Source organism: Psittacula echo (genome assembly GCF_963264785.1).
Source record: "Psittacula echo genome assembly, chromosome: 5".
Classification (NCBI taxonomy): Eukaryota; Metazoa; Chordata; class Aves; order Psittaciformes; family Psittacidae; genus Psittacula; species Psittacula echo.
The window spans coordinates 89943499-90060866 of record NC_137739.1 but is presented as its reverse complement, the minus strand read 5'-3'; the positions used below and the strand labels follow the sequence as shown (position 1 = coordinate 90060866).

Sequence of the window (117368 nt, the reverse complement as noted above, 5' to 3'; positions counted from 1 at the left end):
CACCGCTCTGAGCGGCCTTAACCGCCCCCACGGGTGGGTTTGACCCGCCCGAAGCTCCTTTTCCTGCCCTCACATCCCCCCAAGCAAGGGGAGAAACACCAAGGAGTACCAGCAGCAGAGCCCTGGTGCCACAGGGGTGCCACAGGGTTGCCAACAGGCTGGGATGGGGATCAGTGCGCAGTGCCCAGGCACACACAGCAGGGCACAGCAAAGAGCACACAGAGCTGGTCACACCGAGCGGCCTTTGCTGAGGACAAGGCCCCACACTCACGTTTTGTGTGGTTTTTGTCCCTTTTCCCCTCCCAGGTGATGCTGATCCAGCCCCAGGCGCCCACAGCTTCCCTGGGACCTGCCATCCCACCTTGAGGCAGTGACCTGCATCCTGCTCCTTCCAGCACAGCACCGAGAGCACGCAGATCCAGGCAGCAGCTCCCGGCGCTATTTCACCTTTCCCATTGCTACCAAAGGATTGTCCATTGGTGCTGCAGCGATGCCAGTCGCTCGGTGCACACCCCAGCTCCTGTGCTAACTGTGAGTGCTTGACAGCACAGAAGGACATGCTCCTCTGTGCCATAACGATTTGGGGCTGCTCCTCTTGATGGTGCTGCAAAGCCACCCTCAGGTAACAGCTCACTGCTGAGGTCCGGCTCTTGGTTGTTACAGCTTCAGTAAAGACACCCCAATGTTTTGTGCATTCACCTCGAGCTGGGGGTGTGGGGGGAGGATCTGCTCGCATTTGTATGCTGCAGAAAAGCACTGTAATATTACAGCTGTATTAAGCCTAAACCAAGATGAACAGATTAACTGAGCAGATGTCCAGGGCCTGAGGGGCTGGTGGCGGCTGAATGAGGAAGCCCCAGTGCTGACGGGTGTTTGATCCCGTGTCCCTGTGTGCTGCTGTTGTGGTTTGCTCACATGCTCAGTTCTTCCTTCTCTCTGATTTTGTGCTTCCTCAGCACGTTCACTGCAGTGCAGGGTTCTTTTGCAGCACACGCAGAGGTTACCCATCCTCACCCAGCTTTCCCAAGAGCTTCCCAGTGCTGTGCTTCAGGAACTGTGGCTGGTTCCCAAATGAGCCCCACACACAGAGGAACCCTCCGATGGAGCACACTGCCTGGCAGTGCTTGTGCAGATCCCTCTGCATGGGGAAGCCTTTGATCTGGTCACAGGCTGGCACCCAATGATGCCAATTACCACCCCAGCAGGACATGAGCATCCTCGGAGAAGCAGGGGGAGCCTGGAGGAATGCCTGGATAAGGAAGAGAAGGAGGAGAGGGCACAGAGTCCATGGGGTCTTATGGGTGCTGAATCCAAACACACAGCAGCACTGGGGTGGGGACTGGAGAGGGCACAACTTCAAGAACCTTTAACTTGACATTTCACGTTTAAAACCCCTGAGGTTAATTTTACATATACACATAGAACCCCTTGCATTGAATTCTAGAGGAATTCAAAGGATCAGAAACAAAAGCTCCAGTTCCTGCACTGCAGTTCCCTGAAGAAGTGCAGTTCCCACTTCCTGGGGTAACGTTGAGACTGGACTTTGGGGCAGCAGGTTCTCTACAGCTCCAGCACAACACCTGAGGGATCTGATCTTGGCACGTAGCCTTGCTAACGTGAGCACAAGGGAGAAACACTTCAGCAAGATTCTAAATCCAGAACTTTATTTACAACACTAGAAGCGAATGGAAAGAGCCAGGAGTTGCCAGATCTCCCCAGAGAAGCAGGAGAAAGAACCAAAGTCACTGCTGCCTCCCTTCTGCTGGCCTTCCCTGTGCTCTTCCCAAAGGTAGAAGCCAAAAGACACCCGGTCCAGCCAGGGCAGTGTCTGGGCACAGCCTGGTACAGGTGAACAAAGGACAACTCTGTCCCCTTACGGAGCTGGGTGAGTCCAAGGACAAGGGAATTCCTAACGGGTACAAGGAGAGGCCAAAGGAAACAACCCCCTCACTGGTGAACACGGGCTTGCTGGAGAGAAGGGCTGGAATGTCAGAGCTTCAGGTGGTTGGTGCAGGAACAGAAGTGAAGCAAATCAGCAGAGATTTTCACAAAGGAAACTCCAAACATGTGAGCAGTGGGTACAGAAACAGCCAGGATGGGACACAGCAGCTCTGCTCAGCTGCCTGGGACAGGAGCACTTACAACAGGCAGCAGAGGTTGGTTTATTTTACCTCCTTTCTCCCAACAGACACAGCACGTGACAGTTACAGAGCAATTACTTCAGTCATGGGCAGAGTGAAGTAACAGAGCTATGGAAGAACACAGCTGGGGCTGTGATGTGAGAGAGCAGCCCAGGAAAGGCTGGGAGGGTGATGGGAAGGTGCAGTCCCAGCTCCTGCATTCCCAGAGCCACGTGCAGCACCTCAGGAGAAGAAACTGGCACCATTGCGGGAACGATGGCTCTGAGACAGGACAGGAGGGATGTGCCACAAGCATTGCAGGCAGGATCCCAGAGCACTGTGACAGGCAAAGCCTGGGGTACCTCCTCCATGAAAGAAGAAACAAAGCCACTCCCTGATCCAATCCTTCCGTGACCTCCACCAGTGGCACCGTTCAGGAGTTTCACTTGATCTCAGCCTCTGCACAACATCTTCCCAAAGTGCTTCAGCACCGGAATACAACAACTGAACTGAACTGGACCTTTTGCCAGCAGGTTCTCTTTCCACTGATTTCAGAATTAAGGGAGTGTGTTTCTGGCTGTGTGGGAGGGACTGGAAGATACTGTATGTGTGCAAATGGAGGTGGCTTATGGGCTCTCGCCCTCCTTTCTTGCAGGGTTCATCCCGGGTGTTGCGCAGAAGGGGGATAAAGGTGACAGAGCTCACATTCAAATGAAGTTTTACTCCTCTGCAACAACTGGGAAGTATCAGGGTGCAGATCTGCTAATTTCGTTTCAAAGCAGAGCACACTTCATGTCACCCAGTGACCCCAGTGCTATCAATAGGCCACAGGGAAGCTGAGAGCAGGTATCAGCTGAGTGGCCACGCTGGAATGTCAGTCACACGTTCATGCTTCCAGACCCCCTCAATCAGCATCCTGAACTCTAGAGCTTCCAAAGCTCAGCTGGTTTATGGGTATCAGAGAGTCTCTGGAGCCACATCTCCTCACAAGCCTAGTACCGAGTGTCAAAAAGGGAGATAACACAAAAGCAGCCTTTAAAAATAGGCTGTGAGACGTGGCCAACGAGGCAAGAGATAAAGGTGTCAGCACTTAACAACATCAGGATGTGTTATACATGAGAATCTGTTTAGAACCACATAATTTTATAGAGGTGTCTGAGACCAGCAGAACAAGGAGGAGAAGCTGGTGGGCAGAAGTTATTTGGAAGGTCTGTCTGGAACACCTGATGGACTCCACCGTGGGGCAGACCCAGATGAGCAGTTCTGTCAGTCACTGTTTTCTGTCCTGTGAAACCCACAGAGCAGCTCAAGTCCCTGCCTTGGCCACCAGGTAGTAGAGGATGACGAACACCAGGATCAGCCCAGCTGAGACGGAGCAGAGCAGCCGCCGGTTCTCCCTGCCGGAGCGCGCCATGCTGGAGAAGCGCTTCACGCTGCCCGTCAGCAGCCCTGTCACACTCAGCAGGTCCGAGTCCTGGGGGCAGAGGACAGGCAGGTGGAGGCTTACAAACACAACAGATCAGAGTTAACAGCAACTCTACACGTGAAGCCTTCACCCACATAGGACGTTCCCTATGTGAAGCTGGGCCATCATACACACCGGGGTGTGCTCCCAAGCACAGAAGGTGTGATCTCCTGCCATCCCTCTATTCTCCCCTCAGCATGGGGTGGCATTCATATGCAGCTCTGCCAGAGGGGGGCAAACAGCTCTCAAGCTAATGCAGTTCGGGCAGTTTCATTTTGACTTTTGGTCTGGTTTTCCTTATCCACAAACTCCTAAGAGCTTCTGCTTGTGCTGCTCCTGAAATGCTTCAAAGTCTCTGTAACAGCACAGTTTTATGCTGTTCAAAGACTTCTCCTTTAAGGTCTTTTGCCATGCCACCTTTTACTCTGATTCTCCATTCTGCTGGTTATCAGGCAGAGAAAACATCTGTTTCAGACACTCCAACACTCTCAGCAGACACTGCTATTACACAGCTACAAGCTGAGCTTTGACTCAACTGGTTTCAACACTACAATTATCTGCTCTCTCGCTTCCGCACACCAGCTCTCCACGTCGGGCTCAGGCAGAAAAGGTGCTCCAAGCACCAGTGTTATGGTGCTGATCAACGCAAACCTCTGCCTGGATTCCCTTCCTTCATGAACTGCCTTTCTCCTAAAAAGCCTCAGCAGATGACCCCTCTGCTCCAGGGATGTGCTAGCCTGGCCTGGCCCCAGTGCACTGGGATCTTCCATCACCAACCAAAGCTTAAGAGGCAGATGACTGGAAAGGGAATTTGGTTTCACTGGTGGCATGTGTCAGAAAGAAAACACAACAGGGCCCTGACCAGCACCAAAAATCACAGGGGCAGCTGAGGAACAGGCCTATCTCCAGGAGGCAGCTCTTCAACCCTGGGAAGGAGGTGATCTCCCCCTGTATTTCTCCATCAGTCTATCCAGATGCTGGATACCAACCCCGTCACCCCCTTGGACAAAGTGACACTGCCAGCAGTGAAGTGCCTGATGGTTGCGTACAAAGAAATCCACTGGGACCGGGTTCAGTTACATTCCTGGTTTGCCAAACCGAGTGTGGGATCTAACTCTGCTGTTAACCTGGAGCTGCTGTTCACTGAGAGCCAGCACACAAAGGCCACTTTCTACACGTCACCGGTTCCTTACCATGCCATCCAGGTAACGGTTCTGCTCCTCCGCGTCTTTGTCGATGTCCAGCGCCAGCTACACAGGGATGAAACAGGGATTAACAACCTTCAGTGCACAGAGAACCGGACGCACGTGGTGCTGGTTAAACTGAAATGCACGTCAGAAAAGCAAGCCCCAGCTTTCCCCCTCCACACACAGAGGCTTGCTCCATCCAGGAAACAAGATTCTCACTTCGGGTTTGCGTTGTTGAACTTTTTCAGCTCTGAGAATAAAGCTGGGCTGCCCAAAACAGTCACATCTGTAAATGGGGACACAACAGCAGGCACCGAGTCCTCCCTTCTATAAGGCGAGTCATTGGCTTCTATTAAGCTCTAAGTTGAAGTGCTTGATATTAGTAGGAGCAAAGCAGCTCTAAGAACACCACTTACAAGGTGTATTTTTCAGAACTGCTTTATGTGCCTGTTTATTGTGACCTTTTCCCTGAGGAGCTGTGCTTTACTACCCCCTGTGCAGCTTTGATGTGCCTCTGTGCCCAAAACTCCTTCCCTGCGTGCTGCGACAACCACACCATTCTCTTTGGATGCTGTTGCTAAACCTCAGAAGGGAAGCGGCAATTCACAGATATCCCTGGCGTTTCGCAAGGGAGGTTAAGGCACAGCTCAGGGCCATGACACACAGGGAGCCTCTGTGGTGGCCACGGCCTGCACCCCAGGCACAACGGGATACCGGATGCTCCGTCCTGCCTCCACCGCGGCGCACCGGGCACTCACCGCCTTGAGCCGGGTGACCTTGCCGGCCAGGCCCTCCGCCATGCGCTTGTTCTCCGTGTCCAGCACATCCTCGGTACCGGCGCTCGGACCTGGGGCGGGGAAGAGGCGGCTGAGCCCCACCCGCTGTTTGCTCACCCGACGTGGCGGGCGCGCCCCAACGGGCTCGCTGCCCCCCGAGGCCTCCGCTGGCCACAGGAGCCGCTGCCCCCCCCCACCGCGGGGTCTTTGCCACGGGACGATCCCGAGCTCCTTTTGCCCAAACTACAGCGAACTTGCCCCAAACAGGCAGGGGCAGGATCCCAGCACCCTGCCCCGAGCCGACCGGCTCCGGCAGCGCCGGGGGCTTCGTGCCCAGCGCGGGGCTGGCTGAAGCCGCTCACACCGGGGCTCTTCCCACCCTCGGCCCTTCCGGGGCTCCCCTGGCCTGGGCCCTCCGGAGGCTCCCGGCAACCGGGCCCCGGCCTGAAGCGGCTCCCGAATGACGGCGGGGCCGATCCCGACCTCGATCCCTTCCCCTCCCGCCCCATGCCCGGCGATGGGACCCCGGCGGCAGCACCAGGAACCCTCCGCTACCCCCCGGCCCTCACCTCGGCCCCACTCCGCCATGGCGCCCGCTGGTCCCGCCCCGCCGGGCGGAGCCGCGCCGGGCCCACAAAATGTCCGCCCCCCTCCGCCCGCTCGGCGCGGTCTCGTGCGCTGCGGCGGGGAGCGGAGTGGGCCCGGGGCACTGCGATCGCCGCTCTGGGCCGGGCCCGGGAGGGGAGCGCGGCCGGGGGAGGGCCGCGGCCAGGAAATGAGGCAGGAAGCCGGGGCGGCGGGAGGAAGGTAACGGCGCTTCCCTCCGCCCCTGCTCGCCGCAGCCCCTCTCCTGCCGGGCGGCGGCCGCAGAGCCCCAGCCCCGGGGGTCGGTCCCGGCTCCGAGGGACTCCGAGCCGCAGGTACCGGCAGCGCCCGGCCCGGCCGTTGGGGGGGAAACGGAGCTTGAGGGGCCGGGGACGGCGCGGAACGAGGCGGGGGGAGGTAGCGGGGAGGCGGCAGCTGCGGGGTGGAACGTGGCCGGGGCGGCCACCGGCTCCTGCCTTGCCCCGCAGAGCTGGGGCTGGCCCCGGGCCCAGCCCCTCCGCGGGTGCGGTTCTGTGCCGAGCCCCCCGAGAGACCCCCGCTTCCCGCAGCTCTGCGCTGCCGAAGGGCGGGACCTGCCCTCGGTCCCCAGGCACCTCCGTGGATGCGTGAGGCAGGAGGGTGGCCCCTGTGGGCGCCCCAGAGCCCGGCGCTGTCTGCACAGGGCCCGGCGCAGCACGGGGGGCTGCGATCGGTGCTTGCCGTGCTGCAGAGCGCGGTACATGGCTGCGCGGGGTCTAACCGGGGATCCGTGCTCACCGATGTGCTCGGAGCCGCACTGTGGCCTTGCTTCCCCGCACTGTGGCCTTGCAGGGCTCTGTGAGCTGCTGAACTCGTGCTGCGCCTAAAATAATCCCATCGTCTCTATGCGCATCTGCTCATTGACATGGCCATCGGGAGGCACGGTGCTGGTACAGAGGAGCTGCCAAGGCCGGCCCCGTACGTGTGTTCTGGCAGCCTGTGCCTGATGCACACACACAGCCCGTCCCTGCGCTGACTGTGCCAGGCAGCAAAACCCCAGGGATCGACTGCCACAAGCCCCGGACCGAGGCTTTCTCTTCACCACCCTCCAAGGTGGCTCTGCCTGGGGCCGGGGGATGCTCTCCCGGCTTTCCGCTCCACGGGAATGCTTCTGGATGTTGCACTGTGTTCTTGCTCCTGTGCAGCGATAGGAATCAGGGCAGCCGGAGGAGGAGGGGGCAGAGAGCTATTTCAGGGAGCCACTGTTATCTGCTCTGTGTTAATCCCGGGCTGGGAAGGGGGAAGGCTTTCCCCGGGTGCTTTACTGGCTGGGCATGCATTAAACGTTGAAAAGCAAAGAGAAAGAAGAGGATTAGAGGGCAAGGGAGGGAGCTGGCTGCTGGTGGCCCTGGGTTATCCATCTGCTCTGCCTTTATGGGTGCAGCAGTGTGAGCAATCTCACCTGCGGCTTCCCTCTGGTTTGTCCTCTTCCTCCTTCCTTTCCCCACCCTTCTCCCTCTCGGCTCTCGTGTATCCAGGTCCTTCCGCGTCGCTGTTACCAAAGCTGGGGAGCTCCCGGTTCACCTCCTGCTGAGCTGAGGAGATAATGGAGCTCAGGGCCGTGGTGGCCACGCTGGAGAGCGGGGAGCAGGACTCCGTGCTCAAGGTGCTTCAGGTCTACAACCGGGAGGTGAGTGAGGTCCCAGCCTCTCCTGCAGTGGGGTTCTGTGCCACCGCCTGTCCCCGGCTGTCCCCTCGGAGCACATCTGCCTGCGTGTTACTGCCAGGAGCATGGACGGGCTGCTGTGGTTTTACCTGCAGATGGGCTATTGCCTGATGTTCTGCTGCGGAGCAGCCTCTCGTTACCTTGGTTCCTTTGTATATTGCAAGTAAAGCGTGGAGAAGGGGTTATTCTTGTAATTACTGTTATTGAGCTATCAGGTAAAACCTGGAGGGAAATCTGGGTGCAGACCAAGCAGGAGAAGCCTTTATGTTAAGGCAGGGTTTGGAGGTGAGGTGTGGGGCCTGGGGAGGAGCTGCAGGTGAAGCGGTTGTGATTTGCAAGTTAAAGGTCACAGGAGGACAGGGATGGGGCTGCTGGAGCCAGGTGCAGGTGCCTGCTCTGAACTGGGGGTGAGAAGTCAGTAAGGAATAGAGAACATAAAAGCAGGAAACTGCCCCATCCCTGGCAGTGTTCAAGGCCAGGTTGGACACAGGGGCTTGGAGCAAGCTGCTCCAGTGGAAGGGGTCCCTGCCCGTGGCAGGGGTTGGAGCTGGGTGAGCTTTAAGCTCCCTTCCAACCCAAACCATCTGGCAGTCTAAGAACGGTTGGGAAGCAGAGGGGGGAGCGTTTTGAGCTTTCAAGTGGCACAAGGTGATGAGTGGGGGTAAATCCCGTCCCAAATAGACTCTGGTTGTCAGGGAAATCTCCCTCAGGGTTCCCACCGGGGCAGGGTGCCCTGCAGAGCTCTGTGACTCAGCCTGCACCACCCCGAGGAGGAGGGCAGCAGCGGGGAGGACCGGGAGCACTGTGCACGGGTATGCAGGGGAGAGTGCGGCTCTTCCCAGCTTTGAAACGGGGGAGATGTGGCTAAGAAGGAGCAGGTCCCTCCTGGGCGTTGCTCCATAGGAGTAACATCACCTGCTCCAGGTGTAACGCTGGAGGAGCTGGAAGCGCAGCCGGAGTTCCGTGTGTGGCCAGCCTGAGGTACCAGACACGGGGTTTTCTGTTGTCCTTTGCTGGTGCTGCAGTGTCGGAACCTGTGAGGGTGGCAGTGGTTCTGCTGGGCTGTCTGGAGCAGTCAGAGGGGACTGTGACGCTGCAGATGAACTGAGCAACCTCCTTGCCTCATTTTTACTGTAAAGTTGGTGGTGCTGCACTCTCTTTGTGGGATATGTTTGAATTCACTGTTGCAGACTCAGTCAGTCGTTGATTGCCAGGAGTAAACTACAGCTAAAGCAAAGCCACAGGTGTGGCAAAACAGGCACGAGTGGGGCTCCAGGAGTGTGCCAGGAGGATGCAGTGGGAGAGCACAAGTGCCCTGGTTGCCTGCAGAGCACATCAGCTCCAGGACTGGACCCCCAGTTCCTCAGAGTGAGGGGCAGCACGAGAGGGCACCCTGTGAAGGCTGGAGGCTCTGCAGGCAGCCTGTTGGTGTTGTATTAACCACCACGGCTTGTTCTAGGCTGGCAAGACCAAAGCCATCCCTAGGACCTTGGTGCCTGGGACCTGGTTAAGCCACACACTGGATCTTGTGCTGTTAAGCAGCCAGGAATCGGCAGCGCATTAAAAAGGTGGCAGGAGAGACTGCGCTTGTGGAATGAGGGAGTCAGGGGGCACCCATGATCTCCAGAGCCGCGGGCAGCCAGTCCTGGGCTGAAGGAAGGCAATGGGCAGCTCATAACGTGGTAAACAGAGGAGGAGATGAGCTCAGCCCTTGAGACCCTGGATGGGATACCCAGGAATTGCCATCCCTCAAGAGAGAATGCAGAGTGTAAGGATGCCTGGTTGTGGTGATCACTGCTCCTGAGCAGCTCCGCAGGGGAGAGTGGTGTCAGCCAAAGGTGGCAGCTGGTCAAGGAAAGGGACATGCTGAAGGCGGGGAGATCAGGTCTCTTGTGCTTAAAGAATGGGACCTGAGTCACCCCAAGGGTCTGTTTGCAGGTAACAAGAAGTGCTTTCTGTTGGTCAGGAGGAGGAACAGTAAATGTCAAGGGGAGAAACTTGTAGGCACAGCTCGGTGGTGTCGCTGAGCAGAGAATTGTGGCTGTTGTGGGATAAGAAGCTCTTCCCTGGGAGGATGCTGAGGCGCTGGCCCAAGGTGCCCAGAGAAGCTGTGGCTGCCCCATCCCTGGCAGTGTTCAAGGCCAGGTTGGACACAGGGGCTTGGAGCAAGCTGCTCCAGTGGAAGGGGTCCCTGCCCGTGGCAGGGGTTGGAACTGGAGGAGCTTTAAGATGGTGTCGTGGTTTAAGCCCAGCCATAAATCAGAACCACACGCTTCCAACCCAAACCAGGCTGGGATTCTGATTTCTGAATCCTCTTTCCTCCAATGCCTGGGCTGTTTGAATCTCTTCTATTTCACAGACAGAGGTCCTCTGAGCACTGATTCCCTGCCTCTGCTGAGGGCTGCTCTTGAGGGGGGTGCTTGCTTTTGGGCAGTTTGGTTTCAGACCTGCCCTGCCCAGGGCAATGGGTTTGTGTGTTTCTAACCTGTTCCTTATTTTCCTTGGTTTTGTTCTCCCCCACAGAAATCTCAATGCTTCACCTTTGACGATGAGGAGCGGGAAGAGAGGAAGGTGAGCACAGGCTTTGCTGTCTTCCTCTGGCTGGGTGTGCGAATGTGCTGCTGTTGGTACTCCTGTGCAGCAGGTTTGGTGCTGGCAGCTCCATGGGGAAGGAAAGGAGCGTTTTCATGAGCTTGGTGAGGGAATGGTGTGCTCAGAGCACCTGCCTGGCTGCTCCCATCAGTAGGTGGTGGTTTAAGATGAAGGTCAGCATCCTTCCAGCATCAGCAAGCCCTCTGGGTCCTGCAGTGCGTGTAGTCCCAGCCATGGGTGTGTAAGAGGTGTGATCCTCTGTGGCATGGCTCTGCCAGGCCAAGGCCACAGCAGCATGCAGGGCTTCAGAGGGGTTACGTGAGGCAGCTGCAGGCTTTGGCTGAGGCTCTGTATTAACAGATGCTTTGAGCTGCTGTAATCTGGCCCTCAGTGGAAGGAAACTCTCCTGCCTGTTCATTTCTGCTCTTGCTAGGGCAGACCTGTGCATGGCTGCACATGGCTGATGGGCTCCTCTGCATCAATAAGTCAGTTTTTCCTGACAGAGCCTGGATTATTTTCCATCTGGTCCAGTCCATTGGTTGGTTGTGGCAACACCTGTGTTAGCACAGCAAGTGTGGACCATGCAGCCATGGTAGAGCACAGGACCCCTCTTGTCTGTCAGCTAATGCAGGGTGCAGCTTTTCCAGGTACAGCCAGATGCACAGGACCAGATGTCCCAGCATCCAAGCTCTCTGCCCTGCTTGGGCTGGGACAGTGACAGTCATACAGGCTGAGAATTGGGGCACAGCCTTGGGGTGCTCCACTTTTGTGGTGTAAGTCATGAAGCACAGATTGAGCATCACCATCTAGCTCCTGGTGCTCAGTTCTTGGAAGGGTTTAGCCCTGGGAATGCTCTCCAAGATCTCTTTAACCTGAGTCTAAAATTCATTCCTTCCCTCAGTCCTTTTATCATCACCACGTCCAGCTGGGGCTGTGTTAAGGCAGTGACTCCGAGTGCGAAACCTTGTTGTGGTCTCGGGTTCCTTCCCCCTAGTGCTGTGCATGGAAAGGCATGTGCTCTGGTGTTACATTAGAGATGCACTGAGACCTGACCTTGCCAAGGTGTCAGTGTCAGTGCCATGGGTGCCTGGTGTAACATGAGGCGTTGCTACACGTGGCTCAAGCCAGGTTGTGCCCCGTGTGTGGAGTTCCCTTTGCTCCTCCTCGTGCCTTGCTCGCTGGCACACGCGGTGCTGTTACCTGCAAGGGTTTGATTCTCTGCTCTTGAGAATGGGTGTTAGTGGAGCTCTGCCAGCCTGTCCCTGCAGAGGATCTGGGCTAGTAGGGCTCCAGACAGCGCTGAGATAATGCTTATTTCAATCTCCTGAGGTCTTATCACCTCCTTTCCGAGGGCATCAGGTGCTGCTCTCATCTCACTTAGGTCCATTCCCCTCCCTTGGTGATTTCTGATGCACCTCTCAGCCTTGTCAAGTCTGTTTCTGGAGCACCCAGAGCAGATGCCTCCATAACCTGAAGGTTCTGGGTGGGAGCGGAGAGCTGCTGTTCAGTTGGTTGTTAGTCCTCAGTGAAGCCTTAAGGGATGCTTCTGCTCTGTCCTCTCTTTGCTTAATGCAGCTGTTAAGTAAACCCCGTTACCCTGAATCATCCTCACCACAGGTGAAGCTGCAACATGGGGTAGTAGCAGTTGTCTGTTCATCCTCCCGCCTTGCATCTGGTACCCTCTCCTGGCCACTCTTTGTTTCGTGCTTGAACTGGGGCAGGATCAGATGCCAGAGCCAAACACTTGCTGGGTGCACCCCTGAAGCAGAGCCGTCAGCAGGCCCGTCTCTAGATGATGCTCCCATCTCCCAGGGCAGTGTTACAGGGTGTGGGAGCCCTGTCAATGGCAGAGCATGAGGCATTCCTTGGTTCCTTGTTCCCAACGGCACAGAAAATGGCCCAGCTGCTGATCAGGTTCCTGGAAAGAGAGCTGCAGCCGTCCTGCCAGGTCACCTGCCTGGAGAGCATCCGCATCCTGTCCCGCGACAAGTACTGCCTGGAGCCCTTCACCACCAAGGATGGGCTGCGGACCCTCTCCAGGCACGCGGGCATCGATTACTCCGAGGAGCTCATCCGGGAGGTCCCTGACTTGGACGTGATCCTGGAGTCCCTCAAGTGTCTCTGCAACATCGTGTTCAGCAGCCCGCGGGCGCAGGAGCTGGCGGCCGAGGCACGGCTCATGGTGGGCCTGGCCAGGCGCATCAAGCTCTACAACGAGAGGAGCCTTCCCCACGAGGTGAAGTTCTTCGACCTGCGGCTGCTGTTCCTGCTGACAGCGCTGCGGGTGGACACGCGGCAGCAGCTGGCCCAGCAGCTCCGCGGCGTCAGCCTCATGGCAGATACCCTGGAGCTCACCCTCGGGGTGAAGTGGATGGACCCCTACGAAGTTGCCACCGAGGAGGGGCTTCTCCCACCTTTGCCTCGGCAGGAGACAGAGCGTGCCATGGAGATCCTCAAAGTGCTCTTCAACATCACCTTCGACTCCAGCAAGAGGGAGGTGGATGAGGTGAGTCCTGGGTGTCCCCCCATCCGTGTGCCTGTCTCCAGTCTGGGTTTCACTGCTGCCCTTCTCCTCACTTGCACGTCCTCTGTTACAAACTGGCCCTCGTGCAGCCCCTGGTACACAGAGAGGTGGCAGGAGCCTCATGTGTCAGCTTCCTCCCTCGAGCACTGCCTCTGTCCAGTGCATTAGTGACACTTCAGACTTTCAGAGCATTGCAGTTTACAGTTGGGTGTTTCCCTTCCTAATGACACGATTCACTGCTCAGGGGCAGAGCAGGCACCCCAGTAACTCACTTCTGAGCCTGGCCTGTGCTCCTTCACTTTCTGGACCAGGTCAAGGTAGGGTGTGATGGAGAACACCTCTGGCTAATGCATGGGGCTCATTTGGGGCTACTTCCAGCCTTTGGCTCAGTGTCCCAGAGCGAGGGGAAAGGTATTGCGCTGCAGGGAATCTGTGAATCATCCTGAAAGGAGAATTGGAGTCTGCTTTCACGTGAGCCAGGCTGCTGGATGGGGCTGTGGGCGCAGGGTAGGCTCTGGGATGTGGAGGATCCCTTTCCTCATGCAGGGTTCCATTCTCTGTTTGGTGGCAGGAGGATGCTGCTTTGTACCGGCACCTGGGGGCCCTCCTGCGCCACTGCCTCATGATCTCTGCTGATGGAGAGGACAGGACAGAGGAGTTCCACAGGTCTGTTTAAGCAGTTAGTCACCATCTCACTAGCAGCAGGTCTCCTAAGGCAGATCCTGCCTGACTTTGGCTTTAGCATCCTCTGCTTGTGTGATGATTGCTGAGATCACTGTGATGAGCAGGTCAGACACCAGAGCAGGTACCTTTGGTCCAGTCTGAGGCTCCTCCATCCAAACTAGCCCTGTCCTTCCTGCAGGCACCTCGTCTGTGCTGCCACCACAGAGAGGAGCGTGTTGTGTTCTCCCAGCCTGCCTGAGGGCTGTGTTCCATCCCCTTCCATCCCCTGCCTCTGACCTGCTCAAGTGCCACCACTTCAGCGACCTTTGCCAGAGCAGATGTTTGGTGCTTTGATCAGAGCCCGTGGTATGCCAGTCTCTTAAGCCAGGCTGAGGAGTTGCCTGTAGCACATCACTGAGCATTACTGGCCCAGGGGTGTCAGCTCTGAGCTGGTGACACCGGCCTCAGTCAGGAACCCTGAGCAATGCACTGAATGGCTATTGGGGTGAGAAGGAGTGATAGTGATACAGCAGGAGACCCTGGAGGAGGACCTGCTTGGCCTCGGTGTCAGGATCCGTGGTTTCTCAGCTGTCAGTAAATTCTCTTTAGACTCCCAGAACATAGTTCAACTACCCCAAAAGCAGTTTAATTTATCCCCTCTCAGTGGTGTGAGGAGCCTGGGATGCAGTCCAGCTTGGATCTCAGGGTCCTCTCACTGCTGGAAGTTAGCGATGAGCCTCCATCTCTGGAGAGCTGAGGAACTTCCGTGAGCAAAGCCCCGTGACTGCGTTCTCTTCTCCGTTACTTGTCCAGCCACACAGTTAACCTGCTGGGCAACCTGCCCCTGAAGTGTCTGGATGTGCTCCTCACCCCCAAAGTGCGGCCCGGCTCCCTGGAGTACATGGGTGTCAACATGGATGCAGTCAGCATCCTGCTGGACTTCCTGGAGCGCCGCCTGGACCGGGTGAGTTGTGAGGCTGCTTCCCTGCTCACTTGCAGCAGCTCTCTGCAGGGCACCTTTCCTGCAGCCTGGGAAGGCCCCGGGCCACCGCCACAGCACACGGGTGGTTTGGAGATAGCTCTTTATGGAAGGGGCAGTTTTTAACAGAGGCCAAACTTGGGGTTGGTGGGGCTATAACAGTGTCTGTAGACTGAGAAAGTGACTGTGTCATCACTTGGTGGGCTGCAGGCAGTGAGGCTGGTTGAGCAGCAGGGGATTAGCTGCGTTGATGGGAAATGGGTTCTGTTTCAGTCAGCTCAGTAGTGACCTGGTGAGCAGCTTCTGAAGCCTCAGTTTGTGTTGGCTTCAAGCCAGCTGTGGTTTCAGCCTCTGGAGTTCTTCCAAAGGGCCTTCACATTTTACCACTGCACTTCTCCACCCGGGACGCCCCATAAGTATTTCTAGCAGCTAGAAGCTGCTGTGCTACGGAGCAGGGCTCAGAAAGCTGTGGGTCTGGGGAGTGGGAGCGGTGGAACTCCTGTGCAGAGGCTGGGAGCTTTGATGTCCAGCTGTTTCCCCGATGCCTGCACTCGCGTTCTCCACCACAAGCCAGAGGAGTTGAGCTCAGTGTGACTCACGTGGTGCCTCTGCAGGGACACAAGCTGAAGGAGAGCCTGACCCCAGTGCTGAACCTGCTGACGGAGAGCGCCCGCGTCCACCGCCAGACCAGGAAGTTCCTGAAGGCAAAGGTGCGCTGAGGCTCAGCCACCAGCTGAGGGATGCTGCTCCCAGGAGAGAGGAGACCAGGGAACAGCTGGTCACTGCCACCCTCCCAGCAGGCCCCCCTTCTCTGCTGGGCTCTGGTCTGTGGTGGTTGAGGCCCCTGGTACCCACGGTGCTTTGTCCATGTCTCTGGGCATTGTTCCTTGTAGCTGACCCACACGTGCATTGTCCCCTCCTGACCTGGTCCAGCCCCACTGATCCCCCTGCCTGTGGCCCCGCAGGTGCTGCCTCCGCTGCGGGACGTGAGGAACCGGCCGGAGGTGGGGAACGCGCTGCGGAACAAGCTGGTGCGGCTCATGACCCACATCGACACGGACGTGAAGCACTGCGCCGCAGAGTTCCTCTTCGTGCTCTGCAAGGAGAGTGGTGAGGAGCTGCCCTAGGACAGGGAGCGTGGGGTGGGCGACCCTCTGCATCCAACGGGAACCTCTGTTCCCATGGCCCGGATACACTGCGTAGGAGGAAGTGGAAAGTATCCCAGTGCTCTGTGGGGAGGCGTTGCTGTGTCTCATGCCAGCGGTGAGTGAGGAGCTGTGCTGGAGGAAACCCCACCGCCCTGTTCAGACCCTCACCCATGGGTGTTGTACTGCCCTTCCTGGTGCAGAGTGGGAGTCTGTTGCCTGACAGAGCCCAAAGGAGTGTTGGCATCTCCGGGTCTCCATGGCCTTGCTCCGGTCTTGCTGTTGGGGCACCCACAGGGGCAGATGGGCAGGAGCAGCAGAGGGAAGCACAGGGTGGTTGGTGTCTCCCTTTGGCGGCAGCAGCAAAGGGAAGCACAGGGTGGTTGGTGTCTCCCTTTGGTGCAGCAAAGGGAAGCACAGGGTGGTTGGTGTCTCCCTTTGGTGCAGCAAAGGGAAGCACAGGGTGGTTGGTGTCTCCCTTTGGTGCAGCAGAGGGAAGCACAGGGTGGTTGGTGTCTCCCTTTGGTGCAGCAGAGGGAAGCACAGGGTGGTTGGTGTCTCCCTCTCCCGCAGTGTCCCGGTTTGTGAAGTACACGGGCTATGGGAATGCCGCCGGGCTGCTGGCAGCACGAGGCCTCATGGCCGGGGGCCGGGAAGAGGGAGAGTACTCGGAAGATGAGGACACAGACACGGAGGAGTACAAAGAGGCAAAGCCCAAGTAAGAAGCCTGTTCCCTGCCCAGAGCCCCCCTGTTCCTGCACCACCTCCCACTCCCGCTCTGTCCCTTTCTTCATCTGTTCTCTGCCATCTCCCTTGTCCTGCTCTTCCACAGGCACTATGTGTAGGACATGCAGGAAGCAGCAGCACCACATTGCACTGTGCACATTGCACTGTGCCAACCCTGGGGGCTGGCAGCACTTACAGGCAGTTTTGACACTGTGCTCCTCTGCTCAGTAGAACCCAGGTCCTCAAAGAGCCCTTTGGTCACTGCTCTGCTTTTCCTCCTCCTCTGCCCTGACCTTGCTCTTCTTGCAGCATTAACCCCGTGACGGGCCGAGTCGAGGAGAAACTGCCCAACCCCATGGAAGGGATGACTGAGGAGCAGAAGGAATATGAGGCCATGAAGTTAGTGAACATGTTTGACAAGCTGTCCAGGTACCAGAAAGCTCTGTCTGTTCATGTCTGCGTTAGCACCTGTGTGTCCGTGATCTGCATTTGCCACAGGCCTTTCTAAGGCCACCACTGACTGAAGGGAGGTGAGGGGGAGTGGGAGATCCATGGGGAAGTGCTTCCTTGAGCTGGGCCCCACTGGTGCAGGGGGAGGCACCCCCAGCCCCACACACACCTGGCATGATGGCGTGCTGTGAAATCCCTCCATGTGCCTGTGTTTCCAAGCACTGAGCCTGTTCCAGGGACCCTGAGCATGGAACACTTGTGCTCCCAGCCATCCCCTCACCGTGCTGAGGGCTTTATGGCCAGAACTGTCCCCTGCTTCTCAAAAGGGATTCTTGGTGGTGGCCTGGGGTCGTTCTGGGCTTCTTGGGGCAGGCCCCATGTTTCTGCTGTAGCCCATGTCCGTTTCCATGCTGGCTGCTGCAGCCCGGTGTTTCCTTTCCCCTGTCCCTGGCTGCAGAGAGCAGGTGATCCAGCCCATGGGCATCACACCGGGCGGCAGCCTGGCACCCATGCACAGCGCCCTGCGCGATGCCGCTGAGGACAGGTCCTCCTCCGACTCGGACCTGGGGTTGGACTGAGCTGGGAGCTCCCCCTGCTGCACCAGAGGTTGGTGCTGGTCCAGGACCCTCCCTGCAGGATCTGGATCCAGCATGGACCCCTCACAGGAGCACCTCCTGCCTCTTCCCAGCTCCACACCTGCTGCCCGAGGCCTGGCTCCACCTTGAGGATTCCCCACTCCAAACTTTTCCAGGACTTCCCAGTAGGATGTTTTTAATTCAGGATATCTGGAAGGAATGGGGTGGGGGAGGATCTTGGTCCCACCGTCGGGGTTCAGCAGCCTACAGAGCATCGTGTGCGTGTGCGGCACTGTCAGCATGCATGGGAACGTGTGCCCAGCCCGGGGGGGAGCCGCTCCCTGGGATCACGGGTGGGAATGGGGGCTGCAGGAGCAGGGGTGAGTGGTGGCTCACAGCAGTTCCGGGGGGCAGCCTGTGGGGTGCAGCCATGGCCCTGCAGGCAGCTCTGTGTGTATGTGATGGTGTCTGTGCACATCAGGAGAGCGTGGTTGCGTGAGTGTAATGAGTGAGGGCAGCAGCAGCGGGGGCACGGCAGGGAGCAGGTAAAGCCTTTGTGTGAAGCTTCCAGCATTCCCATTGCCCACATTCCCGTGCAGTTCTCACCCACATGAGCAGCACACCTGCGCTGGCTGGGAGCACGCTGGCACTGTGCAGTGTTCCTGTTACCTCCCAGCTCAGTCTCTGCCATGGGCCTTTCCCCATCCTGAGCTTCCCAAAGGGAAGGCCAGACTGTGCTTTGTGTGCTGCCCTCGCCTGCCTTGGCTTCCCCAGGGCCAGCCGGGGCTGGTGCCTGTCCTGCCCCTCGCTGTGGCTTTAGGTCTGTCTCGTTCTGGTTGGTTTTATTTCTTTTTAAAGAGAACTATTTTAAAGGAAACCTTTTAGTCCGTGTCACGTCCCAGCGATCCCGAACTCCCTGTCACGAGTAGGAATGCAGAAGTGATGCTGGAATAAAGAAACCACAATGAGCTCGTGGCAGTGGTTCACGGGGTGCAATGGCCTGAGAAGCTCAGGGACATTGTTTGGCTCTTTCTGTGCACGCGGTTCTGTTCTGACCACTCTGAGCTCTGCAGGTGCATTTGGGAGGTGAAAGTGTAGCATTAAACTGGGGCTAAGCCAGAACCTTTCCCTGCACCACCCCCAAGCATAACCCGGGGAGCAACCCAACATTAAACCAAGCATTGAAGCTCGAGGGTTGCGAACCAGCCTCAGCTGAAGCGCTGAGCATGCAGTCACTCACAGGATGTGCCTTGGCTCCTGGACAGATGCTCTGGAGCAGTTGATGGTTGATTCCACTGCTGGGCTCTGCCTGTGCAATAGGCACGAACTTGAGCTTCTCACTGGAGCGGGGCCAGAGCAGGGCAATGGAGCTGGTGCAGGGCCTGGAGCCCAAGTGTGATGGGGAAGGGCTGAGGGACCTGGGGGGTTCAGTCTGGAGAAGAGAAGGCTCAGGGGGGACCTGATGGCTCCCTCCAACTGCCTGACAGGAGGATGGAGCCAGGAGGGGCTGGGCTCTGCTCCCAAGGAACAAGGGATGGGACAAGAGGAACCGGCCTCAAGCTGCACCAGGGCAGGTTTGGATGGAGCTGAGGAACAATTCCTGCCCCAAAGGGTTGTGGTGCTGCCCTGGGGTATGCACAGTACCTCTGCTGAGCACGTCTGGGAATGAGCAGGACATCAACATGGTGCTGTGATCCCACCTCTCCCTGGGACAGTGCTTACAGGGAGGGTAAGGAGCAGCAAAGGAGGTGGTGTCGGGGACAGTGTGTGCCCCTGAGGAGATGGGAGGTTACAGAAACCCCTCGGGTGAGAGCGGCAGAAGAATGGAACTCATTTATTACTAAATGGTTAACATTGCACTGATTCCAAATGTCAGCAGCTTGAGGTGGCCGCAGTGACCAGGCCCCAGGGCAGCCAGACCCAGGCAGCTTGTCCCTGATGAGCAGAGGCTGCATCTGCACAATGACCACTGTGAGCCTGCAGACTGAGGACAGTGTCTGAGGAGGAGCTGCTGGAGGTGGGAGATGCTCTGCCCTGCGGGGAGCTGGAAGACTTGGCTCCAGGTTCTCCTGCCTTCAGGCCTGACCCTCACAGCACTTCCAGCTCTGGCTCCCTGAGAGCCCAAACCCTCTGAGGGTCCCTGAGGTTGGATGGCTCGGGAAGAGGGAGCCCCAAACAGCAGCTGGGTGCTTGCACCTCCTCTGACGTGCAGGTCCTGGTGTGTACTGGGGCGGTGCTGGGCTGGTGGGGTGGCAGCCGGAGCCACGGGAGGGGAAAGTCTCTCTTAGTGGTGCCAGATGAGGAGGGAGCAGCGCTCGGTGCCTGCGATGGCCGCTCTGCGGTCTCGGGTAGGAAAACCTTCACGTGGGCTCTGCTCCGGCACCGAGGCGCTGGTGCGGGGCTGGTGGCCTCTGCCATGGCTCCACCAGGATCGCCTGCTCTGCCCGTGCTGGTGTCACCGCGGCTCCTCTGCGCAGCGCCCGTCGCTCTCCAGCAGCTCCTATTTGAACTTGGCATCCAGCTAAAACCAGAGCAACCACAGTGTCGGCTGGCACCTTCCAGCTCCCATCAGCAACGCTTCCCAGCACCAAACCCCACCGTGAGGAGCAGTTTGGGGTTTGTGCTTTACCCCATTGGCATCACTTCATCCTCCAGGATCTGGAGCAGCACAAGCATAAACCAAGGGCTGGTCTCGCACAATGCAGAATGGTTTGTGGTGGAAAGCAAAAGCCTGACCCTTCCTGCATATCCCAACCCTAGCATCTGCTGCGGGTAAGAACAACCCGAGTGCTGGATTGGAATCTTGAAGCCAGCTTTTGCCCTGGGTTGAAGAAGTCGCACAGGGAAGGTGCATCTGTTAAATACAACTGGCTTCTCACTGCAGGGAGCAGGCAGCAGCGCTGTGCCCCTGTGCACAAGTGGAGGCTGGCCCAGCCCAGGAGCTACAACTGCTGCTGAAATTAAAGCAGCCTAGGAAGTGTTTGATGCCAGATGTGAAAGGATCTTCCCAGCAGCCCTAAGGCAGTGCAATAACCACCCCTAGCACTGAACTCAGGGTCTTTAAGAGCTTGCTCTCGTATCATTTCTTACTCCTGAAGATCTCAGATCCCGGTGTAAGAATGGGGGCACAGGGAAATAAAGGATCAACAGGGAAAAAAGAGACCTAAATCATCAATGGGGAAAAGTCTTTAGTTAACAAATGTGCTGTGGGGTGGAGTGAGCACCCTGTGGCCTGGCTGGCACCACTGCACCTTGTCCAGTCTCACACAGCACCATTGGAGCCTCCCTTTGTTACTGCTGTTACTTCTCCAGTGACCAGAAAACCCACTAGAAATGGAACCAAAGCAATGAAGTGAATGCACAGAGAGAGGGAAGCTGCACTGAGGTGATGCCCGGCCCTTGCTTTAGCTCAGTAACTTCATGTTCATTTGCCATCAGCAGTGTCCCAGCCTCCTGGCCAGGGAGAAAGCAGCTTAAACCCAGCTCAGAGCAGCAGCTCAGGCTGCTGGAGCCTTCCACACCAGGCACTGCTTCAGGAGCACCCCTGTTCCGTGTCGCTGGTGCTGAGTCCTGCTGATCCTCACACAGGGGATGGGGATGTTCTCACCAGGCCCTGCCAGCTCAGGAGCTGCACCTTCACCTGCGGAGCTCTGTTGGTGCGTTTGGGAACAAGCCAACACCCAGAGGAAATCAATGGAAACCTTTGCAGCATCCAAGTGGGTCACAGCTTGGAGAAGCCCCAGTGGGCTCCCACCCAGCCCAGAGCCTGGCCCTTCCCCTGCTCTCTCTGTTTCACCTGAGGTTGGTGCATCCTCCCCTCCGGTGCCACTGAAGCACCAGGCCACGCGCTCACCCTCCCTGCAAAGCAGCCCTGGGGTTGGGTTTGGGGTCTCTTGTTGGGTTTTAACCTTTCTGCACCTCTCTGGGGCCCTGTGAGTGCAGGCTGCGGGCCAGGCAGTGTCTGTGGAGCAAGTGCAGCCCCTGCACCATCAACCTGCTCCCGCGGCACAACTCCAGCCTGAGGCAGGAAGAGGCTGAGGGAGGGAGATGCGGCTCTGAGCCCTTCCCACCTTTTCTTTCTCCTTCTGGATGAGCGCCTGCAGCTCCCGGCTCCAGCCCAGCAGCTCCACCAGCGCCTGCACCCCGCGGACCACGTCCCCGAGCTGGGCCACATCGTTGTGGCGCTGCCGCCAGGCAAAGGGGCCCACGAGCTCTCTGTTGATGAGCACCCGGGGAACGGAGCCGCGCACGGCCCCGGCCAGGCTGGCAAAGGGCTCCACCTGCAAGCGGAGGGGCAGGGAGAGCATCACCCACTGAGGGCACGAATTCAGCCCACGCTGAGCTGTGAGCCCTGTGTGGAACCCATCCCCACTGTGGGTGTCACCGGGGACCTTCCCTGGGGTCCCACAAAGCTCATCTCTTGCTCTGCTTTCACAGAGCACAGGGGGTTTCCAGAGGGTCTTGGGTGCAGGCACCCCCCTTCTCTCCTGCCACCTCAAACTCTACCTCCATAACCCTGCTTCTTGCCTTCTCCTCTAACCCCTTCTCCTCCAGGCTCCCCCCAGGCCTTTCGTGTCCCCCTGGGCCGCAGACCTCCAGGGATGTTCCGATGACGAAGAGCAGGTCAGCCATGGGGAAATCGGCCAAGTGCAGAAGGAAGCGCTGCGGGAGCTCCTCGCCGAAGAACACGATGTCGGGTTTGATGACCCCGGTGCAGACGGGGCAGCGAGGGACCCTGTCTGCCATCACGTCCCCCTGCAGCGAGAGTGAGCCCACAGCCAGGGCCAGCACCACCACAGCCCCAAGCCCCAGCCCCTCCAACGAGCCCCTGGGCCTGAGGGCAGTCACAGCCCTGCAAAGCTCCTCCTCCTCTTCCTCTCATTGACGTGTGGCATCACCCATCTGCGAGCACTCACCCTGAAGTCCTCTCCTGGGAAGTTCTTTCGACACATGGTGCAAGAGGCAGTGGCAAAGGTGCCGTGGGCTTCCACCAGCCTGTCGGGAGGGATCCCAGCAACTGGGCACAGCACATGGGAAAGGACCAGCTCAGCACGGGGTGAAACCAGGAACTCCACTAGGCCCGTCCCAGCCCTGCCTCCTGCTCTGCTTCCCACCCTTATCCCTTCCCTGCCTGCTGCTGAGCAATGGGGAAGGGAGAGCTCACCCCGCTCCAGCCCATCGATGTTCTGGGTGTAGAGGCGCAGGAGGAGCCCCTTGTCGTGCAGCAGCCTCAGGAAGTAGTGGGCATAGTTGGGTCTGTAGTTGCCGGGGTAGAGCTCCTTGGCCAGAGTGAAAAAGGGCTTGGGGTTGATAAAGAAATAGGCGAGTTCAAAGATGGCCTCTGGGTAGGGGATGTTGTACTGCTCCAGGTTACTGTAGAGCCCGCTCCCTGGGGACCTGCAGAGCAGAGAGGGGCTGGAGCCAGGGTGCAGAAGGGATGAGGCAGTGACAGTGGTGGATGTGCTCTGCTCTGGGGCCAGGCTGAGAGAGCTGGGCTGGGGCAGCCTGGACAAGAGAAGGCTCCTGAAGGGGAGACCTGAGAGCAGCTCCAGTGCCTAAAGGGGCTGCAGGAAACCTGGAGAGGGGCTTGGGACAAGGGCCTGTAGGGACAGGCCAAGGGGAATGGCTTTAACCTGCCCGAGGGGAGACTGAGATGAGCTCTTAGGCAGAAGCTCTTCCCTGTGAGGGTGCTGAGGCGCTGGCCCAGGGTGCCCAGAGAAGCTGTGGCTGCCCCATCCCTGGCAGTGTTCAAGGCCAGGTTGGACACAGGGGCTTGGAGCAAGCTGCTCCAGTGGAAGGGGTCCCTGCCTGTGGCAGGGGTTGGAGCTGGAGGAGCTTTAAGGTCCCTTCCAACCCAAACCAAGGAATGGCCCCAAGCCTGGCTGGAAAAGGAGGAGCAGCAGGAATGGGGACTCCTGTGCCCACCCTGGCACAGAAAAACAAAACTGGAGGGTGAGAGGGGCAGGGACCAGCACCAAGCTGAGATCTTGGCTCTTCCAGCACTGATGAGGGAATTAGTGGAGGCGGTACCTGAAGTCGGGGATGCCGCTGGGGGTGCTGATCCCGGCTCCAGCCATCACCACCACCCGGTGACATTCCTTCTTCCGCAGGAGCTCTGCCACATCCCGCAGGGTGAGCGGCTGCTTCCCTCCGTCATCTCCCCACCGGCCCAGCCCCAGGACGGCTCTGGCAGCCGCAGACAGGGAGAGAGGCCTTGTCCCTGGGATCCTGCTGGGAACAGGGGGAAGCACAGCCCGGGCTGGCAGCGGCTCAGCTGGAAACTGCCTTGGCGCTTCCGTCCGCCCAACCCAGACCCGGGAGCCGGTATCTCCATTGGGCTCTATGCGGACCTCAAATACATCCCCGGTACCCTGTGAGCGGGGTGTGGGGACAGGGGTGGGCACGGGGCTGCGGAACAGCCGCACTGGGGCTCCCCGGTTGATTTACGCTGCTCGGGGGGTACAGAACCCTTCCGTGTACGGAGTTCAAGGGGTTCCCGCAGGGTGATGCTGTGTCTGGGGACAGCGCTGCCCCGGTTACCGGCGGCATCTTCATCTGTTCCCCATGGCCGGTGCCGGAGGAGCCGCAGGTCAGCACCGGGGCTGAACCGTCCCTATCGGCGCCCGACGGGGCAGGGGCAGGCGGGAGCCGCCGGGTCCTCGTTAACGCCAAGGCGCTGCCCCACTGACCGTGCTCCGGGGCTGCACCTGCAGCCCCCGCTGTCCCCCGGTCGATCCCCGCTCCCCCGGGGCCTGCCTCACCTCGGGACCGGAGGGGATCTCCTCAGCCACGCGCTCCCACCCCAAGGGCCCGGCCCGGCCCCCCGGTGCCCCGGTCCCACGTACCTGCGAGCGGCGGGGCCCGCGGCGCTGAGCGGGAGCCGGGCCGGGCCCGCCCCCCCCGCGGGGCCGCGCTCCCGCAGGCTCCGCCAGGCTGCAAGGGAAGAACCGGTGAGGGGGGGACCCCGCAGCGCCCCCCGGTGCTCCCCTCGCACCGCCCCCCCCGCGCTCACCGGCCGCCAGCAGCCCCCGCCGCGCCCCGCGCTCCATGGCCGCGCTCCCTGCCCCGCGCTACCGCAGTGCCCCGAGTAGGAGCGCGCAGCCGCCGCCGCGTCCCGCCTCGGCCCGGGCCCGCTGCGAGCCCCGCTCCCGGCCGGTGCGGGGGATCCGGGGGGGGCCCTGTTGGGGCGTGGGGGGGGGGCTTGGGGTGCGTGATGCGTTGCCATGGTTACCGCGGTGCGGGGGGGGATCACCGCGGAGCACTACGGTACCCGGCGTGCCCAGCGCGGGCCGGAAGTGAGTGTGCAGGTCGGGAGCGCGGCCCGCAGCGGAGCCGGTGCCGCCATGAAGGACGTGCCGGGCTTCCTGCAGCAGAGCCAGAGCCAGAGCGCGGGCCCGGGCCAGGCCGCCGTGTGGCACCGCCTCGAGGAGCTTTACAACAAGAAGTGAGTGGGGCCGGGCGCTGCCGAGGCACCGGGACCTCCGCGGGGCCCAGCGGCCCCGGGCACACCGGGCTCGGGGGCTGAAGAGCGCTCCCCGGGGGGGAGCCCTCGGTCCCGGTGGGCGCTTGCGCAGCGCGGGGGCTGATTCCGCGTTACCCCTGGTTCGTGCCCTCGGGATTGGTCTGTGCCAGCGGGGTTCGTTCGTGCTTTGTCCGCGTGGGTAACGGCGGGACGGGAATGTCGGGATGGGAATGTCGGGACAGGGATGTCGGGACGGGAATGTCGGGACAGGGATGTTGGGATGGGAATGTCGGGATGGGAATGTCGGGACATGGATATCGGGATAGGAATGTCGGGACAGGGATGTTGGGATGGGAATGTCGGGACATGGATGTCGGGATGGGAATGTCGGGACAGGGATGTCGGGACGGGAATGTCGGGATGGGAATGTCGGGACATGGATGTCGTGATGGGAATGTCGGGACAGGGATGTTGGGATGGGAATGTCGGGTGTGGGGCGCGGAGCCGGTGCAGGGCCCCAGCTCAGGGGGTGGTTCCTGTTTCCGAAGGCTCTGGCACCAGCTGACTCTGCAGGTCCTGGACTTCGTGCAGGACCCCTGCTTCGCCCAAGGGGATGGACTCATCAAGGTGAGGGCTGCGCTGCTCCTATGCGGCCATAGCGAAGGGAAACGGCGGTGGTGCGGGACCGGCGAACCCGACTGCGCCAGGCCCGCTGAGCTGGGTTAATGCCAGTTTCTGGGTGGGAGCCTGCAGGCCATGGGGGTGGTGGCGGTTGGCCAGGATTGAAGGTGTCAGTTTTAGAAGCTTTAAATGATCCTTTAGTCTCATTCATCGAAGGGGTTTTTTGGGGGGTGTTGCAGGGGGAGCCTTTTTCTTTCCTTTTTGTTACAAGGGGTTTGCAGCCACACGTGGGGATGGGTTGGGGGGGCCACGAATACTTCAGGGTATTTGAGAGGTTGTTCCACCCATTGGGAGCTTCTTCCATTCACAGCCATAAGAACACGCTCAGCACACTCACATCTTGTCTGGGTGCTACAAGTACTTTGTGGGCTTGGGTTGAAATTGGGTTTCCCAGGAGATAGTTGTTTCCATGACAAAGAGCCAAGGGTCTTTAGAGCCTCTCTGGAATGGGTGCAGGGAGCACTGGGAAAGCCTTAGCCCTGTGCTTGTTGTACAGCAGGGGCCAGCCTAGAGCAGGAGGTGCTGGATGTGGTGAATCCTGGACCTCTCCCTGCAAACAGGAGGAGGCTGCAGGGACAGAACTGGCTGAAATGAGCAGGTTTTGGTTCCTGGGGTCTGTACAGAGCCCACATCCCTATTGGATGCCCTCTGCTTTGTTGAGAAAATGGAGCACAGTGGAAGTGGGTGTTGGAGCAGACCTGAAATACTCCCTTGCCCTGACTGTTGGTGTCTTTGTACCTGCAGCTCTATGAGAACTTCATCAGCGAGTTTGAGCACAGGTGAGTTTGTTTGCTGGAGCCCTCAGTCACCTCCTGCTGCCTGACACCACTCTGACAGTGAGCTTTGTGTTCCAGGGTGAACCCCTTGTCCCTGGTGGAGATCATTCTCCATGTGGTCAGGCAGATGACAGGTAAGCGTCCTCACCTCCTGCTCACTGTGTTTGTGACAGCAGATGTCTGTGAAGTTACAGTTAATAGTAACAGCCCTTAACCAGTTAATAGTAAGAGCTAAACCTTCAGCGTTAGCCTGTTGTCCTGCTGGTGTATTGAAAGGGGAGGACATCAGCTCAGAAAGTATAATTGCTGCTCCATGGGGTAGCGGGTCTGTCTTTGCTGGAGGAAAGGCTGGTGAGCAGCAAGCCCGGGCTGCAGAGAGCAGCACCTTTGGGCAGTAAACTATAGAAAACACCTTCCAGTCTTCAGGAGTCCAGTATCTGTAGGTTGAGGTTTAGTTCCAGTAGGAATTCCTGATATTGCTGCTTTTCTCCTCTACTTCAGATCCCAACGTGGCCCTTACTTTCCTGGAAAAGACTCGGGAAAAGGTATGTTTGCAACTGCTCTTTCTGGCAGTTCACTTGCAGGGATCGTTTTCTATGTGGGCATTTGTGGTGCAGCTGAGGGAGGAGGATGTGTGTGTGTGTTAAAGCTGTGCTGGAGGATACCACAGCAGCTCTGTGTTGCCGTGCAGGAGCACGTTGGCAGATGCAGCACAGCCTGGGTTGAAGGGCCCCTTGGCTGCAGGGCTGGGGGCAGCTCTGAGCACGTGTCTGTGCCCTGCAGGTGAAGAGCAGTGATGAAGCTGTCATCCTGTGTAAAACAGCCATTGGGGCGCTGAAGCTCAACATTGGAGACCTCCAGGTCACCAAGGTGAGGGGGAGGCTCGAGTGGTTGCGTGGTTTGGGGCAGTGACACCACAGCATGGCCGTGCCTGTGGCTGGGCTTTGGTCTTGGGTGAGATGATGATAGATTTGCAGCTCCTGGGGGTTCCGGGAGGAGCTGCACTTCTGCCTTTTATCCTGTAGGCCATGTGAAAGCACATAGAGTGCTTCTGGCCAAACCTCTGAGGTTTCAGTGAGGTCCTGATGCAGCATTTGAGGTGCTTTTGCTTATTGCTGGTCACTGCAGCACTGATGTGCCCCACTGGGGAGGGAGGACAAGCACCTTGACCTATTCCAGCTTGCAGCTTGGAGACTGTCATGAATTCAGCAGTGTTGCTGCTTGCTGGTGAGCTGCTGACCATGGACTAGTGCATTGTTCCCTGTGGGGTTCCATCTCCTGGCTTTGTTTAGAACCGTCTCTGAAACCTGAGATGAGTTTTCATGCAGTGCAGCTTTAAGTTGCTCAGAGCAAGCACGGAGTTGTTGGGTTTGGTCGGTGTGGGTACTTGTAAAGCATGTCTGTACATGCAGGTACAGCTGCAGGGTCATGTTCTGGGAGGTGTGGGTTTGTTTTGTGGTTTTACCCAACTCCTGTGTAAGAGGAGAATGCCACAGCTTTATCTTTAGTGCTGTGTAGTGGCTGTGCCCTCATCTGCCTCTTTACTACCATGTGGCTGTTGCTTGTGGTCCACATGAGGCTGCTGTAGCCCTTACAGTGATTTAGAAGGCTGGGAGTGGGGGGGGGTGAGGGGACCTTCACCTGTCACAACCAGGCCTTCACCCTCCTGCAGGAGACCATTGAGGAGGTGGAGGAGATGCTGAACAACCTCCCCGGGGTGACCTCGGTTCACAGCCGCTTCTACGACCTCTCCAGCAAGTACTACCAGACCATCGGGAACCACGCCTCTTACTACAAGGATGCTCTGCGGTTCCTGGGCTGCATTGACGTCAAGGACCTGCCGGGTAACTCCTCCTCTGCCCAGCACAGGAGCCCCAGCTTTCACTCTTTGCTTTATCCCTTCAGTTGAAGTGAAGGCACTGGCGCTTTCTCAATGTATTTTGAATTGGCTGTACTTGGGCCAGGGTTTAGCTATGAAGAGGAGCCCACAAGAAGAATCAGCTGAGTAGGATTGTGCTCCTAACCTGCACTGAGGTGATGGGGGGCAGGAAGTGCCCCCAGCAGAAGAGTTTGTTCTGGTTCCCCGAATCCTCACTATAGATTCAAAGGGTGCCTCTTCTGTGCTGCGGCTGTGGCTGCTGCAGGCTGAGCTTCATGCCTGGGGAGGAGGAGGCTGGGAGTGACTTAATGCAGGCACAGAGAGGAGGCTGAGGGAGGGGTTGGTGGGGCTTAGGTGCTGTTTCATCCACACTTCATCCACGTGTTGCTTTGTGGTGTTTTCCTCCCAGCATCAGAGCAGCAGGAGAGAGCCTTTACCCTGGGGCTGGCCGGGCTCTTGGGAGAAGGAGTTTACAACTTTGGGGAGCTGGTGAGTTGCTGCTGCACCACTTCAGCTGCTCTCAGGAGTTGGTTTTACCCCACTGACACCATCCTGCCTGTGCTGCAGCTCATGCACCCTGTCCTGGAGTCGCTGAGGAGCACGGACCGGCAGTGGCTCATTGACACCCTCTATGCCTTCAACAGCGGGAACGTCGAGACCTTCCAGGCCCTGAAGTCAGCGTGGGGCCAGCAGGTGAGTGGAGCTGTTCCAGTGCTGCAGGCCTGGGCTCGGGCTTACAGAGGGACACTGGATCCTTACCTGAAGAATTCTGGTCACTGGTGTAGTTTCAAGCACAGCACAGTGATGCTTCTCTCACCTCGATATGTGGTGGTTGGTTTTGGCTTCCCTCTTTGCCTGGTTGATTGAGAGAAGTAAAGAGAGATCTCTTGTGATCCAAGGGCAAAGTAAACCCATCGTGTGGTCCTGCAGAGGAAGATAATCCCTGATGTCATTTCCATAATGCTGCTCACTCCCAGTATTGAACTGCTTCCAGTGTGAGACAGTGGCTGTCCCTTGTGTTCTGGGAAGCTTGAGGAGTGGGGTGTTGGGTGCTAACTGCACTGGCTGTACCAGACCTCACTGACACAGCTGTAGTTCACAGGTTAACTTGTGTCAAAGTAATGATGAATTTACTTGTTCCATTCCCTCCCCTTCCAGCCAGATCTGGCTGCAAACGAAGCGCTGCTGCTGCAGAAGATTCAGCTCTTATGTCTAATGGAGGTGAGCTGGGAGCTGGGGCCTGTTACAGATGTGGGAGATGGGAGGGGGCTGCTCCAGCTGCTGTTTGGTGTGGGTGAAACAATCTGTTCCCTGCTGTGCTCCTTCACCCATGCCACAAGGAGCTCGTGGGCTTCAGTAGTTGGCTGCCAAGGTTGCCTGTAGATGGTGCCAGAAGGCAAGTGGTGCTGGGGAAAGGCTGCTGCTGTGTGCACTGCTTATTGGGAGTCCCGGGGGGGGTGAGCTCCTTCAGGCAGGGTGTGGAGGTGGGGAAGGAAGGAGCAAGCTTTGTGCCTTGAGGATGGTACCTGAAGGGACAACTCTGAGAGTGTTCCCGAAACAAAGGTTTCTAAACCACACTGAAAATCTTCGTTCCCAAACAGTTTCAGACTCTTTCTTTCCTGTCACTTTGCCTCCCTGGCCCTGGATCTTCCAAAGCTCAATATTGAGTTATCTGAAGCATCGTATGTGTTTGTATACCCCCATGTATCAATATGTGTGTATGTTAATGTGTGTGCACATTCCACTTCTGGTGTGTTACTGTAAACCCAAAGGTCCTGTGTTGCCTCAGGGATCTGATCGTGCTGAGGTGTTTTGGCCCTGGCTGATGTGCTCTGTGTGTCTGTGCTGGGTGGTTGCCCCAGCAGGGTGGGTGTGCAGGAGGCAGCGGTGCTCCTCCTCTCTGCTCACATCAGTGTGTTTGCCCTTGGAGCATCCTGGTTAAAGGGGAGAAGTGCAGGAGCTGGGGCAAGCAGAGCAGGGCAGCACGGGGCTGGGGACTCACTTGTTCTCTGTTTGCTTGCCTGCAGATGACCTTCACGCGTCCAGCCAACCACAGGCAGCTCACCTTCGAGGAGATTGCCAGGAGTGCCAAAGTCACTGTGAACGAGGTGAGCTCAGCTGCAGACACCAGCGTGGCACTTGTGGAGCTCTCAGGTGCCTGGATGGAGCTGCTCCATAGGCGAACTCCAGTTTGAAATGTTCTCCCTGCTCTTGTGCGTTTGGAGAACCCTTTAAGAAGGGATTGGCTGCTTTGGTGCTCCTGGTTCTTGGTTAATGCATTTCTGAGGATCCTCAGTGCTGGTGTTCAGCTGCAGGAGAGCTCTGGAGGTCATCTCTTCCCACCTGCTCTGGAAGAGGCCTCTGGGTTAGGCTGTGCAGGGCCCTGCCTGCTTTGAGTGTTTCCAGCAAGGGGAAATGTCACCCATGTTTAATTTTTGTCATGGTGAAGAGTTCCCTGCTGTTACCCAGGTGGGATCTGAGCTGAAGCAGATCCTGCTGTGCCCTCTGTCCTTTACTGGGCGGCCCTGTGAGAACAGTTCCTCCTCTCTTCCGTGTTACTGGGGGCTAGAAAACCGTGGTGAGGTTCCCCCAAGCAACCTCTTACCCAGGCTGAACAAATGTTTCTTCACAGTGTCAGGGCCTTGGTGGCCCTTGGCTGGGCTCTCCCCAGTCCTGCAGTGTCCCCTTGCACTGGAAGGGGTGATGCAGAACTGATGCAGTGATGCAGCTTTGCTCTGCAAGTGCTGAGTGGAGTCACCGGGACACGGTTCCCCTTTGTGGCTCCTGCTGACCCGCAGGCTCTGCTCCTTCCCCTCAGAGGCCACTTTGAGTATATTTGGAGTATACCACGTGTAGCTCCCTCTGTGCTGCTGCTTGGGGTTGTTGCAGGACTCTGCTCATCCTCGCTGTGCTTCATGTTAGTGCAATCTGTTGAGGTTTCTCACAGTATCACAGGATGTTAGAGATTGGAAGGGACCTCAAAAGATCATCTAGTCCAATCCCCCTGCCAGAGCAGGAACACCTAGATAAGGTTACACAGGAATGTGTCCAGGTGGGTTTTGAATGTCTCCAGAGAAGGAGACTCCACAACCCCCCTGGGCAGCCTGTTCCAGTGTTCCGTCACCCTCACTGAGAAGTTTCTTCTCAAGTTTAAGTGGAACCTCTTGTGTTCCAGTTTGTACCCATTACCCCTTGTCCTATCATTGTTTGCCACTGAGAAGAGCCTGGCTCCATCCTCGTGACACTCCCCCTTTATATATTTATACACACTAATAAGGTCACCCCTCAGTCTCCTCTTCTCCAAACTATAGAGACCCAGCTCCCTCAGCCTTTCCTCATAAGGGAGATGCTCCACTCCCTTAATCATCTTAGTTGCCCTGCGCTGGACTCTCTCCAGCAGGTCCCTGTCCTTCTTGAACTGAGGGGCCCAGAACTGGACACAATATTCCAGATGCGGTCTCACCAGGGCAGAGTAGAGGGGAAGGAGGACCTCTCTCGACCTACTGACCACCCCCCTTCTAATACACCCCAGGATGCCATTGGCCTTCCTGGCCACAAGGGCACAGTGTTGGCTCATGGTCATCCTGCTGTCCACTAGGACCCCCAGGTCCCTCTCCCCTACACAGCTCTCTAACAGGTCGTTCCCCAACCTATATTGGAACCTGGGGTTGTTCCTGCCCAGATGCAGGACTCTACACTTTCCCTTGTTATATTTCATCAAGTTTCTCCCTGCCCAACTCTCCAGCCTGTCCAGGTCTCGCTGGATGGCAGCACAGCCTTCTGGCGTGTCAGCCACTCCTCCCAGCTTAGTGTCATCAGCAAACTTGCTGATAGTACACTCAATTCCCTCATCTAAATTCTCCTCTCAGTAGCTCTCATTTCCAGCACATTCACCCGGTTGTATCAGAGCTGGTGTTGCTCCCAATGGAGCTCTGCTCATGGCCAGCTGCCCGCTCGGCTTCAGGCCTCAACCACAATTGGAGCTGGGTAGGTCAGGAGGTTTTCTGCTGCTCTTGTGCTCCTCCTGTCTGCTCCGACGCTCACCACGTCATTGGCAAGGATGTGGTAGAAGGTCTTGCTAAAGGAAAGGCACAGGGCACCTTCAGCACTGACCACTGAGCAAGCTGTTTAACTTTAGAAGGCCATCACGTTGGTCAGGCACATCCCACCCCTGGCAAATCCACGTTGGCTGTTCCCAATTCCCTCATTCTTCCTGGATTTCAGAGGAAAGGAAGTGAAACTGCTCAGAGGGAAAAGGAGCCTGCTGTGTAGTTACAGCTGAGCCTCCAGGCAGGATCCTGACCTGCAGGAGGAGGGGTGTGAGCGGCTGCAGCAGCTCTTGGCTTTGCTGTGCCTGATGAACACCTCCAAAGGCAGAGCGAGTTCAGGGAGTTGCTCCTGTGGGGAATAGGTGGTTCCCAGTTGTTTCCTGGCATTCTCTGTGCTGGTTTCAGGTGGAGCTGCTGGTGATGAAGGCGCTCTCGGTGGGCTTGGTGAAGGGCAGCATCGATGAAGTGGACAAGAGGGTGCACATGACGTGGGTGCAGCCGCGTGTGCTGGACTTGCAACAGGTACTGGACACGAAGGCACAACTGATGTGTGTTGGGTGAGGTGACTGGGAGAGCTGGGAGGGGTCAGTGCTTGGGAACTGATCTCCTTGGTGCTCTTGAGGATGCTCAAGGCAGGAGGAAGTGGATCAGCTTTTCCCCATTCTTTTTTCCATCACTCCTTTAGCCCTTACCCTGCATATGTGGTGCATCGTGTGTGTTGCACTAAGCAGGAGGCAAACAGTGACACTTGTGAAAGCCGCACAAAGCACCATGGAACACAAGTGCTGTGACTGTTGTCCAGAAGGATGCAGACATCTGGGTGGTGCTTCAAGCCTTAATGCATGAACCAGTCCTGGAGTGTCAGGGTTGTGGGTGGCCAGAAAGAGGATGAGGGTGGTAAAGATGAAGGTGCTGAATATCTCAGGTGCATCCTCTTAATGTTTTGGGAGACCATGTAGGGGGCCTTCACCTCAAACCCCAAGCACACCAGTGCATGGATCACTGGCTGCAAACAATCCCTTCCGTGCCATTCCATTTAACTTCAACCATTGCTGTTCCGATGGTGTAAGATGTTCAGGAGCATCTTTTCTAGCCACATGGCAGTTGTTTGGGATCTCGGGGGTTTGTCCTTGAAGGTGGACACTGGTGCTTGCCGTGGCTGAGGGGTTGAGGTTCCTGGGGGCTTGCCTTGCAGATCAAAGGAATGAAAGACCGCCTGGAGTTCTGGTGCACGGATGTGAGGAGCATGGAGATGCTGGTGGAGCACCAAGCCCACGACATCCTGACATAGAGCACCCTGCACTGCCCCGGGAGAGCGAATCCTGCTGCTCCTGGTGCCAGCAGCACTCACCACTGACTCTGTACTGCGTTATACTGGGGGGTGGGAGAGGGGGGAGCAGCTCTGGAGGCTTGCTGGGAGGAGTAAGTGGCCTTTTGCAGTGTGAGCCTTTGGTGCTTGGAAGTGAGATTTCCCTGATCACTCACATGGGTGGCACTGCCCTGGGGGTCCCATCCTGCTCCGGGACAGGAGTTCATTCATCACACTGCTGTGGGAGGATGGGTGCTGGTGCCTGTCCCGGAGCAGAGGCTGTTTGCTGGGTAAGGGGCAGCAGAAGCTCCTTTACAGGAGCTGGAGCAGTGCCTGACGTTGTACCTGGTGTTAGGTGGTGGTACTGGCCTTAGGAGGGCACAGCTTCCCCCCTGCCCCACGGCAGCCTGAAACCAGCCTCCTCCTCCCTGGGCAGAGGGAGTTTGCTCCACCAGAGGGTTTCCCGGGATTCCTGTGCAGTGGAAGAGATTCCTGCACCTGGGGGGGTTTGTGTTCCCAGCACTGCTCCCGCGAGGCGCTGGAATAAACTTCTCTGCCTTCCCTTTCCCCTGTAGCTGTGTTTGCATTGAGCCTCTGCTCTGGTGGAAAGGACAACGGATGTGCACAGCCCATCACCACCAGCGGGGTTACTGTGTCACTTACTCAGCAGGTAGCACCCTGTGCTCTGCTTCCTTTGGGAAGCTGTAGTCCCAGTGCCTGGGAAAACCATACTGATGGAAAAGCCCTAAAGGAGGTCAGAGATGAAGAGGTTTTGTTCTCTTGCCTCTTAACAACTGCTCTCTAAAAGCTTTTGTAATGGGATTGTTTTGCCCGACCCTGTCTTCACACGGATGGAAGGTGATTGTGCCCATGGGAGCTGGAAACACACAGGTCTGAACTGGGGCTACCTCTGCGTACCCGTTTGGATGCATAATACTGAGTGTAAGGCAGCAATAGCAAACAGTGGCTTTAAGTTGAACAGAGTCATGTTCACCCATCGCTAAACTCAGAATCAGGATGATTCTCCTTGGGGTCTCAGTGGATGTTTAAATCCTGCGCCTGTGTGTCCATGGTCAGTTCTTGTGGTGCCCATTCGGTTACTGCTGTGACACGGGAGCTCTGCTTGTCTGAGCTCTGGGTCACTACAAAGTCCTCGGAGGCTTTTACTCTTGTGCTTTTTGTGCCTCACTGCTTGGGCTCAGGGGGTTTCATGCCAGCAATGGGCAAAAGGAAGCGCGTGGCTGCTGCTGGACCCACTCTGCAGGGGCAAAGGGAGGCTTCAGACACGTCACACATCATCACACGTCGTCACATCACACATCATCACACATCACATATTGTACATCATCACACATCGTCACACATCACATCCCCCCCTGTGCCCCTCTTTGGCCTGAACCTCTTCCTGGTTGGAGCTGTTGAGCTCCAGCTCTGCCCCTCGATGCTGGTTCTGCTCTGCCCGGGCCAGTCCCACTGCTGGGGTGGGTGAACCCTGATGCTTCCTCCTCCTGTGCTGGGCACTGGGACATTCCCTCCTCCACCCTGTGCTCCACAGCCCGCTCCTGGGCCTCTGACCTCAGGGGAGCAGGAGGAGGAGGCGCCTGCGATGGGGACAACTCTGCTTCATTCCATAGGTATGGATGGAAAGGGCTTCAAAGAGCTCCAACCCCGGGGGGGGTCACCTCCCTGCATGCGAGGAGCGAAGGAAATGCCACCAGTGCAGCAGAGCTCAGGCACTGGGGCTGCTGCTGCTCTACTGAGCGCCAGAACCTGGAGCCTTGTGCTGGATCGGAGCTGAAGCCTCCTGTTCTGTGGGAGCCTGGCCTGGACGCGGGTTTGAGCACTGAGGGGAAGAGCTGCTCCTTGGGCTGTGGCTCTTGTTGGTTCGGAGCTTTTCCAGGATACTGGAGTGGTGTTGGCTGCCAGAGCCAGCGCTGCTTCCCTAACAGGTAACATGGGAAATGAGCTGTGTTTGGGGCACGAAGGGGACACGTCAGATGTGCAGCCCTGCTCTGGGCCATTGGCAATGTCCCTGCAGCCTGTGAGTGTTTCCTGGCTGGGATTTAACCAGAGTTTGCTCCCTTGTCAGTGCTGTGTGTTCCTGGTGTCTGCCCCGCTGCAGGCGTGTGAGCTCCGGCTCCGTGGGAGACCACAGCTGCAGGCTGCAGCCTCACACAGGAATCGCCTTTGTGGAGCCATGGAATGAACGAGGTTGGAAAAGACCTTCAGGATCATCGAGTCCAACCTTTCCCAGCACTGCCAGGGCTGCCACTGAGCCCCGAGCAGGGGTCACATCAGTGCCCTATGGACAAGCTGAAGCAAACCCAACACCATGTGAACGTGAACTTTAATGAGCAAAGCCCAAGGGCTCCCTCCTGGTGAAGCTCCGTCCTGTGGCCTTGGTTCCACTCATGTTTGCTCCTCACTCGGGTCTGCTCTTGTAGTGCTCGATGTGTCCCAGGATCCAGGCTGTTGGGAGCATGAAGCATGCGAACATGATGGAAAACGCGATGGCTTGTTCCTGCGGCGGAGGAGACACGGGGGTCCGTGAGATGGAAGGAAGGGTGGGTGGCACAGCGGGGTCGGTGGCACAGCGGGGTCTGTGGCACAGCGGGGTCGGTGGCACAGCGGGGTCGGTGGCACAGCCCCCTGACAGCCGCCCTGCCCCTCGCTGCGGCCGCAGCACCTCGCGCCTGTCCCTGGCCGCGGGCCTGGGCTCCGCTTCCCGCAGCTGTGCCTGACTTTGAGATGACTTTGACGGAGCTGCCGCCACCAGTGCCCTGGCCCCGAACCCCTCGCGCTGCCCCCTCTGCCTCCGTCTGCCCACAGGCTCTAGGGCCGGGAAGAGCTTTGGTGCAGACCCCGGGGACACAGCGGGGGCCAAACCCCTTGAACAGGGGCTGGAACCAGCCGGGGTTTATGGTGCAAAGCCCCTTCTTTGAGCTCTGTCACCCAGCCCAGGGGGTCTCAGAGGATGCAGGGACCGAGGGTGGCAGCAGCCCCCATCCTTGCCCTGGGGACACCAGCTCTGGGGTGAGTGTTCCATGGAGGGGGGGCCAGGGCCGGGGCTCTCCCTGTGCGGGCTGGGGGCTGCTGCCATCCCCCCCCCCCCGGGTCCTTGGGCTGTGCCTTGGCTTTGCCTCCCTGTAGCAGGTTCCTAAACCCCAGAAGGTAAAACAGGGGCTCAAAGGAGGCTCCTTCCCCCCCTCCCCTTTTGCCTTAGAACCCCCCAGACCAGTTTGCTGTGATGCAGAGGGGGCTTGTGCCCCTCTGACGGGGCAACCCTGGAGCTGGATCCCCCTTTGTCCCCATGGAGCTGGTGCCCCCCCCCGTCCCCCCGTGTACTCACGGCAGGCGAGAGCGGGTGCTCGGGCGGTTGGGACCTGATGTGCGCTCGGGGGACCCGCAGGGGCCGCAGCAGCGTCGTCAGGAGCCGGGAGCTGCGCTGGAGCCCGGGCATGGCGCTGGCACACGGGGACGCGGCTCCTCGCACTGCAGCTGCCGGGCCCGTCACGGCTGTCACCGCTGTCACCGAGCCGGGCCGTCCCATCCCCGTCACGGGGCCATCCCATCCCCATCCCCGGGCCGCTGGCGGCCGCCGCTCTAAAGGGCGCAGCAGCCCCGTCCCCTGCACGGGAGCTTGCCCCGACTGCCCACTGCTCCCTTAGTTCTCGCCCTCAGCAGCACCCAACTGTCCGCGTCTGAGCGGTCAAAACCTGCGTCCCCAGCCAGCAAGGTGGGACCCGGCCATGATGCTCTGCGCCATCTCCTCTCTCACTTGTTAAAACCTCTAACACTCAAAGCCCAATGTGCTGGTTTAAGCTGTTGCTGATGTGATGCCGGATCTCTGCCCATAGCGAGCAGGACCTTGCTCGTCCCATCCATGGTGACAGCTTCCCCATCTTCCTTCACTGCCCAGTGTTTGCATGGGCTCGAACCCACACGTACTCCGGCTCCTCCTCGCATGGTGAGCCCAGCTCCCTCAGCCTGGCTCCAGAGCAGAGCTGCCCCAGCCCTCACAGCAGCTCTGTGGCCTCCTCTGGACTTGCTCCAGCAGCTGCACATCCTTACGGTGCCCTTTCAGCTTCAACACGTCCCCTGTGCTGGATGACCCGGCCGTGCCCTCTCCCTTAGTGCAGCTCTGCAGGAAGTCCGCGGGATCGGCATGGACCTGCCCGGAGCTGTCTCTCCCGGAGTCGGGAATGCGCTTCCTCTCCTGGCTCCCCCTGCAGCTCCGGGGGGCTCAGGGTCGCAGCAGCCTCTTGTGCAGCCCAGGTGGGCTCTCGTCTTTAGAGGAGGTTGGAGCTCTTTGCCCAGGACGGTTTCTCTGGCGGGAGCAGTTTTGCCCCTGTTCAGGATCAGATGCTCTGCGCTCGGCCGTGCCTTTTGAGGGGGTTTTGCCTCGCTGTGAGAAGGGGCTCTGCAGAATGAAGCTCTTTGAGCATCCCGTTAGCGAGGCAAAGGCAGCCGTGCCCATGCTGCTGGGTCACTGGGGGTAAAGCGTGGTCCCCGTGTGCTGGAGGAGGCTCCTGCACCCCGGAGCTGGTGTGAACCCAGCTCAGCCACAGGCTCAGCCCTCGCCTGGACCAGAAGGTTCAAGATGAGACTGAACTGAACTTGCTGCAGGAAGGGCTGAGCTCAGATCCTCGGGTGCCAGAGGAGAGCTCGGAGCAGGTACCAACGGGTGGGCTCTGCTGCCTGCTGCCCATCAGGATTTCTCCAGGGTGTCTCCAGGTACTGGCAGCAATAGGATGGATCCAGCCAGGCTCTGCCTGCAGGGAGCATCCTGCTGTTTGGCTGCTGTGCTGGCACCTGGGGAGCAGAAGATGCAGGGAGCTCCTTGCCCCTTCCCTCCCTTGTTTTGGTGAGGAGAGGACCCAGCAGCTCCTTTTCTTCCCCTGGACACCTGCTGCTGCTGCTGCTGCTGCTCCTTCCCTCAGCTTCCTCCCTGGTGTTTTCCAGCAGGAAAAAGCTGCTCCAGGACATGTGTCCCAGGGGAAACGCTCCCTTTGGTGCTACTGAGCTTGGTGAGAGCCAGGGATAAGACAAACACAGCCTTTATCTGTGCTCCACAGACCCTTCCTACCAGCTCATGCCGCGTTTCCAGTGTGGTCCCAGACCTTCCCACCTTGGTTGACATCTGTGTTTGGGGGGTTACAGGTGAATCTCAGGGGCTCTGCACTTACAGAGAACAGACTGACAGGAGTCGTAGTGAGGTGGGGTTGGTCTCTGCTCCCAAGGAACAAGGGATGGGACAAGAGGAACCGGCCTCAAGCTGCACCAGGGCAGGTTTGGATGGAGCTGAGGAACAATTCCTGCCCCAGAGGGTGCTCAGGCATTGGAACAGGCTGCCCAGGGCAGGGCTGCAGGCACCGGCCCTGCAAGTGCTCACAACCCGTGGAGATGAGGCCTCAGTGCCATGGGTTAGGGATGGCCTTGGCAGTGCTGGGGTAAGGGTTGGACTGGATGAGCTTGAAGGGCTTTTCCAACCTGGTTGGTTCCATGGTTCTATGTGCAATGTCTGTGCTGTCACTGCTGGCTCTCCCATAAGCTAATCCCCCTCTCTGAGCACAGGGCAGGGGCTCAGTGTCTGCCTTGGTCACAGGGACAGGACCAGAGATCTTCCTGCTGAGGGCTCTGTGCCTGCAAGGACCAGAGATGCTGATGTGAGGCCCCTCTGACGCACTGGGGACACGGGCAGGGTGTGATGGGGCTGAGTGGGGACCCTCGAAGATGCTCCAGCTGCAGGTGTGTGGAGGCTGATGGGTGGAAGCCGGAAAAGAGGGAAGGCTTTGGGATAGAAGAGATGTAGGAGCAGGTATCAGGTGGATTTGGGAGCCTCCATCTACCAGTGAGCATTGACTGAGCTGGAGGCACGTCTGGGATCCAGGGGAATATCCATTTATTGCCTGGAGAAGAGAAAGCTCCTTAAGGGGAGGCCTTAGAGCAGCTCCAGTGCCTAAAGGGGCTGCAGGAAACCTGGAGAGGGGCTTGGGACAAGGGCCTGTAGGGACAGGCCAAGGGGAATGGCTTTAACCTGCCCGAGGGGAGACTGAGATGAGCTCTTAGGCAGAAGCTCTTCCCTGTGAGTGGAGTGCAAGGTGTCTCTGCCACTGGCAGGGGATTGGAATTGCATGGTCTTAAGGTCCTTTCCAACCTAAACTGTTCCAAGATTCTATATTAAGTGGAAAAGGATCTGGAAATAATGGTAGAAAGTCACTGAGCCCCAACAAATGCTACAAATAAAAACTCGAGGCTGATGTAACGTGCATGAGATGTACACAGACTGTGAGGGGGGTGAACCCTACATGAGCCATTTTCTGCTCATTAAGCTCTGGTGGCTGCATCTGGGCTCAAAGGAGTTGCTTCCATTGGTTCTAGGGCTCGTCAGGATCAGTGTCTACACCTGGGAAACACAGATGGCACAGGTTACCTCATCAGGACTTCTGTATTATACTGACCAATGGTGCTGTGTAACCTTGTTACCTCCACTTGGGTTCAAACTTAAACAGGGGAAGCTCAGGTGAGCTCTTAGGCAGAAGCTCTTCCCTGTGAGGGTGCTGAGGCGCTGGCCCAGGGTGCCCAGAGAAGCTGTGGCTGCCCCATCCCTGGCAGTGTTCAAGGCCAGGTTGGACACAGGGGCTTGGAGCAAGCTGCTCCAGTGGAAGGGGTCCCTGCCCGTGGCAGGGGTTGGAGCTGGAGGAGCTTTAAGGTCCCTTCCAGCCAAACCATTCTCTGTTCTATGGTTCTATGACCTCTTCGGGGACATCTCTGTGCAACGCTGCTTTGTCCATGACAGGGCTGTGGAAGCAACAGGAGGCGTTAAGCAGGGCTGGTGCCCTGCGGTGCAGGATGCTGGAGCAGGGGTGCTGGAGCAGGGCGCTCGCTGGCACTGCCTCAGCTCTGGTTCGTGCTGCAGCCGGGTCACGGGAAGGAAGCGGGAAACGGAACCAGAGCTGGAATCCGGCTCCGTTCCCTCCGCAGGGTCAGGGCGTGCAGGGCACAAGGAGCCGCTGCCTCGCTCGGGTGAGTTCGGGGGATAAATCACGGGACGCTGCTCCCATGCCGGTTCCTCCTTCCCCGCTGCGAGCCCCTGGGCCGGCCCCTCCCGCCCCGGGCCCGGTTTAACCATTACCGGTTGCTCGGGGAGGGGAAAAAAGTTGTTTCCTTCCTTCTCCGTCGGGCAACTTCCGCCCCGTCCCCCCACCACGGGGCCCCCGCAGCAGCGGTGAGCGCGCCTGGAGCCGGGCAGGACCCATCCTCTCCTCGGAGCCGCTCCTTCTGGGTTCGCCTTTGTTTGGAGCTCAGTTCCCAGGGGCAGAGCCGGGGTTTTCTCCCCCTTCAGCCCTGGTTGAGGAACCCCCCGGGGCCCTCAGCAGCCGCTGCGCTCGGGGAGGGGGTTTTGGGGTGCCCATCTCGGGCTGGGCTTCCAGTGCCGCTTGAGGTGTCCCTCGGTGCCTTGCTTTATCCTCCCTGTGTTACTGCAGTTCCTAGCAGTGCCTGCCCCACCTGCAGCTCCCTTCGGTAAGGTGCCTTTTATAAATGTCTGCATCTTTATATATCATTAAACATATAAATACATATATATAAAGATATGTGTTTGTATATATAGTTATAAAAGTGCCCTACCCCAGAAGCCAGTAGCTTGAGGCTGAGCTCGAGGTGCCGGAGTGAGGGGGAGCACAGGGGGGCAGTGAGCTACAGAGGCCACAGAACAGTGTTTAATAGCGCCGGGGGGAGAGGAAGGAAGAAGAGGAAGGTGATGGGGTTGTGTTGGTGAGATCCTGTCACGGAGGGGGCAGCAGAAGGGGAACAGGAAGGGAACTGGAGAAGTGCTGAAGCCCGCGGTGCTTGTTGAGGTTTGGGTGAGCTGGAGGTGGCTGGAGCGAAGAGGAACAAAGGGGAGCTGCAGGAGGAGGGGATGCGCCTGCCCCGGCTCTAGGATGGAGGAGGTGGGGTCTGAAGGGGCACTTAACAGCAGTGGGGACCGCAGGATGGTGCCGGGCCCCACTGTGCCCCTTCCCCCTGCCCTGACCCTGTGTTGTGCCGCAGGTCGGTGGGGCCATGGCTGACGGCAGCGGGGACCCGGCCGTGTTCTCCTCCTCCTCTCTGCCCGCGGACCCGCGGCTGCTGGCCACGGTCACCAACGCTTACCTGGGCACGCGCGTGTACCGCGACGCCCTGCACGTGAGCGGCGTGTACAGCGGTGCCGCGGGCGATGCGCACCGCGCCGACGTGCCCAGCCCCGCCAACGTGCGCATGGCAGTGCCCGGTGAGGGCGGCCTGGATGAGACCTTCGCCCTTGACACCCGCACGGGTAAATGGTGGGGCCGGGCAGGGCTGTCCTTGTCCTGCTGCCTCCCTGCGTGTCTGCGTCGCGGGCACCCATTGCTCTTCCCTCCAGCTGCCGGTGCCTCTCTTCTGGAAGTTAAAGCCTCTTTGCCTCTTCCACAAGGCCTCATCTCTCTTCTCCCCATCCTCTACTCACCTGCGCATGTTCTTCTGGAGCCACATTGGAGCAAGTGGGAAGTTCCCCTTTACTTGTGAGGATAAGAGTGATTTCCAGGCTGTATCAATCCCTGCTGGAGCCAGGCTGAGCAAACACTGTTTAATCATAAAGCCTGGTGGAATGTTGTATAGCACAAATTGTTCCCCAGTGGCTTGGCCAGATTCAGTGTGTTAATTGTGTCTGATCAAAAGCTGTGTTTGGATCTGGACCTGGGAAAGGCAGTTCCTTCGCCAGTAGGAAGCAGTAAAGAGGGGCAGAATGGGGAATCTGGGGCAGAACATCAGGTCCTGATGGTTCCGAAGGCTGATGGCTCTTGTTGTGCTTACAGGAACCTTCAGCCATGAGCTTCGGTCAACAGATTACGTGGCCACCCAGCAGATCTATGCTCACTATTCCCTTGTCCACTTGATGGTTGTCAGCATCACCATCCGGCGGTCGGCCCACACCACCCGACCCATCACAGTCCAGCTCCAGACTCCTTTTGAGCCAAAGAGCCAGGACTTGGACCTGAAACAGGGACCCGACTTCCAGGGAGCACAGTGAGTTGGATCGGGGGGACCTGGCCCTGAATGCATCTTGCATGGGCTGTTGTGCACTGCCCTGGTCATGTTAGGAGATGCATGGCAGGAGTAAGGCTGGAGCCAGGCTGGGTGGGGTGGAGGCTGGTGCAAACCTGCTTCTTTACATAGGGCGTATAAACCAAACCCCAAAATCCAGCATAGAAACATTTATTAGCTGCCACTCCGGAAGTATTCCTGCCACTGGCATGAAAAAGGGCAACAAGGGCCGCAGGGGCTGGATGTGATTGCACAGGGATGGGTTTGGGGATCGCAGCGGCTTTGGAGGAGGTTCTGTTGCCAGCCCAATGCCTGGTGTGCTGGAAGCCAGCGCTCACACAGGGGGAACAGGGAGGGTTTAGTCTGGGTCCACACAGGTTTGGGTGCTGGGGGGGGTCCCAAAAGTCAAGTGCCCCCGAGTCACATCCTGCATCGTGCTTGTGTACAAAGCTGGTGCTGAGTCAGCAGGTTCTGAGTACAGGCTCTGTGCAGCCACTGGCTACTAATTAACGTGTACCATAATGAACTTAGGCAACCGTTGCACCCTTGCACATGTGCTTGGCCTGGGGTCTCTAACCTGGGCAAGGGGCTTTTTGGCCTGGGAGGGTTCAAATGAAGACAGCTCGGTTGAGGACTCCAGGACCTGGTACCTTCTTGCCAAGTTGGCCACGTATTTGAAGCATCTTGACTCTTAACATCCAACCTTTCCGGAGTATCCTTGAGTAAACCATGTCAAGTGTTCCACCTGAATTACCCACCCCAATTAGAGCCCCAAATCTGGCAAATTTTAGCATAAACAACTTGTTAAGAAGTTCCCATGTCCTTGAAGCTGTGTGCATCAGTTCTAGGGACAGAATGACCAAAGATGACCTCTACAAGACGGTTGTCTTCAAGATGACCTCTACAAATGGCTGATTGGGACTGGGCACCGGTTGTCATGAATTTCAGTCTTATTTCTGGGGCTGAAGCATGGGGACGATGGAGCTTCCAACCTGGGTGGGAGCAGGAGCCGGACCTCGGCTGCCGGGGCAGGTCCCCATGGCTCAGGTGGACGTGCTCCAGCCCCGCAATCTCTGCTCACCTCTCCCTGCTCCTTGCTGTCCCCACAGCTACATCTATGGGAGGACGCTGGTTCCCGAGGTGCAGGAGGGGCCCTGTCCTGCCATTCACATGCTCTGGATGCCGGTGCCCGGAGCCCTGACGCTGCGCGGGGAGGAGCAGGAGCGGTGCTGGCAGTTCCTGACGGCCGTGGCCGGCAGCGAGGAGGGGGCCAAGGGCAGCTACCGCCGGGGCCTGGCTTGCGCGGCCGCGGGGTCCCTGCACCGGCGCCATGCCCGCGCCTGGGCCGCGCTGTGGCGGGGCTGCAGCGTGGAGCTGGCCGGGCCCCTGCGGCTGCAGCGTGCGCTGCGCGGGAGCCTCTTCTACCTCCTGAGCTCCATCGCCCCGCACCCGGCACTGCCCTCCCACGGCATCAGCCCCGGCGGGGTGGCCAACGGCGCGCGCGGGGAGGACTACTGGGGCCACGTCTTCTGGGACCAGGTCAGTGCTGCTGTGGTACCCGGGGCTCGCGCAGCGGGCGGGATGCAGGATGCTGTGATGCCGCCCCCAAGCAGGAGGGCCTTGGTACCAGTAGGAGGATGCTCTCCAGCAGCAGCATCCTGCTCCATTCAAAGAGCTGCCCAGACCCAGCTCCATCCCGGAATTTCCTTATCCCGGTTGTCTCTCACTCCAAAGTGAATTGTTGAGATTGAAGCTGGGTGTCTGGGGCTGCTGCAGAGACATTAGGGGTGAGACCCTGCCACAGAGCACTTCCCTTCCCCAGGCTGAGGTCTGGGATAGTTCAGGTTGGTAGCCCCAGGGTGCTGCAGTGACTAACACAGAGCACAGCCACCAACAGTTAGCTCTTTAAAAGGAAGCAAGTTGAAACCTGCCTTTCTCCTCCCAGCTTTGGTGACATCAGCAAGCCCTGAACCACTGAAAAGAGAATTGTTTTCTGTGATGGGCATGTTCAGCCTGTTCATTTCCTCTGAATCAATTTAAACATAGGTTTGGGGTGTGCTCAGCAAGCTGAATGGGCAGGGTGGCTTTGTCCTTCCAGGAGCTTAGACCTGCTCTGGGGCAGCCACACCGGTGGGTGCTCAGCTCGATTGCATGGTGTGAACAGGAGACACTGAGTGGTGTTGAGGCTTCTGGTCTGGTGAGACTGGATCCAGTCTATTCCCAGCCTTGGTCAGTGGTTTGTATCTGAGGGCAGAAGCTCTTCCCTGTGAGGGTGCTGAGGCGCTGGCCCAGGGTGCCCAGAGAAGCTGTGGCTGCCCCATCCCTGGCAGTGTTCAAGGCCAGGTTGGACACAGGGGCTTGGAGCAAGCTGCTCCAGTGGAAGGGGTCCCTGCCCGTGGCAGGGATTGGAGCTGGAGGAGCTTTAAGGTCCCTTCCAACCCAAACCAGGCCAGGATTCTGTTGCCAAGGAGGACTCCAGCCCCTGCTCTGTGCTTTGCCCTGATCCGTGCACCCCCAAAGCTGCAACAAAACCTGCTCTGTTTGCACTAATTCTGCTCAGAGGATTTTAACACTCGCCCTTCGGTCCCTACTGCTCCAGAGGTCCCAGGTGAAGTCACCCAGTGCTGGTTTTGGGTGCTTGGAGACCCTCGCCCACCATTGCTGGGGACACACGCACCTCTGACACCTTATTGGGTTCCTTCCATCCCCATAGAGGCTGGTGACTGTTATCTCTTGGGGCTGCAGCTTCCACTGATGGTTGTGGCCTCTGTATCCCTGCTCTGTGCTCCATCAGCAGAGCACAGGACACCGGCACATCGCAGACCTTGGATGAGCACTGCTCAGCCTCAGCTGAACTCCAGTTACAAGCATTCATCCCGTGCCAAAGGCAGGACACAGCAAGGGCTGGATTTGGGGGAGTTACTCTGAGCATTGGCTGTAAATGAATTTCAGTTCCAGCTGAGGCACATCTGGGTGAACGCCGCAGCTCCCGGGCTGAGGTGCAGCAGGTCCAGCCCTTACTGTGTCCTCGCTTTGGCATTAACTTCTTATTGCAGCTGAGTAACTGACCTCTCCGAACACTTCCAGTGGTCAGGGGCTTCCCATGGACCTTGTGTGTGTTCTTCCTGGTGAAGTGTTGGGTTTGACCCTCTCCAGAGCCTCCCTTGTCTTGCATGATGGGAGGTCCCACTGAGATCCTCCTGTGGGACCCCAGAGAGCAGCAGGCATGGGCAGGAGCAGTTCCATGTGGATTTATCCCTCTGTTGAGCCCATGGAATGCCACCTTTAAGTAGTAGCAAAATCACAGAGCATTTGGGATGGAGGGTGAACTGGTGGGAGCGTTTGGGTGCCCCACCACGCAACCCCGCCATCTGCTTCCAGGAGACCTGGATATTCCCGAACATCCTGCTGTTCTATCCCGAGGCTGCCCGCGCCATGCTGGAATACCGGATCCGCACGCTGGAAGGAGCCCTGCACAACGCCCGGGAGCAAGGCTACGAGGTGGGGATGGGGATGGAGGTGCTGGGCCGGGGGCAGTGCAGCCCCCATGGGCACAGTGAGGCTTTGCTCGGCTCCAGTCCCAGCAGGGCACTGCTCCTCCCGGGTCTGCTCCTGGCAGGGCGCTAAGTTCCCATGGGAGAGCGCAGCCACGGGCCGGGAAGTCTGCCCCGAGGAGATCTACGGAGCCCAGGAAATCCACGTCACCGGGGACGTGCTGGTGGCCTTTGAGCAGTATTATCACACCACGCAGGTACCGGCCGCGCGTGGCTCCGGCGCGGCTCCGGCACTGTCACTGCTCCCACGGGAGCTCTGCTGCGCTCTGCTCCCAGCAGGGTCCCTCCTCCAGCCCTGCCTGCTCTGTCCTTGCTCCTCGTGGGTGGCTCAGCATCCTCTTGGCTCAACCCAGGCCAGTTTTCTGCCCTTTCCTCCTGCTGCATCCATCTCCTGAGAGCTCCTGTCCTGCTGCTGGGCTGGGTCTGGGGCAGCCGCCCTCACACCCTGCTTCTCTCGCGCTGTGGCTGCTCCAGGACCTGAAGCTGTTCAGGGAGGATGGAGGCTGGCGGCTGGTGCGTGCCGTGGCTCAGTACTGGTGCAGCAGGATGGTGTGGAGCGAGGAGGAGCAGTGCTACCACATCAGAGGTACCTCTGCCGCTGCCAGGCCCTTCCGTAGGGATGGGACTGTGAGCAGAGGCTCGGAGCCCCCAAGCCAGACCTGGACTGGGGCACGTGGCCGCTGCCCTCTGGAATATCTCAGGGATAATGGCTGTGTCCGTGCAAACACAGGACAAGATGCTCGGCTGTCTTCCAGTGCTGCAGTCTCTCAGCCCCTTCCCACTCATGGGACACCTCTAAATGTCTTCTTCCATGCTGGTACGAGCTGATGCCACAAGCATGGGTGATGCCTTCAGATGTGCTGTTGTCACTGGTGGCACAGAGTGCAGGGGCTTTAGAGGGGAAGGACTTAGCTCTAAGTCTTCTCTGAGAGACCTGAGTTGAAATCCCTGGAGCTGCAGGAGTTCAGTCCCTTGCAGGACATGTGGTGCTGTTGGTGCTGACCAAGGTCAACCCCTGATGTGGTGGCAGGGTACAGGGTCTCCCTGCGGCAGCGGTCCTGCTGGAGCACGTTGTGTGAACCTGGCCCTGGTGGGGCTGCTTCTGAAAGGGGACCCTGGGGAAGAGAAGGGGAAGCGAAGGGGGAGTGTCTGTGGGAGGAGGGTCTGGAGGAGCAAGGCTGGGTTAGAGCAAAGGGGTCTCCATGGGCTGGAGGAGCCCTGGGGTTGCTGCAGGCTGGCTCTGGTGTGGAGATCCCTGGAGATGACCCTGGTGCTCCCAGGAGGGTCACGTATTTCAATGTCTGTTTCCATGTTCCTCTTGGGAAGGGGCCTTCTCTCCTCCTGGGGCCAGGCTGCAGGAAAGCAGCAAAGGACGGAGCTGAGCTTGTGGATAGGGAAAGACTGCATGGCTTGATTGCATGGGTGACTTGGAGGTCACCTCGCCTGGGGGGCGAGGGAGGTGCCGTCAGCCGAGGTGCCAGGGCTGTGGCACGGGTCCCTTCTGCTCCTCTCCAAGCACCTCTCCGGTTGTGAGGCCGCTGCGAGGCTCCCGTTGCTCTCCCCAGATGTGATGCCCCCGGACGAGCACCACTGCCACGTTGACAACTCCGCTTACACCAACGCCGTGGCCCAGCGGAGGTAACGCACGCGCCCCGCGGGAGCGCTGCCCCGGCTCCTCCTTCCTGCGGCCAGGATGGGAGCAGCGGGGATCCTGCGTGGAATGCACCCTCCTGCTCTTCCCCTGCCTCTGTCTGAGCTGCTCCCCTCTGCCTGCCCTTAGTCAGAAGGAGCTGTCCCATGCAGGTTCATCTGACCTGCCTCGGGTGCCCACATGAGGGGGGTTCTGCTCCGCAGGAGGGTTTCTCCCTGTGTTTTATGGGATGTCCATGCAGGCAGGGGGGGCACCGGAGGCTGGAGGAGCAGACTCCAAACACCAGCAATGGAAGCTGCTACCCCAAACTTTAGCTCTGAGCCGTGCTCTCTCAGAGAACCCTTTCTTTGCAGTCACGGCTCAATCAGTTCTTTCTGTTCCCTTCCTCCTCCTCGCTGCTGCAAGGGGTCACAGGCCCTCATCCGTGACGTGCAGCATTGTTCAGCTTGACTTTTGCAGCCCATCTGGCTCGAGACTTGTTGATCCCAGTGCCCGAGCAGTGGCTGCACCGCGCCAGGAACATCAAAGTGCCCTTTGATGCGGGGCAGAAATTCCATCCCGAATACGACGGCTACAGCCCGGGTGAGCGCAGGGCAGCGGCCGCCCCGGAGCCGCTGCTCCTCCTTGTGAGGCTGTGAGAAGCAGGGACCGGATCAGGCATGGGAACCGCGGCTGGTGCTTGGCTGAAGGCTTTGGTGTTGCTCCCCAGTTGCAGCTGTGGGGTTGCCCCCATGCAGGGCCTGGTGTGTGGATGGGCTCTGCCTCTTGGTCGTCATTTCTCACTAGTGAGCTTATCAAACTGGGGAGTTTGGGAACACAGAGAGTAGGAAGAGACGTTCAGCGCTGGGCTGCAGTGATGTGCAGTGCTGTGAGCCCATTGCTGATGGGTTTTATCTTCCTGCTATGTGTTACCCTTCCAGCATCCTGTGGCCTCTGGAAGAGAAGGGGCTGGTTCCAGTGGAAGTGGCCCAGTTTGGTGCCCCTTTTGTCCCAGTGAGGGGCAGGGTAACCTGGGAGCTGTTCCTTTGTGGCCGAGGTTTGGGTGACATGAGCCTGGGGTCAGGGCTGAGCCTGCATTCTGCCTCAGCACCGCTTCCAGCAAACAGCACCGAGGGCAGACCATGGGCTGCTGCTCTGCTCTGCCCTTGGCACGGCAGCGGAGTTCCGCTGCCTTCCCCCCCGATGCGGTGCCTGTTGTGCAAGTCTCTGTGGGCCGGGTTTGTTCCCGTGTCAGTAAACACCATTGGTCTGCCGGTTATTCCCGGCTGGAATTGTGGCCTGACCGAGCCTGTCCCCAGGTGAGCCAGTGAAGCAAGCGGACGTGGTCCTGCTCGGCTTCCCACTGATGCACCCCATGAGCCCTGAAGTCCGGAGAAATGACCTGGAGATGTACGAACCCGTCACAGAGCTGCATGGACCAGCCATGACCTGGGTGAGCAGGGCAAAGCCTGCTGTGGGCTTCATGGAACCATGGAATCCCAGCCTGGTTTGAGTTGAAGGGACCTGGAAGCTCGACTTCAAGCTGGTGGCTCTCTCCTGCAGAGCATGTTTGCTGTGGGCTGGCTGGAGCTGAAGGAGGTGCAGAGAGCCCAGGCCCTGCTCAACAAGTGCTTCAGCAACATCACGGAGCCCTTCAAGGTGAGCTGGGTTTTGTGTCCCACCATGGGGGTCCCCCGTGACCAGCACAGCTTGGCTCTGCCTTGCTGTTCTCAAATGGGTCACATCACACTGAGAGGCACCGCAGGGGTCTGTGCTGGCTGCACGTGTGGTCACCGGGTTATCGCTGCATTGAGCTGGGTGGTTGCACGCTCGGACTCCTTTCCGCGTGCTTCCCAAGAGCAGTAAGGGGGCATCAGCTTCCTGCCGGGCGATACAAAGCCCTGGGCCAGGATCATCCCCCCAGGCTTCCATCTGCTGCAGGGCTGGGAAGGGAACAGGGGTGGTGACATTTAGAGATGCATCAGAGACCGCTCAGTGCCAGGGTGGGCAGCAGGGCATGGGCATCGCAGCACCCCAGCTACGTGACACTGACAATGATCAGTGCATGCAAACCCCCAAGCCCATGAAGGTCCCAGTGCAAGCGCTGAGTCCTCCCTTTCTCTTGCTGGAGCAGATCTGGGTGGAGAACTCGGATGGGTCGGGAGCTGTGAACTTCTTGACAGGGATGGGCGGATTCTTGCAAGCCATCCTCTTCGGCTACACCGGCTTCAGGTGAGACCTCCTTTGGGTCACTGTGGTTTGTAAGCTATTACATGGGCTTGAGCCCTCACTTTTGAGCCGGAGCAATGGAAAGGACTCATGAAAAGGAAAGGGACTCGCAGCATCCAGAATGTCCTCCAAAGCTCCCAGCAGGTAATGACCAAACGGGAACGTTGCTGATGATGCTGGATGAACTGTGTGGATCCTGGTGGAGATGAGGGTGGAGTTCCCAGAAATGATAAGCTTTGGTCCATTTCTCCTCCAGCCACATCAGTGTTGAGAGGCATTGGGTTCAAAAGGAGCCAAAGCTGGGCTGACACTGAGCTCCTCAGCAGTAGTTGGGACCCTCCATGAAGAGGAACATCTCTGTATGATCTCAGGGTTGTAGTTAGCCTGCATCATGTTGATGTCTGTATCAGAAACGCATCCAGACCTGCCCATTCCATGAGTGGTTGTAGCTGTGGTTCCTTCACTCAGTGTGGGTGAAGCTTCTGGGCTATGAGCCACCAATTGATCTGGCTGTTGGTTAACTGATGGAAGAGAAAGTCCATACAAACACCTGATGGGCAAAACCAAGCCTGCTTCTTTTATACCTTATACCTACACCCCTTACAAAGGGGACCTTTGTAAATAGAGACCCGGGTCCTCTCTGCCTCACTGAGCTGCCATAGGCTTACTCCCACTGTAAAGACTGGAAATGGATTTGGAGCAGATAAGAGACTTCCCAGGAAACTGGGTGAGTTACTTGCACACTTGGGAAGCTAAACAGCATTCCCTGAGTCTGCTTCTGACTTAGCTGGAGCATCATCCCATCTCCTTTGGACACGGGGTGGCACAGCCTCACAAGCCCCGCTGAGGCCATATCCCACTGCACACAGGAGGCTCTGCAGGTCCCTGTGGAGGAAAAGTGCTCATCTGGCATCAGCACAGCGTTAAAACACCTCAGAGAACACATCAGGCTCTTCCCCTCATTTCCACCCTCTCCTGCCCAAAGCTTCAGCCTGCAGCACCTGCCCCTGGAGCGCGTTCTTGGTTGAAGTGGGGATGGATCTCACCCGTTCCTTGGTGGGGCTGGGTGTGAGCTGCCCATTCCCGGCTCAAACCCCTCATCCCAGCTCCCGCGGCGCTCCGGGGGCTGCAGATGCTCTGTGTGTGTGGGTCGGGTTCGGCCCCTCGGCACCGGCTCAAGCCACAGGCGCTGGGCTGCAGCTGGATGTGCAGGGATGTTGGGGTGCCATTAAGCAGCCCTCAAGGCTGGGTTTGTGCCGTGCCCGATGGAGGCATGGCCCCGGCTGGCGCATTGCCCTGCCCCTGAGGCTCTCCAGTCCTCGAGCCTCTCTGGAGTCCCCTCCAGCCCATTGAGCCCTCTCAGCAGACTGGAGGTGATGGTCGAGAGCTCTTAGGTCAAGATCTGAGGGGGAGATAACGGTGACCTCTGCCTCTTCTCATGGGAAACACACAAACGGCTCCATCTGACTTTGGGTGAGGCCTTGGAGAGGGGGTTCAAGCTGTTTGCTTGGGTTTGATCTCTTGGTGGAGGAGCTCCTGTAGCAGTGCTGAGCCCCTCGACCCGCAGGGAGTGGAGCTGAGGTGGGTTTCTGGGGGTTGCTTTTCTGGCCTGCTCCGGTAACAGCCTGGAGGGGAGGTGGGGATCGGGCTCTGTGGGAGCATCCCCATTGGGAGGGCCCATTACAGGCAATGGGGCAGTGCTCGGGTCAGGTGTGCCTCAGGAGCTGAGGAGCACGTCCAGGAGCATCTCCACCAGGCATGGGGTGAGCTCCTGAATCACCTGCCCTGTGTTCTGTAGCTGTCAGAGCAATGGCAGCAGGTGAGAACAGGGACTTGTGATGGGTACCTCAGTTGAACCTGCATCCCATGATCCCAGCCCATGAGGCTGAACCTGCATCCCACAATCCCAGCCACAGCCACCTCCCAAGCTCCTCACTTGTTCCAGTGCATGGCCAGAGCCTGCGCCTGCAGGTCTGTGTGACCAGGTTCAATGGCAATCCCTGCCCGGGGACCGTGGCCACCTCTGCCCATGCTGATGCCCTGTCCCCTTCCCCTCTTGGAGCAGGGCATTCCCAGAGCTTCCCAGCAGAGGTGCTGGGGCCGAGCCGGGAGCCACAGTGGGACCTGAGCTGCTCTGCGATGGAAAACAGCATTTTCCTCTTTTTGTTCCTTTCTTACTCAAATAACCCAACAGAGTGGAGGCCACGGAGCCCAAGGGAGGAACTGGAAGGGACAGGAATGCTTGAGGGAGCTGGGCCATAAAATCACAGCCCAAGTTGCTCTTCACCAGGTGCTTATTGGTGTGCTTGGATTTGCCCAGAGATCCTTGGGATACGCCAAGGACTGAATTCTCCTGTATGTGAAGGGACACCAGAAGGGACATATCTGAAAGGATATCCAAGTGCTGATACTCCAGGGTCTGAAGGGGGCTACAGGGATGCTGGAGGGGGACTTTTCATCAGGGACTATACCAATAGGACAAAGAGGAATGGGTTCAAACTGAAACTGGGGAAGCTGAGGCTGGGTATAAGGCAGAAGCTGTTCCCTGGGAGGGTGCTGAGGCGCTGGCCCAGGGTGCCCAGAGAAGCTGTGGCTGCCCCATCCCTGGCAGTGTTCAAGGCCAGGTTGGACACAGGGGCTTGGAGCAAGCTGCTCCAGTGGAAGGGGTCCCTGCCTGTGGCAGGGGTTGGAGCTGGAGGAGCTTTGAGGTCCCTTCAACTCAAACCATTCCCTGATTCTATGACTCACTCTGCCCACAGAGGCACAGGGTAACGGGAGGTGCCTCTGGGATGTGTCTGTCTCTGTGGGGAGGTGGCTGCCCCCCCCAGAGCTGCTTTTCCTCGTGGCCACCCCTTGTTCCCAGCACTGATGTGCCGCTGCCTTTCCAGGATCACAAGGTCCAGCCTCCGCTTCGACCCGGCCTTTCCCGACGACATCCACGAGCTGAATGTCACCGGCGTCTCCTACTTGGGCAACAAACTCAGGTTCAGCATCACCAGAGAAGAGATGGGGATCGAAGTGACCGAGAGTCCTTGGGACCCTCCGGCACTGCCCCTGGAAGCGGTGCTGGAGGAGTCAGGGCAGCGGCTGCCCCTGCACAAAGGTGCGTTGCCACCCCTGGGGCTGCTGCTGCAGCAAGGACCATGTGGGGAGATCCCAGAGCTCAGGCTGGGTTTGTTGCAGGGCAGAGGATCTCGCTCCCCGCAGCTGCCGGATGGATCCAGAGATCATCCCCTGGCACCTCTTGAACCTAGGCTGCTCTGTGCCGGAGCAGGAGCAAGTTGAAGAGAGGATGGTGGCGGAGGGGAAGGTGAAGGTGGGTCCCAGGCTGGGCCATAAACCCTCTGTCCCCATGGGCTGTGTGTGCTCTGTGTCTCTGTGGCCCCAGGATGGGTGGCGGGCTCAGAGCTGTCACCATGGCTGAGGTGGCAGCAGCTCCCAGATGCTGAGCATCCTTGTAGCAGCCCAGGTCTGGTCACTGCTGTGTCCTGCAGTGTCTCAGCTTAAGGCATTTCCCACATCCTGGGAAGCCCCAAGGGCAAGAAGGGAAAGGGCTATGCACGATACCCCCAGACCCAGCCTGCACCTTGCAATATTCCCCCCCAGCATCCGCTTTGCTGGGTCAGGGTGGGGATGTCGATGACATTCCCGGCCCTGCTGGGTCTGTCCTCTCCAAACAAACCCCAGGAATCTCGGCTGGATCCCGCGGTCTATAAAAAGCCCCTTGGCCGCTCCCTGCCGCAGGCAGCATGTGGGAATGCTTTGGGAAGGAGGAGAAGAGAGTCCCCTGCCCTGTAATTACACTGGCTCCTGGTCAGGCCTCGTCACCAGTCACCCAACCCCTAATCAACAGTGCTTCTTTGCAGCAGGGCAACGTCCCTTTCATCCCCTCAGCCCAGCGACAGCCCCATGGGCTCGATTTGGGTTTGTGTGGGGCTGGAGATAGAGCCCCACTGGCCTCTGGCTGCTTTAGGCTGGGTGGCACGAAGGATTATGGCTTGTCCTGGCTGTGACAAGCGCGATCAGAGCATGAAACCCCCATGTTTGTAGCGTCCCTTTCACCCCCCCTGCACGGCAGAGGCACTCAGAGGCTTGTGAAGTGTGAGATGTTTAATGAGCAGCGCTGCCCGAGGCGGGGATGCTGTGCGTGCGCACAGGGTAAAGGCAGGCGAAACCGAGCTGTGGGGCCGGGCGCCGTGGGGCTGGGGGCGCTGCTGCAGCAGGGACGATGTGGAGCTGAGCCCCCCCAGCTCAGTGGCCATGGCGCTGGGTCACCTTGGACCAGGGGCCGTCCTGGGGGGCCACCAGCCCCGCGAAAGGGTCTCCACAAGCCCTTCGCCCCCCCATCACTTGTCCTCGTCGTCGCTGCCGCTGAGCTGGTAGGTGAAGAAGCCGACGGAGTCCTGGGCGAGCTGGGCGAGGTGGATGACGCCGGTGATGGCCAGCGCGGCCAGCACCAGCGGCAGCAGCACGCTGCACGCCGTGGCCAGCACGTTGTAGCACCGCGCCTTGGAACTCAGGCGCCGGGCGGCCTCCACGTCCCCGGCCACCCTCCGGTCCCGCGCCTGCAATGCCAGAGATGGGGCAGCAGTGCCCATGTGCCCTCCCCGTGTTCCCCCCCCCAGGCGGGCGACGTGGCTTTGCCCTGTCGCAGCCCATGAGCAGTGCCAAGAGCGTGGCTGGATCCATCCCGGCTCCCTGCTCTTTGCAGATGGGATTTTCCCTCCCGCGTCTTTCAGAGCCCCGCTGGCTCCAGCCCTAACTTCCCCCATCTTTCCACCCTGGTCCAGTCGGGCACATGCAGGGGCTGGAGGCGCCCCAGCACCTTCTAGAAGCAGCAGTTGGTCCTCCAGCAGTACCAGGAGGCTGTGATTATCTAAGGGGGTCTCATAAGCCTTTTTAATAGGTAGCAGGAAAGGTGTAGGGAGGCTTTGTCACCTCAACCAGCCTCCGGAGGGCTTTGGGCTCTGCTCCCCCACCCCAGCCCGCCCAGGTGAGCTCCACGTGTCCTCGGGAAGCCCATCCCTTGGCATCAGCACGGGGAGGGCTCCCCGGTGCCCCCGAACACCTCCCCATGAGTCCTCCCTGCCTCATGCCCGTACCTTGACAGAGAAGGCGAGCGCCACGAAGCCGAGGCAGCAGAAGTTCATGTAGATGGTGTTGAAGATGGACCACACGAGGTGGTCGCGGGGCAGCGGGGACGGCTCCTGCTTGCGCTCGTCCTCCCGCGGGTACGAGGTGTCCATGGCCACGGCGAGGGGCACCCCGCGGCTCTCCTGCTGCACCAGCCCGGCAGCGGCAGCGGCGCAGGGCAGCCCCTTATATAGCCCCCGGCTGCGGCTCCTCTATATATAAACCTGGGAATTACAGCCCTGGCGGGGCTGCGGCTGTCCCTCGGCTTGGCTGGGACACAGGACACACACGCTGGGCTGTGTGAGCCGATGGGGGTTTACATCCATCCTTCCCCCGGCAACGAGGACCCAGCGAGAGGCTCGGGGAGGATGGAGCCGTGTGGTGACTTTGAACCCAAGTGACCGCCAGCCCGAGGGGTCGGAACCGGGTGCCTCCAGCCCGGTTCCTCTGGTGGTCCTGGCTGGGAAAACCCCTCGTTGGCTGCGCCCGAGGCGTTAAACGGGAACTGAAAACCGAGATGTGGAGGAGCTGCTTGCAGGGGCCTCCCTGGAAGATGGGAGCGTTCGGGGCTGTGGCAGGGCGGGGTTTGTGCTACCAGGAAAAGCGGGCACTGATTTATTGTTTCCCCTTTTCCTGAGCTTCCTGGAAGAACCTTGTGTGGGATCCGGGCTGGAAGCGCTCTGCACCGAGGGGAGCGCAGGGAGGGAGCTGGCAGCTCCTCAGCCGCCCCAGAGATGCACAAGGACCCTCTCCTTCCCCGCGCTGAATGAGGTGACAGACGAGGGGCTTTGGCGGCACAAGCTTTATTTGTGGCAGCAGTGACCTGTCCATGTGTCACCAGCAGCGCTCTGGGGCTTGTCCCCCGTGTGTGTCCCAACCTGGTCCAGCCGTCCCCTTGCAAGGCGATGGAGGGGACACCGGGAGCGCTGGTAGCGAGGGGGCACCACTCCTTTGCCCTCAAGCGGGGGCATTATGGGGGTCACGGCAGCACGCCGTGGGGTGGCAGCAAGCAGAGCCGTGGCCACGCAGTAGTCAGGTGGCGGTGAACACGATGGCGTTGATGATGAAGATGGTGATGACTAAGAGGGTGAGGACCAGCAGCACGGAGCAGATGATGTTCAGCACCTTGGCACGGGTGCCGTGCTGCCGGGCACCCTCCATGTCCCCCAGCACCTTGCAGTCACGGGCCTGGGGGAGCAAATGAGGGGCTCAGCGGTTGCAGGGGGTTGTGGGGGGCCGGCACATCCCGGGGGGTGGTGGTGGGACCTCTGGGACGCATCACCCCAGGGTAGAGGGTGAAGCCACCGGCACTGCCCATCCACATCCCCAGGGTGGGCAGGTTTGGGGGGCTGCAGTGGGGGAGGATCAGGTCTGGGGTCCCAGGGCTGGGCAGCATCAGTGGTGCTGGGATGGGAGAGTGGAGCTGGGGGTCCCAGGGCTGGACAGCATCAGTGGGGCTGGGATGAGAGAGTGGAGCTGGGGGTCCTGGGATGGGACAGTGGTCAGGGCGACATGGGGGGAATAGTGAGGATAAGGCTGGAGGGGGGAGCCCGGTTCGGTATAGGGGTGCGCATGTCCGGCTGTATCCGGGTTGGGTCCCGGTAGGGGCGTCCGGTTTGGCTCGGGGTGTCCCGGGGCGCCCTTTCGGGTTGGAGGGGACGGGTCTGGGTCGGGGTTTTCGGATGGGGGTCCCCGGTGTTCCCCCCCTCACCTTGATGGAGTGGACGAGCGCAGGGAAGCAGAAGCAGCCGAAGAAGGTCAGCCCGAATCCCAGGAGCACGTTAAAGAGCGACCAGAGCACGTAGTCCCGGGGAGGCTCAACGGGGCCGCTGGCGGGGGTCGCGCCCGCCCCGGGGGGCTGCAGCGGGATCGACACCTCCACCTGCTGCGGCTTCATGGCGGGACTGCGGGAGGAAGGGAGCGGGATTGGTCCTGCACCGCCCTCAGCGTCGGAGCCTCCCGCGACGGGACCGGCCCCGCACAGCCCCCAGCGCCGGGGAACCCGACCGGGGGTGACCCAAGAAAGAGCTGGGTTCGCTCCCTGGGGTCGGGGTTTCTCTTCCCGCTGGTTTCAGTTCCCGCGAGGAGCTCGCGCTGCAGAACAAGGTCCGGGGGTAGCAAGAGAAAGAAGGAAGCAGCGGGGAAGCGAAACCCGTCTGAAATGAGGCGAGCACGGAGGCGCGCAGCTTCAGAGCACGTGGCCCTGGAACCAGCAGCATCCTTCCCGCTAGGTGGCCGGGTCCCGGTGCCAGAGCCTGTGCAGAGAACCGGTCCCGACGGCTGCTGAGGAATATGTGTTCCTGTCGGGGGCCGAACGGTTCCATACCCCTTCCCCTGGGTAACACTGGAGTGGGGATGAGCCCCCCGATCTGCAGGCCTGAACCCACGGGGAACCGAAGGTCCCTTTTAACCTCCCTTCCACGCCTGGAGGGGATGCACAAGGGGGTGGCTGGAGGCTGGCGAGGGCTGGTGGAGTGTCTTGGGGGTGCTCGTACTCCAGCCTCAATGCCTCATGTACGGCACTGCAGGTAAAGCTGCTCACAGGAGCTCAATGGGGGTTCCCCATGTTGGGCATTGGTGTACTGGCCAGGGACAGCCACAGGGACTGAGATCAGCCAGTTTGTTCCTTATCCATCTGTTCTGAGCGTCCATACAAGTGTCGATACAAGCAGTTGACACGGTGGAGGGAAGGGTTGGGATCCAGAGGGACCTGGATGGGCTGGAGAGGCGGGAAACTCATGGAGTTCAACAAGGCCAAGTGCAAGGTTCTGCTTCCAACAGGGATACAGGACTGGGGCCTCCCTGCTGGGATGTCAGCCCAGAGCATCCAGGAAAGCCCCAGGACTTTTCTGCCTGTTTTGGCTGATTGAGGAGCTGGGGAGAGCTCCTTGGTGCACAGTGACCCCAAACCTGTGCCATTCCCATGGGCACCCACCCCGCGGCAGCAATGTGCTGGGAGGGATTTGGGCAGAACAAGCTGGATCCCGCTCCTGTGGGCCCGGGAGGAAGCGGGAAGGGGCAGGAGTGTGTGGGATGCAGCACATCCCACCGTAACCTTGCCAGCCCCTTGTGCAAGGGCTGCGGCCGCTGCCAGCGCTGCGGGGCCGGAGCCGGGTCCCGGGGGCTCAGCGTGAAGGTTTCCGGGGGGGTTCTGGGCTCATAAACTGCTCCTCGGCCCCTGACGGGCGCTGATGGGACGTTCATATCCGCGGGAAGCCCTTGTGGGCAGGGGCCGCCTCCCCGCGGCTTCCCCCCAAGGAAGAAGCGCAGGAACGGATGATTCACCAAGAGGCGGCTCCGCACAAGCCCCTGTTGTTGCGGTGGGGCCGCTGACGCCGCCTCCCGAGCGCGGCTGCTTGGCAGGAGCTCCGTGTTCTTGGAAATGAAAGACCTCATTCCGCATCCTCGCGGGGCCCCAGCCCCGAGGCCCTGAGGATGAGGAGCACGAAGGCTTCCAGCGAGCTTTGGGAAGGGGGAGCCTGGCCAGCCGCGTGCTTGAGGCTCTGCCAGATGGGATTGTGCCAGGGTTTGTCATGGGATCCCGTTGGATGCTGCTGAAGCTGGGCAGGGCCATGTGCTGGCATGAGGCTGCTGCCGGTTCCCACAACATCTTGGTGGTGGCGATGGCTGTGTGAAGGGTTGGTGCTTGTCATGGTCCAACAGAGCCCCATGGAGCCATTTCTCCATCCCCACTGGTGGGATAGGGAGAGAAGGAGAAGGGTAAGAGTGAGGAAATGCGTGGGCTGGGATCGAGACAGATCAGTAGGGAAAACAAAAGCAAAGTAAGAAATTCCTTCACCCTTCCCATCACAGGCAGGGGTTCAGCCTCACCCAGGGCTCACGCATCATGGCCACTTGGGAAGGCAACACTGATCTGAATGTCCCTTTTCCTCCTCCTTCCCCTAACCTCATAGTGTGACACCACGTGGTCTGGGATATCCCAGGGTCAGCGGGGATCACCTATCCTGGCTGTGTCCCCCCATCTCTTTGTGCCCCCTCTGCCTGCTCCCTGGAGGGGCAGCTCAGCCCTTGGCGCTGTGTAAGAGCTGCTCAGCAATAACCAAACATCCTGCGTTACTCACCCTGTTTCCAGCACAAACCCAAACCAGTCCCAGCACAGCCACTGGGAGAGAAATTAACCCTGTCCCAGCCAAACCCAGCACAATGTGAGCAAGGCTTGGGGGGGGGGGGTCCCTGTCCCACTTTGCCCCGGGGATCTGGGATGGAGCCACATCGCTCACAGCTTCCCCTTCCTTCTGGAAGCACATCCGGTCCCCGCTGCCACACACGTGGCTGCACAGTCCTGATGCAGCTCCTCTGGCTGAAGCCCTTTGCACAGCCCCACAGCCCAAAGTCACAGAATCACGGAATCACCCAGGTTGGAAAAGCCCTTTCAGCTCATCCAGTCCAATCGTTCCCAGCACTGCCAAGGCCACCCCTAACCCATGGCACTGAGGCCTCGTCTCCATGGGGTGTGAACACTTGCAGGGCCGGTGCCTGCAGCCCTGCCCTGGGCAGCCTGTTCCAATGCCTGAGCACCCTCTGGGGCAGGAATTGTTCCTCAGCTCCATCCAAACCTGCCCTGGTGCAGCTTGAGGCCGGTTCCTCTTGTCCCATCCCTTGTTCCTTGGGAGCAGAGCCCAGCCCCTCCTGGCTCCATCCTCCTGGTGACACCACAGCAGAGGTGAGGTGCTGCCTGCATCCTTGGGGTAAAGGTGAAGCTTACAAGCACTTTATATCCCCTGTGGATGCCTCTTCCCCACAAGTACCCAGGTTCACTGAACTCAGTGCATCCTTGAGCATCCTCCCCATGATGGTCCTTGCCAAGGGCAGATGCCGTTTCTCAGCCAGCCAAGCTGGGGTGGGAAGATCCCAACCCAGTCCCCCTGCCAAAATGAACCCGAGCCAGGGGCAAAAGTGAAAGAAACATTTATTTGAACCAGGTTTTTGGAAGGAGGCACTTCTCCTCTGGGGCACTTGGGGCTGTAAATCAGGGCTAAGCAGTAAGCAGGAAAACAAGCTCTGCCCCTTTGCTATAGGCAGGTTTTGGGAGCTCAGCTCCCGTAGTGCATCCACGCACTTCCAGGGAGGCAAAGGAAGGCTCTGCAGGGGCTGTGAGCAGTGAGGGAAGCAGGACAGGACCCCAGCAGGCTCCGTGGCTCCAGGGAGGTGTTGCTGTGCCCGTGCAGTGAGGAGGGGGCTAAGTGGGGCCATAGAAGGGGTGATGCTCCTGCTGGTTCATGTAGCTCTTCATGGCAGTGATGGTGCCATTGGCGATGAGGATGACGATGAAGATGGTGAGGGCGACGAGGGCGATGCTGAGCACCAGGGCGGTGATGTTGAGCTGCTTGGCGGTGGAGCCATAGCTCAGCGCTCCGCTGTAGTCACCGAGCACTTTGCGGTCCCTGGACTGGGGGAGCCGGAGGGAACAGTCAGTGGGGATGGGGGGACAGTCAGTGGGGATAGGGGGGACAGTCAGTGGGGATAGGGGGGACAGTCAGTGGGGATGGGGTGAAGGGGACAATCAGTGGGGATGGAGGGAGTTCATGGAGGGGGACACCCTGGGGGGCTCAAGGCGGCTGGTTGATGGGAAAGGTGCTGACCCCTTCTTCAGAGCCTCCAGCCAGGGTCAGTGGTCTATGGGGGGCTTTGGGGGTCCATTGGGCACCCTCGTGTTTGGGGCTCTGTGATGCTCATGGTGCTGCCTGGGACTGGGGGACTCTGTGGGTCCATGGGGGCTCTGTGGGGTCTATGGGGCACACCAGGGTTGGGGCTCTATGGGGTCTCCCTGACTTTGGGGGACAATATCGGGTCTCCCTGGGGTCGAAGACTCAGGGGGGTCTCCGGTGCCGCCCCCATCCCACCGGATTGGTGATGCCGGGGCTCCCCACGCCCTCCCCCGACGGGAACCCCCTCCTAGATGGCCTCCCCACCTTCACGGAGTAGACGAGCGCCATGAAGCCGAGGCAGCAGACATTGGCGTACAGCATGGTGCAGATGGACCAGACGAGGTGGTCGCGGGGCGGGGGCTCCGGGGGGGACTCCACCGGTATCACGGCGCTCCGAGGCAGCCCCTGCATGTCCAGCGCCTCCGGCAGTGGCTCGTAGGGCGGCCGCGACCGCTCCATCCCGCGTGCGGTTCCCAGGAAGGTTCCGGCGGAGGCTCCGGGGCGCCCTGGTTTCGTTTCCTCGAGACCAAGTACGAGGCGGGGCGGTCCCTCCCTGCCCCTGCCCCCCCCCTTCCTCTTGCCGCCCCCTCTTTGCTGTGTTCTCTGTTTTCTCCACCCCTTCCTCCCCTGGCCCCTCCTTTACCCACTTCTTTGCCCCCTTTTTCTTTGCTCTCTTGTTTCCTCTTCGCTCTCTTTGTCCTCTCCCAGGGGGGCCGTTTGGGGACAACCCCGAGCGTTTTGGGGTGCTTGGCAAAGAAACACGGAATAAGATCGTGTCCCCATGGCACAGGGAACTCCCTTTCCTTACACCTTCAGCCCCCGCATCCCAGCTCCCGCACGCCGGCGGCTGGAATTTCAGTGCAAGTGGCTCAGGCCGATGGTACACAACCTCACTGGGTTGAAAGGGACCTTAAAGCTCCTCCAGCTCCAACCCCTGCCACGGGCAGGGACCCCTTCCACTGGAGCAGCTTGCTCCAAGCCCCTGTGTCCAACCTGGCCTTGAACACTGCCAGGGATGGGGCAGCCACAGCTTCTCTGGGCACCCTGGGCCAGCGCCTCAGCACCCTCACAGGGAAGAGCTTCTGCCTAAGAGCTCATCTCAGTCTCCCCTCTGGCAGGTTAAAGCCATTCCCCTTGGCCTGTCCCTACAGGCCCTTGTCCCAAGCCCCTCTCCAGGTTTCCTGCAGCCCCTTTAGGCACTGGAGCTGCTCTCAGGTCTCCCCAGAGCACAGCAGAGGGGCAGGATCCCCTCCCTGAGCTGCTGCTCACGCTCTGGGGGTGCAGCCCAGCACATGGGGGGGTTCTGGGCTCAAGCGCTCACTGAAGCTGGGTCATGGGGAGCTGCTCCTCAGGTCCGCTCTCAATCCTTTCCCATCTGAAACTATTACACAGATGGGCCTCCATAGTACAACAGGGTATTACCTTTGTTAGTGCACTTTAATTCATGTTATATATCTTCACTGTATTCTATAAGGAGGTAATAAAATTTTACAGGCAGCTCTGGGATTGTTCATGCTTAAATAAACCAAACCAAAGGACAGCCCAGCCCTGGGAAGGTCTTTGCTTCTCAGCAGCTTCAAGCTGTCCTCAAAGGATAAAGGATGTCCCAGGAAAGGCGGGATGACGCTGGCATCCTGCAGCATCCCATCCCTGTGACACATCTCGGGCATCATAGCAACTCCAACAAGATGGACCCCAGGGACACTGGGACTTGGTGATGAGCCCAGTCACTGCTGGAGCGCTGGGAGGCTATAAGAACCCTCTGTAAAGGCACATTTGGGGTGCCCTGGTCAGGCTGCAACCCTGCATGTGCATCAGTATTTGCTCTGTTGTTCTGTACTGCATGTCCCACTTCCCTCCTTCATTAACATGAATTTTTCGGGATAACCCATTGACATTCCCAACCCTGCCCCCCACTCCAGGGCCGCTGCTGGGGTGGGAATAGGCTGAACTGTGGTCCCACGGGCGAAGGCTGCAAAATCAATGGCCTCCTGCTCCCTGTGCTGGAGAGGTGCAAGAAACAGGGGAAACAACCGCTTCATTTTGCCAGATATGCCTCATCCACATCCATTGTGCAGAGATCCCCTTCATCCCGGCCTCCTCCTCCTCTCTAAAGGGACCGAGCTCCCTGCTGCGTGCCTTCCACCTCCCTTCGGCTGAACTGGGCTCAATTACCAGCTAATTACCCTGCGAGGGAATGAGCGCAGAGAACAGCGATCCAGAGCTCTGGTGCCCTCTAGTTTCCGAGCTCTGGATGTGTTTTTTTCCTCTATTGACTGATTTCCCCCTGGTTTTTGTCCCCTGCTGAAGCGCAGTGAGGAGGAGTTGCTGCCTCTGCTTGTGCGACAGGGAAGGAGAGCAGGAAACGAAATCAACCCGCTCTTTTCTCTTGCCGAGGCAAGAACCGGCCCCTGCATCGGTGACGTGAGTTGTGGCTGGTCTCAGCCTGGCTGTGCATAGGCGACCCCGGGGCCGTGGCGAGTGGCTCCTCCGAGGCACACGGTCCGTGACTCCCCCACCAGCGGCGAGGCCGTGGTCACCATGGGCATAATTAAGTCCTATTGTTAATTAGTGTTGTGCTTTGCACAAGGTGAGCTCCAGCCCTCGCACTTCCAGATGGCCGTGGAGGTCCCTGCAGCCATTCCCATGGGATGCCCGCACCCAGCATAGAGGACCATGGCGATCCCATCCCTACGTGATCCCCGCAAGAGGGGCTCGGGGGGGATCCGTGCACCCACCGGGGCTGGGCGGGCGATGCTCGCATCGATGAAAAGGGATCTCAAACCCCCCACCCGAGCGGACCCGACGCGGTCGGGCCCCGCAGCTCCTGCCCCTGCCGCGCCGGAACGTACCATCCCCTCCGCGGGGGGAAGGGGTCGGGGGTCGGGGCCGCTGAGGCCCTTGTTGCCCATCCCGCCGCCCCCCCGGGGCCCCGCCGCAAGCAATGTCCTTCCCCTCCCGCCCCTCCCTCTCGCCGCTCAGGGATATGGACGGGATGGGAACGGGAACTGGGACACAGCCAAATCCCCCCCCGCGCCCCGCATGGCCTCGCCCGCGGCGCCTCGCAGGGATGCCGGCCCGTTGGCGTGGAGACGCGCGGCTCTCCGCGGGCTCCTCCCCCGCGGGGCTCCCATTGGTGCGAGCCCGCGCTGGGCGCCTCGCAATTGGCCGGCGGTGCCGTCGCTCGGGCCGAGGGGGCGTGGCTGCGGTGGTAGCGGGGCGGTCCCGGTCCGCAGCACCCGCGCCCCGCCCGGCCCCGCTCATTCATTCCCCACCCGCGGTACCGGCGCTACGGGCCGGCGGCGATGCCCCGGGCGGCCGGGGGTCACCGCGCCGAGCCGCCCCGCTGCCCTCGCGGCCGGCCCGGAGCGAGCGGGCTGGGCGGGCGGGGGGCCCGATGGGCCGCGGCTAGGCCGGCGGCGGCGGCGGCGATGCGGGCGGCAGGATGCCGCGGCTCCCGGTGAAGAAGCTCCGGAAGCAGCTGAAGCTGCTGCTGCTGCTGGTGCTGCTCACCTTCGCCGTCTGGTTCACCTACCTCCACATCAGCCTGGTGCGCCAGGGCCGCGCCCTGCGCCTCCCCTTCGCCTACGGCAGAGGTAACGGGGAGGGGGGGGCGAGGCGGTCGACCCTCCCTTTAACTGCGGGGAGCAACACCGGGGAGCACTCCTCGATCCCCATCACCCCTCCGTGCTAGCCCTCGGTGCGGTTGGGGTCCCCCCAAAAAGTGGGGGATGGCCCCCCCGGCGCTGGGCTCCCTGAACCTCCCCCAGTTCCGCTCTCACCCAGCACCCCCAAGGTGGGACCTGCAGGATGGGACCCCCCCTCCCCGGTGAAACCCATCCTTCCAGGGCGGGTCCATCGCGCATCACCCGAGTGGGTCTGGGGAGAGCAGGACCCCACCGCGGGCACCTCGTGCTCTGCCCTTGTGCCTTTGGGATCGGGGGTGACTGGAGGAGATCCAGGAAGGTCCTCAAACCGCTTGAGGGGCGGGGGTTTCATCCCCTCACTCGAGCGGCCCCGTCCTCGTTTTTCCGCCCGCCGCTTGGCTGCGATGACAAAGAGGCCATTTATAGCCACTGTCGCTGGCTGGAAGGGGCAAACCCAACCCGCCTATCCTTGCCCAGCGCTCTCTCAGCCTGTGCTACCCTATCCAAATAACCCCCTTCCTCCTCCGACCCTCTGGACACCCGGGATGCTCCGAGGGGCAGGTCCTGGTGCCTTGCGATTCTTTGTGGTGAATTGCTCCTGGTTTTACCCTTGCAGACCTCACTGGGCTGCTTGGAGAGGACATAAAACTCCATGGAATATATGCTGTGTGAGACTTGAGCTGCAGCGATTCTGCTCGGACTGAACTTGGGGGGTTTGTCCTAAAAAAATAGGGAGGAATGAGAGTTGGTGCTTATTTAGGCAGGGAATGGCGGGGAATGGCTTCCCTGGGCGCTTGGAGCGGCTCTGGAGGCTGGTGGAACCTTTCAGCTGGGAAACCCGAAGTTTCCCACCGTAGCGGCAGCATGATCCTGCAGATTTTGGGGCCTTACGGGGAAATGGGGATAGCGCCGATCAGAGCAGCAGGGACCGTGCATCCATCCCCGCGGAGGAAGGGTTGTGGGGAGGTTGCGCCGCTGCTTCCTCTTCCCCGCTGCAGGGTCGAGCCTCGTGGCAAAGCCACAGGGAGCAGCGGTCTGACCGCAAGCGGCTGCCCGGGGTTATCCTGGGTCATCCCGGGTTATCCCGGTTGAGGCAGGGCCGAGCTCTTCCTCTTTCGGCTCCGGCGGCCTCGGGCAGCGGCGGACGGCACTGAAGGATTTCCTGGCACGGGAGGATGCTCGGCGCGATGCCTGCGTGTGCCGCTGCCTGCCCTGGGGGGGCTTGAGGTGCTGAGCCCTGTTCCTACCCTCCCTCACCTCCTCCCTACGTGCCTGGCATCCCAGCCTATCCCGCGGGATACTCCAAAGGGGACTGTGCTGCTGCTGTGGCTTCTGCAGGGGAAGCTGGACCTCGCCTGGGCTGGATCCTGCCTTTCTGTGCTCAGGGAGATGCTGCTGCTTGCACTGGGGTGCTGAAAGCCCTGTGCATGTGTGACAAAGCCAGAGCTTAGGTCCCACAGAGGCTTTTGGAAGTGCAGTGATGGAGAGAGGCTGGTGGAGGGGAAGGGAATGGGATGGATGGAGCGTGGGGAAGGGGTTTGGTCACACACAGATGGACCCTGGTTCTGCTGCTGCCACTCAGTACATGATGCTCCCCTGGGCTTAGTGGGTATCCCTGGGCGAGCAAATGGGAGGACGGGGGGGATCACTGTGCCCTTTTGGCTCCTGTGTCTCCTTCCTTCTCCTCCTCAATCCATGGCATCTCTCACCATCTGGGACCTGCTGTGGAGAGCTCTGCTGTGCCCTGGTCCCAAATCCCATAGGGATGGGGTGGGGTGCTCATCCCTGGATCTGGAGAGGGTGCCGGGCTCTTCGGCATTGCCCCAGAGGCCTGTGCACCAGAAGGTGCCTGAGATTCGGAGATTGGGGTTTGACTTTTGGCCACCATGAGCCAGAACCTGCTGCTGAGGCTGCTCCAGCTGGTGGGACCTCATCACACAGAGGTTAATTACTCATTAGATGAAGTGTCACCAGCAGATGCACTTCCTGGAGGCTGAAGGTGCTGGGCATGAGGCTCTTCAGCAGCTTGGGGGGGGGGGCGGGTGATGTGGGGGGAGCCTGGCAGTGGGGTCTGGGGGAGCACAGTGAAGATGGGGTGGTATTATTTGGGGTACCGGTGTCCACTTGCCCCATGGCAGCCTCAGATGGAGCCAGAGCATCTGGGAATTTGGCTGGGAACTGGTGGTGCCCTGAGAAACTCCCCCCCTCCTCATCTTCTACAAGTAGATAATTACCCTTCTCCGCCTAATTGAACACACAGATTCCTCATCTGGAATAATGAGGCCATTACGGTGCTCTCCCGGCTGGAAACACTCTGAGGTGGTGGGGTGGGAATGCTGGTGTGCCAGGTGGGAAGAAAGGGGGGGAAAAATGCCAGTGAAAACCTCAAATGGCTCTTGGCAGGCGCTGGTCCTGCTCCTGCAGCTGTCCCACTGGGGCATGTGGGATATTGGCGCTGCTGGGAGCCGAGTTTTGGGGTGGTTTGGGACTGATTGAGCACGGGATACATCCCAGAGGATGCTGAAGCCAATTCATGGCTAAAGCAGGGCCGCCTGGGGAGGAAACCCCATCTGGGGCTCTTGATACCGCCTGGAGCTGGCTGTGTGCATCCTTGTGGATTCAGCCTAGAGAGGAGCCTCTGCGTATGGGAGCAGGGACCCCCCTGCGTGGGATCCAGAGGGCTCCCAAACCTGCTCTGAGCCACGGGCTGTGGGGGTTGGATGCTCTTTGTTCGCCTGCAGAACCTCGTCCTTCCCATCCCTCCCTGGGGAATTGTCCTTTGGGGTCTCGCAACCCGGGAGGAGGTTTGGGATGAGCACAGCAGCGTCCTCCCCCCCCCCCCACTGCAGGGATAACGCAGCCCCTCTGGGCAGCAATTGTGATGATCGGGTTTTAATTGGGAGGCTGAAGCACTGCGGCCGCCTTGGGCTCCGTCCCTTTTGTCAGGGATGCCGGCAGCAGGAGGGGAGAGGATGAGAAAGAGTGAGAAAGAGCCCTTTGAAGAGGAAGGGCAGCGGGGTTTGTGAGGAGCTGATGCTGCTTCCCTTGCTCTTGGCATTGCTCACTCTCTATCCCTGCTTGTAAAGGCAGCCTTCCCTGGATGGGCACCCCCCTCTGTGCCGGGGAAGGGAAGGTCTGGAGCGGAAAGCTGTCCAAAAGCAGGGTTTGGAGCCAGGGGAATGGGCTGGTTTGGTGTCACCGGGACCCTTCCTCCATCTGTGCTCTTTGTCACGGCGCTGGCCTGCCGAGTGCGAGCAGATGGGAAGCAATTGGATGGATGGATGGATGGATGGATGGATGGATGGATGGATGGAGGAATGAGCCCCATCTTTTGGCTGGGTGGGCTGGAGGTGTCTTGGGGCTCTTTGGCAGGTGATGGGGAGAAGTATGAGAAGACTTTGGCACGTGCGTGTTGTGGGTGGTTCAAAGGCACCGATTTGGCTTTTAAGAGGCACAAGAGGCTTTGAACCTCCCCCAGACCTGGTCTCCGTGGCAGTTGTGGGGGGTCCCCAAAAAGTCCTTTGAAGCCAGGGGAGATGAGTGGGTTCCAGGGCTTGGTCAAGTGAAATGAAAACAAGTGGGTTGTGTGGGGTGGTTTATCCTGAGCTGCCCTCCTGATGCTGCTGTGAGCACCCCAGGGTGGGATGGGGCAGGGTGCCTGGTCCTGGTCCTGTCTCTGCTCTGGCCATAGCTACCTGGAGTGACAGTGTGGGGACCCCAAGCTGTGCTCAGTGCTGGAGCCCATCCTCCTGCCCACAGGGTGTGGGGGGAGCTCAGATCTCCCCTCGTAACCAGGGGAAAGGGATTTGAGTTCTGCCCAAAACACTCGAGTTTGGAGTGGCTGAGGGTGAGAGCAGATCCCTGGGGATTCATCCTGAGCGTGAAGGGCAGGAGCAGGGATGCAGCTTTCCTAGGGATGCTTCGCCCTTTGCTTTGTCCCACTGGGAGCTGCGTGGTCCCTCCCCAGGGGAAGGATGGATGCTGGGGGTGCGATTGTTGCTCCGGTCCCTGCAGAAACCCCTGGAACTGGGGATGGTTTTGGCACGTGTGTCCATGTGGGACGTGTGCACGGGTCCTGCTGGGCCTTGGTGACAGCAGGAGAGGAGAGCAGAGCTCTGTCCCTTCATCGCTCCTCAGCCACAGAGGCTCTTCAAGTCCTGGCAGCTTAAAGCCTTTTAAGAACATAAAAAGACATGAAACAACCGATAAAGCACATCCCCTGTCCCCTTTCATGTGGGCCTTTGCTGTCAGTTAATTCTGTGCTGTTTTCCTTCTCCTGGGGCTCCGTTTGAAGCCTCCTTTAACAGTGGAGCTGTTGATGATCTGCAGCAAGCTGGGGTCACTGTCGCCTCCTCTGTGTCTAGGAAGAAGGCAGATCCATATGGAAAAGGGGCCTTTGGAAGGCCTGGGTGGCCAAGCTCTGTTGTGATGGGTCCTTTGACTGCACCATGTTCTTCCTTCGGCCTGGTTGGGCTGTGATGGAGTTGAGATGGCTTCAAAGGACCCATCACCCGCTCATCCAGCACGGATCCCGAGGGATCTGATGTGATGGGATATTTGCTCACTGCTGGTATCCAAAGGGATGTGAGCGCACCCTGAACCAGTGCCAGCTGCGTGGCTGCGGTCAGGGCCCCATCCTGTGCCGCTGGCTCCGGCATCAAAGAGCAATTGAGGGAGCGTGGTGGTGATGGAGCGGTGAGAGAGCTGGGCTGGGTCAGCCTGGAGAAGAGAAGGCTCCTGAAGGGGAGACCTGAGAGCAGCTCCAGTGCCTAAAGGGGCTGCAGGAAACCTGGAGAGGGGCTTGGGACAAGGGCCTGTAGGGACAGGCCAAGGGGAATGGCTTGAACCTGCCCGAACAGGGGAGACTGAGATGAGCTCTTAGGCAGAAGCTCTTCCCTGGGAGGGTGCTGAGGCGCTGGCCCAGGGTGCCCAGAGAAGCTGTGGCTGCCCCATCCCTGGCAGTGTTCAAGGCCAGGTTGGACACAGGGGCTTGGAGCAAGCTGCTCCAGTGGAAGGGGTCCCTGCCCGTGGCAGGGGTTGGAGCTGGAGGAGCTTTAAGGTCCCTTCAAACACAAACCAGGCTGGGATTCCATGAGGAGTGTGTGGTACTGCTGGAGCTGCTCCGGCTCCTCTGGAGCTGGTGCAGAGTGAAATGGTGCTGCAGCTGGTGGTGACTGAAGGGCAGAGGGTGCTAAGTGAGATGTGAGCTGGGGTCAGTGGGGAGGATCCGGTTGCTGTTGGTGCATAGGAAGGACCTGGGACCCTGAGCTGAGTGTGTCATGGACAGCATGGAAACGCAGGGGCTGCCTCTCCTGGAGGCTGTTTGTCAGCTCGAGTGGTCTCATGGCAGCTCTGCTGCCAGCCCTGAGCGATCCAGCATCGATTTCCATTGCTGCACTCGAGAGGGACATCACAGGCTGGGTAAAGAGCTTGAAATGAATTGGTTTGGGGTAGACAGGAATAAAATCCCTCGCTCCTCCAGCTGATGCATCCCCGTGATGGCAGCGAGCCCCGTTCACCTTGGCCCCATCCATGTCACTGCTGTCACTGGGCCGTGTCCCGGTGCCAGCCCCGGTGCTGTGGAGCCGGGAGCATCCTGGGGTTTTCCTGGCAGGCAGCGCTGTTACTGCCCCAGGGCTGGATCAGGGCTGCAGGGGGGGTCTCCCCATAGCACAGCAGAGGGGCAGGATCCCCTCCCTGAGCTGCTGCTCACGCTCTGGGGGTGCAGCCCAGCACACGGGGGGGTTCTGGGCTCAAGCGCTCACTGGAGCCAGGTCACGGGGAGCTGCTCCTCACCCAACACCCCAGGTGCTTCAGGCTCCATCCCAGGTCCCCCAGCCTGTGTTTGTGCTGGGATCACCCCGATGCAGGAGCAGGACCTTGCCCTTGGCCTGGCTGGGCTCCGTGCTCCTGTGAGCTGCTCTCCTCCTTGCCAGGGCAGCTCAGGCTCTGGGTACGGGTGCTGAGAGCGGAGCAGTGAGTGAGGAGGGAGCACTCATTAGGAGCAGTCGGGAGCTGCAGGAGGAAGCACACGAGGGGCATCTCCAGCCGCGTTGGAGGCTTTGGGAAGCATCCAGGAAGCTGCCGGAGAACTCCCGGCTCCAAAAGCCAAGGGAAGAAAGAGGCAGTGTTCGGGTGAGCGCTGCAGGGAGCTGGGGCAGAGCCTCTGTGAAAGGGCCTCTGTGCTCCCCAGAGCAATGGGGATGTGGCTGCGATAGGGGAAGGGGAAACCCTTCTCCCCTGGGAGGCATCGCCCTGGTCTCTGTGCTGTGTGATGGGGTCGGTCCTTGGTCTCCTGCACCCAATGTCTCATCCCGAGCCCTGCTCCTGGCCCTGGCTCACTGTCTGGAGGCTGCTGTGACTCAGAGCTCGCTGGTTCCATGGTGTGTGCAGCTCCTGCCCCTGCTCATGGCTCTGACAGCATCAGCATCGCTCCGTGCTTGCTGGGAAGAGCTCTTAATGCATCCCCATGCAGCATCCCTCCGGGTGATGCTGTCCTGGAGCAAATGGGTCCCTCACTCATCCTTCAGACCTTCCCCCATCCTTTTTCCCCCTCTGCCTGCCTTTGTGTGGCCCTTGTGGTCCCTCAGGGAGGACAAGAGGCAGTTTTATTGCTGGATTGGTTGTTGCACGGTGCTGGCTTTGTGTCCTTGTGTGTCCGGGGGATGCTGGGGAGCAGCCGCGCGGTGCTGGTGGGCACTGGGGGAATGCAAAGGGAGAACAAACCCAGGGGGAAACCAAACCTCTTCCTTCTGGTGCTGCTTTCTCCTCCTCTTCTCATGGCCCTCGGCCTGCTCCTCACGTGAGGTTCAGACCAAAGGGTCTCAATGCTTTGGGAGGGAGGAGCAAAGCGATGCTCATTGGTACCCGGTGCCCTCTCCCTCCCCTTCCCAAGGGCGTTCCTTTCCAGTTCCCACACAGGCTCATCAGCACTTGGCTGTTTGGTTAGGGCTGCCCTTGGCCTTCCCATCCGGCATTTGGATGAAGGCTGCGTGGAGACCTCAGAGCAGCCTTCCGGTATCTGAAGGGGGCCTACAAGGATGCTGGGGATGGACTCTTCATCAGGGACTGTAGTGACAGGACAAGGGGTAACGGGTTCAAACTGAAACAGGGGAAGTTTAGATTGGATCTAAGGAAGAAATTCTTTACTGTGAGGGTGGTGAGGCACTGGAATGTGTTGCCCAGGGAGGTTGTGAATGCTCCATCCTTGGTGGTGTTCAAGGCTAGGTTGGATGAGGCCTTGGGTGACATGGTTTAGTGTGGGGTGTCCCTGCCCATGGCAGGGGGGTTGGAACTGGGTGATCTCAAGGTCCTTTCCAACCCTAACTATTCTATGATTCTATGATAAATAGCAGGGAACAAGCTCAGTGCAGAGCCCGGAAACCTTTTCCTGGGGCCTGGCTGGTGCTTTCACTCCTCCTGGGATGCGGCACCTCTCGGAGCGAGCGCTTCCCTCCCCACTTGGAGAAGAGAGAGTTTCACTGAAGGCTCTCGGGCTTTGAGCCTGGGTTACTCAAACCCCATCAGAGCAGCAGTGACATTTAACTTGGACAGAAACCCGAGCAGGGAGCACAAGCTTTGTTCTGCTCTTTTAGTGGCTAAGAGGAGCTGCTTGAGCTCGAGAGGATCCCTGCTGAGGATGGAGCTGGGTGGTGATGACAGAAGGTGAGCAGGAGATCATGGCTTTGGGTCCTGGGACCCTCCAGGGATGGATTGTGCTGCAGGGAATGTGTTTTCTCTCCCTTTCCTCCAATTTATACCAAACAAACGCTTATTTACCCAGTGCCAAACCCGGGTGTGGTACCCAGAGTGAGGGAGCAAAGGGGGGTGACTGTGTCCACCCCATCACTGGGGATGCAGCCTGGGATGCTGCTGGCTCAGGTTTGCTCACCAGGACCTGGGCTTGGTAGCATGTTGGGGTTCGTTCCTCCTAGGGACAGGATTTGCGGCGTGGCTCTCCCAAATGGCATCACAAATGGATGCTGAGCTGGCAGATCCCATGGGAGACAGGTTCATCTGCCCCAAGGCCAGGAGAGAGACCCTGTGTGGGTACTGCAGACCCAGCCGCTGCATCCATCCCTTGGCAGGTCCCTTGGGAGCATTCAGCCTCCTCCTCACTGCTGTGATTAATCCACAGATCAGCATAGGGAGGGGGAAATCACACTGTCCTCAGTGCTCTGTGCCAGGGCAGCAGCATCTGTGGCCTTGGTACAGGGAGGATCGGCTTTATTCCTGCTGCTGAGCTTCCCTAGGAGTGATGGGGGTCCTTGAGAGCAGAGGAGACGAGTACTGGATCCAGTCCCACTACTCCCTGTGGTGCTCCACATCATCCTCCGTGGGGATGCAGGGATGGAGATGGGCAGGGAAGGAGGGATGGGATGAAGATGGGTGAGGAGAGGAGGGAGTCAGGGAGCTGCCAGGAGGGAGCTGGGGCTGCCAGGGCTGAAGAATGGCTGAGAGCAGAAGAAGGGGCTTTAGAGCTGGATTTCCTGTCCTCGGGAGGGGATGGGATTTGTGCTGCCGTCTCCAAGGAGACGCCGGCTGTGCTGCCGCTGGAATACTGATGGCACTGGAGCGTGTCATGGGGCACCGGGGCACCGCGAGCCCCTCCTTGCCCGGCTGCGAGCTCTGAAGCCACCCAACAGCTCCCACTGCAGCAGCCACTGGGGCTGTTTCACTCAGTGGGGATTGGAGCCCCCCCGGACTTGCCTGTGGGGGGAAGGGGCTGTGGAGGGATGGGGGGCAGCTTGCCATAGCCTTGGGAGGGTTTTGGTGATCCCCTTGTGTGATGCCGATGGCCAGGGAACAGCACTGCCCCACTGCTTGCTGTGTCTGGAGCTCCCCTCTATTGTGATAAGGGGGTGGCTGGTTTTTGGGGGGACCCATGGGTGTTTGTGGTGGTGGCTCTTGGACAGCCAACTCTGAGCATCACATTCATCATCCCTTGGTGCTGGTTTGAAGCTTCGAGCTGTGTGCCAGAGCTGCAAACCCCCTCCATCCCTCCAGGGTTGGGGTGTCTGTCTGAAGGGTTCAGAGACAGCCACTCTGCAGCCCAAAAGTGATGGGCTCTGTAGGGGGGGATCTGTAGGTTGGGAATAATTAATGCAGCACACGGTAACAGAGTTGATGTGATGGGGCTGTTAATGAGTTCTTCACGATGGTGTTGGGGTGGGAAGATGGGTTTGGGGACAATAAGTCCGGGGGGCCTGGGAGCCGGTGTCTTCAGGGCAGTGCGGGATGCTCCAGGAGGATGCAGCCCTGAGGATGGACGGGGAGGCGATCCCACAGGAGCTCACCCAGCCGTGTCTTACTTAAGGGCCGAGAGCTGGGCAGCGGGGGGTGCAGTTAAACCTGGTGCTGATGAGTTCTGCAAGCTGCTTGGTGCAGATGTGAGCCGGGAACCGCAGCCTCTCGGCGGTGGCAGCGCCTGCTCCTCCGCTGCGGGGCGGGGGTCCCGTGCTGGGGGGAGCCCCCGGATCCGGTCTCACTGCGTCCCCCGCAGATGGCGAGAGGCCGCCGGAGGTGACGGACCCGGCCCGGCGGCCGGCGGCAGCGGCGCGGCGCGGGAACGCCGAGGACTCCAGCGAGAGCCGCGAGGAGGAGCCGGCGGTAACGGGGGAGCCGGGGCGGGTGGGGAGGGCCCCGCGGGTCGCTGCTCCTGGGCCCCGCACCCGGCCAAGGGTGCTCCCAGCCGTGTCCAGCTCAGTCGCTGCAGGGACCGGGGGGGCACAGCCCCTGGGTCTGCTCCGCAACGCGCGTTAAAGCATCCCCGAGGTCCCGCGGGAACTTCCAGTGTGGTGCCCTGCGCTTCGTGCCCTGTCCATGTGCTCCTCCGGGGGGAGTCTGGCATCATCTTCCTGCACTTCCCTCCTTGCGTAAGCTGTGCCAGAAGCAGAACCAGCTTCAGGCTGGGTGAGAGATAGGGGAAGAGGCTGGTTGTGCCTGGCTGGGGAGCAGGGTGATGGGTGAGGAAGGAGAACCCTGCTCTGATCAATCCCAGCTCCTCATAAATTAGGGAAGAGACAGACAAGGGAGGACATTGAGGTGCCTGGAGAAGGCAGGAGCTGGTGCTGGGTGAGGAGAGGGACAGCAGGAATCACCCCTCAGCTCTCCTGGGAGGAGGGTGAATCCTTCCAATGAGCACAGCACAATTCTGCTGCTTCCCAAAGCCAGCGCCCCCCCCTCGGGATGTCAATGGGCTCATTTGGGCTCTTTGCTAATGATTTCTTTGGCTCTAAGTGCATCCTGAGCGCAGCGCTTTGTGGGTGCCGCAGTTCCCGCCTGTGCTCTGCTGTCTGGGTGGTGGAACAGTCCCTTTTGCCCAGCTGAGGCCATGGGGGATGATGATGATGGTGAATCCTCCTGAGAGGGATATCAGGGATCCCCCTGTCCCCCTTGGTCCATCCCCAGAGAGGGCGATGCTGAATGCGGGTGTCAGCATGGGCTGTGCCACCAGCCAGGTCCCCGTGGGACAGCAGGAAAGGAAGGAGGATGCTGGAGGATGCTCTGGGTGGGCTCTTCCTTGCCACCCATCACCCTTTCAGCAAGCTGGGGGCAGGTGAATGCTCACCTGATGCCTCTAAATTATGAGACACAAGGGACTGGATGTTTAATCTGCTTTAAACATCCCACTTCCTCTGCCTGTGGGTGAGCATAGAGACTGCTTCTGCCCTTTTGGAGATGGAGCCCAAACCACTCATTTTCAAGTAGCTCCTCAGCCCAGCTGAACGTTCAGCTGAACAGAAGACTCCCTGTTCTGGTGCAGTCTCTCCTCAGCAGAGGAAGGGAAGCGAGTTTAGCTGGAACATTCTGACCCTGCTCCCCAGGACACTGCGCCAATGTTTCCTGCCTCCTCCTGCCCCTGCTTTCCTTTGCCATTGACCTTGAAAGCTCCCCCCTTGGTCTGGCAGCGTTCAACATCCCAAATGAGATGTATGCTGTAGGGAGATGTCCTGCAACCACTGCAGGGCTGGTCCTCATCCCCCATCTCTCACCTCGCTCTCCTGTTCCTGGGCAGAGCGATGGGCAGGACTTGGAGGGATGGTTTTCCAGAGGCTCCCGGTCCAACCGAGCCACCGCGCACCCGAAGCTCAACCTGACCAAGCAGCCTTTGCCCTGGAATGAGCAGGTAGGTGGGCAGGGAGCAGCAAAGGGGGTGATGGAGGAGAAGGTCCACCTGGCCCCTTGTTGGGCAGCCCCTTGTCCCCCCAGCGTGCCAGGCTCCAGGGCCACCTCCATCCATCCTCTTCCTTGCTCTCCATCACCCATCCTGGGGGCTCTGCATGATCCTGGGATCAACATGGTACCCATGAGAGCACCTCCTCTGATGTGTGCCCTGGGTGTTCAGCCCCTCATCCTCTGTGTGGGTCTGTAAGGGGACATCCTGCTGCAGTCTTCTCTGGATGGGTCCATGCGGAGCCTGTCCCCTGGTGCTGGCTGTGCCAGTGGGATGGGTGCTGGGGATGGGTGAAGGATGGGGCTGGGCTTTTGGTGTCCACACAACATCCCATGTCCAAGTGCACTTGGGACCCAGAGGGGCAGCAGGAGGGGGTTACCTGCTGGGGGCTGTGCTGTGGCCCTGGGGCTGGCACAGGGATGGGAGCTCAGTGTCACTGCAGGAGAGCTGAGGCCGGGCAGGGAACACCCCTGGGGCTCAACATCCTGCCCTGACGCTGTCCTTGGAGGTGAGGGGGATGTGAGGAGGACCCCGCTCGTCTCCCTCTCGTCCTGCAGTACAAAGGGAAGGCAAACTTGCACGTCTTCGAAGACTGGTGTGGAGGCGCCGTGAGGCACCTGAGGAAGAACCTCCATTTCCCACTCTTTCCCCACGTGAGTCCTTGGTGTGATGGTGCTGGGTCAGAGGGAGGGTCCTCTCATCCCCTCTGGGTGCTGCTGGATCGGCACTGGCTGGGTGCTTGCTCCTCAGGACCTTTGCTTGCAGGCGGTTGGGTTGGGTTGGGTTTGGGGCAGGTAGTTCCCAGCAGAGCAGGGATGGAGAGAGGTGGGTGGTGATGGGACCTCCATGTTCCCTCTGGTGCCAGAGGCACGGGACCTTGGGGTAACAAGGAGGAGATGGGCTGGGTGATGCTGGTACAAAGCATGAGGCTGGGCATGAGCTGCTCATGCGGTCCTGCCCCTGTCTGCTCTGCAGACCCGCACCACAGTGAAGAAGCTGGCGGTGTCACCCAAGTGGAAGAACTACGGGCTGAGGATTTTTGGCTACATCCACCCCTTCAAGGATGGTGAGTGATGGAGCTTGGCCTCGGCTCCCCTGCAGCAATGTGGAGAAGCTGCCTCCTTCCCCCTTCTTGGGCCACACGGGGACAGGAGGGCTCTTAGAGACAACCTCAAACCCTGGCTCTCAGGCAGGAGGATACTGAATCTTTTTCCCTCGTGGCTTCAGAGGCAGGTGAAGCCCTGATCTCATCCAGGACAGAGCCAAGATGTGGGGTCTGGGTGGCCCCATGACATCCATCCATCATCCATCTATCCATCCATCATCCATCTATCCATCCATCATCCATCTATCCATCCATCCATTCATCATCCATCTATCCATCCATCCATCCATTCGTCATCCATCTATCCATCCATCCATCCATCATCCATCTATCCATTCATCCATCATCCATCTCTCCATCCATCCATCCATTGTCCGTCCATCCATCCATCCCTGCTTCCCCATCTCACAGCAATGCTCTGGGACTGAGCCCATGCCCCTGGGCTGCTGCATCTCTGTGTGGTGACCTTTTCCTTCTCTCTCCATAGGGGACTTCCAGTTCTCCGTGGCATCGGACGACAACTCGGAGCTGTGGCTCAGCTCCGATGACAGTCCGGGCAGCTCCCGGCTGGTCGCATTCGTGGGCAGGGTACGTGTGTCCCGCTGCACCCTCTGCCGTTCCCCACGCTGGGAATGCTCCAGCTCCCACCGAGAGCATCTCCTCCCTCAGGGCCTCGCTCCCAGCACACTGACAACCACCCCGGGGCCCTCCCGGGCATCCCTGGTGCTCAGTTAAGGGTGTTTCAAACCCATGGGAGCTCTTCGGCCACCGCAGGTTCTCCCTCTGCAGGTCCCTGTGCTGCTGTTGCAGCTCCTGCAGGGAGAGGACGGGGTCTGTGTGGGCTTGGCCAGAGCAGCTCCTGCTTCTTTATCCCCTTAGGAACTTCTGGGCTTCTTCAGCCTGGTCCCATCTCTGCCCCTGCTTTGGCTTCTGAAGGATCATCAGCCCCTTGGTCCCCTCCCAGTTGTAGCTACCAAAGACCAGCTTATGCCCCAGAATAGGAGCTCTGATCTTTGCTGCTGGGTTTTCTTGGTGTTATCTCCTATAGCCGGACACCCCATGGTCTGTCATGAGCTTTTTGGGATCTTGTTGGCTGGTGGCAAGCTTTTGTGACACGAATGCCACCAGCCTGGGACAAGGAGGCCCTGGGGCAGAGCTCCTGCAGTACCCCTGGCCTGAAGAGCAGCACAGGATGGTGCCCGATGGAGGTGGAGGAGAGATTCCGTGAGAGTTTGGGCTCTGTGCCCTCTGTGTCCGCAGTGGCCTGGTGGTGTCTCACGTGCTCCCGCTTCCCTCCCCAGCTGGGCACCGAGTGGACGGCGCCGGGGGAGTTCACCAAGTTCAGCTCTCAAGTGTCCAAGCCTCTGCGGTGAGTGCGTCCTGGCTCCCGCTGCCCATCCCAGCAGGATGGAGCTGGAGCTCCCAGGGCTTAGACCCTGGCCATGGTCGTTCCCAAAAGGCAGGAGGGGCCAGGGCTGGAGCTCAGCCCAGCGTGCCCCCAGGTCCATGGCCTGAAGGTGCTGGGGGCTGCAGCCAGCTCTGCAGGTGATGAGGTGGGGATGGGGTCCCCTGGTCTCATGGAGCTGCAGTGGGAAGGGGGAGCAGTGCCCACCCCACGCTGCTGTCTCCTTCCCCCAGCAAGGTTTAGCCACATGTGAGCAGCACAGGGAGGGCCTCCTGACACAGCTCCCTTGTAAGAGTTTCCTTCCTCCCAGGCTCCATGGGAGCAGGGGAGCTCCCATCGCCTGGCACCGTCGCTCAGTGCCACACAGTGATTTCTGACCAGCTTCTCCCCTCTCGCAGCCTCATGTCCTCCAGGCGCTACTACTTCGAGCTGCTGCACAAACAAGACGACCGAGGTTCAGACCACGTGGAAGTTGGGGTGAGTAAATGCTCCCCCCTGTGCTCCTCCCAGGGCTTGTCCCATCAGGAGCCAGCCCCAGGGCTCTTCCCATGCGCACTGGAACGCTTTGCCCTGATCCCGGGCTCATCTCCCATCTCCCTGGGCTATTCCTGCACAGGGTGCCTGGCACAGGCAGCTCTTCCCTGTGCTCACCCAATGCTTTCATTCCAATGGCCTTTTGGGAGCTAAAGACCCTGCTGTCCCTCCCTGTGCTCCTGCCTGATGTGCTCCTGCAATGGATGCTAATGGAGCAGCCCCTGTGCTCCAGGCTCCATTTCAGCCTGGCCAGCACCATCCCTTCTCCTTTCTCCTTGGCCTCCTGCAGAAGGGCTGGCAGAGGTGGAAGGTCCCTGTGGGCTTCCCAGAGGAGCCCATTGCCACAGGCAAGGGGAGCCCAGGCTGTGTTAGATGAGGGCAGGCAGGTCCCAGGTCGCTGTGTGCACACAGCAGCCCCCTTGCTGCAGGCGCCCAGGGTCAGACGGCTGAGCTGATGGAGCTGGGTCCCTTGTTCCTTCCCCCCTTGCAGATGCCCTGAGTTTCAAATCCGAACTTGCCCGCCTTGGCTGCACAGCGCCGGCCCGGCCCGGAGCGTGTGTCAGGAGCTGGCTTTGGGAGGGAAGCTGTTGGCTCACTTGCAAAGGTTTCCTTTCTCCCAAGCATCATCAGTCACTGGAGGCAGACTGGTGCCAGCAACGCACCCGGGAGGCTGAGGACACCCCTTCCTGGCTGCTCTGCTGCTCAGCACCAACCTGGCCCTCACTGGGCTCCAGCCCCGCTGTTGACTGGATCCAAGCTGCTGCTGTGCAAACAAACGGGGGGGGGAGGTTTTCCTGCTGAAGAGGGGGGAAGCCTCAGATGTTCAGGAAAAGCAGAGCAGGAGCAGAGCAGGACCCTGCGGCTCCTGCAGGGATTTCAGGGCTTGTCTGGACAAAGGCTCCTGAAATGCTTTTAAGATGCACGTAATGGGCTGAGGGCAGGCGGCTGCGGAGCCCCTCTGGACCCAGCGCATACTTGGGGTGTGTGTGCAGCACCGCGGGGAGAGGAGGCTGTTGGGGGCTCCGGGTGCCTTTGGCTCCGGCTGTGGTCCTGGTGGGTGCTGTGGCCTCCTTGCCCATTCCCCCCCTGCAAGGCAGGACCCATGGCTGCGCTGCCTCCCATGAGGTTACTGATGCCACCTCTGACCTGTGGGATCAGTGCAGGCTCGTTCATGGGAGCAGAGGACAGGGCAGGACCCATCCTAGGGTGCGGGGTCAGCGGCTGCATCCTGACCCCTGGCACCCTCCTGCTCACTCCCATCTCCTCCTGTTCTTTCCTAGTGGCGAGTTTTCCTCCCCAGTTTGAAGTTTGAAGTGATCGACTCCTCCTACATCTCCCTGTACACAGGTAAGAGCCAACGTGTCCATCTGCAGCCACGGCAGCAGCGTCTCAAGGGGCTCTGTGTGTTGGTGCAGGGGAGAGGCAGAACCAGAGCCTGGGGGGAAACCAGGTCCTGGGAAATCAGATCACAGAATCATGGACTGGTTTGGGTTGAAGGGACCTTAAAGCTCCTCCAGCTCCAACCCCTGCCACGGGCAGGGACCCCTTCCACTGGAGCAGCTTGCTCCAAGCCCCTCTGTCCAACCTGGCCTTGAACACTGCCAGGGATGGGGCAGCCACAGCTTCTCTGGGCACCCTGGGCCAGCGCCTCAGCACCCTCACAGGGAAGAGCTTCTGCCTAAGAGCTCAGCTCAGTCTCCCCTCTGGCAGGTTAAAGCCATTCCCCTTGGCCTGTCCCTACAGGCCCTTGTCTAAAGCCCCTCTCCAGGTTTCCTGTAGCCCCATTGGGAGCAAGGGGTTGCAGTGGGTAGGGATGATGTAGGATCATGCTGTGACCCTCCTAAGAATGGGATGCAGAGGGGACACACACAGAAACAGAGCTCTCCTGGTGCTCCTACCTCATCCCTGCTGGTGAGAGCATGGAGAGCTGGCTCCATGGCCTGGCCCTGAGTTATAAGGAGCTGTCATGAGTGCAGGGATGGATGGTGCAAGGTTTAATTAAGTCTATAGATCTTCTGCTTCCTGCCCCTTCCCTGGCAGTGAGAAAGGATGTGATAGATGGGTCCTGCCCCAGTGCTCAGTGCGCTGGAGGCTGGTCATCAACCACGGCCTGGAAGGTGTCGATAAGGCAGGAGGGGACAGGCAACAGGCAGGGATCAATGAGGCAAGAGGGATGGAGGGGTATTGCTGGTATTGATGGAGGTGCACATGAGATGGATGCTGTGTGGATAAATCCCCCCACAACCACTATCCATTAGTGCTGCCTCTTTATGCTTCTCTTTCCTGCTTCCCAGCTCCCTTGGAATCCAGCAGCATCCCAGGGTGAAGGGAGCCCATCGCCATGGTGCAGGGGCTGCCAGCAGCACCCACAGCATCCTCCTCCCTTCCCTTTCCCCAGGCTTTTCCAGGGCTTGCAGCCCAAGCTCAGCCACCAATACAGACACGTCTGGGGAGCCTCTCCCTGGCGCAGGCAGAATGTGGGGCTGGGGAAGGGGGATCCTGCTGCGTGGGGAGCTGCCTCCTTCCCTCCAGCTCTGCAGAAGGCAGGGCTGGGGCTGGGGCACCCCTGGGTGCTCGGGGCAGGCAGCTCTGAGCGCGGTGCAGTGACCGGAGCGCAGTGACCCCCTGCGGGAGGTGTTGGGGCTGGTTGACAAGGGTGATGTGACACCTCAGCCCCGAGCAGAGGCACAACCAGCTCCTCTTGCAGTCACCTGCACTGGGGCTCTGCTTCCTGTGTCCGTGGGGTTAGAGCTCCCCTTGTCTCTGAGCCTGGTGAGCGATGCTGTCATCGGAGCCGAACTGACATCAGCTGTACCCTTGTCCTCTGGTGCTCATCAGTTGATGGCAATAATCATTAGGCTGATCAGTCACAGGGTCTGTGAGCGTGTGAGAGCCTGAGGAGCTGGGTTTGCCCTCCTGCAGCATCGGCTCTGGTTCCCCTGGGAGCAGGAGAATCCAGTCATAGAATCCCAGCCTGGTTTGTGTTGGAAGGGACCTTAAATCTCCTCCAGCTCCAACCCCTGCCACGGGCAGGGACCCCTTCCACTGGAGCAGCTTGCTCCAAGCCCCTGTGTCCAACCTGGCCTTGAACACTGCCAGGGATGGGGCAGCCACAGCTTCTCTGGGCACCCTGTGCCAGCGCCTCAGCACCCTCACAGGGAAGAGCTGCCTTAAATCTCCAGTTTCAGTCTGAACCCATCACCCCTTGTCCCATTGCTACAGTCCCTGATGAAGAGTCCATCCCCAGCATCCTTGTAGCACCCTTCAGACACTGGAAATTGCTCCGAGGTCTCCAAGCAGCTTCCCTTCTCCAGGCTGAACAGCCCCAGTGTTCTCAGCCTGGCTCCATACGGGAGCTGCTCCAGGCCCTGGGCATCATCGTGGCCTCCTCTGGGCTTGCTCCCATCCTCTGATTCCTGTTGGCAGGGAGGGAAGGAGAGGTTGGGAAGTGCCACCTTCGAGGATGCTCCTGGGGCAGAGCTCTGTTCCTGCCTGTGGGGCTCAGCCCCTGTCCTTGCCTTCTCCAGATGAATCGTCCCTGAAGATGAACCATGTGGAGCACATCCCGCAGACCTTGGCCAGCCACAGCGGGAGCTACCTCTGGGAGGCTCAGCAAGACGAGCACGGGGCTGACATGCTCAAATCTGACCCCAGGGACACCTTCTTCCTCAGTAAGTGGCTGGGGTCTGATCCTTATGGATCTCTGTGGGGTTCTGGGGGAGGAAAAGACAGGACCTAACTGCTGCAGGCACCCAGAGCATCCCTCCTACCTGCTGCCCATCTCTAGGGTGGAGAGCATCTCTGCTGGCGTCTGCAGGGGCCAAGCTGGGGTGGGCTGGGTACAGGCTATGGTGCGGTTGGGTTACAGGGGTGGCAGGACACGGCGTGGGGCTGAGCTGCTGCTGCTTCTCCTCAGCCCCTGCGATCGAGGCCTCCCGCGTGGAGAACGTGCTGGTGCCCTGTGCCTACAGCCCCACCTACGTGGTGAAGGACTTCCCCATCGCCCGCTACCAGGGCCTGCAATTTGTGAGTGCCTCCCCATGGCGGGGACGGGGCCACGCTCCCGTGAGGGTCACAGCAAAGCCCCCAGCCCGGGCCAGGCTGTTTGCACCCATTAAAACCCAGGAGGACGTGGCCCTCGCTGGAGGATCCAGCTCAGCTTGAGCTGGAGGGGTTGAGCCCAAAGCCCCACGGGGTGTTTGAGGTGCTGGGGGTCACCTTGCTGCTGGGGGCCATGCTGGGGGCTCAGGTCCCCTGCTCCAGCCCCGTGCCCTGGGACTGAGCCATGACATTGCTGTGGTCGTGTCCCCAGGTCTACCTCTCGTTTGTGTACCCCAACGACTTCACGCGTCTCACTCACATGGAAACGGAGAACAAGTGCTTCTACAGGGAGTCCCCCCTCTACCTGGAGAAGTGAGTGCTGGGGCTGGTCCATGGGGCTGCTCTGTGGGGCTGGGTGGAGGAACAGCACTGGGATGAGGCGTCCTCAGCCGTGTGTCCCCAAACTCCAACCCCCATGGAAGGGCCACCTCCAGGCTGGCTCTTTTCCCATCTGAGACCTGGCTGTGCTCCTGCGGGTGATGGGTTCAAATTGAAACAGGGGAAGTTCAGGTTGGAGATAAGGCAGAAGCTCTTCCCTGTGAGGGTGCTGAGGTGCTGGCACAGGGTGCCCAGAGAAGCTGTGGCTGCCCCATCCCTGGCAGTGTTCAAGGCCAGGTTGGACACAGGGGCTTGGAGCAAGCTGCTCCAGTGGAAGGGGTCCCTGCCTGTGGCAGGGGTTGGAGCTGGAGGAGCTTTAAGGTCCCTTCCAACCCAAACCATTCCCTGATTCTATGATGTTGGGATCCCAGCTCCCTTTGGAGCCGGGCTGTGTCCGGGTGCTTGCGCCACAGCCGGGGCTGTTCCCCACTGAGCGGGCTCACGTGTGTGCGAGCACGTCCCTTCCCATTCACCCCTCCCTGATCTCTGGGACCTCGTCCTTCTCCCCTGTTTCCAGGTTTGGCTTTTACAAGTACATGAAGATGGATGAAGAGGAGGAGGATCCACGCCAGCACCCGTTCCTCTTCCTCAATGCAGACAGTGAGTCACTGCTCCCCCCTGGCAGCGCTGGCACGGGGCTGAGTGGGCGCATCCTGCCCAGCAACCCAGCCACTCGGAGATGCAGCTGCTTGGGATGCCTCCAGTGATGCCCGGGCTCCGGGAAGGCAGGGCTGCCTGGAGCAGCTTGTTCCATGTGCTTCGTGGTCATACATCCCACTTGGCTCAGCCACAAGTGCTGTGGGATATGGGAAGTGGGATTCTAGGGTTGGGATTTGCCCTCGCTGCTTCCTGAATCCATTTCATCTGCTTCTGGGCTGGAAAGCAGGGAGGGCTCCACATGGCTGCAGCTCTGTGTAGTGTGGGGATGCTCATACAGGAGCTGGGCTGTTCAAGCCTGCCCTGATGCCCTGGGTCTGCTCTGGGATGGAATGGGAGCGGTGCCAAGGTGCAGCCAAGATTTGGAGGGGTCCGTGGGCAGAGCCTGAAGCTGCCAGCCCTGGCGAGCATCCCTCAGTGCCCACCAGCTCCGTCCCTCACCCCGCAGGTTAATCTCTTGCTGGGACAGGCTTTGCCTCCTTACCTCGGGCCAGCACCTGCGGGTGCTGTGCTGAGCACCGGGACCCTCGGATGTTTATCTCTGCCTTTGGTCCCTAGATTTCCTCGAGGATGATGATGAGGAGGAGGAAGTAGCAGACAGCCCCGAGCCCACAGACCCACCTCCCGAAGCCAAGGAGAGGAGCTTCGTGCCGGTACCCGGAGCCAAAGGGAAGGAGGTGCCGCCGGTCACCAGGGATTATGGACGTGACCTGGACTATTACAGCTTTGGCCGCAGGCAGGGCCCGGCCCGGGATGAGGCCATCCCCGGAACACCGGGGCAGGCGGGAAGGGGGAGCACATCCCACCAGCCCAGCGCCAGCCCCGCGCCCGGCCGCCGGGCGCTCCATGGAGAGGAGGACGAGGGCCCTGCGCTGGAGCAGGTCCACGGAAGGATGCTCAATTGGTTGCCCCAGGATCCCAGCGAGGGCGAGGAGGATGACCTGGGGCTGCTGGCATCCTCGAAGCGTGCCGGGGCTGTGAGCCTCCAACCCCACCGCGCTGTTCCCATCTTTGGTGGCAAAGCCAGGGTGCCAGGTCCCAGTGGGGCTGCAGCACCCAAGGAGGACAGAAAGGCCCAGAAAACCCAAGAGAAGGTCTACGTGACCCGGCTGCAGCCGGGGAAGCGCAAAGCCCCGGCCCGGGAGCCGGCTTTTCCCGACCTCTTCCTTTACCCAAAGCCTCTCAAGAAAGTCCACCTCCACTCCAGGACCCCTCAGAAGCATCCCATTGCCTCCAGCAAGCTCCGTGCCGTGCCTGGGCACCGCAGCCCCTGGCTCCTGAGCAGCATCTCCAGGGAGCGGGGCGCTGGCAGGCAGAGGAACCCGCGTGCGGGTGGCCGGAGGTGGGAGCCGCGGCTGGGCTCTGAGCGGCGGGCGCTGCCCGCGCTCCTCGCGCTGGGGACCCAGGGGCTCTTCAGCAGGGAGACGCAGGAGGACACAACCCCTGCCCCGGGCAGGGCCGCGGCCACCACCGGGTACAACTCCTCGGAGGCGATGCTGGTGACGTCCTTCCTGAAGGTGTCTGAAACAACAGCGTCCCAGCAGGAGGAGGGGAAGGGCCAGGAGGAGGAGGAGGAGGAAGAGGTGTCCGACTACAGCTACGAGGCGGGGGAGCTGCAGCAGAGCTGGCTGGAGGACTCCATCAACTGGCAGCGGACGTTCAGCGTCAGCGCCGTGGACTTCGAGCTCCTGCGCTCCGACTGGAACGACCTCCGCTGCAACGTGTCGGGCAACCTGCAGCTCAGCGAGAGCGAGGTGGTGGATGTGGTGGCGCAGTACATGGAGAGGCTCAACGAGAAGAACGGAGGGTAGGGAGGGAGCAGGGAGCCGGGGGGATGCATTCACCCTGCGTGGGGCTGGTGGGTTGGAGGGGGGGTTCAGGCCAACCCTTGAGCGAGGGAGCTGTGGGGAGCAGAGCTTGTGATGGTGCTTTCATAGGATCATAGAATGGCTTGGGTTGGAAACGACCTCAACCTCCTTCAGTTCCAACCCCTGCCATGGGCAGGGACACCTTCCACTGGAGCAGCTTGCTCCAAGCCCCTGTGTCCTTGAACACTGCCAGGGATGGGGCAGCCACAGCTTCTCTGGGCACCCTGGGCCAGCGCCTCAGCACCCTCACAGGGAAGAGCTTCTGCCTTATCTCCAACCTGAACTTCCCTGTTTCAGTTTGAACCCATCACTGCTTCTCCTTCCCCACAGCATCTACACCCTCCTGAGGATCATCAACGTGGAGAAGCGCCGGGACACGGCACGGGGGAACCGGTACCTCCTGGAGCTGGAGCTGGCGGAGCGCGGGCAGCGCACGGTGCGGCTCTCCGAGTACGTCTACGTCCTCCTGCACCAGGACAAGCAGGATGACAGCGCTGAGGCCAACCCTGAGGGGCCAACCCTGGCGCCAAGCACCTGGAGCATCCTCTATGGAAAACCTGTCCTGTGCCGGCCGCTGCGGCTCAGCTGGAAGCAGGACGTGATGGTGCACTTTGTGGTACCTGGTAGGTGATGGCAGGATGCATCTCTTGGGTCTCTGCTGCTCTCCCTGCCCTCAGCATCCTCCAGGAGGGCAACCCCTTTGCTCCCCAGTTGCATCTTTAAGGTGGCCCAAGAAGGATGAGGTTATGGCTTCCAATGGGATGCTGAGGTTATGGCTTCCAATGGGATGCTGAGGTTATGGCTTCCAATGGGATGCTGAGGTTATGGCTTCCAATGGGATGCTGAGGTTATGGCTTCCAAAGGGATGCTGAGGTTATTGCTTCCCGTCAGAAGCAGTGTTGTTTTGGTTGGGCAGTGGGGTGCTCCTGGGACCCCCACGGTGAGCCTAAGGGACGTTTGTGGCCATGTCTTGCAGTGAAGAACCAAGCCCGCTGGGTCCAGCAGTTCATCTCAGACATGGCCCATCTGTACGGGGCCACAAAGGACCCCAACTTCAACATCATCCTGGTGGACTTTGACAGCGAGGACATGGATGTGGAGAAGGCGCTGCAAGACGCGCGTCTGCCCCGGTACCCACCACGGGCCCCATGTCCCACTGTGCTCCCCCAGGGCGCCAATGGGGGTTTGGGGGCCCCTCGTGGTGGGACATGGCTCACTCAACCTGCTTCTCTTCCCCACCCCAGCACGGGTCTGTCTCCTGCCTCCTTCCTCCTCTTCTTGGGGGTTTAAACTTGCTTTCCATGAGGAATCAGGGGTGCAGAAACCTCCTCTGCCTCCATGCGGGGACCCTTGGCATGAGTTGTAGGCTCTCCAGAAGGTCCCATCCCCTCGCCGGCGGTCCCTGTCCCCCTCTTGGTTGAATCCCTTTGGTCACCAGCACTGACATCCCTGTCCTGTCCTCAGCTACCAGTACCTGCGGCGCACGGGGAACTTCGAGCGCTCGGCCGGGCTGCAGGCTGGCGTGGACACGGTCGAGGTGAGCCGGGGAGAGGAATCAACCCTGACCTTGGCTTCTCTCCCGGAGCTGTTTCACCCTGGTCCTCCTGCTCGTGTCTGTCCCCTCCTGCAGGACGGGCACAGCATCGTGTTCCTCTGCGACCTGCACATCCATTTCCCCTCCAACATCCTGGACAGCATCCGGAAGCACTGCGTGGAGGGGAAGCTGGCCTATGCGCCCATCGTCATGCGGCTGAGCTGCGGCAGCTCCCCCCGGGAGCCCAATGGTGAGCGGGGGCCCTTTGCCACCCCACCTTCCCCCTGGAGAATGTTTTGGGTTACACTTGGCTCCATGTGCTTGTTCTGCTCTGCGATGATGGGATTTGAGCCCAAGGGTGCTTGAGGGGCGCTGGGTGCGATGTCCCCAAAACCAGGCCGTCCCACGGTGCACACTCAGGGAGGTGGCAGTGATGGGGATGGGGACTAGTGATGGGAAAAGGGGTTGGGATGAGGCATTCCCAGTTAGTGGGGGAAGCACAGAGGTGATGATCCTCCCGTCACTGCTCTCCCCCATCCAGGCTACTGGGAGGTGAACGGCTTTGGCCTCTTCGGCATCTACAAGTCTGACTTTGACCGTGTGGGGGGGATGAACACGGAGGAGTTCAGAGACCGCTGGGGCGGGGAGGACTGGGAGCTCCTGGACAGGTGAGACAGGGGGGTCCCAGCAGCCCCGACCGTGGGGAGGGCTGGAGATGGGGGCACATCCCTTGGGAAACCCTCAGTCCCTTCCCTTAAGGAGGGGCAGAACCCGCCCTGGGGGGGCCGCATCCATCCCGTCCCGCGGCGGGGCGGGTGTCCCCCCTGAGCGGTGTCCGTCCGCCGGCGCAGGGTGCTGCAGAGCGGGCTGGAGGTGGAGCGCTTGCGTCTCAGGAACTTTTACCATTACCACCACTCCAAGCGCGGGATGTGGAACGCCCGCACCAAGAAGCCGCCCAAGGACTAGAGCCGGGCCCGGAGCCGCTGCCCCGCTGCACCCCCTGGAGGTGATGGGCGCCCGCTCTTCCTCAGCCCGGCCGCTGCCGGTGCCCGCAGCGCGACGCGGGTGTCCCGGGGACGGGGGAGCGGGGGGGCCGGGCGGGGGGGTCTTTGTAAGGGTCTAATTTCGTAGTCAGAACCGAAGTTATTAACTCAGTAGCGCCGGGACCGGCTGTGGGAGGGATGGAGCCGAGGCTCATCCCGGAGCTGGGGATGCTGGAGCTGGGAAGCGGTACCCGAACCCACAGCCGGTGCTTGCCCTTCCCTGGGTCTCCCCCAAACACCCAACACCTTGTCCCGGTGTCAGGCTGGACACTGCTGGGGTTGGGTCCCTGGGGCTCCCCAAATCCTCCCCTCCTCATATGGAGCCACCGTGGAGGGGAGAAGGGGTTTGGCTCTGCCCTGCGGGGTGGGGACCCGCTGCCGTGGCCGTAGGGATGGGGGTAAAGCCCCTTGGCATGAGGGGCTGATGCTGCCTGCACCCAGGGGCTGGGTTGGGGTGGGAAAGGCCAGAGCCCAAAGCTGGTACGTGAGCAGGGGGAGAGCAAATGCTGTTTCCAAGCTAATTTCTGTGAAATTATGAGGTAGGAAGCTGTTTTCAGGAAGTTTTGTCTGGTTTGGGGTTGTTTTTTTATTTTTAAAAAAATAAAATCGATGTCTTGGCCGGGATTTCCTTCCTCTCCATCACCCTTGGCCCCTGTCCACTCGCTGTGCTGGGTGGCTGTGCAGGCTGGGAGTACGCTTTTGGATGCAGGAGGGCGACTCTTCATCAGGGACTGTAGTGATAGGATAAGGGGTGATGGGTTCAGACCGAAACAAGGGAAGTTCAGGTTAGATCTTAGGCAGAAGCTGTTCCCTGTGAGGGTGCTGAGGCGCTGGCCCAGGGTGCCCAGAGAAGCTGTGGCTGCCCCATCCCTGGCAGTGTTCAAGGCCAGGTTGGACACAGGGGCTTGGAGCAAGCTGCTCCAGTGGAAGGGGTCCCTGCCCGGGGCAGGGGTTGGAGCTGGAGGAGCTTTGAGGTCCCTTCCGGCGCAGACCAGGCTGTGGTTCTATGATACGATCCTATGCCCCTCGCAATCCCCACTGCTGTTCACAGACAGCACCCAGGAGGGCTCAGGGCGTCCTCCAGGAGAGTGTAGCTTGCGTGGAGTCATTGGTGGGAAGGTCCAAAGCTCCCTTTGCTGCTGGTGGGATGGGGCCGGAGCAGGATGTGGGCATAGGGTGAGGACCAGTGTTGAAGAAGATCAGCCGAAGTCAAGAAAACACTCCATATGAGTTACGTATCTTGCTTGCTTTATTGCTCGAAGCACCTATATTTATATGGATGGCTACAGTCCACACGCACTTAGCTGTCTTTTCATTGGTTACATAGGTCTGTTCACACGCCTATCTATACACTGCCATTGGCTAAGCTAGTATCTTCAGGCAAGTCTCTGCATTAGCAGGGCGCATTCCTTGCGGTAAGCAGTTTCTTCTACTTCACGCTTTTTGTTGCAAAGTTCCTCATTTTATGCTGCATCAGGGATAGTTCACGGTCGTTCAGCCATCTCCCGTCCTGGGTTGTGCAGCCTTTCATAAGACACAAGGCCTATATTGTTCAGTCTCTGATATTCCTCATGTCCACGTTCAGCTAACCACTGTTCCACAATTCCCCCTTTTTTCTTTTGCACAACCCAGGCCTCTTCTTGTTTTGCAATTAAAATCTTGCTCATTGATTTATTAATCAAGCGCTGTAAACATTGCAACAGGCAAGGCACGAGCAATAAAAGTAAAACAAAAGCGATTAATCCATATATACATATCTTAATCAAGCTACGTACCCAGCCGGTTAGTCCCCAGCCACCTAAGAGACCCTCTAACCAATCGCCAATGACCTTATCACTTTGCTTCAGAGCATGTAATCCCTCTTTCAATTGTTGTAGTTTTTTGTGAATAGATTCAGAATGTTCTGATAAATTCATGCAACACATTCCCTCAAACTCTTCACAGCCATGACCTTGCGCATATAGTAAAAAAATCAATAGCTGCTCTATTCTGCAAAACGGCATGACGAGTACTAACAACATCTGCTGATAAATCATCTAACATCTGTGATGTCAAATTTAACTCTTTACAGGCCCAACAAGCTAGTAGTCGCAATGATTTTAGACTTTTAGCGGCAGCTACCCCAGGTGAAAAAAATGATGCTAGCCATATTGTGCCTTTGTTCCAAAAGGCAGGCTGCTGGTTTGGTGGGCATTCTAGCTCGTGAACACTTTGACGAGCTCTGTTGTGATTCTTCGTATGATTGGTAAGATTTAACCATTGATAAAGAGTAGGGTGAAAAAGGGTCAGTTTGCCTAAATAACACGGTCCCCCATGTGGCCTTGCTGGAACTCCGTTCCATGCTCGGTCCCCACAAATTAAAAAGGTGCCATTGGGCAATTTTCGGGGTGGTTTCCCTGTTTTGTTAACTTTAGAATATACTCTAAAAGGGTCAGTTGCTAAGTTACTATGCGGGTCTACTGTGACCCATCTTTTGGAATTTTTATTAGGGTCATCAATAGTGGGGGGTTCAAACGTAATCCATCCTCCCGAGGTGTTAGTAGAGCCTAACAAATCTAACTCTTCCGGAGGCCCTATCGTAACATTAAGTGCATGTATAACCTTTCCTTGCCAACAAGCATCCCATTGCTCCGGTTTTGTAGCAAAAGTAGTATTATATTCTGGCAATACAGTAGTATAGTTTAATACTGTTACATTGTCAACTAGATCACTAAAGGCAGACGGTTCCCACTCAGGGACCCCTATCAGACATGTGTGGAAAGGGTCTCCTGGCGTGGCGAAACTTAAACACAGTGAGTCCTGACCTGTAAGGTTAGCCAAAGTTATCCACATGTTTTGATGTCGCTGAATTTAGGTAATAATCCTTGTCCTGTTGTGACCCAGAGAATCGAAAAGAACAACGTTAGAACACTTATGTGTCCCATGATTGTTGTCTTTTTCCTGCTCTCCGTTTCTTGTGCTTCAATTTCCAGGCAAAACGTTTAGCACAATTCTGTTTAGTTTCTTCCCACTGATTGGCTGGGACAGTCCAGATATATGGCACTAGCAATTTCCTTGAACACTCCACACCAGCTATCTCTCTATCACAGGCTTGTTTTTCAAGGTTTTCTATGAGATCTAAGTAAGCTGCTGCCAACCGTTCTACTCTATTTTCATGAGTAAGAGACAAAAGATGAGTGAGATCACGTGCCTTATGTGGTGCATCTGCTTTACATCGATGACAACCTTGAGTATAACAAAACCCAGATCTTACCCACACCTGATCATCACACTGTTTACATTGCATTAATGCCCATGGTTCACATGATTGACATTCAGGGCATATCACAGATGTCCTCTACAACCCTGGCGACGTGAGCTTCTTCGGAAACGTGGCCTTCAGTAGCTGCACGAGTCCACTTACTCGGAATCCAAAGGGGACCTCCCACTCCACAGACACCAGATTTTCCCTTCTGTACTGGCCAGTGAGATGGCCACTTTCTGTTCGAGACAACGGTCATCTCGGCTCCTGTATAGCTGTTGCCAAGTCGATCCCCAAGCTCCCCCTTATGGCTGGAAGGGTGAGCGTCGACTTTGGGGCGGGCTCCTTTGGCTCTGGGTGGCCCCTGTTGTCACCGCGCGGCCGCCCTTCGCGCTCCGCTGGCCGTTTCCCGAGCGGTGACAGATTATTGTAGCATGGTTGCTTGAATTACAATGCTCACACCAAACGGTGTCAGAGCACGATCGCCGCAGGTGGCCCGTTTTACCACACCGAACACGAATAAATTGTTTCGACCGCAGTCCCGAGTTTCCTGTCAAAGGTTTAAGTGCAGCTGCCACCAAGGCTTGAGTCTGAGCTGAAATAACTTCTTTAAGGGCTTCAGCTTTACAGACACTGCCCCCTTAACTGCCTCAGTTACATAGTCTGTCTGTCGACTCGTCTCGCTAACACGTTCCAACATCTCATCTATTGGAGCATTTTTGGGGAGAGTAGCTATCAGCATTTTAGTCTTATCATTAGCATTTTCAAAGGCAAGCATCCAAAGCATTTGCCGACGCAAATCGTCAGACAGTTCCAGTGTCTGCTCTAAAGATTGGACTAAGCGATTTACAAAGCTCCCATATGATTCCTGCATGCCCTGCTTTACTGCCGTATAGGAGGGTGGTTTCTTTTCTGCAGGGATCAGAAATACTGCTTGTTTCGCTGCCTCTGCTGTTGCATTGTGCATAGCCGCAGGAAAAGTCACCTGTACAGCTGCAGCGGCATAGTTATTATGCCCCAATAACATATCTGCCTGGACCTGGAACAGTGGGTCACCTTGTTGCCGAGGCTCAGCAACTATACGAAGTACCTGATTTTGCCATTCCCCTTCCCATAGCAAATACTGGGACGGAGTCAAAATAAGCTTAGCTATCGACATGCAGTCATTAGGGATAATTACATCAGATCCAAAAACATAGTTTATGAGGTGCCTGGCAGGTTCAGAATGTAGACCATATTGGGAAATAGTTGCTCGCAGTTGTTGCAAAAGTTTCCAGTCAAACGGACGCCACTGGCCCGCTGGCTGACCATTAAGGTAATGTTATTGCCTGAACAGGGCAAGCTAGAGCGGACGCCGCTTGCCACTCTCCCTCCAGAATGGCATCTCGAATTACTCCAGACCAGCGACTAGAGGGCGCTGTAGGTCGCACGATCACCCCATCGCGTGTCACGATCTGCGCGTCTCCCGCTGGCATACCGCTTGTCTTCCCTATAGTTTCTACGCCACGTTCGGCCTCTCTCAACAGTCGATCGGAGGGACGCGTTTTAGACCGGGAGGGGGTTAGGTTCCCAGCAGAGAGAGGCAGTGCGGTGGGAGTACTGACCACTATACGAGTACTAGTATTAGGTGGAGGTGGTGGAAAAACAGTCGACTCAGAGTCGGAATTAGGGCTATTGGTCTGATCATGTTGTTTAGCAGTTCGGGGCCGGCGGTCTGACTCTCCCTGAGTTGCGGCTTTAGTATTTTCGGCAGCCACCTCTGCGGCAGATGTTTTAACCGCAGTTACTTCTCCTTTTGCTGTACGTGAGGTATCATCAAAAATCCGAGTAGACTCCGAAGAGGGACGCACTTCGGAACCAAGCAGCTTAGTAGCTGCCATTGCCATCTTTTTTCTCAGAAATCATTTGGGCTAAATTGTTCATAACCTCCCTCCAGGTGGCTCCCAAGTCTTTAGCAGTCTTACTCCCTTGAATGGTAGCTCCCAAAGTGAATTTCCCACTTCCCTCCATTCTTGGGCACTAAACATCAGTTGGGGGTCTTTTAAATGTCTTTGTTCTTGAGCCCATTTGCATAGCTCACAGAGTTTCTTTGTACTCACACAAGCTGCTCGCTTAGCGAGGATCTGTTGTAAAAGTGTGAGTGCCACTTCTCGATCCATTTGGGGATTTTAGAAGGCAGTCTTACCCGTGCAGGTCCTGTCGCGTGCTTGACCAGGAACCAGCTGTCTGCACACCTCTTGCAGATGCCTCTCCTGCACTCTGATCCTCTCCTCCCCGTCTGTGGCTTCAGATTCGGACACAGATTTGGGAGTCCTCTGCAGTCCTGCCACCTGCCAGCATCCCGAGGTCCCTGTTCGGGCACCAATTGTTGAAGAAGATCAGCCGAAGTCAAGAAAACACTCCATATGAGTTACGTATCTTGCTTGCTTTATTGCTCGAAGCACCTATATTTATATGGATAGCTACAGTCCACACGCACTTAGCTGTCTTTTCATTGGTTACATAGGTCTGTTCACACGCCTATCTATAGACTGCCATTGGCTAAGCTAGTATCTTCAGGCAAGTCTCTGCATTAGCAGGGCGCATTCCTTGCGGTAAGCAGTTTCTTCTACTTCACGCTTTTTGTTGCAAAGTTCCTCACTTTATGCTGCATCAGGGATAGTTCACGGTCGTTCAGCCATCTCCCGTCCTGGGTTGTGCAGCCTTTCATAAGACACAAGGCCTATATTGTTCAGTCGCTGATATTCCTCGTGCCCACGTTCGGCTAACCACTGTTCCACAGACCGGGGCTCGCTGAGGGGCCCCTTTGCTGCGCCATGGGGAGCAGGCGGCAGCGCCGCGCTGGTGCTGCCCGGCGCACGCCCGGGCTTGCAGCAGGCTCTGAGCCTCCGCCCCACGCCTCAGCCCCACCCAGGCAGCTGCCTGCGCCCCACACACTGCATGGGGGGCTCGGCGTGCCCGGGGGCTGGGAGCCGGGGGAGGCCGTGAGCTGCTCCGCTTGCTGCCGTCCATGGGATGGGGTGGACCTGCCCCGTCCTCCTGATCGCCTTTCCCTGCCATAGCCGTGCCTGGCATCGTGCAGCGTCTGTGGGCTCCACAAACCTCCTGTGGGCTCCTTCTGCTCCTCAACTGGGTCACCTTGGCCTTGTCCCTGGGATGTGACCATTGCGTCCTTGCTGTCCTCCACCGTCACTGTGAGCACGGCTGGGAGAGCTGAGCCCCAGAGTCTCCCCAAAAGTGTTTTGTTCCCCATCTGCATCCCCAGGGCTCTAAGCATCAGCCGAGTCGTGGGGTGAGGATGGAGGTGGTGGCTCAGCAGCCTGTTTGCCATCAAACAGCTGTGCTTTGGGGGATTTTGTTCCAGATTTGGTACTTGTGGCTGCAGGGAGGGCACAGCCTCGGGGGGCGGCGGGTTCTCCTCCCCACGCTCCTCCTCTCCTCCCCACACTGCCGGTTTCTGTAGCACTGTGAAAGCACTTTGTTGTGGGTCGGGAGCTGCCCGACCTGTGGCCTGCGCTCTGATCCCTAAAGCCACTTTTCCTTAGGCACAGCTTTTCCAGCAGCTTTCCAGCAGGAGAGCTCACAAAGCCAGCGGCATCAGTGCAGGCACCACGATCTGCTGCTGGTGATGCTGGGAGGGACTGGTGCCCGCAGCACCATCCGCACTGGGGGCACTGGTCCAGCCCTGCTGGGGTCTGGTCGGGGGCAGCTAATGGGGAGGCGCAGCAGCAGGAGGCTGCAGGGTTTTGGTTCTGTGGCAGTGGTTGAGCTGTGGCTGTGGGGACCACGGGGAGCCCCAGGTGACAGTGGGGTGCAGACAGGTCCCCAGGGCTGGGTGAGGTGGTGGCCGGTGGCTCACCCCATCCCAAGGGGATGCTGTGGTGACATCGGGGTGTGTTTGGGATAGTGGAGGGGAACACCAGCTGCAAGCAGCCTTGCTATGGGGCTGCCCTGGCTGTGGGGTGGTTGGAGGGGAGCACAGGAGCCTCCCCACACCTCCAGGCTGAGAATGGGCTGTGACAGCAGGGGCCAGGTCCTGGCATCCTCCTGCCCTGTGCTGGGCTTTGCCGGGGTCACCTCTCTGCAGCACTGGGTGCAGTGTGGGGCCCGGGTGAAAGCAATGGCCCCCAAACTGGTTTGGCCCGTTCCAAACGCTCCCTCTCTGCTTATCTGGCTTCAAAGGGCTCCTGCTGCATCCCACGCACACAAACATCTCCCTGTGATCCCCCGGGGGAGCCCCCTGCATCCCAAAATCTGTGCGCCCCCCCCCCCAGCTTTGCCTCCCCTTCATCTCCTTTGGGCAGCCCCCAAACCCTCCTGTTGTACCCATGGGTGCCCCATGGCTCAAGGGGATGCGATGGGAAGGACACGTTTGTCCCGCGGCCACGGCGGTGGGGACTAACGGTGACTGTTTGGAACGTTACAAAGCAGGATGCGATGTGGCTCCAGGGATGGGGCAGTGGGACCCCGGGGCACCCCGCAGCCCCCCGGCCGTGCCGGGGATCGCAGTGGAGCCGTCACCAGCCCCAGGAGCTCACACTTGGCTGCGAGGGGAGCGGGTTTGGAGGCTCATGCAAAACACCCGCATGTGAAGAGGAGACTGGTTGGGTAGGTCCCGGGGCGGGCCCGCGCTCAGCCCCACGCCCGCTGCACCGGCCCCACTGCAGACGGCATCGCCCACCCTGCACCGGCACCCGCGGTAGCACCCAGGGGTGCCCCTGCCGCCCGGGACGATGCTGCAGGGCAACGGCGCTTCGGGGCCACCCAGCAAGGTACGTGCCGGCCGGTGCCCAGCACGGGTCCCTCGGGACACCGATGCCACCCGCGCCCCGCGTGGGACGGGACAGCGGGGCCGGGGCCGCAGCTCCCGCTCCGCTCTGCCCGGAGGCTTCGTCCCTGCTCTCGTCGTGCCTCAGTTTCCCCAGCGCGGCTCTCGCACGCGTGCGGTGCCCGTCTGCGGCCGCCCCTCCCTTCCCGAAGCGGCACCGGCTTCCCCGGGGACCCGGGTGTGGGACGGGTGACACCGGCGTCGGGGTGCCCGGGGATGAGGCGCACCCAGGGGCTGGGGTGGCCCCGGGGATGTGGCTCTTGTCATCTGCAAAGGGAGGGATAGGGGAGCCTCCAGGCTTGGGGATCAGTGACCGCTTTAGGGATCCCGAGACCGAGTTAATTTAACCCTGTGTCACCCCCACTGTGGGTGGGTCCCCTCTGGAACCCCCTCTTTTTCCTCCAAATGTGGGATTTTTTGTGCCAATTTGCGAGTTTTGAAGCATTCCAGCGCATTCCTGCTCCCGTCCGATGCTGGCCCCTATTAACAAATCGCTTTACAAGGCGAGCGCTGCCCGTTTTGGCTTCAAACCTGCCTCAGCCCCCTCATAACCCCCATTCCCAGCAGCAGCAGCAGCAGGGCAGTGTCACACCGGTGGGATGGGGGCTCGGAAGGGAGGTGGATCCTGGGGGAATGGGGCTGCCAGCGGGCTCAGGGCCACCCCGGACCCGCTTTGTCCCCGGGGCTGGAGGGGCTCCGGGCCGCCCCCGAGCCCCCCGGTGCTGGCACGGGCCGGGCGGGCAGGCAGCGGCTTGCAGGGAGCGATCCGCCCTCCCCGCCTGCTCCCGGGGGGATCCCGTGATTCAGCCGGAGCGTTGGGAGCGTCCCGCTGAGCTCTGCCAAACGCGGGCACCGCCGACGCTCCCGTGGGGAGGGAACGGGGGGGCCCTTGGGGTGATCCCTGTACCCACAACGGGTCCGGTGGGACCCATAAGCTCAGGAGGCAGGTGTGGTGTTGTCACCCCCATTGGCCCCTGGGCATGATGCGATGGTGACACCGGGGTCTGCGGCCCCATGGGGTTTGGGGAAGGAAGCAAAGCGGGGACAATCACCCCAGAACAAAGCCAGGTTGGACACAGGGGCTCGGAGCAAGCTGCTCCAGTGGGAGGTGTCCCTGCCCGTGCCGTTGGAACCGGAGGTGCTTTCAGGTCCCTCCAACTCAAACCTGACTCCATGATTCCAAGCCGCGCACCGCAGCTCCTGCCACCCCACCCCGGCACCCGCCGCTGCTCCTGCTGACGGCGGCACATTCCTTAGGGACAGCCGCCCTTTTCACCCTCCCAGCGGAGCTCAGCACCGCCCCGGCACTGTCACTGCCGGGTGGCGCAAGCCGCAGCCGGCAAAGCCCCTAACGCTGAGGCCGGGCGGGTTCGGGGCGCTGACGCCGGGAGCTGAGCCGCGGCCGCGTTGCCACGCTCGCCTTCTTCAAAGAGCCAGCGCCAGCTCCTGAGCCTGGGCGCTGCGCTGGAGCCAACAGCGCTGTGCCATGAGCAGGGGCAGAGCCCCAGTGCCGCGCATGGCAGAGAACGGACACAGCTCGGGTCAGGAGGGAGCAGCTCAGTAGTGACTCGGGGCTGTCGGGAGCGATGAGAGCCGATGCCGTGGGGGTCTCGGGAGCTGCTCACGGCAGTGGGGGGGGTTCGAGGTGTCCCTGGAGGAGGAGGCGGGTGAGGTGAGGCTAATTAGTACCTGTGGTGGCAGCGGCTGAGTCACCGCGTTCGGTTCCGCCGGCGCTGAGCCGCCCCTTCTCGCTTCTTTAGTCATTGTTAGTGTTGTGCTTTCATTCCCGGCTGATTTGAAAAGCAAAGCAGGGAGGGCCCGGCCGGTAATTACCGCCAATGAGCCCCTGCTCGGCCCTATGGCGGGCCAGCCCCCCCGCCAAAGGGGCTTGCTGGTGGTGGGCAGCCCCGGGGGCTGGGGTCAGTGTGGGGCTCTCTGGGGTTCCGGGTGCTCCTAGGGGGTGGCTCGGGGGTCTGGGGCTCGCTGGTGGTGCCATGGGGGGCCCAGGGCTCTCCTGGGGGGTTACCTGGAGTCTTGGGTTCATTGGAAGGATATTGTGGGTCTCTAGGGGTCAACAGGGAGATTACCTGGGGTCCGGGTGTCCGGAGGGAGGCCATGTGGGGGCTGAGCATTGCCAGAGGGGCAAATTGGGGGTTTGGGGTTCTCTGTAGTGGCCCCGTGTAGCTCTGGGGCTCTCCTGTGAGGTTTTCTAGGGGTCTTCAGCTCACAGGAGGGACAATGGGGTCTCTGAGGGCTCATTGGTGGGGCTCTTTGGGGTCCGTGCCTCACCGGTGGCTCTGCCCACGGCGGGTCCGGCTCCCACCGCTGCAGCCACAGGTACGACCACCCCAGAGCCCCCGAGGGCATCCTGCTCCCTCGCGCCCTCGTCCCCGCGAGGTCACCGCGAGTGCTGGCACCGGTGTCACTGGTGCTGGTGTCACCGCTGCTGATGTCACCGGTGTCACCGGTGCTGGCGGCGGTGGGGCCGGTGCGTCCCCTCCCTCCCGGGCGTGGCGGCGCGGGGCGGGCCGGGCTGAGGGAGCCGCCGCCGCTCACCTGCACAGGGCGGCCGCTCGCCTCGGCCTCCGCACCGCCGCCACCGCGCACCGCCGCCATGCAGGAGACCAACGCGTTCCTGCTGTCGGCCCTGCAGCCCGAGGCCGGTGTATGCTCGCTGGCGCTGCCGTCGGACCGGCAGCTGGACGGCAGGAACCGGGAGACGGCCGAGGCCCAGCGGCTGCGCAGCGCCCGCGTGCAGGAGCAGGTCCGCATCCGCATGATGCTGAGGGGCCCCGCGCCCGACCACGGCGACGGCACCAGAGGTGAGAGAACCCCCCCATGTACCCGCCTCTCCGGGCACACGCGTCTGAACGCGCGTTGGGAGCCCATCGGCAAACACCGGGCTTGGGCTCACACCTCGGAGTGGGGTTTTGGGGGTGCCCCCACCCGGCTGGGCCCCCACCGCACCCCCAGCACGGGGGAAGGGGCTGCAGGGCTCCACTGAGCGCTCGCTCCGCCCCACTCAGGGGTCGTGCCTCAGTTTCCCCCCTGCGCCCGGGAGGGTTTGCACTGGGGGGTCCCGCGCCCCGCTTGGGCCGGGGGGAGGCTCTGCTTGTCCCGGCAGCTCCCTGCCCGTCCCTGCCAGCCTCTGAGCTGCGCCTCTGGCCGGGCTCCAAGCTCCTCCATTAACGTCTGCTCCCGGCCTCCGCCCTGCGCTGCGCCCCGCACCGGCGCCGGGGTTCACCGGGCCCCGATCCGCGGTGCTGGGGGCCTCGGCGGTGGGGGGAGACGTGAGACCCCCCTCGGCACCCCCAGGGCTGCCCCATGGTGGGTGTGAGTCACGGTCCCATCCCTGCCGGTGCTGGCGATGGCCCCGTGCCCGCCAGCGGCCCTGGGGCGGTGGTGAAGGGTGCGGTGGGGCTGGTCCCGGCTGGGATCCCGTCCCCATGGTGGGATCCCATCCCCGTGGTGTGATCCCGTCCCCAGGGTGGCGGAGCCGGGACTGGCTTTGGGGGTGCCTGAGTTGTTGATCCGGCTACGGCTGAGCCGCCCTGTCCCTGCCAAGGTGGCAATTACTCCCCTTGCCGTCGGGGCAGGATGAAAGGCAGGAGGCTGGCACTGCCCCTGGTCAGCAGGCAGGCGGAGGCAGTGTCCTCCTGCTCCCTCGTCCCCTATGGCTCCTTTCGCAGGTCCCTCTGGGATGAGTTGTGGGATCTCTGGTCCCCACGACCACCCCTTTGGCTGATCCCCCCCATCTCCATCCCATAGGCAGTCAGTACGGCACAGCCCTGCGCTCCTCCTTCAGCTCCCGCTCCCAGAGCAATGGTGTGGACCCCAAAGCCTCGGTATGTACTGGTGGGTTCATCCTCTCACCCTGCCCATCACCGAAGCAGCTGGGGATGCCAGAGAGACCCAGCCTGGCTGCAGCTTTGGCTGTGCCAAGGGAGGCTCTGGGCTCCATGCTTCCCTCTCCTGGTGGTGGCAGGCTCAGGGCACCCCTAACCCCCTGCTCCCCGCAGCTCTATCAGCCGCTGACCAAGAAGGACTTCGGCACGCTGAAGGGCAGCGGCTGGTCCTCGCGCTCGGCTGTGGACCTCACCCCCCACAAGCGAATGGCGACCATCAGCAACGGGGGCCTGGCCAAGGGCCGGGGCTACGGCTACGCCATGTCCCAGGCGGGCAACAGCTCCCCGCGGCCCAGCTCCTTCCATGAGCGCAGCTACCGCGCACGGCAGAACCTGGACACGCTGTCGCTGCGCTCGCTGCGCCTGGCCGAGGGGCCGCTGCCACCCCACGCCGTGGCTGACGACCGCTACAGCGTCCTCTCGGAGCAGCTGGACTCCATGGGCCACCACCGCCCGCTCTACCGGAGCCAGGGCAGCGGCGGCTTCACCCGCTCCTACACCTTCGAGCGGCAGCTGAGCGGTGGCTCCACCGCCAAGGTGGGCTCCGAGTGGCTGGAGGGCAGCGAGGTTCCGCAGAGCCGCACCATCCGCGCGCCCGCCATGCGCACGCTGCAGCGCTTCCAGAGCAACAACCGCTCGCGGCTCAGCACCGGCTCCTTCGGCAGCATCCCCGCGGGCTCGCAGGCGGGAGGCAGCTCCTACCTGGGCATGGTGGAGCACAGCTCCCGCGCGCCCTCCGTGCGCAGCCTGGCCGAGTCCAGCCACCACCTGCAGGACCAGCGCGGGATGGAGATGTACAACGGGCACAGCACCCTGCTCAGCCACCAGTCGGGGGGGTGAGTGACAGCGGGGATGGCTGACACCAGCTTGGTCCTCGTCCCCACCTTAGCTGGTTAAGGGCAAACCCTTCTGTCTATTGCCTGGTGCTATCTTGCTGCGAGGGATGCGGGAGAAGGGGTGAGATGGTGGTTAAATGCCCCATCCCTGGCAGTGTTCAAGGCCAGGTTGGACACAGGGGCTTGGAGCAAGCTGCTCCAGTGGAAGGGGTCCCTGCCCGTGGCAGGGGTTGGAGCTGGAGGAGCTTTAAGATCCCTTCCAAGCCAAACCATTCTGTGATTCTATGGTGGGAACAAGTTGGCCCCATAGTGATGGACCACGGCATGGGTTGGCCCCAGGCACGTCCTGTGTGTGGCTTTAGCTTCTCTCATGGACCCATGCTGAGACACCGGGGTAGGAAGATACTCATTAACTTGGGTCTGGAATCTCATGCCCAAGAGCTTGGTGGGTTGATGGGTCTCCTCCGAGGTGCAGGTGTGGAGGACCCTTGTTGTTTGGTCTGCTTGGGCTCTTCTCACCTGCCCATGGTTCCAGGTTTGACGACATCGACCTGCCTTCAGCGGTCAAGTACCTGATAGCCACGGACCCCAACCTGCAGGTGCTGGGTGCTGCCTACCTCCAGCACAAGTGCTACAGCGACAGCAACGCCAAGAAGCAGGTGAGCACCCAAGGGCAGGATAAGGGGGTGCCCCTTCCCCTTTGCACAGCGGAGGACCCAAGGGAGCCCCATCCCCTGCTGTCCCCTCCAGGCCCGCAGCCTCCAGGCCATGCCCAAGCTGGTGAAGCTGTTCAACAGCCCCAACCAGGAGGTGCAGCGCCACGCCACGGGCGCCATGCGCAACCTCATCTACGACAACACCGAGAACAAGCTGGCGCTGGTGGAGGAGAACGGCATCTACGAGCTCATGCGGACGCTGCGGGAGCCCGACGACGAGCTGCGCAAGAACGTCACAGGTTGGGGACCACGGCAGGGGCTGCTCCGTGGGGGTGGCCCATGGTGACCCATCCCATGAGCGATGCTGGGGATGACGGCTTCGTGTGGTCGTCACCCACCCTGTCTGTGGGTGTTGATGTGAGCCCCCCGGGGTGGATGCACTCCGGTCATTCCCGGCACTGAGGATCCCTCTGTGCGCAGGGATCCTGTGGAACCTCTCCTCCAGTGACAACCTGAAGGACCGCCTGGCCCGGGACACACTGGACCAGCTCACAGACCTGGTGCTGGTCCCGCTCTCGGGGCTGGGGGGCTCGGGTGTTATCCAGCAGAACCCCTCGGAGGCCGAGATCTTCTACAACTCCACGGGCTTCCTCAGGTACCTGCTGGGGCGGCTCCAGTCCTCGCACCGTGGGTACAGGTCTGGGTGGAGCAGGAGACACCACGCGTGCTGTGCACGTAGGGAGCAAGGCCTCCAGGGCTCCTTTCTGGGTCCCCATCCCTTGCAGCACTTGTGCATCAAGGCAAAGCCTAGTCAGCCCCATGGGACCGGTATCAGCTGCCCTTCCCATGGTGATCCCAGGGCACGAAGGGGTGGCCGTGGGGGAGCCCTTTCTTGCTGTGATGAACTCATGTTCCCGGTGCAGGAACCTCAGCTCTGCCAGCCAGCAGACCCGGCAGAAGATGCGCGAGTGCCATGGGCTGGTGGATTCCATGATCCATTATGTGAACAGCTCCCTGGAAGTGGGCAAGTCAGAGGACAAGGTGAGCCCCAGGAGCTGGGAGGCTGTGGGTGCCCTCGGATGTGGTGCTGCTCCCTGTCTCCTGGTGGCACATCTTGATGGGATGGTGGGAAAACCAGCCCGGCTCTATCTGGGCTTACTGGGCACTGTCATTGGGTGACTCTGATGGAGCCCCATGAGGATGTGCCATTAGAGATGCCCCGTCAGGCGGCACAAGGACTGACACCCCCGTGTCCCATCTCCCCCACCCAGAGCGTGGAGAACGCGGTCTGCGTCCTGCGCAACCTCTCCTACCGCCTGTACGATGAGATGCCCCCGTCCTCGCTGCAGCGCCTGGAGGGCCACCGGCGGAACAACAGCAGCACGGTGACGGGGGAGCTGGTGGGCTGCTTCAGCCCCCAGAGCAAGAAGGCGCGAGAGGTCAGCGATGGGGGGACAATGGGACCGTGTCCCGGGGCTGGGGTGGCAGCGAGGTGATGTGGGGCGGAGGTGGACGTGGGGCGGAGGTGGACGCCGGCCTGGGCTCAGGGCTGGGACACGCGGATGAGCTCAGCTCGGGTGATTCAGGAGTGCGGTGTGAATCAGGGCGCTGAGCCCCTGCTCTGCCGTGCCACGGGTGTGACACAGCCAGCACGAGCTGCCCAATGCTTGAGGCTGGGTGCAGGGGAAGAGGGGAGAGCTGCAGGGGGACATCCCGGTGGGTCCAACAGCACCCTCCCCACAGCACTACCTGAATGCGGACATCGTCACCTTCACGGAGGTCTCCAAGGACCCCAAGGGCATGGAGTGGCTCTGGAACCCGCAGATCGTGGGCATCTACAACCGGCTGCTGCAGCGCTGCGAGCTCAACAAGCACACCACGGAGGCGGCCTCGGGCGCGCTGCAGAACATCACCGCTGGGGACCGCAGGGTGAGGGTGCCGGGGGGGGGAGTGCCCCGGGGGTGATGCCACGTCTGGCCTGGGTGTCCGCACCACAGCACCAGTCACAGGGCTGGGATGCACCTTCATGTGGGCTGGTACCGGTCTTTCCTGGGTGGGGAACGTGTCCATCGCACCAGTCACCACCCAGGCATGGGTCACCCCGGCCTAGCCCTGTTGAGCAAGAGGAGGAGGAGGAGAAAGAAAGAGGAGGAGGAAGAGGAGGGGGCAATGAGGGGTCCCATTGGGTCCCATTGGAGTCTCTGAGCAGTGTGTGCCTCGCAGTGGGCGGGCGTGCTGAGCCGCCTGGCCCTGGAGCAGGAGCGCATCCTGAACCCGGTCCTGGACCGCGTCCGCACCGCCGACCACCACCAGCTGCGCTCCCTGACCGGGCTCATCCGCAACCTGTCCCGCCACGCCCGCAACAAGGACGAGATGTGTGAGTATGGGGAGGAGCCCGGCGCCCGCCCTTCGCCCTCTTCCTCCTCGCTCCGGCCTCCAGTTACCTCCAGCCCCATCCCAGCACCCTCCTGCCCGCTGCATCCCTGCTCTCATGCATGTGGAGGCCGCTCCATCCCCAGGACCAAACGCCCTCCACACCCTGTGCTCCGCCTCCAACCCCCCCATCCCATTGGCTTTGTCCTCGTCCCCCACCTCTAATCCCAGGTGCCCAGGGAAAGGCTTAAAGCATCCCTGGTGCTGGTCCCTCTCTCCCCTCACTGCACCCGGAGGCTGCCGCGTGTCCCCGGTCCTGCCGCCGGCCCTGACGCGCTGCCCTTGCCCCCAGCCACCAAGGTGGTCAGCCACTTGGTCGAGAAGCTGCCGGGCAGCATCGGGGACAAGGCTCCGCCGGCCGATGTCATCGTGAACATCATCGCGGTGCTCAACAACCTGGTGGTGGAGAGCCCCATGGCCGCCCGCGACATCGTCTACTTCGATGGCCTCAGGAAGCTCTTCTACATCAAGAAGAGAAGGGACAGGTGGGGGCTCCTGTCTGCTCTGCTCAGGCCCGGGCTCTGGCCCTGCTCTCCCCTTGTTCCCCTGGCCCGGTGAGGTCTCCCTTCCCAAGGCTTGGTGTTGGGAGGCCCCAGAGCAGCTCTGAGTGGTCTCATGGTCACCTTCAACCCCTTGGCCGCGTTCTCTGGACACCCCCCATGGGCTGGAATGCAGTCACCTTTCCCCATCTGAGTGCTCCTCACCACTCACTGCTTGCCACCCTGTACTCCATGGTGGGCTCCAGCCTTTGGTCTTCTGCCTCTTCCCACCAGTGCTGAGCCTTCAGCCCCTAGGGCCCTTCTGGGGTGGGATCCTTGGGTTGGTGGGCACTATCCTGTGTGCGCTGGTACCCAAAGCTCATTGCACCCTGTCCTGGGGCAGCTCGGACAACGAGAAGTCCTCCCGAGCAGCCGCCAGCCTCCTGGGCAACATGTGGCAATACAACAAGCTCCACCGGGACTTCAAGATGGTGAGTACCAGCCTCGTGTCCCTTCCGACTGGTGGGATCCTGGGGTGGATCCTGAGGGAGTCAAGGCCATGGGCTTCACCCTGAAATCCACAACCCAAAGACCTGGGACAGTCTTACAGTGCCTAAAGGGGCTGCAGGAAACCTGGAGAGGGGCTTTGGGCAAGGGCCTGTAGGGACAGGCCAAGGGGAATGGCTTTAACCTGCCAGAGGGGAGACTGAGATGAGCTCTTAGGCAGAAGCTCTTCCCTGGGAGGGTGCTGAGGCGCTGGCCCAGGGTGCCCAGAGAAGCTGTGGCTGCCCCATCCCTGGCAGTGTTCAAGGCCAGGTTGGACACAGGGGCTTGGAGCAAGCTGCTCCAGTGGAAGGGGTCCCTGCCCATGGCATGGGTTGGAGCTGGAGGAGCTTTAAGGTCCCTTCAACCCAAACCAGGCTGGGACCCTGTGATTCCATGAAATGCTTCCAGGCGCACAACAGGCCCCAGCTCCATGGTTCCCCGTCCAGAAGGGGTGGGATGTCCCCAGAGCATCATGCTCAGAGTGGTACCTGCCCTGGTGGGGATGACGCCGGGGCACAGCGCATCCGTGCTCACGCTCCCAGCCCCTGGCGAGGTGCAGGCAGGGTGCCCTGGGCAGGGGGTGACCGTGCCCGTGTGTCCTTGCAGAAGGGGTACCGGAAGGAGGACTTCCTCGGCCTGTGAGGACACCGGGACCGTGCTGCCCTGCGCTGGCTCCTCGCGGGCGGCTGCTCACCACCGGACCCCGCTCCATAGCGTAGACCCCGCCGCGTCCCCCGCGCCCCCACCGGGTCCCTTCCCTGCATGGGGACGTTTGTCCTCGCTCCTGTCCAGCCCTAACCCCAGCCCCTCCTTTTGGCTGTGCTGCGGGGCCCCGCTGGGACCACAGTTAGTGGGGGGCTGCCCCATGGCACCCAAGGGTGCTCAGAGCTGGGGACCCTGCAGGCTCCTGGCGGGACCTGGCTGCACAGCAAAGCTTGGCTCGTGGCTCAGCGGGAGCTGCAGGCTTTGGGGAGCTCCTGCAGTGAGGTGGGGAAGGGGCTTCCAGGACCCTCCATTCCCAAATCACAGTGCACCAGGGGCTGCTGTGGGGCGCGCCATGGGGTGCACGGGCTCTGCCCTGGCTGGGGGGGGACGGGGCTTTGTGTGGCTCAAGGGATGCTCAGGGGGGTCTGAGGTGGCTTCCCAGGTGTTATGGGGTGCACGGTGGCTGTAAGGAGCTGGGAAGCTCCCTTGGTGAGACACGGTGCCAGGTTCCCCCCTTTGCAGGGGTGGGCTGGGGGGTGACTGAGGCTGCCCATGCCCTCTGCAAGGAGCCCCATAGGGACTGTCCCCTCCTCGGTGGCTGCTCTGCTCCGGGCTGAGCCTGGCCCCTGCTGCATGAGCAGGATTTGGGTAGGGCCAGGTTGTGTTTGCTGGGCGGTGTCTCCCTGCGGGGTGGGGAGATGCTCTGGGTGTGCTGGGTGCTCTCTGGGTGTCCTGTGGGTGCTGTGGGGGCCTGGCACAGGCAGGGGGGTGCCAGGTCAAAACTCTCCCTGTCGGGGGTGCGGGTGGCTGTGGGGTGGCTTCGCTCTGCTGGCGGGTGTGGGGCTGGGGGACCCTGCTGTGCTTGGGGTGCTGTGTACCCCCTTTGGGACACCAGGTAGAGACGGGAGGCTGGGGGGAGAGGGTGGCACAGCCCACGTTGGTGTCACCCATCAGTGCGTGGCACCCGCATGGCCCAGGCCGGGTGTCTCGGTGCCTTTGTCCTCCCCATTCTCGTGTACAAACACCCTGAGCCCTGCGTGTCCCCGAATAAAGCCTTGAACGCTGCCCGCTGCTGTGCCCCCCCCGACGTGAGCCCCGCTGCCCACCGGGTGCTGCTGCGGGTTGGTGCGATGGGGATAGGACGTGGCGCAGGGATGGGACCAGCACCACTGGCCATGGTGGGGACAGACCCGCTGGTGGCACCCGCGTCCCCTCAGGCGGATGGGCCCCACTCTGTGCAGCAGCGTTTTATTGCCATGGAGGTTTCCATGGAAAGGGGGTGCCACGGCCACCCCCGTCAGGCCATTCCCTTGGGATTGGGGCATGTTTCTTCTCAGAGCATCCCCCATCCCAGTGCTGGTCCATCAGGCACAAAAACATCCCTGCTGCACAGGGTGAAGGTGCCCGGGCCCCATGGGCTGCGGTATCCCTTGGTGATGGTTTTCCACCACGGAGCGTGCTGCCAGAAGGATCCTTTTCCTACTGCGACCTTGGCTGTGGTCCCATTGCCGAGCCCGGGCTCCTCCAGCCGTGCTGCGCCCATGCAGCCCGTGGGAAGGGCGCAGCCGCCGCTGCCAGCCCCAGGCCCCGCTCAGATGTCGTCCTCTGTCACCAGGCAGTAGAAGTCCGTGCGGGCGCTGTAGTTGCGGGACCCCAGGTCCGAGATGTCGATCTCTGGTCTCTGCCCATCCCTGAGCTGCGCCTCCCCCATCCCAGCAGCAGGCACCGGAGCAGCGGGGCTGGCGAGGCGGGGAGGAGGGAGGCTCCTGAACACACACTCCCGGAGGCCTGGAAATGGGGGGAGATGGGATAGGATGGGCTGGGGGCGGTGGGGAAGGGCTGAGCCTCTTGGGAAGGTGCAGCAAAGCCCAAAGGGGACCTCCAGCGCACATCTGTCCCCCCAGGTGAACAAGGACTGTACCCAGGTCCCCATCCGGGTGCAGGTCTCCGCCGCTGTCCAGGTAGCTGCTGTGCAGGATCAGCATGGGGTCCTTGTCCTCCTGCAGCTGGGTCTGCGGGTCCCCCACGGGCCCCTGGAAGGACACCTTGCGGGGCAGGGCCAGGCACAGCTCCTTCCAGAAGTCGGACGAGGGGGTCTGCATGGGGCAGGGGGAGATGAGCAGCGCTGGGAGCACCACGAGCCGAGCCCAGCCCCATGCAGGGCTCTGTGGGGCTCAGCTCGCTCTTCCCAGCACCAGGAGCTGAGCCAAGGCCAGGGCTGTGCTGGTGGAGAAACCGGCCCGACCGGCTGGAATGCTCCGAGGCTCCGCTCCCAGCCTGGCCCTGGAATGGCCGGAGCAGCCATGGGGGAAGCTTCACCCCGAGAGCTGAGGCTTCACGCTGGTGCCTTGGCTGGAGCAGACCCCGGGGGGCTCCTGACCTGGGTGTGGGGACCCAGCACCAGCTCAGGGCTGGTTTGGTTGGGTTTTTACTCCCTAATAGCGAGTGCCCCAATCTGCCCTTTAGGAGCAGCAGAGCTCAGGGAGCAGCCCCGGAGCGCTGTGGGGTGGCTGACACAAATGGGAGTGCTGGGATGGCAGTGGGGTGCTGCTGGGATCGGTCCTGCTCAGCTCTCACCATGGAGCCTGCTCGCCACAGCAGCAGGGTCACGGCGCCGCGGTGCTGCTTCAGCAGGGTGATGGCGGGGTGGTGGATCTCCCGGTACTGGCTCTCGAAGACGATGAAGATGGGTTTCTTGGAAAGCTCCAACAGTCTCCAGAGCCCTTCCCTGTGGGACAACGCTGTGCCAGAGCCGAAGCACCCGCCGGCTGCTCTCCCCCGGGCGCAGGCAGGACCTGCTCCTACCTGAAGCTGCTGTTGCACCAGTCCTGCTCCAGGTATGCGACGGAGAGCACCACGATGAGGCGCCGGCACCGGCTCACGTTCATGATCAGGTCGGCTGATGGCTCTGCAGGGAAAGGGCTGTCAGGCCCCAGGGTGCTGCTGTGAGCCTGGCCCAGCCCCACGTGGGGCTGCTCCCACCTGCGTTGGGCAGGATGGTTTGCTCGTCCAGGAAGAGCTTGTATCCATAGCGGTTCTCCAGCTGCGGCTTCACGATGAAGTGGACGAACTTGCGGTCATCCGGAGCGGTGGCATGGGACACGTAGGCATCGTACAGCTTCCCGTCTGCGGATGGCACGGGAGACAGGGCATGATGCTGCGGGGGTTCCCGAGGGGAAACCACCCCGGTGCCCTGCCCGGGGTCTCACCATTGATCTCCAGCTCTCCATAGCGGTTCCGGTACCAGAGGAGCATGTTCAGGCGGCAGCGCACATAGAGCCCGGCTGCCAGCATGAGGAGCACCAGGACCAGGAGGGCTGCCAGCACCGCGGGCACGTGCCCTGCCACCTCTGCAAGCACAGGAAGGGCTCGGTGAGCTGAAGGACTGGGGCCAGATTTAGGGGTTTGGGTAGGGCACCCCGATGTGCTGCCCTGCGGAGGCAGCAATGCCCCACCACCCACCTCGATGGTCCCCATGGGGCTGCTGCTCCTGCCCGTGGCAAGTGGGACCTCCTTGGAGGTGTCCTTTTGTCCCATTGTGTCCCTACCTGCTCTCCGCAGGGTGAAGGTGGCCGTGGCATTGCTGATCCAGCAGGCAAACACCCCGAAGTCGCTGTCCTGTGTGAGGTTGAGCTGCAGAACGCTGCTGAGGAGCTGCTCCGAGGCATTTGGGGCAAACCTGTGGGGAGATGGGGCCATTGTGGGTTGGGCTGTGCGGTGACTGCCCTGACAGACAGAGACACAGACACACACAGACACAGACTGACAGACACAGACACAGACAGACACAGACACAGACACATAGACAGACACAGACACAGAGAGACACAGACACACAGACACACACAGACACAGACACAGACAGACAGACACAGACAGACACAGACAGACAGACACACACAGACACAGACACAGACACAGACAGACAGACACAGACACACACAGACACAGACACACACAGACAGACACAGACACAGACACAGACAGACACAGACACACACAGACACAGACACACACAGACACAGATACACACAGACACAGACACACAGACACACACACAGACAGACACAGACACAGACACACACAGACACAGACAAACACAGACACACACACACAGACACAGACACACACAGACACAGACAAACACAGACACACACACACAGACAGACACAGACACAGCCGCGCTGTGCTTCTTACCAGGCCGTGTCCTGGCTGCTGCCGCTGCCCAGCCATTGCCCGTCCTTGCTCCACGCGGGGCTGTGCTGGCAGTGCCCGGCGCCCGCCCAGCGCACGGTGCAGTTCAGCGCCACGCAGGAGCCCAGCGCCAGCTCCAGCGTCTGGTTGGTGGCGGGGACCAGGACCTCGGGGGGGACGCTGCAGGGCTCTGGGGGCACACGAGAGGAGGGATGAAGCCAAGGCAGGGAGAGGGACCCCGTGCGGGCTCCATGGCTGCTGGAAGCGCCGGGAGCTCCCATCCCGCACCCACCTGCCATGGTGTGCCGGGGCGCCGCGCCGGGACCTGCCGCATCACCGGCGCCAGGAGGGCCCCGCGCCGCCGACTCTTCCGGGGTCAGAGTCCATCCGGCACCGGTGCGGCGCGGCCGGGCCTGGAACGGGTCGGACACGGCCCCGTGAGCGCCGGTGGCTGTGGCCGGGCGGCACAGGGAGAACCCCGGGGGTCCCCATGGGTCCCCAGTGGTGCGGGTCGGGGACAGCGGGTGCTGCTCTGGGGCTGAGCCGGAGCCGTGTCCCAGCCGTGGCCGCTCGGTCACGGTGACAGCTCCGGGCAGCCCTGCAGCCAGGCAGGGGGTGGTTAATGACCACCCAGGGGCTGCAGGACGTTAAAATGTGGCTTTGGCTCAAACCAGAGGCCAGGGAGGGGAGACAAGCCACAGCTGTGGTTCAACCATGGGGTTTGATGTCCCCATGGGTGTGTTTGGGGACTCTGTGGGACCCTCTTCATGCCACCAATGCCCTGTCTTGGCTGCAGTGCTGTTTCAGCCTGTGCACCCATTGAAACTGCTAACTGAGCAGTGCAGTGGTTGAATTTAATTAAGGGTTACGGGAGATCTTAAAGCAGCTCCAGTGCCTAAAGGCAAGGAAAGAAACTGGAGAGGGGCTTTGGCCAAGGGCCTGTAGGGACAGGCCAAGGGGAATGGCTTTAACCTGCCAGAGGGGAGACTGAGATGAGCTCTTAGGCAGAAGCTCTTCCCTGTGAGGGTGCTGAGGCGCTGGCCCAGGGTGCCCAGAGAAGCTGTGGCTGCCCCATCCCTGGCAGTGTTCAAGGCCAGGTTGGACACAGGGGCTTGGAGCAAGCTGCTCCAGTGGAAGGGGTCCCTGCCCGGGGCAGGGGTTGGAGCTGGAGGAGCTTTAAGGTCTCTTCAACCCAAACCAGGCTGGGACTCTGTGATTCACAGAAACAGGCTTCCCACCCTGTGAGCTCCCAGTGTTGAGCTCAGTGGGTGCAGCTCTCTCCTTGCATTACGAGGCTCAGTGCATTGCTGCCCTGCGGCCATGCCTGGGGCCAGGCACAGCAACGCAAGGTGCAGGCGGGAGCACGAGGACAGTGCACAGGGACTGGGGGAACTGGCCCGCGGCTGGTATCACACAGTCAGCAGCAGCACCGCTGCACGGGCCTGCGGGAGGGGGGCCTAGGGAGGACACGGGTAAATCACAGCAGCGGGATGGGGCACTGCAGCAATGGGTGAAGCAGGGCCTGACAGTGAGGCTGGGCTCCTCCATCCCTGGACACCTGCGGGAGCACTGGGAGTGGGCGCTGGGCACGCTCTGGGATCAAGGACATGATGGTGCTGGTGGCTCTGCAGGACTGTGAACACATCCCACGGAACACGAGCAGCAGGGACCAACACCTCCCCGGCTGTCCTGCCCCACAGCTTCCTCGCACCCCGTTCCAAACTGGTTTGGGTAACACTGGGGCTGCGGAGGCCCTGGAGGAGCTGGCTCTGCTGCTGGTGTGGCAGGGAAGGGGGTCTGCAGCAGTGCTATGAACCGTGGCTCATTGCTTCCCTTTGGCACAGCAGCGCTGGTACCAGGCGTGGGGTGAAGCTGGGTCAAGGTCCAAGAGGGACGGTTAAAACGTGTTCAGCTTGAGCTGAAGTGGCTCATTCCTGAAGTTTAGCTGGGTTTCACCAGGGATGGAAGAACAAGGGACAGAGAGGAGTCAGCCCACCCAGTTTTTGCATGGGGAAGGGAATGGGAGATGCTACACCAGGGTGGCGAGGTCCTTTCCCTGCCTGGTGGGGATCATTCAGCGCTGCTTGGTGCTGCCCGGCTGGGTCACTTGTAAATCGTTTCCTACAGTCCCAGGCCGATTTGTGTTGGAAGTGACCTTAAAGCTCACCCAGTTCCTTCAGGCACTGGAACACTGATGATCAGAAGTAAGGAAGCCCCAACGAGACGCAGCCTGGCCAGAGAGCTCAAGGATGCCCTAAACATCCATCTGGGGCCCCTTTGCTCTGGAACAAGAAATGTCAATGGGTGCCCCAAGGGTGGCCGGTGTCGGGGCTGCTGGCTGCAGGTAGGAGCACAGGTTAACGGGCAGCAGCACACTTCCATTCCCCAGCTCTTGAGGCTGGGGACACCCGGGTCTGCTCCAAGCACAGCAGAGGACTGTGTGGGTGCTGTGTGGTGGTCGGCAATGGTTGGGCTGCAGCGTGCCCCCAAAGCACGGACAAGGGAACACGAGGCAGGGAGCAAGCAGGAGAGCCAAGGGAGCAGCAGGGCTGGTGGGGAGAGGGCAAAGCCCCGCTGACCCCATCCAGGACATGGACACGGAAAGGGAAGCAGAGGAGAAGCTGCATTTACCTTCAGTGCTTCCCGCACCCGGCCGCAGCTCCTGCCCTCGCTGCCCTCGTGCGGCTCCCGCCGGATCTCTGCTGGTTCCTTTCTCTTTCCTTTCCTTTGGAATTGCTTTATGTGCTCCCCGTGCCAGCCCCTGCCCTGTGCCCCGCTCTGGCCCCAATGGCAGGGCTGCAGCAGGGCTCGGTCCCTCCTCCCCTGCTCCACCTCCGGCTCACCTGAACCTGCGGTGAACGCGACTCGGCTGTAGGGGAGGGGAAAAGAGGGAACAGGGAGGGGGAAGCGGCGCACCCGGGGATCCCGCGGTGCTCACAGCGAGCTCATGGGGGTGCCGGGGCAAGATGGAGCCCGCATCCGGCACCACCACCACCGGTAATACCGGATCTGCCGCCGGGGGCTTGTACCGGAGTGTGCCGCGGGTGAAGGTGTCTGACATGGGGAGAGCCTGGGGCAGAGCCGGTGTCTGGGGCTGTGGTTTGCTGAGCACTGGCAAACTCGGTGTTCTCTGGCTTCATGAAGGTGAATTACTGATGGAGGGAGGAGGAAAAGGCCGGGCCCATGGGAATACTGGGGGCTCCTGTTTCCTTCTCCTTGGGGATGTTAAAAGGCTCTTGGACAAATGAAAGCAGGTCTGTGGCTGCTCTGGATGGTGCTGGTCACAGGGAACTGGACCCAGCCAAAGGGCCGTGATCACTGTTAATGATAATGGAGATGGCAGCAGCCTGAGGAGCAGGACTTGGGGTGTTGGGTGAGGAGAAGCTCCCCATGATCCGGCTTCAGCCTGTGCTTGAGCCCAGAACCCCCCTGTGTGCTGGGCTGCACCCCCAGAGCGTGAGCAGCAGCTCAGGGAGGGGATCCTGCCCCTCTGCTGTGCTCTGGGGAGACCTGAGAGCAGCTCCAGTGCCTAAAGGGGCTGCAGAAACCTGGAGAGGGGCTTGGGACAAGGGCCTGTAGGGACAGGCCAAGGGGAATGGCTTGAACCTGCCAGAGGGGAGACTGAGCTGAGCTCTTAGGCAGAAGCTCTTCCCTGTGAGGGTGCTGAGGCGCTGGCACAGGGTGCCCAGAGAAGCTGTGGCTGCCCCATCCCTGGCAGTGCTCAAGGCCAGGTTGGACACAGGGGCTTGGAGCAAGCTGCTCCAGTGGAAGGGGTCCCTGCCCGTGGCAGGGGTTGGAGCTGGAGGAGCTTTAAGGTCCCTTCCAACACAAAGCAGGCTGGGATTCTGTGTTGGGAGCCTTTGCACGCCCCAGGCACAGAGTACACGAGCTGCAAGGGCTGCACGGGCTTTATGCACAGCAACGGCCCAACAGCAGCCTCCGCTGGTGAAGGAAACGCCAACGTGCCCCACAGCCGTGCAGCCCCTTTCTTTGGGGCCAGAACGGGCAGAAAAGGGGCTGTTTTCCTCCTGTGAGGCCCCAGATGCAGCAGGAGGAGAGGGGCGGGGATCGTGTCGGGTCCCAGCAGCTTTCTCACCTCCCCCGAGGCTGCGGTGTGTGAGCAGCCGCGAGGGGGGCTCCTGCAGCCTTCCACCGGCCCTAACGTGGGACACAGTGGTTCTGCCTCGCCTGTGCAGAGGGAAGGGAACGAACCCTCCAGAGCAGCGGTGCTGCCGGGAAGGAGGTGTTCAAGCCCGCTCCCCGCTGTGCTCTGCTCCCACCCGTGCCTTTACTGCCCGGGTCCCACCGCCCATGCCCGTTCCCGCCCGCCCCGGGTCGCCGCTGCCGCTCTGGTTGCATGGCAACAGCTCGCCGGAAGCGGCCCGCGCGGTGCACGCCGGGAGTTGTAGTCCCGCCGCCCCTGAGGGCCCTCTGTGGCAGCAGCAGCGGCACTACCGCTCCCAGCGTGCCCCGCGCCAAGCCAAAATGGCGGCGGTCTCCGCGGAGGGCGGGGAAGCGGGGTGTAACGGGGGACAGTGCGGCTGGGTAACGGCGGTGGTGGGGTCAGTGCGGCTCCGGGTTCCCCCACACCACCGGGGGGAAGCTTCCGTGCTGGGGGATGGAGGCGAGTCTGGATGGGGCCCGCTGCCCTGGTGAAGTGAACGTGTATGTACACAGATAGGTACAGGTTACAGGTAGGTCTATGGACCTGTTCACCTGGTAAAACACCCCCAGTTCCCAGTCCTTACTGGGGATTATGTGGAATATCGGTGCTGTTGGCCTTGTTTGGGGGTAAGGTACTGAGAGAATCCCGTTGGAGCGCTGGTGCTGTGGGAATGGCCCCTTGGTCCATGCCCTGCGCTTCCAGGGGGGCTGCTCTGTTGTCACAGCACCACGGCCACGCTGCGGGAGCCGGTGTAAACGGGTTCGTGGGATAATCACAGGGAACAAGCCCAAGTCCTGGGAATGAGAGGGTTTGGCGGCAGAATGGCAGCTGATGAGGCCTTGCTTGGCCATCAGAGTTACTCGTGTGGGTAAGTTACAGTCGAGGAGTGGAGGTGGTTTTGGTCACAGGACTGAAATGAGGGCGGGGAGCGGGGCTGGTGTCAGTTCCGTGCCAGATCCCAAGTGGCTTTCCATGCTCTTGGGAGTGAAGGTTTGAGGCTGAGTTAACGCCGGTGCCTTTCTCTGCAGTTCTCAGGCACATCACTGCTGGGAGAGCCACATGGAGAGTCCCAGCTCTGCATCTGAACCCTCCACTGAAGCCTCCTGAGCTGAGGCTGTGTCCTGCAGCCCCTGTCCTGCCTCCTCCTGCATTGCTGCAGCACAAGATGCTCCCTGTGAGCCACTGGGTGAGTGAGAATTACAGTGTGAGCTCATTAACAGGCAGTTCCTGATGCATTTGACAGCTTGAAGCTAATGACATGAAAGCTCTTTAGAGCTGCCAGGTGACTGTGTTCCAAGGCCATTGATATGAAGCCAGGGTTTGCTTCCAAGGCCCAGAAATGAGAATACTGCTGCGGGGTGGGGAGCTGCTTAGTAACAGACCCTGAGTCACGATCCCTGCTCCTCTCTCGGGGCTGCTGAGGACTCTTAATTACAGGACAAGGCAAATCAGCCCTAATGAAGTACTTGTTCCTGACCTGTGGTGCTGATGGTTGCTTATCTGTGTCTTCCTGAGCTCGCAGGTGGCTGTCACTGCTGTTACATGTGCATGCACACACACGGCCATGCTGTGGCACCCACATTGCATTCAGTTTATCCCAGAATTCCCCTCTGGCACAGGGAGGTACCTCTTGGCATTTTATAGAGGAGGGGATGGAAGGGTGGAGCTCGGGGTTAAACTGACAAAGCAGTTACGTTTTCCAGTTCTTATTAAGAAAGAGGACTCTAAAGCTTTGAGAGGCTTTGGTGGATTTGTCCTCCAGTTTACAAGGACCATAAGGAAGCTGGAAATGGAGCTGAGGTCACCCAGCCCATGCTGCTGCCTCCTCTTTAACTGGAATTAGGGACATTTAAGAGAAAAGCTTTTTCCCCAGACGCTTGCAAACCTGATTTAGCGAGGCTATGCAGGCCTGACCTAAGGGGAGGGGAATCTCAGGGGCATCAAAGGGCTATTCCTACACTCGCAATGAGTGAAGTCACATATCTGAGGACACGTTATCCTTCCTGGGCAGCTCTTTATCATTCCTGGACAGCAGCGAGCAGAGACTTTGTTCCTTAAGCACAAATAACTGCCTGGAGTCAGGAAGTGAGGTGCTAAAGGCAGACCTGGCAGAGAGCAAAGCTGGAGGCTGGGAATGCACATGGGTGAGACAGGCTGCAGTGCTGCTGTGCCACGGGTCCAGCCTGGCTCTAGCCCCTGCTCCCTGCTGCAGACAGGGAGGAGGTGGAGGAATGTTGGGTTCAGGCTGGCAGGTCGTGGTTTGGAGCAGGAGAGCCCTCAAAAGCCCTGCCTGTGCAGTTCAGTGTTTCTGTCACCCCAGCACATTTAACAGGCGGTTTCCCACTGTGCATGGCCACAGCACCAACTCCTTTTAAGCCTCTCACCAGGCAGCACCCACACTATGAGGTCACCCACAGCTATGGGTGGCCTTCGGGAGCTTCAGCTCCACCATCTTTTGATTATCCACATTAAGACAGAAGCAGTTTTGGGGGTAGTTTCTGTGGGTGGCAAAGGAGGGGGCTGGGATGACCCCAGTGTGAGCACAGCTGAAGCCCTGGCTGCTGTCTCCACATGGGTGTTAGCTTTATTTCCTGCTTTGGTCATGGTAGTTGAGCCAGGAACAACTGTGGGGTGCTTGGGGCAGGCACAGGGACGCGGCCGAGCACAGAGCAAAGCTCAGTCAGGAGAACAACTTTGGTTTTCCAGCATCCAGGAAACCAGGAGGTTGGAGCTGCAGCCTCGTGGTGGCCATGTCGAGAGGAGGATGGTGCTGGCTGTGGTGAAGAAGGAAAGACTCGAGTGTCTCGGTGGTGCAACAGCCAGAGGTCACGGGAGGCAGAGGAAGCAGGGTCCAAAGTGCAAAAGAAGAGCTGGAGAGGGAACCTGGAGCGAGGTAAATGCCCTTCCTGCGCTGCACATTGAGGCAGTGTTGATGAGGAAGCCCAACAGCACTCGCTTGCAGCCGCTGGATGCTGCCCCATGGATGGTCCCAGCTTCTCAGCC

The 117368-nt window shown here is 60.0% G+C and overlaps 11 protein-coding genes across 13 annotated transcripts; 5 read left to right on the top strand and 6 right to left on the bottom strand.

The window, feature by feature from the left end:
* Positions 1–1805: 1805 nt before the first annotated feature.
* Positions 1806–6149, bottom strand: BET1L (Bet1 golgi vesicular membrane trafficking protein like). The gene is made up of 4 exons (XM_080617940.1): positions 6118–6149; positions 5531–5619; positions 4779–4835; positions 1806–3594 (listed from the first exon to the last, which is right to left on the bottom strand). Exons 1-4 carry the CDS (start codon positions 6134–6136, stop codon positions 3427–3429), a joined length of 333 nt encoding a protein of 110 aa, XP_080474066.1. The 5' UTR covers positions 6137–6149; the 3' UTR covers positions 1806–3426.
* A 104-nt stretch (positions 6150–6253) lies between these two features.
* RIC8A (RIC8 guanine nucleotide exchange factor A) lies at positions 6254–18415 on the top strand. 3 transcript variants are annotated; one of them, XM_080617563.1, is made up of 12 exons: positions 6254–6468; positions 7651–7802; positions 10362–10409; positions 12322–12936; positions 13526–13620; positions 14431–14581; positions 15211–15306; positions 15562–15706; positions 16315–16459; positions 16777–16896; positions 17375–17523; positions 17606–17624. In XM_080617563.1, the coding sequence occupies exons 2-11, from the start codon at positions 7719–7721 to the stop codon at positions 17493–17495; spliced, it is 1620 nt and encodes a 539-aa protein (XP_080473689.1). In that variant the 5' UTR covers positions 6254–6468; positions 7651–7718; the 3' UTR covers positions 17496–17523; positions 17606–17624. The 3 variants fall into 3 exon arrangements, with proteins under 3 accessions (XP_080473689.1, XP_080473688.1, XP_080473690.1); XM_080617562.1 differs by having other exon boundaries at positions 17375–18415; XM_080617564.1 differs by lacking the exon at positions 6254–6468 and having other exon boundaries at positions 7751–7802; positions 12048–12936; positions 17375–18415.
* Positions 18416–19402: 987 nt separating this feature from the next.
* Positions 19403–23691, bottom strand: SIRT3 (sirtuin 3). Its single transcript, XM_080620027.1, has 6 exons — positions 23523–23691; positions 22657–22889; positions 22409–22509; positions 22086–22247; positions 21563–21772; positions 19403–20013 (listed from the first exon to the last, which is right to left on the bottom strand). Exons 1-6 carry the CDS (start codon positions 23567–23569, stop codon positions 19993–19995), a joined length of 774 nt encoding a protein of 257 aa, XP_080476153.1. The 5' UTR covers positions 23570–23691; the 3' UTR covers positions 19403–19992.
* Positions 23692–24801: 1110 nt separating this feature from the next.
* PSMD13 (proteasome 26S subunit, non-ATPase 13) lies at positions 24802–34222 on the top strand. Its single transcript, XM_080619164.1, has 13 exons — positions 24802–24936; positions 25503–25581; positions 26380–26414; positions 26490–26545; positions 26913–26956; positions 27195–27281; positions 28084–28255; positions 28700–28779; positions 28858–28983; positions 29449–29511; positions 30318–30398; positions 32745–32861; positions 33535–34222. Exons 1-13 carry the CDS (start codon positions 24836–24838, stop codon positions 33628–33630), a joined length of 1137 nt encoding a protein of 378 aa, XP_080475290.1. The 5' UTR covers positions 24802–24835; the 3' UTR covers positions 33631–34222.
* A 7490-nt stretch (positions 34223–41712) lies between these two features.
* PGGHG (protein-glucosylgalactosylhydroxylysine glucosidase) lies at positions 41713–53551 on the top strand (the record flags this gene model as incomplete). The annotated part of the gene is made up of 14 exons (XM_080618401.1): positions 41713–41965; positions 42486–42696; positions 43824–44253; positions 46096–46215; positions 46334–46465; positions 46743–46854; positions 47834–47906; positions 48365–48501; positions 49218–49351; positions 49462–49557; positions 50033–50130; positions 53016–53230; positions 53382–53443; positions 53516–53551. The coding sequence occupies 14 exons, from the start codon at positions 41713–41715 to the stop codon at positions 53549–53551; spliced, it is 2109 nt and encodes a 702-aa protein (XP_080474527.1).
* Positions 53552–54473: 922 nt separating this feature from the next.
* LOC308221414 (interferon-induced transmembrane protein 5-like) lies at positions 54474–55373 on the bottom strand (the record flags this gene model as incomplete). The annotated part of the gene is made up of 2 exons (XM_080618400.1): positions 54474–54692; positions 55230–55373. The coding sequence occupies 2 exons, from the start codon at positions 55371–55373 to the stop codon at positions 54474–54476; spliced, it is 363 nt and encodes a 120-aa protein (XP_080474526.1).
* Positions 55374–56292: 919 nt separating this feature from the next.
* Positions 56293–57157, bottom strand: LOC308221412 (dispanin subfamily A member 2b-like; the record flags this gene model as incomplete). The annotated part of the gene is made up of 2 exons (XM_080618396.1): positions 56293–56448; positions 56972–57157. 2 exons carry the CDS (start codon positions 57155–57157, stop codon positions 56293–56295), a joined length of 342 nt encoding a protein of 113 aa, XP_080474522.1.
* A 3182-nt stretch (positions 57158–60339) lies between these two features.
* On the bottom strand, positions 60340–61399 carry LOC308221850 (dispanin subfamily A member 2b-like). The gene is made up of 2 exons (XM_080619178.1): positions 61194–61399; positions 60340–60670 (listed from the first exon to the last, which is right to left on the bottom strand). Exons 1-2 carry the CDS (start codon positions 61386–61388, stop codon positions 60461–60463), a joined length of 405 nt encoding a protein of 134 aa, XP_080475304.1. The 5' UTR covers positions 61389–61399; the 3' UTR covers positions 60340–60460.
* Positions 61400–64374: 2975 nt separating this feature from the next.
* B4GALNT4 (beta-1,4-N-acetyl-galactosaminyltransferase 4) lies at positions 64375–88300 on the top strand (the record flags this gene model as incomplete). The annotated part of the gene is made up of 20 exons (XM_080618882.1): positions 64375–64525; positions 74079–74185; positions 75594–75704; positions 76310–76405; positions 76728–76818; positions 77345–77445; positions 78159–78226; positions 78661–78739; positions 80077–80143; positions 82324–82467; positions 82713–82822; positions 83109–83209; positions 83793–83875; positions 84491–85739; positions 86131–86423; positions 86777–86930; positions 87265–87337; positions 87431–87584; positions 87876–88002; positions 88186–88300. 20 exons carry the CDS (start codon positions 64375–64377, stop codon positions 88298–88300), a joined length of 3474 nt encoding a protein of 1157 aa, XP_080475008.1.
* Positions 88301–96351: 8051 nt separating this feature from the next.
* On the top strand, positions 96352–105943 carry PKP3 (plakophilin 3; the record flags this gene model as incomplete). The annotated part of the gene is made up of 14 exons (XM_080618807.1): positions 96352–96390; positions 99100–99268; positions 100215–100291; positions 100466–101187; positions 101723–101846; positions 101938–102142; positions 102324–102498; positions 102767–102884; positions 103115–103282; positions 103587–103772; positions 104067–104220; positions 104569–104761; positions 105159–105246; positions 105908–105943. The coding sequence occupies 14 exons, from the start codon at positions 96352–96354 to the stop codon at positions 105941–105943; spliced, it is 2454 nt and encodes an 817-aa protein (XP_080474933.1).
* Positions 105944–107597: 1654 nt separating this feature from the next.
* SIGIRR (single Ig and TIR domain containing) lies at positions 107598–114559 on the bottom strand (the record flags this gene model as incomplete). Its single annotated transcript, XM_080618395.1, has 14 exons — positions 107598–107794; positions 107928–108102; positions 108584–108734; positions 108812–108914; positions 108989–109132; positions 109216–109356; positions 109555–109685; positions 110204–110390; positions 110493–110798; positions 112057–112072; positions 112832–113049; positions 113117–113254; positions 114297–114388; positions 114507–114559. The coding sequence occupies 14 exons, from the start codon at positions 114557–114559 to the stop codon at positions 107598–107600; spliced, it is 2052 nt and encodes a 683-aa protein (XP_080474521.1).
* Between the last annotated feature and the right edge of the window lie 2809 nt (positions 114560–117368).

What these genes read in the sequence shown, in the direction of transcription:
- BET1L (XM_080617940.1), bottom strand. An exon ending in AGGTCACCCGGCTCAAGGCG is followed by an intron (nt 4,836 to 5,530) that starts GTGAGTGCCCGG and finishes ATCCCTGTGTAG; the next exon opens with CTGGCGCTGGACATCGACAA. An exon ending in ACCGTTACCTGGATGGCATG is followed by an intron (nt 3,595 to 4,778) that starts GTAAGGAACCGG and finishes CTCTGCCCCCAG; the next exon opens with GACTCGGACCTGCTGAGTGT.
- RIC8A (XM_080617562.1), top strand. Translation starts at nt 7,719, where the DNA reads ATGGAGCTCAGGGCCGTGGTGGCCACGCTGGAGAGCGGGGAGCAGGAC. An exon ending in CGTGCTCTGCAAGGAGAGTG is followed by an intron (nt 15,707 to 16,314) that starts GTGAGGAGCTGC and finishes CCTCTCCCGCAG; the next exon opens with TGTCCCGGTTTGTGAAGTAC. An exon ending in ATGTTTGACAAGCTGTCCAG is followed by an intron (nt 16,897 to 17,374) that starts GTACCAGAAAGC and finishes CCCTGGCTGCAG; the next exon opens with AGAGCAGGTGATCCAGCCCA.
- SIRT3 (XM_080620027.1), bottom strand. Translation starts at nt 23,569, where the DNA reads ATGGCTGGAGCCGGGATCAGCACCCCCAGCGGCATCCCCGACTTCAG. An exon ending in CATCGATGGGCTGGAGCGGG is followed by an intron (nt 22,510 to 22,656) that starts GTGAGCTCTCCC and finishes TGCTGTGCCCAG; the next exon opens with TTGCTGGGATCCCTCCCGAC. An exon ending in TCCAGAAGGAGAAAGAAAAG is followed by an intron (nt 20,014 to 21,562) that starts GTGGGAAGGGCT and finishes CTCTGGTTTTAG; the next exon opens with CTGGATGCCAAGTTCAAATA.
- PSMD13 (XM_080619164.1), top strand. Translation starts at nt 24,836, where the DNA reads ATGAAGGACGTGCCGGGCTTCCTGCAGCAGAGCCAGAGCCAGAGCGCG. An exon ending in GAGACCTCCAGGTCACCAAG is followed by an intron (nt 27,282 to 28,083) that starts GTGAGGGGGAGG and finishes ACCCTCCTGCAG; the next exon opens with GAGACCATTGAGGAGGTGGA. An exon ending in CCAAAGTCACTGTGAACGAG is followed by an intron (nt 30,399 to 32,744) that starts GTGAGCTCAGCT and finishes TGCTGGTTTCAG; the next exon opens with GTGGAGCTGCTGGTGATGAA.
- LOC308221850 (XM_080619178.1), bottom strand. Translation starts at nt 61,388, where the DNA reads ATGGAGCGGTCGCGGCCGCCCTACGAGCCACTGCCGGAGGCGCTGGAC. An exon ending in CGCTCGTCTACTCCGTGAAG is followed by an intron (nt 60,671 to 61,193) that starts GTGGGGAGGCCA and finishes CGGCTCCCCCAG; the next exon opens with TCCAGGGACCGCAAAGTGCT.